General features: G+C 39.4%; 7 protein-coding genes across 10 annotated transcripts; 2 read left to right on the plus strand and 5 right to left on the minus strand.

Moving 5' to 3' along the window:
* Nucleotides 1-5082: 5082 nt before the first annotated feature.
* arl4d (ARF like GTPase 4D) lies at nucleotides 5083-7831 on the minus strand. Its single transcript, XM_087784140.1, has 2 exons — nucleotides 7735-7831; nucleotides 5083-6366 (listed from the first exon to the last, which is right to left on the minus strand). Exon 2 carries the CDS (start codon nucleotides 6257-6259, stop codon nucleotides 5654-5656), a length of 606 nt encoding a protein of 201 aa, XP_087640266.1. The 5' UTR covers nucleotides 6260-6366; nucleotides 7735-7831; the 3' UTR covers nucleotides 5083-5653.
* An 868-nt stretch (nucleotides 7832-8699) lies between these two features.
* Nucleotides 8700-15807, minus strand: tmem106a (transmembrane protein 106A). Its single transcript, XM_087784142.1, has 8 exons — nucleotides 15614-15807; nucleotides 11602-11767; nucleotides 11472-11535; nucleotides 11239-11392; nucleotides 10156-10296; nucleotides 10052-10095; nucleotides 9703-9756; nucleotides 8700-9352 (listed from the first exon to the last, which is right to left on the minus strand). Exons 2-8 carry the CDS (start codon nucleotides 11747-11749, stop codon nucleotides 9244-9246), a joined length of 714 nt encoding a protein of 237 aa, XP_087640268.1. The 5' UTR covers nucleotides 11750-11767; nucleotides 15614-15807; the 3' UTR covers nucleotides 8700-9243.
* A 946-nt stretch (nucleotides 15808-16753) lies between these two features.
* nbr1a (NBR1 autophagy cargo receptor a) lies at nucleotides 16754-27778 on the minus strand. Of its 2 annotated transcripts, none has more exons than XM_087784148.1 (22): nucleotides 27548-27778; nucleotides 27182-27244; nucleotides 27081-27099; nucleotides 26359-26381; nucleotides 26014-26196; nucleotides 25411-25485; nucleotides 25115-25338; nucleotides 24924-25043; nucleotides 23789-24079; nucleotides 23320-23473; nucleotides 22814-23062; nucleotides 20944-21066; nucleotides 20803-20878; nucleotides 20580-20690; nucleotides 20321-20500; nucleotides 20094-20231; nucleotides 19656-19816; nucleotides 19205-19593; nucleotides 18515-18594; nucleotides 18357-18444; nucleotides 18154-18253; nucleotides 16754-17833 (listed from the first exon to the last, which is right to left on the minus strand). In XM_087784148.1, the coding sequence occupies exons 1-22, from the start codon at nucleotides 27647-27649 to the stop codon at nucleotides 17645-17647; spliced, it is 3138 nt and encodes a 1045-aa protein (XP_087640274.1). In that variant the 5' UTR covers nucleotides 27650-27778; the 3' UTR covers nucleotides 16754-17644. The 2 variants fall into 2 exon arrangements, with proteins under 2 accessions (XP_087640274.1, XP_087640273.1); XM_087784147.1 differs by having other exon boundaries at nucleotides 20094-20234.
* A 527-nt stretch (nucleotides 27779-28305) lies between these two features.
* On the plus strand, nucleotides 28306-32358 carry psme3 (proteasome activator subunit 3). Its single transcript, XM_087782823.1, has 10 exons — nucleotides 28306-28443; nucleotides 29160-29192; nucleotides 29274-29336; nucleotides 29885-29989; nucleotides 30072-30120; nucleotides 30202-30320; nucleotides 30627-30763; nucleotides 30857-30911; nucleotides 31632-31718; nucleotides 32061-32358. Exons 1-10 carry the CDS (start codon nucleotides 28402-28404, stop codon nucleotides 32139-32141), a joined length of 771 nt encoding a protein of 256 aa, XP_087638949.1. The 5' UTR covers nucleotides 28306-28401; the 3' UTR covers nucleotides 32142-32358.
* Nucleotides 32359-33843: 1485 nt separating this feature from the next.
* g6pc1a.1 (glucose-6-phosphatase catalytic subunit 1a, tandem duplicate 1) lies at nucleotides 33844-36124 on the minus strand. The gene is made up of 5 exons (XM_087782824.1): nucleotides 35907-36124; nucleotides 35741-35850; nucleotides 35533-35638; nucleotides 35360-35475; nucleotides 33844-35085 (listed from the first exon to the last, which is right to left on the minus strand). The coding sequence occupies exons 1-5, from the start codon at nucleotides 36122-36124 to the stop codon at nucleotides 34589-34591; spliced, it is 1047 nt and encodes a 348-aa protein (XP_087638950.1). The 3' UTR covers nucleotides 33844-34588.
* A 1971-nt stretch (nucleotides 36125-38095) lies between these two features.
* On the plus strand, nucleotides 38096-41115 carry g6pc1a.2 (glucose-6-phosphatase catalytic subunit 1a, tandem duplicate 2). The gene is made up of 5 exons (XM_087784143.1): nucleotides 38096-38369; nucleotides 39700-39809; nucleotides 39866-39986; nucleotides 40070-40185; nucleotides 40473-41115. The coding sequence occupies exons 1-5, from the start codon at nucleotides 38137-38139 to the stop codon at nucleotides 40973-40975; spliced, it is 1083 nt and encodes a 360-aa protein (XP_087640269.1). The 5' UTR covers nucleotides 38096-38136; the 3' UTR covers nucleotides 40976-41115.
* Nucleotides 41116-43681: 2566 nt separating this feature from the next.
* LOC148085996 (ankyrin-3-like) lies at nucleotides 43682-114047 on the minus strand. Of its 3 annotated transcripts, none has more exons than XM_087784145.1 (47): nucleotides 113667-114047; nucleotides 97747-97848; nucleotides 96263-96361; nucleotides 95369-95467; nucleotides 94392-94490; nucleotides 91801-91986; nucleotides 91276-91299; nucleotides 90274-90372; nucleotides 90058-90156; nucleotides 89758-89856; nucleotides 89483-89680; nucleotides 87545-87643; nucleotides 87093-87191; nucleotides 86755-86853; nucleotides 86423-86620; nucleotides 85544-85642; nucleotides 85321-85419; nucleotides 84923-85120; nucleotides 84170-84268; nucleotides 83243-83341; nucleotides 82999-83097; nucleotides 82320-82415; nucleotides 81538-81610; nucleotides 81297-81356; nucleotides 77610-77733; nucleotides 74647-74749; nucleotides 73693-73737; nucleotides 73286-73392; nucleotides 72448-72480; nucleotides 70841-71065; nucleotides 68411-68565; nucleotides 67555-67766; nucleotides 67277-67484; nucleotides 67085-67181; nucleotides 66713-66941; nucleotides 66406-66531; nucleotides 65931-66053; nucleotides 65436-65462; nucleotides 64384-64465; nucleotides 57298-63342; nucleotides 54957-55031; nucleotides 53044-53175; nucleotides 52819-52962; nucleotides 48854-49418; nucleotides 48614-48788; nucleotides 45525-45585; nucleotides 43682-44443 (listed from the first exon to the last, which is right to left on the minus strand). In XM_087784145.1, exons 1-46 carry the CDS (start codon nucleotides 113778-113780, stop codon nucleotides 45541-45543), a joined length of 11712 nt encoding a protein of 3903 aa, XP_087640271.1. In that variant the 5' UTR covers nucleotides 113781-114047; the 3' UTR covers nucleotides 43682-44443; nucleotides 45525-45540. The 3 variants fall into 3 exon arrangements, with proteins under 3 accessions (XP_087640271.1, XP_087640270.1, XP_087640272.1); XM_087784144.1 differs by having other exon boundaries at nucleotides 45525-45588; XM_087784146.1 differs by lacking the exons at nucleotides 43682-44443; nucleotides 45525-45585; nucleotides 57298-63342 and adding exons at nucleotides 46056-46262; nucleotides 46372-46455; nucleotides 47616-47693 and having other exon boundaries at nucleotides 113667-113980.
* Nucleotides 114048-114520: the final 473 nt, after the last annotated feature.

A 114520-nucleotide genomic window follows, 5' to 3' on the forward strand; every position in this document is an offset into this window, starting at 1 on the left:
TTCATGTTAAGACCAGTCTTATAGAAAGCTTCCGACAAGAAAGTTGACTGACAAGTGGGAACAACTGAGCTAACTATGAGAGCGCAGTTTTCTATCCATCATTCTGGTTCACCCAAAAGCAAGCCTCAATCAGATATTTCAAAACACAAGTATGAAGAGTAAAAACGTATGCCACTTTGAACAGGCATCACCAAAAGGTTCCAAAATGATGATAATGACCAGATACCTAATATGAATCTTTCCAAAAATGTCATCACTTTGAGGCAGTTTATATAGAGTTCAAGCATAATCCTCGTGAGTGTGAACCGTTCACATAAATCCAACTTTAAGATTAAAATCGCTGCAAAAATGCTGCCTGTAATACACTCATCGCTCCCTGGTGCAATGAATCATTCGTGACTAGGGGTCTACAGAGACTATTTTTATGAATATGAATAAATGCCTGCTGAGGTAATCTCGAGATGGGAATTCTGCAGGCATCAACACATGAATAAAACAGATGATGGTGTCCATGTGTTTCTGCAATAAGGTCACCTTGGAGGGATGAGAAGACTCGGTCAAAACACTTTAGATCCCCCTGCTGTGACTTTGTTTTAGGTAGAACCAGGGAGAAATTAAGGTCTCTACGTGTTTGTCTTCAGACCTCCGGGGGGAAAAGATCACTCTATGTGGTGAAGTTGAGCTCCTGTTTCCAATCACAACACCCCCTCCTCCCTACGTTCAATCTCATGGGCTTCTAAATGGAGGCCAACTGACAGCTTTATGACCGTCCAGGAATCAAATCTAAAGCAACTAATCCCAGCCTCCTGCTAACACTTTTTCATCTAAGCTCTCAACAGATCCTTTACTCTGCAAACATGTCTCATAAACAACCTGAATACAACACACACACACACACACACACACACTCTCACACACACACACACATACTTGGGTAGTCAGTTTAGATTCCGAGAAATGCTATACTGTGTGAAATATGATCTTCCCACAATCGATATCTGTGAAGACACTGAAAATAGAAAGCATCGATAGAGGAATTTAGGTGCACAGGAAATGGAAATATGATGCCTGGAGAGTATCAAGATGATATATGTGTTTGTTTGTTGAGACATCAACAGTGAATCAATCTAAAATCAGACTTTAATCTAAAAGCAGAGTTATATATAACTACATTAGTATTTTATTTATATTGTCGTTGCTTTTGTAGTTGTTATTGGTATTATTATGGCTATAATAGTATTAACTGTCAATCAAATTCAAAGTTAAAGGGTTTGAATGCTAAAAACTGTATTCTTTGTAGTTTAAGAGATGAAAATAATTTATAGTTACAAAGTCAGCTTTGGTGTAATGTTTGTTCTTATAAAATTGTAACTTAAAAAATAAACTAAAAGAAAAAAAACATTTAGAATCTAGCATGATGCAAATAAATTAATATTCAAAATAAGAACGTGATTCTTTGATCCTATGAGCAAACACGTCACAGGTGAAGTGAGACAGAGGGAGAGAGACAGATGAAGTCACAGGGGTGGTCTTAGGATTTCGCTATTGATCCGAGCCTCTTTCTCTTCTCCCTGCCCCCTCTGTAACCTCAGCTGAGTTGAACATCCAGGCACAAAAGCAACCTGACCCTCACTTCTTCTAGTGCGGTTCACCCTTTGGCAGCTGCGTGCATATCTGGTCGTCATGGCGATCCTAAAATGATGTCAAAAATATGACTGGATTAGAGTCCAGAGAGATGTAGGTCAGTGTGAGACGAAACAGCGACAATTCTGCGGAGGTTTGCGTCTAAAGGACCCAAAGTTAAATTGATCTGAGGCTCAATTATACGAGCTGATGATGGACACATTCACTTAACGGTTTCCTGTTTGTTAAATGTTCTCCTGAGGTTTGTTGATTCAGTGGTGTCAGTTTTTACAACAAAAATAAAAGGGGATTTCTTTGAAGGTTAAAGCAGCTCTGGGTAGTTTTGGGTACCTATATATTTTTATACTAAAATAACTTGTGATGATATATCAACTTAAAACTAGATGAATGACTCATAAACCGTGACTTGAGGTGTTTTGTATGATTTTTTATTTTCACTGTAAAAGTTCTTGGGGATGGTGTGAACATGCCACATATCACGCTGGTTGTGGGGGGCGAATTACGGTACAAAAACAAAGTTAAAGTTATGTTATTTATAAAGCCATCATAACACATATCATATTTCGTTATCCACATTCTAATTCATTACCTCCTCGTATCCACACTTCATTCATCAATGAAAGTCTGGAAACAGAAAACCTGTCCAACTGCTACAAACCGGGACATGGCAACTTTTGCAACGTTTAGCGAGTGCTCATGGGAAATGTGGTCTCCTGTTGGGCTAAACACTACCACTTTAGTCCACTGGCGTCACTCGACTAAATATCATATAGTGCTGCTTTAAATTGATGTAATGTGATCGACACAACATCGAAAGACCTTTTTATGGCAACAATGAAGCGAGTTCCTCGTGCATTTTCTTCTCTTTTTAACGCAGTATATAGATTTGGTAAAGTATTGTGAGACAATTTCTGAGTCAAGTTTCCTGGCATTGACATTTGGAAACATGGTTTTGATACAACTATCACTTCCTTTATACGATGTTGCTCCCAAAACACGAGTTTCACTTCCTCCTATCTATATTGGGATTACTTATATAGTTTATATGTTTATCCCCTTTTCCAAGTCCTTATTTAAACCATCTATTTGTGTGGGTGGGCGAGACCCTACACTACAGTTGTTTCTCACTTCATTCGTTTTAATTTAGCATGCATGTATTTTTGCAGTTGCAGTCGGGCAGAATCATGGCTGGTGGCTCCGTGAGTGAATATTGGTTCAAGTACACTTGCCCTCTACTATGAATCCCTGCTGAGAACAAATCTTGTATTTATGTCACATCCTCCCAGGGGAGCACCTGTACGTGCACGACTGACAGGGAACCTCCCACTGGGAGGGAGAGAGACATGCAGTGACGGATTGATGAAGGAAATCAGCGACGATGTGGATGGTAGTCGCCGTGTATGTATTCTGCCCATGAGTCACTGGTTGTTCTTGATGACAGCGTCTCAGCTGTTGAACTCATCCTGATGCTAATTCTTTCAGGGACCAGATGCTGGGTCAAGATGATTCGGCAAAAGAGCATCAGCTAAACTTTTTTAATGAGTCTCTCCGTAAGATACTGTGGGCAGTGAGGTCACCCAAGTCCTGCTGGTCCGGGTGTGCAGCGTACACTTCGCAAGTATTTGACATTTCGGAAACAACAGGCCCAGACAAAGTCATTATGACATGGAGTCATGCAAGACAAACACACAGCAGGAACCCATCACTCACCGCTTCACGAAGTCCTTGTGTTGTGTAATCTCATGTTTGTTGATTGTGGAGACAGCAATCGGAAAAAGGAATGACGAGAATTTAATTCATTTTGAATAGGTCTTGAGATGTTTGATTGACAAAAGGTTGTGGAATGATGATCACCTTCTTTGTGCTACGGTTAACTTTAGAGGTTTACACAGGCCTTGAACATTCATGTAGATGATAATGAGAGCAGAAATAGTTGCAGTTACTGCTGTGTGTATCTTGTGACTAACAGAAAAGAAAACATGGAATGCCTAAAATATTTTTTTTTGTCACTACAATATTAAGCTATTGATTTAAGAACTTAAGTGTTATTCTCAATAAAACATGGAAAATGTCTAGATACGAGTTCTAAAATTAAACTATTGTGATCTACTTTTCTAAATCGCATGACAACTTTCAATACTTGCTACTAAATACTGACACACTTTACATCTGGCCTCTCTTAAAATCCAGCTATGGCTTTTCAGTTTCCATTTGATCACAGGTTTTTGTCTGAAAAAAACAAGTTACCGCCATAAAAGGTGTCAAACCAAGATAACTTCTCTTCCTGTTTATGCAAAACTAAACCGTCTGACCTGTCACAAACCTTCCTGCAAAAACAATGTTGCATAATCAACAATCTGGAGTTCAAATAACCTTCACAAACCGGAGAGACGACACACACTCCTGAAATATTAAGCAGCTTTACCGAGTAGAAACAAAGGTCACTCCTGTTTCCTTTCTTCGGTCAGATATGCAGGGTCTGTATATCAGAGATCAACACATTGATGACGTCTACTCTGTTGTCACTGTCGGGGGAGTCAAGTTTCAGCTTTGGTTTCATTGTTTCATAAGCTTAACTCTTAATGGAAAAACCAAACAGTATACGTAGGTGTTGTTGGAGTTAAAGCTTTTCAGTACAATCTCTGTAAATTTAAGATTCATTTGTATTTCCCAAAAAGGAAATAAGTGTCTAACACTTTGAATTTTTGTTTCTTGTCATGTTAGTTTCACGAATTCTATTAACATGAACTTTAGTTTGGAGATCAAGGCGCAGAGAGACAAGAAGAGGAGCTTTGAATTGTTACAATAAATTAATAAATAAACACCTGTGACCTTTGAAAATACACATTTGCTTTAATAAAGCAAAATAAAAATACAAATAAGCTACTTCTCTTCAAGGGAGTTCATGTTATATATTAATTTGATGGCATTTTCCATCCAGGAAAATGATTTAAAACTTCGTCTCTGATGCCATGTGACCAAAACTGCTGCAGTGCAGTATGAGTCGTGGAAGTGTTGTTCACTGCAAGGCCTTTCATAAAAGTGAATAAAGTATAGGTGAAGACATTATGCAATGACATTTTTTCTCTGAATAAATCAAGAGTTTTTCTTTCCACGGACAGCATTGTGGAGCTTCACGGTAGCGATATAATAATAATACTCCCAGGTGGTTCCATCTCACGTGTGCGCCGCTTCCTCGCCATCCCAACACCAACCGAGGCAATTACTGCTCACAGCCGGAGACTTGAGGGAGGAATCAAAGGTATTGTGAGGATGTTAAGGGCTGGTGAGGACGGGGGGAGGGCTGGTCGTACGGACATGTCAATTAGGTGATTCGGTCACAAACAGAGAGGGGGAGGAGCTACAACTCAACCCTACCGACGTAAAAAAAAGGTTTCAAAAGCAGGACATCGATGCCAATAACTCCAGCGATGAAACTCCTGAACAGTGCTTTCATTTATTTAGTCATCATCATTACAAAAATGTACAAGTTGTATAAACAGTATTCGTCTAGCAAACGTATCTTCATTTCCGTGGTCGATTGATCAATAAATCTCTCCCGTCTTCAGCTCCAACATCAAAGGAATAAATATATTTAGGATACATCCATAGAGGAACTATTTCTTAGGTGCATGTTCTTCATAAGCCAGTGAAGGAGTGTGTGCCGATGTCTTCCATGTGTGCCACAGAACGAGAGAGTGTTCGTACGTTAGTCCTTCACATCACAAATGGATCGCGGGAAATCGTCTTGGAGGACAGAAATGCACTTGAGGGGAAAGTTAGAAAACCTTAAATCTATAGCATTCGTGAGGGCAGCTTCAGGATTGTAGAACAAAGTGAATGTCAATACTGCTTCAGATATAATGACCGAATCTATTCCTGCTGACCCCAAGGCAGTGTGTAATTGTTGTTTTGTTGGCACAGATCGCTCTATCCAATTAGAAGGGACCATTAGGCCTGGAAGTGTTCCAACACTGGATAAATCTCCGTCTTTTTTTCTGTAGCAGCTTCATCTTTTCCTGTTCCGATTGTGTTTCTGCATCTTCTTCCTCTTTTGGATCATGTCGTGGAGCCTCTCCAGACCCTGCTGGACGCCCTGACCGTCCACAGCGCTGCAGCTCTGCACGTGGTACAAGGTGTACATGCTGAGTTCGTGAACCGAGAGAAGCTTCTCCACCTCGCTGAGCGCCAGAGCAGAGTCCATGTCCTGTTTGTTGGCCAGGATCAGCACGGGGACCCCCTGGTTCTCGGAGGTGCGGGTGATCTTGTGGAGTTCCACTTTGGCCTCCTCCATACGTTCAAGCTCTGTGGAGTCCACGACGAACACGATACCATCCGTGCGGCGGGTGTAAGACTTCCACAGCGGGCGCAGCTTCTCCTGCCCGCCGACATCCCACACCTGGAAGTTAATGACTCGCGAGCCTCCGACCGCTAACTTCACCTTCTCCATGTTGAAGCCTTTCGTCGGGATGGTCTCCACAAATTCCTTCAGTTTAAGTCTGTAAAGCAGAGATGTCTTTCCGCTAGAGTCCAGCCCGACCACCACGATGTGCTGGGACTGCAGGTTTGGCAGGAAGGATGTCGTGGGCGCCATATCGGTCAGCTGATTCCCCATAGTTCTCGCCGGCCTGAGGTGTCAGATTCCAGATTTAATCCCTCCTTCGTCAGTGGACTGGCATTTGTTCTTCAGTCTCGAGAGGATGACCGGGCCCGTCTGGATACCTTATCAAAACACAAACACAGATTAAGTTAACAATTTATGAGGGCACAGCGGGGGGCTCTAAGAATGTGTGTGAGACAGATAACAAACACAACTACTAATTACATTTCAACATTTACATGCAACTAATAACTTAAGACTCAACTTCAAGACTTGGACAAACAGACTGAGAAATAGTTGGTTCCTTACATCTTAAGACGTTTTTATTTGTTCAGGCTTTTCCTTGATTTTCTGGAACTCCTGTTGTGTTATCAGTTTTATCTCGACCTTTAAAGTTGATACTTTATTGAATATTGTTTTGATCGTTTAAGCGCTTTGTGACCCTGGTCTGGAAAAGCGCTATACAAATAAAAATTACTTACTTCCATGCAGAACAGTTATGGGTAATAATTTAATAGATCAGAATTATCCATTCTAGATCAGATTTATACTGTAATGCTCATGTCCACCTCACATATTCAGTTTGCCCTGAATTACATTTTTTTTGAGCATTTAATGCACAAAGAAATGAGGCTAGAAAAGGGGGAATTATGTAAACCTGGTATCAAATCGGAAATACTACATGGAATAACAGAAATGATGAATTGCTTTCCAAATCTAAAATCAAAATGTTTGTCATAAGCCTACATCAAGAACAATATGCAAGCCGAGATCATACTCTATTCTACTGCCTTTCTTACCACATAAGTGACCATTATTTTTAAACATGAAGTTTATCAACAGCTTGATAAAAGTCAGAGATTGTGCTGTAACATTTTAAACCCAGGGGGGTGTATTTTAACAGGGAAAAACAATCAAGCTTGTTGTATAAACAGGACGGACTGTTCTTGATCCACCTCAACATCACTTGTGAACAAACATCCATACATAGACACTCACCACTAGTCCTGGAGCTAAAAAAATCATTCTCAATTCATGCTGCTTTTAAGTCACAAGCAATTTCCCGCATGACTGGATGCCCAAACAAACCGCGTCTTGTAAGATTATATAACACACAAATGTCTTGGGTTTTCCAAGTTAATTGGGAAGATGGAGGTTATCTTGTGTCTCCTTCTCTTCCCACATTAATCCTCTTAACAGCAGAACCTGCTGCTCTCGCTGTAGATGCAGATCTTTACTCTCCAGAAACTTGTCTGTCGAGCTTTCATGGATTCAACCTTTAAACACGCTTCGGCAAGAGTGGTCAAGAAATCTGTTTTAAGTATTTAAATAAAAGTATATCAACTGTTTCAACGGAACAGTGTATTCAGGCTTCAACTTTAATCTCTTAGCGCGAGAACTCGCGTCCAAAAACACGCTTCAAAGACGTTTAAATTCAGCAAATTTTCGCAGATATCACACTGTACTGACAATAAAAAATGGGTTCGTACCTTGACTAAGGGCAGAAAACGGCGTTATCCTGCAGGAATCGAGGCGTCCATGGCTGTCAACGCCGCCGCTCCGTGTCTCTCCTGCAGCAGCTGTGCGGGAGACGCGGGCGCGCGCAGCGAGCGCGGCCACTGTGACGTCACGCGCAGAGGCACATCAAAGTACGAAATGACTTTATTCGATTAAAGAAAAATCCTTTGATCGGACATTGAGTTCCTCGTTTTATATTTATGTCAGGTTATACTGGAGTCAGTTAAAGATCGTTATTTTTACTTTCTCGAGCCAATCATTTATTTTTCATGTTCTGTTCATGCAGATTTACAGTGAATCCAATAGAGAATATCATGTTTGTGTTTAGTTTTGAAAGGCACTGAACGAGTTATCTTTACATTTATCGTTTTAAATGTTTATTCTTGGATGAATAGAATACCGTTTGCGTGGCGACAGTTACCCCTAGAGGCCGTTCTTGATACTACAATAATAGTTTTAATATTAAATAGAATATAATAAAAACTTCAAGCATCCATCATGACAATATTTTAAATATATATTTATTTCTATGAAATAGTCTAACTCTGCCTGCAGCAATACCAATTTGTATGCATCATTTTCATCAATAAAAAATATTCAAGATTCAACAGTACGTAAAAGCATTATTATATAATATAAAGCATTTATAAAATGCACATTAGAAACATCTTAAGACGTTTCTATTTGTTCAGGCTTTTCCTTGATTTTCTGGAACTCCTGTTGTGTTATAAGTTTTATCTTGATCTTTAAAGTATATACTTTATTGAATATTGTTTTGATTGTTTAAGCGCTTTGTGACCCTGGTCTGGAAAAGCGCTATACAAATAAAAATTACTTACTTACTTACATCTATTTATCGATCGATCAGTCTGTGTCTATCTGTCTACAAAGAAAAGAGGAAGAGTATAAATATATAATCAACAAATGACCACCAACATTATTTTAAAACATGAAAGTTGGTTTATTTCCACCTCCATTTGTCATGGCAAAGTAAGGGCACAAATAATTTTAAGGTGTAAAAACAGCCATTTCAAACTGGTGCTCCCTTATTCTCTCTAGTTCTCAGTATTAGGCGAGTAAACTTGTGACGCTTTAAAAGCTTTTAAAGTGAATTGAAACATTATTTTCTGTCAGGAGCTGAACCACATTCATAAAGTCTTTGGGCTTGTTGATTGAATAAAGTGCAAAAGTCAAGAGACAGAACAAACTCAAAAGCCAACAGTTGGCAAGTTTCACAGCAGGCGCCTGGATAGAACAGGAAACACATGTTGACACAGTCAAAACATCAAATCTGATACAAAAAAAATTGTCTTTAAGCCGCCATTTATGTTTTTAACTATTTTGATGTTCATAGAAGCACTGTATCGTCAAAAGTACTTTAGTCGTTGACCTTTTTCAGCTATGTTTCCCTTTGAATAGTATTTCTCTCAGAATGGGTCTCAAGAGAAATGAAGGTGTTGTCATGACGACATCATTTGACTTCATCGGACAGGATGAGGAATGGTTGAGTTGGCGCCACAGTCGATGTACTCGAATGTATCCACAGACAGCTGCTCCGTGTGGGACAGGTAGGAGATATTCAACGTCAACCTGTCACACAAAAACAGTGTAAAAAATTCACTTGGTCAAGACAATGTTATAAATCGATGGATAAGAAAGAAGCTCAATGTGTAAAAGAAGAAGAAAACCTCAAATATAAATTCATATTTTTCCATCTTTATCATTCATAATACAAAATACCGAAAAAAGGAACATGGAATTCCTAAAATATCATCGAGAAAACACGGAAACCATCTTAATATCAGCTTTTAAATTAAACTCTTGTCTACTTATCTTTATATTTGTACAAACAAATGTACGTTTATTTCTACCAGACTTTTAAATCAACAGGAAATCATTTGGTTCATTTTGGTTAAGCAAGATGACTTCAGGAAACTTACTGCAGCTGAACGAAGATCGAATGAATATTGAAGGTTGTCGACTTGCAGTAGGTGCTGATGGGGGAAAAAACACTGTTAGTAGAAATACTTGGACACCCATAAATACTTAACTCTTCTTCGTGGAAATACAGGGATATTTATGAATGTGTGCTAGCAAAAGGGAAGTGCTAATAGATCTTAATGTCAACGCTGACAAAATCACTGTTTTGGTGCAAATATATCTATTTATATCAATATAAATGTCACTGTTACATTTGCAGTGTTCGGTCAATGTAGATAAACAGCGGCTGTTAAGCATAAATATATGACACAGAAACAAAATATCATTCATGTGTTACATCAAACCTACTTCAATCCTTCGTCAGATATCGGAAGTCCAATCTGGTAGATGTACTAGAAACACAGGGTTCAGTAACAAACAACAGATTCTAACTGAGCGTCCAGCAAACTCACTGAAGTGTGCGAGCGCGAGCGCAGCGACGTCGTGTTGCAGATTTTGGTCGAACCCACCAAAACGTTTTCGATCAAACCCTGAACGTTAAACTCCACAATCTGGATCGGGACGTAGTTGGTGTTGGTGAGGTTGACCAGGTTCTAGATAAACAGAGCAACAAAAAAAATGGTTCGTGAAATCCACCTTTATTGAACACGTCTCTGAGAACTTTGTCCTCCAGTTATGAGTTTGTCATGTGATTGAAGCGAGATGCTCAACTCAACACACACTACTGTACGTTTGTGGAGTTCATCAGAGTTTAATTAAGTTGAAATATGCACCCGCACCGAGATTATAAGGTAAGGTAAGGTAAGGTAGAACTTTATTGATCCTTGGGGAAATTGTTTTTTTCCAATAGCCACAGCAAATACAGCAATTTTTCATAAAGAATAAATCAAAATAAAATAAGAACAAGAACAAAGAGAAATAAAGAGAAAGAACAAGATGATACAATCTAAGTCTAAAGATAAAGATAAAGAACATAGATCAAAGAAAAATAAAAAAGACAAAGGATACAAAGACTAACATAGAACAGAACATCCAGATACTTTCACTCCACTCCTGCCCCCGAACTCAGTTATAAATACTTATAGTCGAATATTTTTGTCTTTCTTTTTTTAATGACTCGACCTGTCACAGCAGGTATTTCACAAACATGACTTGAATAAAAACATTTACAATGATCTCACTTTGTCTATACTTAGCTGACCTCAATATGAACATGTCAATACAGATTAAATTAGCTAAATGTCGACAAAGGGCGAACAAATGCTTGACAAAGGTTATCACAATGTTTAGAACTTCAGGCATGACTTGTTTGATGGGATTAGGTGTTTTTAGTTCAAGATCATTATCATTTTTCTTTATTAATACTTAATTTAAAAAAATACACATTTATACACATTTTTATTTTACAAGATTTTAGTATTATCATTATTTTTATTAAACAATTCAATCGAACGCCTGGATTCAGCATTAAAGGTATTTTCATTGATAATCTTTCAACACGTTTTTTTATACTCATCAGAAAATAATGAACTGACCGTGACATTTAACTGCACCAGCGACGGCTGGAACTGGACCATGACGGACAACACCGACACCGGGGTGAGGATCACGCTCCGTGGGAACAGGAAGAAGAGGATCAGACAGCAGAGGAACAGACACACTGCCATGGAGATGAACACGTAGAGCTTCCTGTAACACACACGACAAACGACAATAAAAACGACAACAACGCAAAAACCCAGAGGACGAGTCATGGTGCGTCTCTTACGTGCGTCTGGGTCTCAGGCGGACGTCGTTGCATGGAATGACAGCAACCAGCTGGTCTTGTTGACCTGTGAAGATCGAAGATGCAAAACATGGACCTAAGGTGGCGATTTGGAAAGGTGTCCAAAACAAACCCCTGGGTATTCGTCCGGTGCCGCGACAGGTCGGACAAGTGTCGCTGCCGCTGCAGTTCATGCTGCCGTACGGAGGAAACTGCTTCAAAATTCTTTTCTTGTCTAATCCTGAATCAGGATCAGAGCTCTTCACGCTTGAATCCACCATGGTTCGTCTTAGTCCAGGCTGAAAAGAATGGATAGTATTTTGAATATAGTAGAATATGAACATTTACATGTTGCGTCTTAAAGCTACTGTTAAGACTATAAAAGCAGATCACATTTCACTGTCTTTAAAACACCAATAAATGTGGTCTCATGACATTTCAAGGTGCAAACGTGGGCAGAAGTTAGACGCAGTCAAAGGAATTTATAGTCACAGCATATTTTTAACGACACATTTCAGAGACATTATGGTCTTTGGAAATCCAACATGAGATACAATTCTCTGTGACCCATATTTCAATTGTCCAGTTCAATCAGCTGAATCCTAATAATGATCAAAATAAGGACAACACGTTTTCATGTGGTGGTTTCTGGACCTAAAATGGGCAACGTTTGAACAAACCTCTCCAGAGAAACTTTCCTGTCCGTGTGGTGTTAAGACAAGTATTGATTGAAAGTATGGATGAGACCTATGATAGTATCACTCACTGAGGATTGTTAAGGAAAGTCTTAGGAGTATCTTGTTGGTGCCAAAGGGGAGGATTACCCACAATACACATCACTTTTGTAAGATGCAAAGCAACAACCTACGACATGGTAATTTTACTTTAGAGTCTGTTGTGAATGGCTGTCAGTGAAGAGGGACTACAAGCTAGATTGACATTTTAAATAGTGCAGTCAAGAGATAAATAATGAAGAGATAAATTACCCATGATGCTCATAAGTCTCCTTTTTATTGGACCTGAAGTGCTGAATATTCATTATTTAATTGCATTATTGTGGCAGTTAAACATATTAATATAAGAAAAGAGTGTAAGGTCATTTATTATTTTGAAAAGACTTCAACAGATATTATTATTATTATTGAACTATTATAGGATTTAAAAAAAAACATAATGTCCATATAAAGTTATGAAAATTAACACATACATAAGCAAGTATTATAACATTCACTTGACCAACAATATCCATTTTGAGATGTATCTAACCATTGTTTTCACCAACACAAAAAAAATTCACAAAAGTAAAGTAAGAGATCTATCTATCTATCTATCTATCTATCTATCTATCTATCTATCTATCTATCTATCTATCTATCTATCTATCTATCTATCTATCTATCTATCTATCTATCTATCTATCTATCTATCTATCTATCTATCTATCTATCTATCTATCTATCTATCTATCTATCTATCTATCTATCTATCTATCTATCTATCTATCTATCTATCTATCTATCTATCTATCTATCTATCTATCTATCTATCTATCTATCTATCTATCTATCTATCTATCTATCTATCTATCTATCTATCTATCTATCTATCTATCTATCTATCTATCTATCTATCTATCTATAGTCCCTTGTGCCACAGTCCCTGTTTTAAACCTGGAGAAATGGATCAGATGTTGATACAAGACTGATATATATTCTGTGATTAATAATAAAATGAATGGTAAGTGTATGGCAACAGCAGGATAAATCTCCCTCATAGGCACCTTTTAAGGAGTAAACTTTCAAGTAAGGAATTTTGACCATCAGTCTTTCTTGAATTCTCAGTTACTCCCTGAATTTTTCAACATCTCCTTTAAGTCTCCCACACATACGTCTGCTATCTGAACTCGTGAACACCTTCTACGCTTCATTCTTTATGGGATTTTTGAGATTTCTGAGTGGATGCGTCAAAAATGAAACATGCTCTATAAATGTTTGCTTATAATTCATAGACTTTACTACTCAGAAACCAGGTTGATAAAGATATTTCCAAATCTCTCTTCCATATGTGATGCATGTAAACTGAATGATGAGACTTTTGCTCATCTTTTCTCCTTCCGGTCTAATGTATTCAACACTACACATCCCTCAACCAGTATGTTGTACCAGATGGATCAACAATCATCATGGGTGTTTCTTTTGATAATAAATGGCTTTGTTTAGCGTTTTGTGAGGCTTTAACTTTTGGGTTGATTTGGGCTAAAATAGACATTAACTGGGAACAGAAACAGTTTCAGACTCTTCGCTAATTTTTTATTTTTTTATTTTCATCAAAATCATTTATCTGTTTTTTATTCGTTTTTCAAGATATATTTGTTTAAGGTTGTTTATGTTTTATGCTTTTGTTACAAAACCTGAATGTATAAAATACCATCCAGTATGTTTTGCTTTAAAAAATATTTATTAAATTTGGCCCAAAACTTATGACAAATTTAAATTGTTGTTCTTTTCGTGGTTGAGTTGGCAGCCATTAAACCTTTGGACCAAAGTTAGTATGTGGAATGTATTCAGTGAATCCACACAAGGTTAGCCATTGACGAAGCACTGCTTGATGACACTACTGAGGCATTCTTACGTAACAATAAAACAGGAAAAAGGGCGCTGACAAAATGAGTGTGAACGCAGCTGGTTCTTTAACCCTTGTTTTAACTCTAAGCGTTTGCGTTCTTGAGGGTGTTTCACTCGAACAGATTTCTTCGAGTGCTTGAGATATTTAAAGATTACATAAACATTCTTGTATCAATGTTGTCCTTGCATGGAACACTAGTTACTGAAGGATCCTCTTATTGTGACCAAGCTTTGATTTAAATACAGAGCTCATTTTATTCTGCAGAGTCAGCAAATACAAACAACTAGTCAATGAGCTTTTTTTCTGGCCTTGTCCTCGAGTGTCTTCAGCTGTCAAACCAGAGTAAACATGCAGACTAGCTTATCTTCTGTGGTATCTGTTGACTGCTGTGGACTCTTTTCACTCGCAAATGTGTGGCGATCACATCAGACTAGAGCCAATGGAAATCATTATTAGGGGAAAGTTCAGTGTTGCGGCTCTGATAGTGATAGACTGGAGGAGGAGAGAGGATTAACAATCCTTCACAGGAGAGTCATGTTTCACTTTGCTAGAAATTCAATCCTCTGATCGGGAAATCAATAAATCAAACACTTACAAAGCTGCTCAATATTTTCAACAGACTTCAGTCTAGTATCTGTGAAGGTAGTCTATTATTGGATGTTAGCTATTGATGTAAGAACCCAAGTGTTATTATCAAGAAAACATGGAAAATGTCTAGATATCACTATTTTTCTTCTGATTATTACATTTGTACAAACAAATGAAATGCACCGGACCTTTAAGATCAACCAGAAATTGAAGAAAACAATGTTGTGACAATTATGACTGTAAATTACTTTAAGCCGGTCCGTCAACCAGAGTACTTTAAAGTCACATATCGTATATGTCAGGTTGAACTAGTTTTGCATTTATGACAGACTTCCAGAGATGCTCGAAACATATAAAACAACAACTAGCAGGAAGCGATGAATGTGAGAAAGTTGTTTGACAACCACAAACATTTTTGCAGGTCAAAAGACACTCCCAATATTAATGGAACTATGATGGAATGAAGTCACTCCTCATGTGCTTACACAACAACACACTCACGTGACCACAAGACTATACATATCTTTAATTTAGACATTTAGATGTAAAACTTGTTGTTTTTACATCATGGCTGGTTTGTAAGAGATTCCTTTAAATATGATCCTCTTTTGGAAAAACATTGATTTTGGTTGAAAAATTATAGAGTAAGAAATTAAAAAGCAGTAAAATAAAAACACAATTTAAAAAATACATGAAACTTAATCATCCGTTATTATGATAATGAGGAAGTCCAGTATTCATTCCTGTAAAGTTGTTTTTTTTACACTTTTCTAACCTAATAGAATGAAGTTATATTTCAAAACAATCACCATTGAGAAGTATTCTGTTGTCAGACAGAATTCCGAGTACTTTGTGTTTTTGTTTTTAACAAATACGTGTACTTGTGTCACATGACGTCGCTGAGTGACAGGAAAGAAAAAGTGCTGACTCACCTTTAAGTTCTGACTCACCCCCCCACGATATTATCCAGAAAAATACCTTATACTAGAGACGAAGATGCAGAGAGAAGAATAACAACCGAGAAGTAATTCTGATGTCATGTCCTCGTCGCATGAGCGAGAAGCAGACGTGAAAGTAATAACACATCCCGTAATGTGCGTTAACGGCGCATGCGCAGAGACGTCAACCACTCCACCCGTTTCTAAAGATTTTTTTAAAATAACTTTCGTTTGTTTGGAAAAGGAAAGTTAAAAATGTGAAAGGAATTCAAGTCGTGATGGATTGATAGCCTGCAGTTTAGCATTGAAATTTAATTCGTTTCTAAGGTTAGGTAAGGTAGAACTTTATTGATCCCTCAGGAGGTCTCCTGTCGGGAAATTGTTTTTTTTTTCCAATAGCCACAGCAAATACAGCAATTTTTCATAAAAAATAAATAATCAAAATAAAATAAGAACAAGAACAAAGAGAAATAAAGAGAAAGAACAAGATGACACAATCTAAGTCTAAAGCTAAAGAACATAGATCAAAGAAAAATAACAAAGACAAAGAATACAAAGACTAACATAGAACAGAACATCCAAATACTTTCACTCCACTCCTGCCCCCGAACTCAGAATTGTACAATTTAATAGCCCGAGGAATGAATGAGTCCTTGAGTCTATTTGTTTTGCACCTGGGAAGGAGCATTCGTACACTCATTCTGCTTCTCTGCTCACTGATGACAGTGTTCAGAGGATGTTGAAGACAGAAATGTAACTAAATAACAATATAAAACATAATAAATGATCATTTTCTCAGCGCACATCCAGGTTCTTGGCGACTCATGCGATCTATATGTTGTGAGTGTGAGGCAGAAGACAGAACTACCTTCGCCTAGATACAAAATGAGTCGAGAAACAAAGAATATAAAGAAAGTGTTTTTTCCTCTGGCTGTTTTTTAATAGGGTTGTTGCTTCTCTGCACAATTTGAATCCACATTCTGGGAGATCAGAAGATGAGGTTTCTGTAAAAAAAAAAAGAAAAAAGGAAGAAGATTGATCTTACAACACAATCTAAAGTATAAGTTGTAGTGTAACAATCCTAAACGGGGTGAAAACATAACAAATCAATCATCCGAGAGACGAGAAAAACAATAATGTGCAAATATTTATTGATGGATTGACAGTAGAAGAGCGATCCTGTGTACACTGAAGGATTGGACAAGCACAGCAGATTATAGTCTGACTTCTCTGGAGAATCGATCGACTCAAAGAAAACCTCAAATAAAACAAATTGTTCCAGACTTGATCAGAGTATTTGCGTGTGTTTTCACAGAAAAAGAATCATGAGACTCCAGTGAGGAATGTGCAGTTGTTGATAGTCTGGATTGATCCAGTGCTAAAAAAAAAAAGAAATCACAAGGGGGACGCTGCTCTATGCATCTACCTGTCATGCAGGTGCTTTGTCTTTACAGCAGTAAACATCTGTGTCTGAGTGGTGATTCGATCGCAGACATTTTTGATACATTCAACATCGAAAAATAACAGTACTCAGATACAGGAAAGGGATTGCATTGTTTAGGCAGAATTAACTACGAGAATCAGGATAGTTGGAGAAGGTCAGAAGAATCCACAGAGCTGCTGGCTTTTTATAGCGTCATGACATTTGATAGTAATACACGTATATTGGTCCAGCTCGGCCAGACGGAGCAGCTATAAACACATGATGCCAAAGTTCTAGAAGCCAGACATAGCTTATGCTCCGATTCAAGCTCCAGGTAAACAAGGCAGGAAAGGTAAACCCGAAAAAAAAACGACATGTCAAACTTGAATTTGAAGCAGGCAAAAGCCGTTTCATGAATATATGTCTCTAATCGATAAATGCTTTTCTTTTTTACTGACATTGCACTACCATCACACTTGGTCCTAACAATTAAAAAAAAAAATCACTCTCTTAAAACAGCAAGGACAAGAATCATGAAAGAACCTTCTATGATTCAACTCTCAACATCCGGTCACACACACACACACACACAAGTCCTTCGTCTAGTGCTGCATGTCCACAGCTCGGTTCTGACCGTCCTCTGCGATCTGGACCAGCTCGTTGACCGTGTGCAGCAGGCTGAAGCTGTGCTTGCGCAGCAGGCGCTGGTTCAAACGCTGGTCTCTGAAGCCCATCTCCAGTAGCATCGCCATCAGTGAGGGGTCCTGTCGGGTGGCCGGGTCGATGCCTCGCTGAAAACACAAGTCGCATCAAGAAATGTGTGGTGTCCTATGATTTTGTCTAGCAACACATTTATTATTGTTTAATTTAAAAAATGTAATGTTTTAATGAGTGTTTTTAAATCTACTGTTTATTGTGGTCGATATAATTATTATTACTTTATTTGTTTATTATCATTTTATTGATCGTATTACTCTTAATATTTGTACTTTATGTGCTAATATAACATGTATGTATGTTTATACATTTTTTGTGAACTGCTGTGGCAACTCCTCACATTTACTCAACGTCAAAAGATTAAATGTCTATCAACCAATCCATTTCATTTTACCTGTATTGAACAATTTGGTCCAGTAAACAGAGCCTTGTAGGCTGATGCTGCTACAGAGAGAGCTCCTTTAACAAGACCCTCTGTGATGCCTCCTTGTCCCCTGGTTCCCCCATCAAAAATACAGAAAAAAGTTAGAGTTGAGAACAAGAATAAACTTTAAAAAATGAAAGAAACATGTGAGGAGAGGTGTTGTTGTGTTTCACCTTGGCTGAAGGGCGTTGCAGGGTCTAGGGTTGTAGGTCACAAAGGCACTGGAGGAAGAGCCTGCGTACCTGGATAGTCCAGATGATACTGCAAGGAAAAGACATATACATATATGAATAAATACATGTTTTACATATCTTTTCTTTTTTTAACTCACCGTTGAGCTGGACTTGTTGTGGTTCTAGGGTTTCACGCGGCTCAGGGCTGGGGTCTTCTGCCAGGTACAGTGCCTCAGATCTGAGTAGATGCAATAACACAAAGAAAACAATTAACTTCTTACTTGATAGAAAGAATAAAATAAATACTTATTTTTATTCATTATTTATTAACTTAATTTGATTTGAATTATATGTCTTGAAAGGCATATCAACTACTCATTGTGGTTAAATAACTGGAAAAACATGCTGAGAACTAGATTATTTTTGAAATCTATTTTTATCATATATGACATTTTCAAATGAAACATAGAAGGTTTTCTTAAGACTCAAGAATTTTGTTATTGGTGTATTATTGCAAAAAATATATATATATTTGAAAGAAGGCCTTAGAGATTTGAATTTGCTAACACACTTGAACATAAGTGATACAATTTGAAATACTTGAATTGCTCAGAATTAAAAAAAATTAAAAAGTGTGGCAACCTTTTCTTGACTTTATATATAAATCATTAATTAGAAAATTGGATCTAAAAGTACAACACATTGTTGTTTGTATTTGTATTATGCTATATTGTCCACACATTATTATGTTACTAGATAAAAGCATGTATTTTGTTTTATTACTAAAAAACTGAAAAATAAAATGTAAAAAATATATGTTATGGGACAATGGTGCACAGAAATCCAACCTGGGAGAGTAGATGGTGGGCGGGGTCTCTACATGTTCAGGAGGTGGAACAACTTCAGGAGTGAGAGTCGTTGCGTCCAGGTTCTGCGATGCACACAGCATCTGAGTAACACTGTTGTTGATCTCAGGGTCTGGAGGAGACCAAACTATTGGTGAAGCTTCCTCCAGATCAGCCTCTTCTCGCTCCTCCGTCTCCCTGTCCGTCCCAGCGTCGTCGCCCTCCTCCCTCTCCTGCTCCACTTCAGCCTGGGCGCCGGTCTCAGCAGCCAGTGGGTGTGTCAAGGCAGAGCTGTACATGGAGTCCCCTAGTGGCCGGCTCGTGTCAAAGCAGTCTGGAAGGACGATGATGTAATCCTCGCAGGAGGACACAGAGGAGGTCTGACTGCTGACCTGAGAGGACGAGAGAACATGCTTGAGTAAGCTTCACATACACAGAAGCAGACAGCAATTACCTCATCCCAGTCGTCTACTTTTGTTTCACTCTCCTTCTCCTCCTCACACGTTCTCTCTTCTGCTGCCTCCATCACTATCATATTCACTTCCTCGTCTTCATCGATGCGATGTGAGCTGGAAGCCGTTTGGTTGACCTCCAGCTCCAGCTGTGGAGCCGAATCTTTGAACGAGAGAGAGGTGAGAAGATGACTCAAGTCCTTGTTTACCTGCCACGATTCAATTCGATTGAAAGTGAATTGTACAAAATGATTTCTGACAATACTATTCCCTTTGCCCTACAGAAATGACCAATAGAGAAAATTTTAAACATGTATTGAGTTAACATGTGTTAAAGTGTATCTATGCTTAAAATATATCACGTACTGCTCAAGTTACAAAAGTAAATCTACCTAAAAAGATATTATCATAGTTGTACACCAGTTGTAAACCACTCTCACCTGGCCTGGTCTGCTCCTCTGATGTGCTCAGGACCGAGATGATCGGCACAGGCCTGATCAAATTCTCCACCTGTGCCTCCTCCACTCTTATAGCCACTCCTGGTTTCTCCGTGGAGAAGCTGAGGCCTCGCGAGACCACTGCTGATGAGACAGAAACACAAGAGTCAACATTACACACCAAGAGTCTGTTTACAAGAACAAGACGTGTCACTGGGACGGAGAATCACCATGTGGCTTGTGGCAGTTGTTGTGGAGACGACGCACAGGTCTGTGGTCAGGTGCTTCTTCCAAGGTGAGGGAGCGCATGATGGTCTCGCAGAGAAACTGCGCCCCACTGATCTCCTCGTCTCTCTCCTCCTCCTGAGTGACAGGCTCCAACAGCTCCCTCTGCTGGTTCAGTTTGACCCCTGCAGACCATAAAAAGGTCAGCCAAATTCAGAACACGTTTAATACATAATAGCCTCCTAAGGATTTTAACTATTTTACCGAATAGTTTCCGCACTCCTGCCACATCCGTGTTGTCTTTCATCTGAGAACTGAAGGTTCTATCCAAGACTGACGCATCCTGGGGCAGTGGGGATATGCAGGGGGTCAAATCTGCATGGTAGAAAATTAAACTTAAAAATTACTGTTGAAAAGTATTGTCATGACATGTGACCATGCTATCCTGCTGGATGTAAACAGCCTGATGGTTTTTGAGATAACTTACCGACTGGTGTGTTGTGAGGAACCTTCTCCAGCTCCTGCACGATGTTTATGTCCAGTAATTCAAAAGACAAGAGATCCTGAGAGACGGAGAGAAGGTTTAGAAAATATTGTTTATTTTCTCCCAAACAAAGCGTTAACCGACCTGTGCCGTCAGCAAGTCAACAGAGGGGAAGTAGAAGTCTTCGTGGGTAAGATCGGGAATAGTCAGGCCTGTGGTGGATCTGACCTCCTTCTCCTTCTCCTTCTCAAGTGTCTTCAACTGCTCCTGTGAGACAAAGAGATTGAAAACATTCATCATCCCTTCCTTGACAGATTCATATCAGAAGAAACATCAGGGGTTTAAACCTGATCCTCTGAGGGAGTCAAAATGTTCCCAGTTTATAGATAATCCGCCACCTGTCTGTCCCCAGCATCGTCTCCTACAATAGTAGTTTGACCATGTGACATAAAATACCAGATCGCCCTAATTGTTCCTTTCCATGTGAACATTTTTTCCATCATTACCTCGGGATGCGTTCCATACTGTTGTGAGGGGCAGACAACGAAAAAGTAATAAATATTATGGTGCCTAAATGTGTTTAAAATAAATAAGTTACTAAATCAAAATATGAAACAATAAATGATGTGTTATTATTATGCCATGACATAATAACAACGGTAAGTATGTCATTGTAAATGAATTATACATACTACACATACGTACACATTAAAATTGAATATATTAACAGTAACAACTAAAAAAAAAAATCACACATTTAAATTAAAAAAATGCCATTCTAGTCTTTTCAAATAGTCAACTTTGCATTTCTCAAAAGTAAAAAACAGAGCTGCCACCATCAGTTAAAAGTGTCTGCATGTTCTACTGTCCATCATAGATGATGACAGTCATCCTCTGAACACTGTCATCAGTGAGCAGAGAAGCAGATGGAGCACGAATGGTCCTCCCATGATGCAACACTAATAGACTGATTCATTCCTCGGGTTATTAGATTGTAAAATTCTGAGTTTGGGGGCAGGAGTGGAGTGAAAGTATCATTATGTTCTGTTCTAAGTTAATCTTTGTATCCTTTGTCTTTGTTATTTTTCTTTGATTAATGTTCTTTATCTTTAGACTTAGATTGTATCATCTTGTTCTTTCTCTTTATTTGTCTTTTGTTTTTGCTCTTATTTTATTTTTATTTTTATGAATAATTGCTGTATTGCTGTGTCTAATTGGAATAAAACAATTCAATCAATAAAGTTCTACCTAACCTAACCTTTTCAACTAGTGAACTTTGCATTTCTAACCAATCACAGGTTTAAAAAGTGGCACAACTCATTAAAGAACAGAGCTGCCACTGTCCGTTAAAAGTGTCTGCATGTTCTACCAGTCTGTGGTGGCCACTGTCCTGTTCTATGCTGTGGTGTGTTGGGGTGGGAATGTGTCCAAGAGGAGTGTCAACAGGTTGGACAGAGAAAGGCTGGCTCTGTGGTTGGCATGGACTAGACTCACTGGTGACAGTTGCTGAGAGGAGATAACTTGACAAACTACTGTCCATCATGGATGAAGACAGTCATCCTCTGAACACTGTCATCAGTGAGCAGAGAAGCAGATGGAGCATGAATTCTCCCCCCATGATGCAAAACGAATAGACTCAAGGACTCATTCATTCCTCGTGCTATTAAATTGTACAATTCTGAGTTCGGAGGCAGGAGTGGATTAAAAGTATCATGATGTTCTGTTCTGTGTTAATCTTTGTATCCTTTGTCTTTGTGGTTTTTCTTTGATTAATGTTCTTTATCTTTAGACTTAGATTGTATCATCTTGTTCTTTCTCTTTCTTTCTCTTTTTTCTTGTTCTTATTTTATTTTATTTTTTATGAATAATTGCTGTATTGCTGTGTCTAATTGGAAAAAAACAATTTCAATAAGTTCTACCTAACCTTTTCAACAATTTTGCATTTCTAAAGTGGCACAACTCAAAAAGTGTCGTGCACTATATAATCTTGACACAAAAAGTGGATCACACCTACCAGACGCTTGCTTTGATGCTGGAGTGAGCTGTGGCTGTTGCCGGGGTCAACCACGATGCTGCACCAGACCCGCGGTCCAAACTGGCAGCCGCAGTGTGCCAGCCGCCAGTGTGACGTGTACGTGCCCTCCATCACGGGGGCCACGAAAGACACACTGACCACCCCCACTTGTCCGGGCAGCAGCAGGGGAACTGGCACTTCCCTCCTCTCCTCAGACGCCAGGCCGAGGCTCCCCCACATGAACACTAGCTGGATGCACACACACACATACAAAAACACAAAATAGGAATACACATGCGAAAAAAGACGACATCCAAAACACAAGTGTCTCTCTCAAACATACACACACACAGTTTGACTGAGAGAAAATAAGACGGCTCAGGGAGGAGAACTAAGCTTGGAATCTTAGCTGGAGAGAAAGTGGACTATGAGAGTTGAGGAGAAGACGGAGTGGAAGTAAAGCAGGATGGGGGCAAAGACTGTCCTCTCGGCGGTGATAGGGGTACCTTTGTCTCTGAGGTCCAGCTGATTGTCCCCGAATTCCTCATCTTCCAATATTTGATGAACTTGGTATCGGGTTCCAGATGTGTGCCGTCTGGCAGATTTTCATCCAGAAACAAGGCAGCCATAGTGGGCACCAAAGACGAGACCCCAGGACCCCTAGTTTCAAGTGTACAGAGCATTGTTGAAAATAGCCCTGGTTTCTCATCACATCTCTTTTGTAGTCTACTAATCAAAAAAGCAGGACCCCAGATTTTTTCTGGCAGCTCAAAAGCATTTTTCTTAGAAAATCTATGAAGCAGCAGCAGCAGTTTTCACACTGAGGTAGTTCCAACATTTTGACCCCAGAGCAGCCAGCGACACACTCATACAGACTAGATTACAAAGATTTCTGATTTCTTGGAAAAAAAACTTTTTTCGCATCCATGCTGGGTTTGAAGGACCCAGCAGTTTTGGACACTCTTCCTGGCTTACTCTGGACTGGAGGCCTGGGGATCTGGGGCCGGGGCAGGGACGGAACCTTGAGCCGCGGCAGGACCTGAGGCCGACTCTGATGCGGCTGAAGGGGGCAGGGCCGGAGCCTGGGTGGAGGCAGAGGCCATGTTGGCTCTGGCTGAGGTAGTCGGTCCACTCCACTGCAGGCCTCGCTTCTCCAGCCGCAGCTTCTTTTTGATCTCCTTCACCTCGGCTCTCAACTGCCGCCTCTCGGCTTTGAGTCTCTGTCGCTCTGCCTTTCGCACCGTTCGGTCTCCTCGCCTTGCAAACCTGGTTTAGGATGTTGTAGATCATAAGTTCATGTTCCAAAATGTACAGTCAATGCAAGGGTGGCAACTTGAGTAAACAGTTACAAATAATAACCGTAATAAAATCAATAACCGTTTACACTTTTTTTTCTTGTGATAATTTTTATACAGGGTTTAAAATGTGCTTCAGTTACTGATTAAATATAGTACGGTTTAGTAGTAATATTCTGTGAGTCATACAATTATTTCATTCTTTTATTCTGTACTGCCACCACAATTAAATACAATGCCCTTAAAACACTCGCAATAAAAGTTTCTGATTCTGATAATACAGTAAAAAACGCTATTTGATTCATCTATATGTTGTGTTATCAGTTTTATCTTGATCTTTAAAATACTTTATTGAATATTGTTTTGATTGTTTAGGCGCTTTGTGACCCTGGTCTGGAAAAGCGCTATATAAATAAAAATTACTTACTTACTATATATTGTTTTGGCTATAATTTAGTACCCATTTCAAGTGGTGCTACAAGAATACATATTTTGTGTCTGATAACTACTGGAAGGGCTTTGATGTAATGGGATTAGGAGATGTTTGAATGAAGTAAACGCTAGTTCTTATATAGCACAACTGTGTGTAACCGTATGCACGTTGGTTACAAGCCTCGACTACATGTGCAACGTAAACATTGACACTCCCACTAACAATAATCATTTTTTGGGGGGGAAAGCAAAAGTTTTGGTATTAAATTTGTGACATCTATAATCTGGGATTCCTGACACCATATGAAGACGTTGTTATTGCCGTTTGAGAACTAACTAAAATATCAAAAGCATTTGAAACCATCTACATAGTTGATGTTTACCTTAATTCTCCAGACATGCCATGCTCAGGAATGGACAGAGGTGTTTTGGTTCTGATCAGGTTGTGACTGGGGTCATGGCTGTGTCTACACATCTCACATAGAATGCAGGATGGACACACACTGACAAGAGAAAGGTCAGTTTGAAGTTAGACTGAGTCACAACCTTCTTGAATAAAACATTCAACAAATACCTGCACTTGTAAGCTCCTTCCGAGGTGAGTTTGTTGCAACTGCTGCAGTTGGGAGTGTAGCCCAGAGATCCGTTGGAGGTGGACGGACCTGGTCTGGGCCCCACTGGACCACTGGTCGCTCCGCCCGCCTCACTGAGCACATCCGGAGATTTGTGTGTGCAGCACTGGCCTGAAAAGTCGCTGCACATTCTTTCCACCACCTCCTTAACCACCTCGTCTTTAAACTGAGGTAGAAAAATGTCATGTTAGGTTTGTTGATCAGAGGTCAAAGGTCACTCTAGGACTATAACTGGTACCTTTTCCATGTATGATCGGAACCACATTGGAGGAGGTTCATCTTCTGGTTTACTCTTAGTGTCCTTTAGGGGAACCTGTAAGATACATGCGTGTACATTTTATCTTTCATCATGTTAGACATTTGAGCAAAAAGAAATGAAGAAATCATTAGCGATTTATTCTGAACTCATGTTTGCGATTTATATTAATGACGTTTAATCATCGCCTAAAACTCTTTGTCTACTTTTTAATCCTAGCTTGTTTTATAGACCAAAATCTATTTATTTTTTGTAGAAGCTGTCAAAACTACAACCAAAAATACAGCCTCAATGGTTTGACATGTTTTGACTTAGACCATGTTAGTTTCAAGTTTTGACAGAAATTTAAATTTGCTGCAGTGCATCATGGGACTGGTTGTGGGAGTTGTAGAAGTACATTATGAAAGTACAAGAGTAAAATAAATACAACCCAGGTGTTGTTGCCTTTGTACCTTCAGATTCAAATATTGTGTGTTGATGCATTATGTCTTCATTCATCTGTCATAGTGTGTATTAAGGAACAATAGATAAACAGGGAGAGGTCGTGATGTAATGCACGTCTCCTGACGTAAATTGTGTGCTTACAGCTTCTCTCTCCGGCGTGACCTGCGTGCCTTTGTCCACGGTTTTAACGCGAGAAGGATAAGGCGGAGCTGGTCGAAGATCTCCCTTCAACTCTTTGACCTCAGTCTTCAGCGGGCCGCCGCAGGCCTGGCCCTTCATCTTGTACACGTTCATGTGTAACTGGTTCCCCTGCTTCTCTGCACTCTGTTACAAAACAAACACACAAGATCAGACGCTCCTTCAAAAATATGTGAAATGCAAACAATAGTTGGGCATTATTTAAAAAAAAGAATATGTCATGTAACATTAGTTATCCCAGTTGGTTCTTTGAAATTATTTAACAGGTTAAATATTTAACACTCTTACCTTTATGGCTTCTTCATATTCATCTGAAAATTATTAAAGGCAACAGTTAGAATACAGTTAATTTGTGTTTGTATTCAATATTCACAAGTTCATAACATGCGACTAGAATGGTGTATGTTATTTTGCTCAGCTAAAGAATAACAATAACACAGTAAGGTCTACAAGGGTAATGCATAGACTTATTGTCAACATTCAATGCTTTACCATCATAAAAATGTCCTCAGTGTCATTCTGATTATAATCTGACTGTCTGATTCTGATATGTCACCAAAAAAAGAGAACAAGCATTACATGGTGTTATGTGATACTATGGAATGGGCATGAATCTAGATTTTCAAATGTGAAGTTATGCTTAAAACATTTATGGGAATAAATAACTAAATATATATACATGTATATATATATATATATATATATATATATATACATGTATATATATAAAAATAGGTTAGGTAGAACTTTATTGATCCCTTAGGAGGTCTCCTTCGGGAAATTGTTTTTTTTCCAATTAGACACAGCAATATATATAAATATAGTGACATTAAAAATGCAGTATGTAATTCATAGCAATTCAGTTCTTTAGGTTGATGCAGTAGACATGACACAAACAGAAGCTACAAGTCTAGATGAATGACTCAATATCTCTCTAGTAAATAGAATCAAAACATTGACAACATACAAATAGAAGCACATTGGACTAACTCAAAATGAAATTGTCTTACCTTGGCTATTAATGCATATCTGAAACAAGTGACAAAAGCAAGATTTAAGAATCGTTTCCAAAGAAATCATAAAATGTGCAGAATGACTTTAGTGTCTGTACCTCTTCATTGTCTTCGTCAAAGTACTTTACTTGGAAATGGTTGATTCCAAACGACGCTTTAATCTGTAAAGCAGGTCAAAGCAAGTCCGTCATGTTCGAACAAATGCTGTATAACCTTCTGTTGTGACATCACCACCTCTGTCACGTGGATGTTATCTTGCCCAGGCTGGCACCAGGAAATGATCGTTTACTCGTTTCAAAAAGCCAACAATGAAGATTTCAGACAGATATCCACGTTTAGTAACACGTATCGACGCTTTAGGCCGATTTGTGATGAAACTATCGCCTGTCCTTCAGGTGGTCTGCTGTTGTTTACGAGTCTAGGCCAGGTCTGGGCCTACATGGCAGCGAACTGCGCCAGCTTACCCAGGCTTCCACGGACTCCCACTCCAGCTTGTCCACATCCTGGGCCAGGAACCGCTTGACGTTCCCCCGGAAATTCACTTTGATCGTCACGGGGAGCCCCATGTCTGGTGTGAGATGTCAAATATGATGGATCATTGGCGGCGACACCGGTTTTCTTCAGCCTTGAACCGTCTTTTCTTGTTTACATCGTCAGCTGCGTCGAGGAAAAATACAGTGACGACACCGCGCCTGCGCACTGCGAACCTTTAGGCTTTTTGACGTCATCATGAACCCTTGGAGGAATTCTCAAGAACGATATGACACAATAATAAAGACATATGCTAAAATGAGGAATATCGTGAATAATCTAATCATTATTAACAAAGCACTGGTTAAAGCTATTTAAAGTGTCAAAGATATCACTTCATGAGAGCAGATAAACATAATAATACACTGTATATATATGTTTATGTGCTCTCATGAAGTGATATATATATATATATATAATAAAATGTATATAATAAAACTATTATCAATTTGAGCTAAAAAATGGCCAGACTCATGTTGTTTTATCTACTATATGTCTTAATGTAATGTGCATGAAATAAATCCCCTCCTAAGGGATCAATAAAGTTTTACCTTACCTTATGTATGTTTAATCTTTTTTTAATGCCGTGTCAACTCAAATGTAGGAAGAATAAAGGATTATCAATCATACAATCGATATATTATTATTTAACACTAGGTGGCGCTAAGCGCTTGAAGCCTGAATACAGCAACAACTTAAGCTAGTGAAGAAGTGTGGCTTACCAACACAGTGTGCCACACGTTTATCATTTTAATGCGTTTAGAAGATTCGTTCTTGACAACATAAAATGTCTTCACTCCTCAAGGTGGACAATGAAATTAAAACCAAGGTACGTTTTCCACTCATACGATCACTGGCAAGTTTAACGACTTTGTTTGTTAGCATTCGAGCCACACTTTAGCATAGTGAGCTGATGCTAAGCTAACGCTGGTCACCGGCTTGTTTCCCGCTCAGCGGAGACGCACTTCAGACCGTCACACGAATGACGGGTCATGGGTGGATCGGTGTGTTCTAACACACAAGCTCATGTTACTTAAGTGAAATAAATGTGTTTTTTACGGCATTTGTTGAGTTTACTTGGAGTACCACATGTTCAGCATCAGGCCCTACAGTGTACATCAGCCGGTGTCATCTCACATGCGAGTAACTGTTAAGTTCACTATCACTGTCACATCTTGGTGCTTTCATCCATACACAGGTCCTTCATATTTATCAGAGTTTCTGTTTGTTCACGTCAGAAGGAAAATGAACAAACGTAGGATCAATCGTATTATTTACGCAAGTAAATAAATTGATAAAATAGGAAATGCTTCTATTCCGTTAAGTGACCGTAATACGTATTGTAGCTGTCTCGTTGGAACTTTAGTTGAAATAACCCATTATTAGTGGTTTTAATAACATACTGGGCAAATCTTCTACCAAGTTCAATACTATTTTTGGAAATGTAAGTCCTAAAAAAATGAATAAAAAAGCTACAGGGACCTTAAAATGTGTGTTTCTGCATTCTTATTTGTTCCACATCTAATGTTTAAATTTGATTCACAGGTTGACGCATTTCGGGAACGTATAACTGCAGAGGTGAATACCATTTATTTTAATTAAAAAGTGCTTCACCTTTATAAATTGAATGATAATAATTTTATTTGGTTTTAATTTCAGGCAGAGGAACTAGTCGCATCTTTTTTCCCAAAGAAGTTATTGGAACTAGATCACTTTTTGAAGGTTTGTAGGAACCGATCATTGCTATATTTGGTGCTTTCGTTTTGTCTTAAAATGAAGGAGCTGCTGAAAAGTATTATCTTGTTTTTTTAGTTTTTTGCAGTGTATGTTTAACCTTTCTGGTTAGACACAGAGTAAAAACACTGTACTCTGTGGTTTTGTGGTAATTGCTTTTTATATCCTCATGGTAAAACTGATAAACCATGGATCAGGATGCTCATGTAAACAAGAGAGGAAAACTGGCAGTTTTTTTAGGGAAGCTAAAAGCTGCACAGGAGACCCTGAAGGTGACACTTGCTGTAGTGAGAAAAGTTATTGTCAAGGTTAAACCCCAGGAAAGCTACTGGGCCTGATGACTACCCAGGCAGGTTGCTGAAAGTATTTGCTGCTGAGCTGTCTGAGCTCCTTCTAGACATCTCGCTCTCTCTAGGGAAAAGGTTCCAGCCTGCATGAAGTCCTCCTTCATCATCCCTGTCATTTTTTTGATATTGAACATGGAAATACAACAAATATCTGCACATAAATGATAATTTGATATGGTCTTCCTCCAGGATCCGATCATAAACATCAGTGAACTGAAGGAGATCCACTCAGAGATAAACCTGACAGTGCCAGACCCAATCCTTCTCTCTAACCTCCATGATGGTATAGATGCGGTGAGATTCTGCCCTTAATCTTTTCTGTTAAACACTAAGAAATGAGAAAAAAATATTAATTATGTTTTAAATTCTCTGACAGCAAAATGCCAAAAAAAGGAAGTTGGAGGACGGTAGTGGAGATGACAAGGGTGAGCTGATAACCATCGCTGCATTTACTCCTTCTTCCAGCCGCTTCAACAGAAATGAAACTGTGTTCTCTTGTCCTACAGTGACCGGCACCAAGATCTTCGTCATGCCTGGAGGGATGATGAAGAGCAATGAAAACCTTGTTGACCTGATTGAGAAGGTCAAGCCAGAGATCAGGACACTCATAGAAAAATGCAACACGGTGAGTTTCTGTCACGTTGTCTTCAATGTTTACTCATAACCAGGTGTTTCAAGATGTCTGCCATAACCACATTGATGTCTGCTCTCATCTGAGCTCCTGCTTGTGTCTGCAAACTAGCTTTATGCAGATTAATGAGACGGTTTTCATTAGATTAGCATATTTGCACCTGAATTAAATCAAAATCCAATGAAACAATATTGTCAACTTCATACATGCTCTTGTGTTGATTATAGCCTCACTTCTCTAGCTCTCTTCTGTCAATTGTTGCCGCTGCTAAAATGTTAGCCACCATGGTTTCCTCCGCAGGTGAAGATGTGGGTTCAGCTGCTCATCCCCAGGATAGAGGACGGCAACAACTTTGGCGTGTCTATCCAGGAGGAGACGGTAGCAGAGCTGAGGACAGTTGAAGGAGAGGCGGCGTCTTACCTCGACCAGATATCTAGGTGTGTAGTGCTGCAGCACAATGACAACACAAGTCAAGTTTACATTTTCTGTCTTATTGATCTATTAATGTTTTAAAACTTTTTGTTTTGTAGATACTACATCACAAGGGCAAAGCTGGTTTCTAAAATAGCCAAATATCCACATGTGGTAGGTTTTTCAATTCTTCTCTCTTTGACTTCTCTCATAGAAGGTCTTAAAGCCGCTCAACACAAAATGATGGTCTTATTTTCTTTAAAGCGCAACTAATGTGTTGGTTTAAGTGTGTCTTAAATGTATGTTGGACTCTATTGTGTCATCAGTATGTGTCTGTTTGTACAAAACTGTCTTTTCATTGAAATATTTACATTAGAAAATGTGCTTAAGCCCCGCCCACTGAAAACCCTTTTGAGATGGTCTTGTTTACCATAACCACACCCACTCTGCTGTAATTGGTCAAACATCAAGGTTTATCATTGTGTGTCATTAATCCCAGAAGTCGCCCCCACCAAGGGACTCGTATAAACAAAGTGGGGCGTGAGAGAAGTCATTATTACGTCATAATAGGACTCTGCTCCCATAACTTCTAATTTGTCGAGATTTCAGACAGGGGAGGACTTTATAAAGTAAAAAGTTTAAAACATGGTCATGGTGAGGAACTTACTGCATCTTGGAGAAGAAGACTTTTTCACTGGACAACATGCCTGTAGAGTCTGTGTGTCATGTGACAGTGGGTCAGGTCCTCTCATCTAGTAAACAAATGTACTTACTGTATGTTACCAAAGGGGTTCTGTGACATTGCAGTTACACTTTTCTGACACTGGGGGAGCTATAAACCATCATATCAATCTTGAGCACTACTTCTATCTAAAACTGTTTTTGTGTCTTCAGGAGGACTATCGGCGCACAGTCACAGAGATCGACGAGAAGGAATACATCAGTCTGAAGATCATCGTCTCAGAGCTCAGAAATCAATACGTATGTAACGTTTCACCTCCTCTTTACATCCGTGAGAGAATCATGTTATAACTAGATTTCGAGATGAGACACAGCTGATCATTTCATTCTCTACATCCAAGCCTTGTGTTTAGTTATACATTGTTACACTCCGCTTTACAAATAACCCTTACTTACTTACTTACTCCTATTGGCTCTACGTCTCCCTTTTTGCACTTCAGTTTCAGTTTATTTAAAAATACAATGTGCAGCTACATTAACAAGATGGCTGCACCAGATTTAGCACAAAGCTAATTTCCATCTGTAGTCCTCGATGCAGTAGAGTTTGGCTGCTGTCTCACCTGTGTTTGTTCCTTCGCGCAGGTAACGTTACACGACATGATCCTGAAGAACATTGAGAAGATCAAAAGGCCTCGCAGCAGTAACGCCGACGCCTTGTACTGATCTTCAGCCGGCCTTCACACCCCCCGTCATCGTCCTCTAAGATGGCTCCACATACTTCAGTACAATCACCTGCGTAGAAAGACCCGTTATTTTCATTTTAATTGTAAAATATGTTGTTTTAAGCCCTCGAGACACACGTGGGGGTGATCAGCGGAGAGATGCTTCATTAATGACAGTGAATTGTATTTTTTAATTTTAATTAAACATTCTGTCCACATATCTTCATGAAATCTCGTTTTTTTTTTATTTAGAAGGATTCGATCACAGTAGTGACTTTCTGACACAAAGACAACAGACTTGACGATAAACTTTAACCGATCTATTTTCATTTCCTCTGCAGTGCCTACAGTGGCCACACGGTGTCAGTGCGGGGAGATTTATTAGATTGAAACAACCGGTTACGTGAAGGAAAGAATAATTGATAACGTCGACATTTCTGATAAAACGTTAGATGTGTGAAGACAAGCCCACAATAAAAAAAGTTGTACTTGTAATAGTAATACCTTTCCTTTTTAGTTCTTAAAGATATCTATGATATAAGATATTCCAGTATTTCATTTAATTGTAAAAAAAATATATGTACACAAACTAAATAATCTTAAACTATAGTGTATAAAAGCTAAACTATCATTTAATCTGCTAAATGTTTTAAAGGCTAGTGGTACAATAGTTTTACTCTTGTTTATTTGATTAAATAATACACCTTCATTCTTATTACATTAGGGATTTCCTTGTCATTTACATCAACTCAAAGTATATCATTACCTTAAAAACACAATTTTCTTTTTTAATTGATCGTTCCGGATTAAGGGATTAAAAAGTTAGATTTTGGTGAACATTTCACTTTCGTTAGACAATTAATTTAGTCACAATAAAATGCCCATAGGAGTGTGTTTCATGTGACCTCCAGCATCAGCAAAACAATCCAGATATGGACTCACCAGATAAGGGTCCCAGTGGTGTTACACAGAAGAGAGATAAGATTGTCCCGGCGGAAACGTCACACTGATTATGTCACTTTGTGGTTCCTCAGCTTGTTGCTCTCTGCTGAGATTTGCAATATCTATCTTTGCAACCTGTGGAAACGCCACGTTACATAACGGTCTGTGAGGCTGGACCTGCTCGTTGAAGATTCAGGAAATCTGTCAAATATGATGTTGATTATTAAAATCTTCAGCCATTTGAAAAATCTTAGTTCAAACTTTATTTCCAAAAAGATAATGCTAGTTTTATCTAAAGGAGTTTGTGATTTATTAGGATTTCGTTCACTATAGTTTATTTTTCAATACACACCTGTTTCTCCTCTGGTCTTCAGATTGTACCAAAATGTAGGAACGAGTATTAGTTGTAGCTTTTTATTAATTAAACCTGATTTAAACGAGGAATATATGGTGTGATGTTGTTGCCATTTCATTGACACGAGTGACAAACATCCTTCTCGAGCTCTCTGTTGTTTGGGAAACACGTGTCGCCGGCGTCCATCTCTCACCTTTGACTGCTTCCATGACAGTGTCAGTATGTGGGCCCGGAGAGTGAGCGGGGCATGCTCGGGTTAATATTTAATATGTGTTCCTGAGCCACGAATTAATCAGTATCAGCAGGAGACTTTCCCAGAAAACAGGAAGAGCACAAACAACTTAAATAATAATTTTTAGTTTAATTCATTTGTTTGAAATGGCACCATAACAATAAAATGACGATCAAACGTCTATTTTTTATTTTTTATTTTTATCCAACAACTACGGTTTCCATTTAAGTGCTGAAATAAATGATTTGGAATTATTTTGAGTTTCCGCCTCATAAAAGTCAATGGAATTGTATTTTGCTATAGGTTAGCATAGTTAGCTTAGCATATAGCCTCTATCAATGTCAGTGCATTTACTGAATTGTATATATTTTACAACAACAAAAATGAATGAAACTCTGTAATTCAATGAACATTAACAGCTTAAAATCCAAATCTAAATAACAAACGACTTTTCTATTGTGATATTTGAGGTCATCTTGTGCTGGGTCTCAAATCGAATACTTCTCTTAGTATACTAGAAGTTAGTATGCATCAGGATAGTGTACATACTAACTAGTACGCAAATTCTCCACAGATAGTATGTCTCAAATCAAACAATGTCGCTACGCACTAACCGGAAATGACGCGAGAGCTTCTTCTTCTACTTCTATTTAACGATGTAAGTATATGAATATATATATATTTATATATATATATATATGACGTAACTTCCGTTACTAAGATGGCAGCCGTTTAGGGTAGATAGTGTCCATCGAACCATACTCAGTTTTGTGGGCGTTTTAGTACACCAATTTAGTGTGCATGGCGCACTACATTACGCATACTAAGAATTGAGACGCACTTACGCACTAAAAATACTAACTTTGAGTACGCAAGTATGCGATTTGAGACACAGCATTGGATTTTTGGTGGCTCAAAATCACAACTTCTTTTTGTCCGTCTGTCCATCCATAACCACCTGGAGCCCACACGGGACCAGGATGGTTGGAATGATCAGAGCGAGAGAACTTTTAGCGAAAGATAAAGTGTAGTAGAAGGTGAGGTTTTCAGCCGAGATGGTCCAAGTGTCCAGCAGCCGAAGAAGCAGGAAGGAGCTGAAGATACAACACGTCTTGAAAGTGATGTTCGGGTTCTTCGCGCCGCATCGGAACCGCGTTCCCACGCCGAGCCCGAAAAGAACCCCCATGTTGCGGGTGAAGCTGGCGAAGGGCGTGGTATCGAAGTGGACCCAACCGGGCTCGGCGCACCACCTCTGGGCTTTTGGGATGGTCCACAGCAGGTCCACGCCCACCGCCTCCAGCAGCAGATAGAAGCCCACGGTGAAGACGCTCAAGGAGAGCACGGTGGAAACGTACGTCCTCAGGTTGGCGCTGAAGATCCACTTCATCCCGGAAACAACATGCGCCACTCCCAGTCCTGAGGAGACAGGAAATGCATCGGCCCGGATCGTTTGAATAACCAACAGGAAGCTGCGTTATTTGATGGGGGCCCCGGGGGCCCGACGAGTGTCTTCTCAAGATCGAAGATTCATGTTTGTTTTATTATGACGTATCAAGACCTATGAAGATGTTAAGATGGATCAGAAGTTAATAAGATGTTGAAGAAAAGGATTCAATGAAGGACAAACACGGAGAGATCGAAGATAGATTTGACCTCCAAGAATGAAAAGACAATAGTCAGACTTCTCTACCTGTCATCATGCCGGCCACGACCTGGTGCGGGAAATGTGCCGCCACGTAGACCCTGGCGATGCACACCCCCAGTCCCACCAAGGACATCAGCGTCCACAGAACCGTCCACAGGAACCTATAGAAACGGGCTTTGACAACGTTCTTCTCACACACTCGTCAAGATGTCACACACCTATAGAGGACAGGAGGACACTGTTTCTCCGCCGCCATCGCCAGCACGCCGGTGACCATCACGTACCAGACCCCTGCCGCCCCCATGGCGTGACCCGACGGACTTCCTGCACGGACAGATAGAGGCACTGTTTGGATTGTATTTCTTGTTCTTGGCAGCATTTTAGTGATGGATCAGGATCGTGACTCCTTCAGTCCTTGAACAGTACCTGGTCCAGTTTCACATGTGATGGGGAACTGCTTCAGCGACGGAGCTCGCTCCGCCCCATAAAAGCGGGTCTCATGAACCCACCAGTACGGCCTCTCCCCGAACAGAACCCTGCAACAGAACCTTCAGAGCTCAACGCTAACATTCCCGCCGCGGGTCTTTGGTACCATTTGAGGAGCAGGTTGAGCCAGTCCCCGATGACGGCCACCCAGACGAGGCGCAGACTCGTGCTCCGCCTCAGGTGGAACCATACTGGGAAGAACCAGAAGAAGGCGGTGTGCAGATCAGCCACGTTCGAAGCGAAACCGAAGAACGCCTCGTATCTGCCGTACTTGCTCTGGAGGTGAACCGCCAATTCGACGCCCCAGCTGTGCAGAAGATCCATGATGTCACATGAATGTCTATGAATGTCTGGTTCCCTCTCTCTGCCCCTGTTTCAACCCATCTGGACTTTACTCAAGGCTGGTCCAATCGTTTGTTTTTGGCCTGGTGCAGACAGGTTACCTCTCACCCTCAGGCCCCCTTTGAACCCACACTCTGAATTTAAAAAAAGAACACGGTGGTTGCAGAGAACACTTATAATACTTTTACGCATTTCTGTGTATATCATGATGTTAACACATCATAATATTACATATATTAGTGTGATGTATGAGAGGCGGTGAAAGACGAGGTCATCATAAGGTAAACAACAACAACAACACACAGCAAACTAAAAATGTGTTGCACCAAATAAAATCACAATCATCAGATTCAGAAACTTTTACTGCCAACACATTTTTTGGCAGTCAGTTCATAATAAAAGAATGAAATAAGAAAACACACAAAATAAACAATAGAACAACAGCTATTCTACCACGCCAATAACCCATAATATTCGAATCATTTTTTAAATAACTATACGTGACTATAAACAGAGGCAATAACAATACAAGTTAAAACTCTGATATCAGGTTAAAAACGATTGTCACGTGAAAAATATGTTTTTCTTCTCACACCATCATTGAATCATTTAATGGTCGATCACTTATGTAACAAATGAATGGATCATGAAGCCTCAGATCCACTGACTGAATATTCACAGACCAGAAGTTATGTAACTGCTCGACCACACGTGAAGACTGTTACTATGAACTGTTACTATGAACTGCTACTATGAACTGCTACTATGAACTGCTACTATGAACTGCTACTATGAACTGCTACTATGAACTGCTACCATGAACTGCAACTATGAACTGCTACCATGAACTGCAACTATGAACTGCTACTATGAACTGCTACTATGAACTGCTACCATGAACTGCAACTATGAACTGCTACCATGAACTGCAACTATGAACTGCTACTATGAACTGCTACTATGAACTGCTACTTTGAACTGCTACTATGAACTGCTACTATGAACTGCTACTTTGAACTGCTACTATGAACTGCTACTATGAACTGCTACTTTGAACTGCTACCATGAAATGCTACTATGAACTGCTACCATGAAGTGCTACTATGAACTGCTACTATGAACTTGTACTATAAACTGCTACTATGAACTGCTACCATGAACTGCTACCATGAACTGCTACCATGAACTGCTATTATGAACTGCTATTATGAACTGCTACTATGAACTGCTACTATGGACTGCTACTATGAACTTGTACTATAAACTGCTACTATGAACTGCTACCATGAACTGCTACTATGAACTGCTACCATGAACTGCTACCATGAACTGCTATTGTGAACTGCTATTATGAACTGCTATTATGAACTGCTACTATAAACTGCTACTATGAACTGCTACCATGAACTGCTACTATGAACTGCTACCATGAACTGCCACTATGAACTGCTACCATGAACTGCTACTATGAACTGCTACTACAAACTGTTACTATGTCACCATGTATATAACCAGCCTTGAGTACTTTCATGGTCACATGAAGAGAAAAAGTGTCAGTACTTCACATATATGTCAAAACTTCTGCTTCAACATGTATTCAAATATTTGTCTGTACTTTTTTTGTGGTTTCCTTTATGAACCTGAGACACACATCATTGGCTCATTATCGTCGCTCAGTCGACTGCGTCTCTTCACGTCACACCGTGAGTACAGTAGATGTTGGATTAAGAGCCGGCCTGTGATTGGTGGGATGACGACAGCAGTGATTGGTGGGGACGGTTCTTGCGTACGGGGACACTGATAGCTGCTATCTCCTCTCCCGCTTGTTTGTGTGACAAACCTCCCAAACTCCTCGCAGTTTTACTGCACACGTCCAAGGTCCAAAGATCAGCGTGGACATGCGTCGGGATGGTGGGCTGCGCAGGTATAAAAACAACCAGCTGATAGCAACACTCTCACTCACACACACACACACACACACACTGGGCATCGAGATGATGGACTCGGTCATGGACGTCCTGCAGGGCTTCGGGGTCAGCAGCACTCACTACCTGCAGAGTCACTATCATGACGCCAAGGGTCTGTTTCTGTGGGTGTCCTGGGCTGCCGACCTGAGGAACACCTTCTTCATTTTCTTCCCCCTGTGGTTCCACCTGAGGGCGTCCGTGGGCATCAAGCTGATCTGGGTGGCCGTGATCGGGGACTGGCTCAACTTGGTCTTCAAGTGGTGAGTTCCACTTTCATTTGGCATTCGTTGAACCCAATATCTGAGTGGCATCAAACTATCTAAGGTCAACCTCATGTGTATTATTTGCTTGATAAGACGGACAAACTCAGTTTGAATAGACTTTTGAATCCTCTACCGTATGAATGAAAACCGATACAACTGTTCTTGTATCTCCATGTATTTGTGGTGTAGGACCTTATATTGGTACTGTTGTTTGGGAATAGATGGTTGGATGATGTTAAACCCTTTAGGTTATTATGTTGGTCTCCTCTCCTTAGATTTGTTAGTTGATCTTTTGATTCCTCTCTTAGTCCTCCTAAACCAAAGAACCTGGTTTCTTGACCAGTAGTTATGGCATTTTTGACAGTTTGGGTCTTGTCTTTCATCGCCTCGATCTCTGTTACCCTATATACAATCGTAGTTATACCTCTGGGCTGAATACAATTGTAGTTATACCTCTGGGCTGAATACAATTGTAGTTATACCTCTGGGCTAAATACAATTGTAGTAATACCTCTGGGCTAAATACAATTGTAGTTATACCTCTGGGCTAAATACAATTGTAGTAATACCTCTGGGCTAAAAACAATTGTAGTTATACCTCTGGGCTAAATACAATTGTAGTAATACCTCTGGGCTAAAAACAATTGTAGTTATACCTCTGGGCTTGTTTAAACGCTTTGTGACCCTGGTCTGGAAAAGCGCTATATAAATAAAAATGACTTACTTACTTACTAACAATTGTAGTTATACCTCTGGGCTAAATACAATTGTAGTTATACCTCTGGGCTAAATACAATTGTAGTCGTACCTCTGGGCTAAATATAATTGTGGTTATACCTCTGGGCTTAATACAACCGTAGTTATATCTCTGGGCTAAATACAATTGTAGTCGTACCTCTGGGCTAAATACAATCGTAGTTATACCTCTGGGCTAAATACAATTGTAGTCATACCTCTGGGCAAAATACAATTGTAGTTAAACCTCTGTTCTATATACAATTGTAGTTATACCTCTGGGCTAAGTACAATTCTAGTCATACCTCTGGGCTAAATACAATTGTGGTTATACCTCTGGGTTATATATAATTGTAGTTATACCTCTGGGCTAATAACAATTGTAGTTATACTTCTGGGCTATATACAATTGTAGTTATACCTCTGGGCTATATACAATTGTAGTTATACCTCTGGGCTATATACAATTGTAGTTATACCCCTGGGGTACGTACCTCTGATTTGACCCACACGTATCAGTCACTTACGTCAACAGTCATTTCTCTTTAGAAAGTTGGTCACATGACACCAAATGACCTGCGTTGCTCTACAGGATTCTGTTCGGCGAGAGGCCGTACTGGTGGGTCCACGAGACGCCGTATTACGCAGACGGTCCTCGTCCTCACATCGAACAGTACCCCATGACCTGTGAGACAGGACCAGGTGAGACATACTCGACCCCTTGTGCCGTCACTCTTTCTAACCATGTTGTTCTTTAGGAAGTCCCTCGGGTCACGCCATGGGAGCGGCAGGGGTCTACTACACCCTAGTGACCTCCATCCTGGTCTTCATCGCCACCAAGAAGAAGCATGGAGGCAGGAAAAACAACAATCATTCCAAGTGAGACAAATCCCGAGCGGGTTCAATCATTCACTGGCAGATGTTCTGAAGGTAATAAATAACCCTGGATATCCTGTCAACAGGTATCTGAGGATGGTGCTGTGGACGCTCTTCTGGGCCGTCCAGGTGTGCGTCTGCTTGTCGAGGGTCTTCATTGCCGCACACTTTCCTCACCAGGTCGTCGCTGGTGTCATAACAGGTCAGTATCTTAATGAGGACAGGATGTTAAAAGAGACGTCTAAAGATGTCTTGATGTTCTTGTTAAGATCTCCATAAGGTCTGAGTTCTCACTCAGTTGGTCTCTGTGAGTCCTTGAGTTGATAACTTCCCCACCTGCGAAAATATCTTTTCGCTCTCTGCCCTTTTTTGTCTCCATTGCTTCCCTAAGATTCCAAACACCTGTTGATTTATAGTCTCAGACCTCAAAAAAGCTGATGCTTGATATGAGGCTAATGCTAAGCTAACACCAAGTGTGTCCTTCTTCAGGGATACTGGTGGCCGAGGCCTTCAACAGGACCCAGTGGATCTACAACGCCAGCATGAAGAAGTACTTCTACACCACTCTCTTCTTGACCTCCTTCGCCGTGGGCTTCTACCTGCTGCTCAAGGCTCTGGGCGTGGACCTCCTTTGGACCCTGGAGAAAGCCCAAAAGTGGTGCGTGAACTCGGCGTGGGTCCATCTGGACAGCACGCCCTTCGCCAGTCTGCTACGTAACATGGGAACTCTATTCGGCCTGGGCCTGGGTCTTCACTCCCCGCTGTACACGGAGAGCAAGAAGAGCAGCAGCAAGAAGGTGAAGGCGGTTTGCCTGGTCTGCACGCTGGTTCTGCTGCACCTCTTTGACTCCTTCAAGCCTCCCACCCACAACTTCGCCCTCTTCTACCTGCTCTCCTTCTGCAAGAGCGCCACCGTGCCGCTGGTCACCGTCAGCATCATCCCGTACTGCGTGAGGGGCGCGCTCGGGCTGCACAGCAAGAAGGCGGCGTAAGAAGAAAACACGTGACCAGGAACTCAACTCAGGTGTGACACATTTGTGGAGCTAAACCATCATCAGGACCAGAACTTTATTGTGCCAGAAGGTCCAGCAGAACTTACGACCACCTCAGACCTGTTGATGTGATGTGTGACAGTTTTGTACCTTTTGTTTTTTTTTTCAAAACTCTTTTTTTTATAGAGACTTTTTATTGTTCAATGTTTATAAATGTTGATTTGAATACATTTGTACATAAAACTTTTCCTTCTTCTCATTGTTGTCACGGCATATTTGAAAAAATTAGATGAGGCATGTTTCACTTTAGCACATACGTTACATTAGATAAAGTGCAAGGGATGACAAAGTGCAAATATAAAGAGCGATTGTTAAGGGCAGACAGCTCGTCAATCTTGTGCGTCAATGAATTGACCCCCATTGTGAAGGTGGGGATCGATCGGTCTGTTAGCTTAGCCTTTAGCTTCTTAGCAGCTGTAGTTTACGTTTAATCTTTGTGGCTTTAACTTTATTTACATCACCACTAAGACAAAATGGTTTGTTATTATTATTGTTTCATTATTATTGTTTATTTTTAAATTCCATTTATTACTTTAAAAATAAAAAATATTATTATAATTATAAAGTGAAAAGAATATAAATCAAAATTAGCAGTTTGATCAAGCTGTTAAATTGTAAGGATGTATTCACTAATAAGATATAATAATAAAATAGATATATATTTTAATATTCACAGGTTTGATCTTAGAGTGATTCATATATATTTCAAACTAACTGAAATACCAGGTAAAAACTACATTTGCAAACCCAAGAATCCAAAAAGACAGACGGTGAGGAGAAAATAGAGTAATGCAGGTGGATTATATGCTTTATAATTACAGGAAATTATAGAATTAATATAGAAATATTTCTTATTCAAATGTAATAAATAAATAAAATTCAAATTGGACATATTTTAATTTAACAGGGATCTTCTGTTCCCTTTAAATGTAAAATAAGCTCAATAAGATGAAATTATGAAGATATTCTCTTATGTATAATGTTTTATAAATGGTTAGAATTAAGTCGAAACTGTGAATATTCAATGCTTTAACAATCAGACAGACACAAACAGACTCACTAACTTATTTATATACAGTTTATATCAAATATCTAAATTAATTGAAATACCTAAATATAGGTATAGGTAAAAAAAAAAAGTTGTATATAATAACTAAAAAATAAAAAATATTTATGTGTGAAAGGGAAATATTTCTGTTCATCGGTGTTTCCATCTCAGAGAAAGAGGAGAGAAGAGTTTCCAGGCAGCAGAGGAGAGAACCGAGGTTCAGGTGGAAGACATGACACACATTTCTCCGTGCACGTGAGCGTGTAGCGTGCGTGCACGTGTTGCTATAGTCACCATTATTCGGGATTTTAAACCCCAGCAGCGGCGTCACTCCAAGTGATATCGTCACTCGACCTTTTTTCTTTCCGACCCTGAGGATGTGTTGTTGTGAGGTTTTCAACCCCAGACCGTATGGATCCTGAAGAATCATTAACTCAAAACCAAATCTCAGGGTCAAGCTTGTGACGTACATGCTGGCGTCACATGTCTATATGTGCTGCTCAACAACAAACACCAGCCTCCCCTCAAATGTGGGTCCAACATACGTATTGCTCAAGGGCACATCAACCCTGACACAGACATATGTTAAATATCAGTTTATCTCTGTTGGAATCAAACGTTCAGTAGTTAAACATTAAGTTGGATGGTGACAATAATGAATTTATACATTTTCTGGCAATTAAACTCAAATAAATTAAGAAAATGTGAAGCTTTGTTGTAACAACAATGTGATACCTGCTTTATTTTAATGTTTAAAACAGGGAAATATTAAATACTTGACTCCATATGCATGGAGAGTAACGTTATATCACAGTATTTGTATTTTATTTATCAATGTTCGAAATAGTTTTTAGTATTTATTTCATTAGTCTTTTGGGACTTAGTTTTTCAGACACTACACTTCCTCATTTTTTAAAACAAACAAACATTGATTGACATCCTTGCAATCTTTACCAGGTTATGAATTGATATTCTCATTGAAAGAGGTCCGTGCATTTGCGCTCGTGTCGAAAGGTCGCCCCCTACTGGTGGAGACGTCATACTACCCAGAGTGAACTTGGTTTATATTGTTTTTAATCATCGATAGAAATGTTCCCGAACACGTTTACTCGAATTAATCAACGTCTTAGGTATAAAAAAGACTTCTACGTTATTGCGGTTCAAGATATTTCCTTTTTTAAAAATTGATTAGTCAAGCAAGATAATAATCGATTGATTATTATTATATGGTTTGCTGCAGCCCTGCTTGATAGTAATACAAATAATAATATTAATGATATATTTCTCAGTTTAACGATGGAGGATCAATTAGACAAATGTCAACATAAACGTCAGCGATCAGGACGATATGTGAAACACGACCTCAACAAAAAACATATAAGGATGATTGAATAAACATTCTGCTGAATCCGCATTATTATTATTGTTTATATTTATGGGGTCCTTTAAAAGTTGTGCAGGGTTTATAATTAAATATTATAAAGTCAGAAAGAGCCTTGTAACATTGAACAGACCATAAACTAAAACTCATGAGGACAAGGTGTGAATAAAAAAGACCAGACAGTAACAAAGTCTTCAAACCAAGAAGAACAAACGCCTTCATTTTAAACACGTTTTTATTTTTTTTCGGCTTAAATAATTACTTGGATCGTCCAGTGTTTGTCATACATAGTTGTACCGGATGTTGAACAATATAGAAAATGCACAGAAACAGAACTGGGTTGTTGGAGCCGTCAATACTGTTAACTGAGTGCTTCTGTTAGTAAACATGATTAACTCAATGCAGTTTGTGTCTGAATAAAACTATGAAATCTTCAAACCTTTTTTAAAAAAGAAAAATCAAATGTAAAAACCAAGCCTACGTGTCTATGAAGCACAGAGGGTCGTCTGGAAGATGTCGGACAGTGAGGTGAGCTGAAGAGGCTCCAAAGTAAAGTGACATGCAGACGGAGAAGCTCTAGTCCAGATCACGTGTTCCCTCCATTCCTTGAATTCATGATGTGAGACGATTGTGTGGCGAGAGCATCAGATCAGTGCATGAACCGTGAAGCTGCTGACTTCATACAGTGTCGCTTATATACACGGAAATCACTCGAGTGTTAGAAAAAGAAAAGAACCGCGTCCTTGGATGGAGAGTCCAGGAGGGGAAACGAATAAGGCCAGTGTTTTATATTTGTCTCCATCCATTGTGTCTTTGGTTCTGGGACACGTTTGATCCGCTCGCTGGTCCGTCTGTGTCCAGCAGTCAAAGTAAGTGACATGCTCATGCGAAAGTTGGTCTGTTGAAGTCCATGCGATCTGAAGCCTCAGGCTAGTCTTGGAGGTCGGACGAGGATCAGGTTCTGGTGCGTCCGGGTGACCTTGAGGGGACAGAAACACTTTTCATCATCATCAGAAATAACCACTTTTTTACTGTCACACCATGAATTAATTTAAACGTTTATTGATTTCTGAATGGTTGAATCTGTTTTTAATGAATAATTTGATTAAATAATTCTAATAATTATTTTTCCAAATACGATTTTTAAATGCAATATTTTAAATATGAAGTCCTTTAAAAAATTGAGGTTGGTATAATCTTTGAGTTATCTCTAGGCCAAGCTGACCCGAAGGACGGAAAACAAAATGTGTTTGTGGTATTCCTTGTGTCGCCTTAGACCTTCGGGTCACCTTGACCCTGAGACAACAAGGGATAATATTGGCACCAGACAAAATCAAAAGAAACTCCAACAATCATGCGACGTACACACAATTAAGAATATTTTTTAAATAACTAAACTCAACAATTTTATATTGAATTTGTTTTCAATTGAATTATTGAATTCAATCATTTGTATATAGAAATGTTTTTTTTATGTGTTGAATTTAATAAATTGAATATTTAAAAAAACGAAGGTTTTTTATAACATAGTTTGATGTTATTATTCAAATAGTTCAAAAATAAAATGTTAAAATTCCACATTTAATAAAAGACTCCAGAGCTGCTTCAACTCTCAGCCAATCATGCGACACATAGACAATCACATGACAACATACTCTGACTTTTAGATCATTGTTCAATTTAGAGAATTCATTTTTTATTATTAGAATTAGAATAAATAAGGTGTAAAAAAAAAAAATCATTTGGAGAAAGAAAACGTCTTTAATATACACATGAATTAAATTGATAAATAAAAATTCATCAAACCTATAGAAAGAGAAATGATTAGATTCAAATATTAAATTCAAATAAATTCAATTAAAAAAATTAAGAAGAAATTATTGAGTTATATGCAATTAATAAAAAAAAAGAAAATCAATATTGTGATGGCATTGACGTACAAAGTCACAAGATGAGGATGAGAACAATAAAACAAAATTATTTAATCGATTCAATATTTGGATTAAAAGGCTTTAAACTATCCATGTGTAATACATTCACATAAACCATCCATTACTCACCAGGTTGAACCTGCTGTTATGACTGACTCTTCTTTCCCTGTTTCTTGGCGCCTTCCCCAGACTGCTGGGAGAACAGAGGTCAAAGGTGAGCGACTGACCCGATGAGTCGACGAAGCTGTTCATGCTGCGGAACTAACTACAGACAAAAGAGTCTCCTTCGACGTCCAGGACTAAAAGTCATGCTCCAGAGAAAAGTTTGTTAGTGGATTCACTTGTTAGTCTGCAAGAGTTGGTCAAGATTAGTCAGTGCTGCCACCTACAGGAGGGGCGAGGAAACACTGGGAACTGTCACTGCAAACATTCAAACAGCGCTGATGATGTCATGAGGCGTCTCACCTGGAACACTAGGACACTTGAAGTATGTCATGTTTGACATGTGATGCTCACATTGTAATTGTTATTATGTGTGTTAAACTATTTGTGACTAAATAAATTAATTATGATTTCTGGACTCCAGGTCGTGTCTCTGACCGTCGCCCCTGAACATGCATTCACAGCATCATGCAGATTAAACGAGTTTCGACGGGCGGTTCAAAGGACAACCTCTCCTCCTCCAGACTTGTCCGCCTTCTGACGATTCCGCTTCCCCCTCTTCTTGCCCTTCCCCCCCGCCGCCCCCGCCTTAGGAGCAGCAGCGCTCCTGTCTGTTGCTACGGTAACACCACAACCATCATCCCCCTCCTCTGACACACTCCTGTCCTCGGAGGTGACCACGCGGCGGACCACCTTTCTGATCACCTGTGGGGTCAAGCATGTCAGGGCAGGGTTTGGGGTTAACGGAGAGATGTGAGGTGTGTGTGTGTGTGTGTGTGTGTGTGTGGTGACGATAAGATGGGACAGTGGTTACTTTTCTGGTTACCAGATTCCCGTCTTCATCTGTAAACTGCTCCTCTGTTACAGACTCTCCAGGAATGTTTTTGGCTTCCGCGCCCTAGAACCGAGGTTAGGATAGAGGTGAAGGTGGAGGTCGACGTAAAAAACATTACTCTCATGTTGACGTTGATATTTTCCCTCCACACGCTGCAAACACGTGCCTTTTATCCTTTCATTCCCTCATTGTTCACATGAGGACTGGAGTGTATTTCAGCTTCGTCAGCCGAGTGTAGCACAATAACCTGAGACTGCAGTCCAGAGCAGGACAAGCGTTCACTCGCACACTCTCAGAGGAACACACACCAGCAGGAGGAACACAAAAGCTCCACACAAATGAATCCAGCACAAAAAAAGTTCTGCATCTTTTGACAAAAGTGACTGAAGTATATAATTATAATAATAATAATGTTTTGAGACCTAATTTTTAATCTTACTGTCGAGCCTTGTACTCTTGTGTTTTTAAATCTCTTAATCTTGTTCTGCTTGTAACACTTTGAGATGTGTGGTCAAATACAAAGTGCAATTTAAAAAAAATATATATTATTATTATTACTGAAGTATATTAGTGGCATCAGAATATTGAATGGTTGAATTCCACATTTTTCAAGTGTTTTTCAAGCATTGAACTATTTTGTTTAGGGTTAGATATCATAGGTCAAATTTATTCGTTATTAAATTTAATAACTTTCCATTGAAAGTTTGAAATTTGTTTTAATAATAGAATTAAATATATTTATATATATATAATATATTAATTAAAATATTCAAATTCCGACTTTAAAAAATAACTGTTCTATATACTTTTTTTTTTTAATTTTAGACTATAACTATTAAACCAAAACACAAAATTTCAATACAGGCTAATGATAAAATAACTTTAATAACACACTTTAGAAAACATTTAAAATTCAACTTAATATTCAGATGACACTGATCTACTTCCATACGACTAGTTCTATATTCTACACGTGAAGAGTTTACAGTGTAAACTATTCTCCTCGTAAGGATGAAACTGAGACATGAAAGGCAGTTTGTTAATAGTTTCCATTTTGAATAAATATTTATTTCAAGTCTCTGCACTTCATGCTTCTAAGATATGATTGAATGGTTGTTCAAAAGCTGTTAAATGTATCAAACACAAACACAGCACACCTGCAAATACTGGCGGCTCAGCCTTCACACACTCAAGCAACACACACCATCACCCCGGCTACACACCTTCAACACCACCCGTCTGCGATACACCCTGGTGGTGATGGTGGTCTCTCCGGCCGAGTCTGAGTCACTCAGACTCTCCTGATTGTCATGATTGACAGGTTTACAACCATAACCACGGTTCTAGCAAGTACTGCATAACATGCATTATAATGTGGACCCGTCATTATAATCTTTTAAAAGATCCAATAGGTCCTGATACGACGGGAAACCTTCTCAAGTGACAAGGACAAAACTAAATGGAAATAAGTAATTTATATTTGTAAAGTGATTTTCTCAGACCAGGGTCACAAAGCACTTAAACAACAGAATAATACACAGTTAAAAACACATACAAATATCAAATATAAAAACTTTAAAAGGTCAAGACCACACGGTGACCAACACAGCAGCCCCAAGATAATTGAGAAAAATCCTGCACAAATAAATAGGTCTTCAGATGCTTCTTGAAGGAGTCAGTAGTAAAAAGTGTTATTACGCTCCAAAGGCTGGAAACCTTCGCAATTTATATGTGTATAAGTAAAGAATGCTACAAATAAACACTATATTAAAGTGTACTAAAGAGCCGTTCTATTTCTTGATCAATTCAGTAGTTTTAGCCTAATGCGGGCCGCATAAATGCAGGCAGAGGGCCGCATTAGGCCCCCGGGGCCACACTCTTTACATCTTCTTTGAACCATTGTTTCCAAGGTCGTCTGTGCTCAGGTGACCGGGGGGTGCAACAAGGTTAGCAGGAAAAATAAACATAATCCTCAAAGATGTAGAAATAAATTGCTACATTTAGCATAGCTAACTAAACACGGTGTGATGGAACCTTAAGCTGTTATTTGTGAGATTGTTTCTCCCTCAGTTCTCCACACAAACATCGCTACATCAGTGTGTAAAAGTAAAAGTGAAACCATTTTTTCACCAGATTATAAACGGGTTTATATAAGTAGGAGTGAAATAAAACGTAGGTGAACGTCTGCAGTGAAGGATCCAGTAACCAAAGTGACTCTCACCTGGACTTTTGGTTGGGATCTGTTTCTACTCTCCTCTCCTCTCTCCGCCTGAGCTCCCTTCTTTTTGGCCGGCTTGTCCCTCTCTTCCTTCGCTACAAAGGTGCGCGATCCATTTTCCTTATGGCTGTGGACTGGCGGCGACGGCTGCTCCAGGGAGTCGGCGAGGCTGTCGGGACTTTTGGGGGGAGAAATAAGAGGCGTAAGCAGTGAAGGACGTCTTGAGTTTCTGGGACCTCCTACCTGCCCTCCTCTGCTCCCAGACCCTGGCAAGGCTTGGCTGATCCCGATGTCTCTCCGGATGTTTCTCCACTCCAGCCTGGAACTGAAGACAGTTCTTGTTCGGCTTGTCGCACTTGTTCTAGGATGGCATTCACTCGCTCCTCCGTGATCTCCTCGTCCCCCAAGCCTCCTTCCAGGCGAATGTCCTCCAGCAAACTCTGAAGCCTCTCCTGCGTCATCTCCTCCTCCTCCTCTTCCTGATTGCCACCAGACTCTTCTCTGAACTCTGACGCCTTCCCCTGGTGTTGTGTCGCCCTCCTGTCATTGTCGGGCCAATCCATCCCTATGAGGCTGAAATCTTCCACCTTCACGATGGGCGGCTGTGCAGCCACGGTGAGAGCCTCGCCGCTGGAGGTGCTGGTGGTCTGAGTCAGAGAGAGGTCGCTAGGTCTAGAGAGGGCAGTCTTGCTAGGGGTCTCTAGGCTAGTCTCGGCCTCGCTAAAGAAGTCGTCTGAGCGCAGCGGGGTGGGGGGCTGGTAGTTCAGGCCTGTGGGGGTCTGCAGCTCCTCATCTATATTGTTGTATCCTGAGTGGATGGCAGGAGGACAGCATTAGACAGTGAGGGGAGTGAACGACAAACACAAGGCAGAAAGGAAGAAGGGTGAATAGGGTCATGAGATGATCTGACACGGAAATGGACAGAGAAAAAAAAAGGTTTTCAAAAGTCCCACAGTTGCAGCTTCATTCCTTTGATTATTTCGTCCTAACATCTCTTCCTTTGAAGAATCCAGACAGGTTTATTTGTGTGTATTTATTGGTGAAATGCAGCTCTTCCCTTAGATAGATAGATCAAATGTATTGATCCCTCTTGAGGTCTCCTTTGGGAAATTGTTTATTTGTTATTGTTTATCCTGTCAATGCTGATGCAATCTGAACAGAGACAGTTCTTCTTCACTTATCTTTTTACAATACAATCCCTGTTGTGACGAGTTGAAAGACATAAAAAGTCTTAATATGATGGTAAAACTTAAAATAGAAAGTTACGACAACAACTGTCCTGTTCAGAACTATATACTTATTTTTATATACATTTGCTTTTTTAATTTTGGCAAATAAAATAAATATATAAATCGATAGTTGTTGAAGAGAAAAAAACGGCTCATAAAAGGGGAACAAAAAACAAGTTTTAATTTAAATGTTAATATCAAATTGGAAAAGATAAACAATGGTATAGATCTGTCGTAAACAATCAAACATATCTGACCCCATTATGACCACATCGATAAAGTGCTGTCGGTGGCCCCCGGGTCGTTACCTAGTTCAGCTTTAAGAGGTCAGAACGATTGAGCTGGTTAACATCAGACAACTGTGCAAAAGTGCAACTTTTGAAAACAGAGTTTCAAAAATGAGACAAAAAACACACACACAAACGACACTAAAACACCTATAGAATCTTGAACACAAGATCCCTCCGTCCCTGATTTGTCTTATTTGTCAGATGAGGAAGTTAATCAGTATATTTAAAGCTACATTAAAACATTTTAAAAGTTGGCAGTTTCGGAACAACGCTAAGGTCTCACGGTGAGTTTGTGTGTGTAGCCACTAGCACACACATGGAACTGCAGCTACTCCACAAATATGCTACACGATTAGACTTTTCTCTTTGGCATCGTTTACTAGATGTAGATCTCGGGAACAGAGCGATCTCTCCTAAAATATGAAGGGATACCAGGAGGGAGGGGAGAGGCCGGAGAGCAAGAGGGAGGAGAATCATCTCTAGGGTCGATATGTAAAGGTGAGGCTGAGGCTGGAGAAGGGGACAGAGTTTTTAGGAAGTTGAAAGACGCAGAAGAAGAGCTTGTAGAGGAGGAGAAGCGAGGAGGAGCAGGGAGCAAACAAAACTCAGGAAAGGATGAGTGGGAGGAACAGTTGAGGATGGAGGGCTGAGGGGGGCACAGAGCAGAGGGAAGTAATCTAGGAGGAACACCGAGTGGAGGAGCAGATGAAGGGCACTTAAAAGAAGGAGAGAGGAGGCGCAGTATAGAGGAGGTGGAGTCGTTTGGAGGAGGTGTGAAGAAGGAGAAGTCAAAAGCGCTCCGAGAGAAGCAGAGTTGAGGTGAGGCGTGAGACAGGTGAGGAAGAACAGGCGCAACAGGCAGGAGGTAAACTGGGGGAGAGGAAGGAGGAGAAGGAAAGGTGAAGAAAGAGGTGGGTGAAGAAACAGATAGAGTTGTAGAGGAGGAAGAAAATGGGAGTGGAGGCTTTGGAAGAGCAGCAGACGTTTGAGGACAAGCCGGCAGAGAAGGAGGGGTGAGAACTTTAGGAACTACTAACACAGAGGACAGGTGTGAGACAAGAAAAGGACAATGATTAAATAAAGAAACGCTTGTTGAAGACAAAACAGAAAAATAAATAAATGGAAATATAAGTATAGAAGCTGCAGAAGGTAGCAGGCCCTCTTTCTTCCTGGTTTAGTCACATGAACTTACAGTATTTCTAACAGTTGAGCTGTTAGAAATACTTTTTCTCTGGATGGACAGCAACTGTCACTTGGTCCCACCACAGTTGACGATGGTTGCCCTTTGTTGGTTTGATTTAAAACAATTTGATCGATTTGTCCATGTCTGCAGACTTCTCATGCTTATTGCTAGCTACGCTGAAGTCAGAGAAAAGCGAACACACAGCTCTCTAGCAAGACTGCTGAAGCTACACACTTAGCATGTGAGTTTTCACAGGGAACCAACATTTTTTTTTCATTTTTCCAAATTGTGGATTCACCAACTGCACTATAGTCTGCAGCATCTGAAAACACATCCAGATCCAAGTGGAATTCTCTCGAGGTGTTACTGTTGGGAATCAGCTTGTTAGTGATGCTTTTCGGAATGTGCTGCAGAAATTAGTCACTCTGAAGCAAGAGGTGGAGAAAGGAGGAGGAGGAGGAGGAGGAGTCTCCCGGTCAAAAAGCAGATGAGAGGCTCGGAGGAACACAGGAGATGACGGCTAACGGAAGCAACATCATACACTCAGAAGAAAGTGCCCCATTTTAAACTCATCCTTCCAGGCTGTGTGTCGATGGCCGACGACATCACGGCCGGTGGACGTGTTGAAAATGCTGCACCAGTCAGAGTGTAACAAGTGTATTGTTGTGAGTCGACAGATAAAGCAGGCAGCCTCTCACACAAAGCCTGAGCCATGCACCGAGTCAATTCATGGTCTGTTTTAGTTTCACTTGTGACGAGAGAAGAACCATTTCAACCTTGTCTGTACATTAGGAAGCACTGGGAAAATAGCCAAGGTCTTTCAAAAGGACACTTTGGCATCGAGTCAGGTAAATTGGATCAATTTTGTCCAGTATTCAGTCGATATCACTGATGATTATTCACCAAATGATTGTATGTTTCTGCTAAAATAAAGCCATTTTTGACCAGAATGCTTCTCATTTAAAAAAAAAATGAACCATGGAATATGATTCCAGGTAAATATTGGATCAAAGTGTCTGAAATGGCTCTTATTTATTTGATTTATTTGATGAGTTGCTGCCACATCTGCTGAAAGAAAAAGACAGAGAGAGATAAAAGACTTGCAGAGAGGAAACATAAAAACAATGAGATTGTTTTTATTTGGCCTGTAATAGTGTTGGTGACCAATTTTATTTCAAGATGATTAGTGGCCCCATTGTTTAAGAAAATTCTAGGGACAATTTGTTTAATTTTAGAGCTTTATATTATCGGGGGAAAACAATTTCTCCCAACTAAATACTCCCATCATCATTGTACTACAGAAAACTGAGATGCTGTCGGGAAAAGTCTAGATGAGGTCATTACAAGGTCGTGTAATTGACCTCCCTCGTTCTTCAAAGCATGTTCGGCTTTGTATTTGTAAGCACAGTCACGTTTGGACAGCTGATAGAGGGAAGTGAAGGAAGGTGAAGGGAGAGACTGAGAAGGGATAGGCGGAGAGTTCAGCTAGGGTGGGCTACACTTTACCATCGGACTGATCCGGGAATACTGCGTTATCATCGGCAAAGCAGCGTGTGCCTGAAATGTTACCGTAGTCAAATATGGGCCCTTCCAGCAAAGTCACAATATCCAATCGATTGATCTTTTTCAGCACTTCCGTTAAAACGTCCGCTGGAGAGAGATAGAAAACAGAGGTTACTAAAAACCATGGCCGCTCTCACCTCGTAACTTTTCTATGCACGTGCTGCTTACTTGTGGCGTTTTTGCCGTCCCGATGAACCCATTTCTTTAGCAGCATGAAGCTCTGAGCTGTCAGAGAATTGGGGTTCTCAACTCTGATAAAGTTGATTTCCTCCACAGAGAAATCCATCTCCCTGGCCAGCTCTTCAACAGAGACAGAGAGAAAAAAGTCGCAAGTTTAAACATGCATCAAACACAGACAGGGTCCAGGATCTTCTGCTAAATACTTGAAAATTATTATATATAATATTATATATATAATCTTGACTGACCTTAGTTTTTTGTACAATTTTGTTTTTATGTGTGTTAAGTTATGTATTGTTACATTGTAAAGGAACATATACAGTTATTTAAATGTTATTAGAGCAGCCATGTTTTCTTGTCTGGTTCAACTAAAGATACATATCAAGAACTGATATCTAGATATTTTCCATATTTTCTTAATAATAACATTTTTACATTAATATCTATGACATTGTACTGACAAAAACAGTGATTTTAGGCATTCCATTTTGTTTTCTACCTTTTAGTCACATGCTACACACAGCATTACTACTTGATGGCTGCTCTAATCATTTTAACAGCACTGGTAATAAAACTAATGTGATTACTTTGCTAAGACACCAATATAGGAAAAAGACACACAAGCACCGCAAGCTTCACTTTGTTATTTGTTATTTCAGATTGTGGCTATAGCAGCGATTTTTTTTTTTTACTGTATTTTCCTCAGTTATCTAATAGAGGCTCAAATGGGGAATCAAGGGATGTCAGTCCTAGAAATATTGGCGGAATTATGTCCCTCTTTTAACCTGAAAATTCCCCCCAAATAACTGACTATGGCTTAAATATAGCATTCAAGTTTTGATGATAACGCAATGAAAATAGCCAGACACTTCCTTGAACAATTACATTTATAAATGATTGATTAGAAAAACACAATGAAATGGAGATGTATAATCACCCAGAAGAAGTGAAATAGCTAAATAAAAACATTTATATAAACAAGTTAATAATTTATGATTTAAATAATTTCTACCCTTAATAATATTTTTATGTTAATCTTTGAGTGCCAGACACTGCCAGGGAGTGCTGGGGAAATAATTGCATTCAAGAATAAGATCCATAAAATTAAATGTAACCATAAATAATCTTGTCACTTCATCACGGCAACATGAATTAAATATAGATACAAGTAGTTTTTTCTGAGCTCAGCATTTAGTTTCTGCTTGGACGGAGAAATAAACCCCTGCCTCGTCACTAAAAATCATAATTACACTGTGGCAAAACACCTAAACGCCCACTCACATGCAGGCTGATGCAGGGAAATGCTGCAGTGCAGGAGGCCTGACTGCAGAGACCACACCCTTTTCCACAACTCCAACACAACATTATTTATAAAATGCACTCTTTGATGTTCAGAACAAACCCAAATCCACTTATTTGCTGAACACAAACCTTTTATCAGCAATCCGTCAGCTTATGTTCACGTTTGTATTTTTATAAAAACATATTTATTGCCTTCAACTGCTCTTCAAGTCCGTCCAAATAGAACATATATTTATGCTTGTATAGTGTTGTAAAACATCATGACATTGAGTTGACAAACTAATGATGCTTTAAACATGAAAGACTCGACACTGCAGAACTAGCATGTTGATGCAGAACACATTCCTTCCTACAGATGGCAGCAGACACTATATGATGAGACGTAATCCCTTGCTCATGGGTGATTACCACGAATATATTTGTCATGAGGCTCCCTTAAGCATAAAAATGGCATTTCTTCCTATGAGAGTGAATTCTGAGTTGCATAGTTTCAGTAACGTACATATTTGTTTGAGGAGATACAAGCAGGATAATATGAAGGACTTGTGTGTAATGCACGTGTAGTTTTGTGAAACAATAACTGAAGATCAATGTCTCACCAGTCCAGCTGAGTCCCAGGTGGTCGGCCACTATTGCCATGCGGAGGTCAGTCCTCTCACAGGGACTCTGAGGGCCTGAGGAATATAAGACACAATATATTATTGCTGTGCAACGGATCAGTGAATATCTTATACCTGCCCAACTTCTCTACTTATTTGTATTTGATATTAAAAAATAATCTACTGATTGTTTTAACTATTAATTTCCCAACTATCTAATCTGAATATCTAATAAATACACTTTGTTCAGTCTAAGGCACTTTCTTGTGGAATCAGTGTTTTAAAGGTTTTGAAACTTATATCTGCATGATCCCTTATCAAACGCTAATTTTTAAATGCATGGTTGGACTTCATGTTATTTTTAAGTAACACACTCGTGCTAATTGTGACAATAATCCGCTTTTGTCTCATTTTAGTTAATTAAAACCCTAACCCTTGATTATGTGTCTTTTTAATTAAGGTTGGCTAAATAAATACATTTTTATTATTTAAAGTATTTCAAGTTAGTGTTAATAAACGGCATCACACAACTGACTCAACACAAAAGTCTCAGGCAACATTCACACAAGCGAAAACAATTTATGACTCTGATTTGAAGTCAGGTTCAGTCAATAAATTATTTTCACAGTGTTTTCACAGATCACTATATTTCTCTACAAACCAGGCAAGCAGACCAAAACAGACACAAGACCAAAACCAACAACTTTAACCATGTCCCGACTGATCTTCAAACATTTGTGTTTCGTACTGGATTCTCAGCTCTTTAAATCTACTTAAGCTATTTTAGTACATAGAGTCATTTGGTCGCACAGAAAACACAGATCACATGATCGACACAAACAGGAGACTGCTAAACTTCACGCCACAAAACAACTACACCAGACATGCACCAGAGTAGAAAGATATATAGAAGATAAAGCAAGTGTTTAGAAAAAAGTTTACAAACTATTTTTGTTCTCTGTCTCAGGAGCCGTGATTGGGTGATCAACCTGACTCTCCTTCTCCTTCAGTTCCTGTTCCTTCTTCCCAAGTGTCCTCCTACTCTGCCGTGTGCTCCTTCTTGTGTGCTCAAGCTTTGCCCTCACATCTCTAGGAGATGGTGTTGATGTGGTGGTGCGGGTGGAGGCGGAGGTAGAGGTGCGGGAAAGGCTGGAACATCTAAAAACTTTAGTTTGCTTGGATAATGAAGTGTCCATGAAGGTGTTCAGGCTAGAGCCCTCCTCATCCTTGGTAGTCGACAGTGTCTGTCCCTTTATGTTTGACTTCCTGGATAGCAACTCACTCAAATCCTTCATAACCTTTTTATCAAATGACCTGTTAGACTTATTCAACTCCAACACAACCTTGCTTGTTCCTGAAGACTTCTTTGCAACACTTAACACAGAGTTTTTTCTTGGAATATTCCTTAAGGTAGGTTTAGACCCATTAGGGACTGTTTGTCTATACACTTGAGAAGGTTTGGTTGTTTCACCACTGTGTGAACTTTTAGACTTTGATGACCTCTTGTGTCTAGGAGAAGAGCTCCGTTTCATGGTTTTCTTCACTGGGATTTGAGATTTTATAAATGCATCTGCAACAACATTTAATCTGTCTTTTGAATGCTTGCCCAACTGAGAGATTTCTTTGTGTTTCGAAAGAGAATCCCTATAGCATCTGTGGTTGGGAATCCTGACTGGTATTCTGGACTTGTGCATCTTAAGCTTGACATTTTTAACATCTTTGTCATTTACCTTGCAGTCCCTGGCCATTTCAAGCTGGCAGAGTGACGTCTCTAATTTACTCGCTTCTTTTAATGCTAATAATGATGCTGACAGTAAGTTTAACACTAAACTACTAGCTTCTGCTATGTCCGAATCTCCATCATTGAGTGAACGCTTATTAATAGTAGTGGTTTTATTCTGTAGGCATTTAGAAGTTTGCTCTCCTGTACTACAAGTACTTTGGTATGATTCTGGTGTGTCGTGCGAAGTTTCATTAAAGCAACTTTCAGTTATGCCAAGTGTATAGAAATTTGAAGAGCCTATCTTTGAATTTGCACCTGTAGTAAAGTCAGTAGGTATCTGCATGCCATCTGATGTCTTACCCTGAGAGTTATTTGTACAAGTATTTCTGTCAGATACGTTGAATCCTGTTCTGAAGGTGGAAAGCGTGTTGACTGGTGAATCTCTACTATAATGAATGCTATTTGGAATTTCAACTTGCACTACTGTTGTGTTAATAGGGACATTGGGAACAGTTATTGTGGATGTCAATTCATGAGTGTTAATGTTTTTAGTTTGTGTGGAGTCATCAGCTTCTAAGTCCCTGACCCTGTACCTGCCTGCTGAGTAGTAATGCTCACCAATCTGAAAAAACTGAAGTCTCTCTTCCACCATATCCCTCTTGCTCATGTCAATAGCACCACTGCGCGTCATCTCAAACATCTTCCCTTCATGGAAGGGGAATGGGTTCGGCTCACTCGTTGGTGTGCTATCGTCTGTTGGTGTTCTGGCTGGGGTAGTATCCGGGGTTGTTGCCTGTGACTGGTCATCGACTGCCAGGCCAAAAGGCTTTGGTTCACCGTTGCTTCCCTGTGTTCCACCCATGTCAACGACATCTTCTTCTCCACCTTTGCTCGGCCAGGGGTCAAAGTCCAGCCCCTTTGTAGCTACTGTCTTAAAAGTAGAGTTAAACTCCTCCTCTAACTTGTAGCTAAAGTAAGTATCGGAAAATCCTTCCTTAGAGGATGCTATTTGTTCCTTGCTGGTAACTGCATCTTTATTTGCATTATCATGCTGTAAACCGTTTGGAGTGACGTCATTCCTGTCCTTCTGATAGTCTTCTGGGGATTTTTCCTCTTCAATAACTTCAAGTTTAGTCTGAGGAAAAGAGCGGTCTGAGGGCCGAAATGAGTCTGATGACCAGACATCTTTTCGGTTTTCTTGTAGGCCAAAAATACTCAAGTCTGTCTGCCCACAGAGACCATCATCCTCATCTTGGAGTTCATATCCATCAAGGGAGTCTATTTCTGTTGCATCTGTGTCATGAGAAAACTCAGCTGTTGTGGCTATTGAACAGTCTGTTATTGATTGATCATTCCCATTTGTTTCATATTCAATTTCCTCCCCTTTGCCATTACTGCCTTTGGAACCATTGGAGCCATTGGTCCCCCCATTAGGTTCATTGTTGTTACCATTTTTGTCATTCTTTTTCGATTTTGCCAACTTTTCCCGCTTGTTCTCTTCATCTTCAAGAACATTGAATGTGAATTTCTTGTTAGGCACGCGGTGAAATACTGATTCATCATCATCATCATCACCATCATCAGCGTTTGAATGACTGTCTTCTCCCTCAGGAAGCACTGGGGTGGGCGGTTGAATACGAATAATTGGCTCAGTCATCAGATGTTTGTCGTGTTCCTCTTGCAAATTGACTTCCATCATCTCTGTCTCAGTTTCCGAAGAGGCACAAGAACCTTTCCTATCTTGATCTGAATTTTCCGACGTGGAATCCAGAGGGGGTGGAGGGGGGAACTCAATATATGCAACACCTTTGTCTTTTGGGGCTTCGGCTTTCTCCCGGGGTTCAATTTGGTCATTACTAGGCTCTCTTGTGCTTTTATCATGCTTAAAATTCTTAGAATTAATCGTATCGGTAATTGTTGCATCTTGTCTATTAGCATTAGTGAGGTCTTCTTGGGTGATTTTAGCATCACATTGGATGTCTTGGAGCGGGTCTTTAAAAGAAAAAGTAACTCTGCCCTCATCATCTTCCTCCGATTCTTCGGAGACCTCCATGATTGGACTTGGTTGATCAGACACAAAATCCATAAAGCCATCAGGGGTTCTTGGAATTAGGTCATAGCTGACCTCTTCAGAGCTGGGTGTCTCTGGTGTGATGGGACTTTTCCCTGAACTGTCTATGAAAGAAACCTGTTCTAGTGTGTCTTCATCAGGGCTTATAGGACTAAGGACAGTGTTCTGTTTAATATTATACAATGCACCCTTGGCTTCCCTTTCGGCCTGTCGACCCACCTGGACATAAACTGGCAATGTCTTAATACCTTTAAAGTTTTCTTTAGTTGATGTGGAAACAGGGGGCGTAATGACTTTATCCAAAATGTCTCTTGGGCTGGTTAAGTTGGAATTTGAATCCTTGGGTGCATTATCGAGAATTTCAAAGGTTAGATCTGTTTTTCGGGGGGTTCTTTCTGGACTTTTTATCTTGCATAATGTTGGGATTTGTGACGGCCTTGTTAGCGTATGTTTCTTCGGAATATCGATGGATAATGCAGGGGTTGTTTTAACATGTATTTGGGATTCCGTGTTTTTTCTGTTTTTATTTAAGGGTTCCTCCCCATTGATTTTTGCCAACCCAGTCTTGTCATCCCCAAACACAAAGCCTGCTTTTAAAACTTCCTCTTTTATTACATTAGTGTCTTTCCCGCTTGGTTTACTGTCAACATGCACATCTTGAGCAACACTACTCGACCCTCTATTACTTTGGAATGCCTCTTGGCTGTTTTTGTTTGCCAATGCATTTCCATTCTTTGCTTTAGACAAAATATTTTTTTCATTTTCAATGATGCCACCGGATTTGTTTTCTCCATTATCCTTCTTGGAGTGTTCCTGTGACGAATCAGTCACATTTGAAGATTTCCCCCCGAAAAACTGATAAACAGGAAGTTTGCTTTCCTGTAGTTTTTTCACTGATGGCTTTGGCTGCACAGGTGGAGGAGTTTTGACTAAACTGGATAGCGTTTGGCCCTGAGCTTCAGATTCAAATTTCATCCTAACAGCACTGACTTTTGAAGTTGATTGTCTGTGAGCTGGAGAAGACGGCGCAGACTCACTTGTCTTCATCTGTTGTTTATCTTTACCAATGTGTGGCAGAGTGCTTTTCTGTGGACTACCAGGCAAACTGGAACTTTTCTTTTCAACTGATATGGGACTATCAAATACTTTACCAACAGCATGTTCCCTGACTTTGGTGTTATACGTGCCCTGTTCATCTGCCTTTGATTTATGATGTCCTTTTTCGGGGCTATGGCATGCAGAGTTGGGCCACGACCTGGGTTCCCTCAGTTCTCTCTTGACAGGTTTCTTCTCAGGGGACTGAAGCTCATCATTGAGCTTCTCCGTTTTATCACGAAAGAACTGAGACACCTCGCTCAGTTTTTCTTCTGCTTCTTTTACTGTCTGATCCACCCTGTCTTCATAAAGAAGCTTCTCCCTACTGCGGTCATGTTTGTCCTCTGTAAACCTCATCCACACTGCATGTTTGGGACTACCCTGATCTGTGGAGTAATGCAAGACTGTAACTTTGTCAAACTGTGATGAGTCATCCCTATGGGGGTATTTACTGGACTTTGTAAAACCCTCTTTTGATGCTTCTTTTTGGGGGCTTCCTTGTGACTCACTCACACTACCTGGGCTAGAGTTGACATTCTCTTCTGATGTCACATGATGTTTTCTATCAGCTGAATCCTCTGACTGAGCATGAGATAATGTGTCTAGCTTCTCTGAATGAAGCATTTTTTCCGCAAACCGATATGACTCTCCTCTCACCTCTGATTGCTCATCATCAAAATATTCTATAGATTGTTGACTTAGAAGCTTTAATGTTTTGTAAGAATCATCTGCTATTAGTTGGGCAGAGTTTGGCCGGCTGTCCTCTTCCTGTGAAACTGGTGTGTTAACACGAGAGGACTCTATAAAAGAAGGCAGGCATTCTTCGGCTGCAAGTTCTTCTTCCTCCTGTTGGACCTCATCATAATCTATTAATTCTTTGATTCCTCTGTCACCCTTGTACACATACAACTCAGGGTGTTTCTTACCTTCCCTTATAATCACCTCAGTTGGATCTGCTGTGTTATGGCCCTTTTCAATGTGAACCTCAATAATTCTTTCAACTTTTGGCTTGGATTTCACATCCCTCTCGAGGAATCTAGGTGTTAGTTCGTCACCTTTGACACAATCTTTGCTTGATTTGTGTTCAAAAAGACCAGCTAGTTCTTTGGAAGGGTCCCTACCTGACTGAAAGGCTTTCATAATATCTCTGACTGTAAACCCTTCCTCAATCATCTCTGCACTATCCATGAGTTGGGGCTTATGATAGACCATTCTAGTTGTTGTAGTTATATGGGTTTCCTCTTTGAGACACATACTTTTGTTCAGCATGGAGTCATCTTCTGGTATGTTTAACTGTAAGGCATTGCTGGGGATTTCAGATTCCATGGCAGAAGAAACTACGTCTATGTGTGCCGGCTCACACACATCAAGCATCTCATGACCTCTTATCTGGAGCTCAGGCCTGGTCTCTGTTACAGAAGGGGGGATGGGCGATTCTGTAAATAAGGGTTTTGGCCCAGTACTTTCTGCACTCTGAGGAGCAGAGGGTGTCTTTTCACTGCGTGTCTCAAACCCACTGTCTGAAAGCGGACTTTTATCCTGTTCATGCGATAAATCTTCTGGGGACTCCAATATCGTGTCCGTCCCCTGATACGATTCAGTTAGTTTGTTAAGGTCCTTTTCTGAGGGTGATCTGAGCATTCCAGAAGCTGGGGGCGGCATCTTGAGCTTGTGTTCTTGTATCGACATGGATGGCTTAAGGACCCTTTTCTGTTTCTCTTCCCCTTCCCTTTTTACTTCTTCTTCATATCTATATCTCAACTCTGCCATTCTGGACAAAGAGCTCGCACCAATGTCGTTAGTCAAAAAATCTACAACCTTTGCCAGTTCTAAATCTCTGCTTGATAGAGACTCTTGTTTGAGTAACAATGTGCCATCCATAAACGGAGGGTAAAGGTCAATGACATTACTTTTCTTAGCTTCCTCAATCTCATCTTTAGAAAACTCCTCCCATTCATCTTCTGAGGCTTTTTGTTTAAGATCTTTTTGTAAAATCTTACTGACTTTGACTAAATCTTCTTTGACTTTCTCCACTAAGGAATAAGGTTCCTCATCCTCTAGCTTAGTCTCTTTAGGGGTACCCATGTGTGATGTCTGCACAGTTTTAGCTGCTGTTCGTGTGTCTGTTTGCAGAATAGCTGTCATTCTCATTAGGTCTTCCTTCATATCAGCTACATCTCTGAGGATCTCCTGGTTGGAGGCTGTGGTCGGATGTATAATGGCTGGTGTAATAAAAGGTGGTGACTTAAGTTGAGACTTTAGTTTTGTCGCTGTCACACATGAAGACAAATTCAAGGACGTTGCTGAAGATGCACGTAAGGAATCAGGTAGTGCCATTTTTAGGGAGCCTGGACCTGGCTTGATTGGAGCTTCAGAGATTACATTTACAAAAGAAAACACTGGTACTGTCATTTGATTTGTTGACACTGCTGAGCTGGTGGAGACATGACCAGATCTCAGAGAACCAAAATCCGGGCTTCCTTTTGATTTTCTTGAAGAGGTGTTATGCCTAGGACTTCCAAAGCCTGAAGCACCATAAGAGTCAAATGCTTCGTTTATGGCCGCACTAACTGACGTTGTTGCTGCTTGGGTGGTGGCTTGGATTCTATCTTGAAGGCTGCTGCTTCTCTCCGAAAGAAGACGAGAGGAAGGGGAAGAGGGTGTGGATGCCGAAGATTGGTACTTGACAGGAGAGACATTTCCATTCATCATCGACAGTTCAGAGGAAGCTATAGTCGTCTTCCCGTTGGAGGAGACGGAGGAAAGGGGAGAGCGTCCTCCTCGGGGTAGGAGTGTTGGATCAACTGAGGTTTTTAAAGTTGACAGGTTAGAGGAGCATTTAACAGAAGTGTAGTTTGATGCTCCTGCATCTGAGTTCACTGGGCAACCCTGTGCAGTTTTATAAGGTAAAGTGGAACCATACATGCTGTAAGTTGCCTTTGGTGATGAAGGAGATGAGGAATTCTGAGGTACAGCACCAGTTGACAATGAGTGGATTGGGGAAGTCCTTGACATATATGCTGAAGCAAGGTTTTTTATAGATGCTGGATCTGTGGCAGTTCTACTGGGGCTCCCAGAAGACCCAATGCTGGTCTGTCCATGAGCAGGAAACTGACCCTGCTGAACAATGGTTTTAATTGGTGAAGGCATAGTCCTGTAAGACTTTATAGGGGAGGAAAGAACCATGTCATTGTGTGAGGTCACTTGAGAGGTAAGAGCATGTGCTGACAGTGGAACTCCAGGAGTGGTTTTGATAGGTGCAGGACATGCAGGATAAGGGGAGTAGGACCAGGTAGATTTTAATGGAGAACCAGCTGTTGAGTCTGCCGATGAATCGGCAGAGATGAGGGAACCCCCCATTCCGACGGGCCTTGTTTGGCCAGGGATGGTAATAGGAGAAGCCGACCATGGTGGGTAAGATCTGGTTGGAAAGACAGGTTTGTGAGGGTAACCAGCAGGCAGTGTTCTTGCTGTTGTGCTTCGCTCAACTGCTGCTTCTTCAGGGGTTTGATAAGATGAAAAAAATGAGGGGATTACGGGGTGTCAAGAAAATGAGAAGTAAAATAATAAAAGAACATTATGTCGGGAGAAAGAAAATGAAACAAAAGGTGAAAGGAAAGGAGACCAGAGGAAGGAGAGTTGGTCAGTGACACAGTTCTGGTATAAAGGTAGGAAAAACAACAATTCCAAGTTACAGTGCGAGTTAAATATTAATTGAAGATGGAATAACAGAACAAATGTACTACAATGTGTTTGTGAATGTAGACTTTTGGTATAGATCATCATAATAATAAGCAAATACAGCGGAAAAGTAAATGCACAGACAATGGCATTGACGTACAACATAAATGGCAGGACAAATGTAATAACACAAAAATACCACTTCTCTCTTTGGAATGTACAGTAGATGTTTAAGATCTGCAGATAAATTCTTCCTGAAATTTGTACTTTTTTCCCAAGTGCCTTTTATCTGTTTACAAAACAATTCCCAAAGACAGAGACACATCATGTGTCACTTCTTGAAAACTACTTGAGCCTTAACAATTCCAAATTCTCATTAAAGATTTAATAAAGTTGACACAATGTGGTTTTCAAGATTCAGGTTTTTGCCCGTTTTTGTCCAAAAAGCAGCCATTTGTGAAATAAACAACTAAAGAAAAACGTAATAAAACCCAACATGCATAACTATTCTACAAAAAAAAGAATAAATGACTTTTTGGCATAATTTTCAAATACATCAAATAAAAAGTTTCAATAAGGTTGAAATTGAACATTGTGAAGTGAACTCAAAAGTTGCAACTCACACCAAAGGCAAGCAAAGCACATCAATATAAAACCAATCATTGACCCATGCAGATATGTACCATGTTGTAAACAAGCATGTGGACAGTGCATGTTATATGAGGAGAGGAAAATTGTTGACAGTAAATAACAACTATCTATGTAGTTGACACGCATTTTACATGTTAATAGAAATGTTTAACGAGCTAACTGTTATTAATTTGATTAGGTCCTGTTAGTGAAAATGACAAACTCACTCAGTGCAGGCTCGGCCAGATAGCTGTAGCGCTTACGTAAGGCTAGAGATGCAAAGGTATGACGTCGGTCTGGCTTTTCAGTCTGCAACAATAGCAAACAACACAAAAACTTTCAGTTCTACGCCACTAGATACTGTCACCAAAACAGCAACAGTTGGACTTAAAACTTAAAATCAAACAACTTGTAGTTATTTGTTTCACACATAAACAAAGGGATAAGTAGTTTTATTGGCATTTGTCTAATCAATTAGGTGTTATTAAGAAAATGGGAGATAACATAAAAAATAAAAGAAGTTATTTTATGATACACTACATGACTTCCAAATTTTAAGTGTTCATTTATATTTAATGTTGTTATAACTTCAACACATTTATTGAATAAGAAACTGTACTTGTATTGTACTGAAATGTGTTTTGCCTGCAACACGAAAAATAAATGCTGAGGTCAAATGATGATTCATTGTGAATATCATAGTCTGGATTACTGGCAACAATTGTACAAATGAACGCACGTCAACACTGTGGTTCCCTTCTGGAAGATTACTCAGTGGTCCTTTTTTCACATGGTAAATAAAACAACAATTTGTGGTAGGATTTCTAGGGGTGATGTCACAGGCTCTTTTGTTAAAATGGTGCAGTCAGGAAGATTTCCATTCTAACTGCTGCACCACTTTAGGGTCAGTCATGAAAAGTCTTCATCAGGGCCTGGCGGTAGTTCACAGAATCAATTCCAAAAGGATTAAACATTTTCTTTTCTTTTTAAAGTCATGTAGAGTATGAAGGATGTAAGTCTTGGTCAGTTGGTTATACATATTTTATAATACCTTCATAATAATGAAAAGAGTACATTTTGTTTTAGTTCCAGAGATGAGGGGAAAACATTATGCAAATTGTTTATTACTATGTTATATCATGCAAATGTAGGTTGTTTTGAGTTGCTAAGAACAAGGAAAGCTTCTGAGAAGTTCCTTGATAAGCGGAAAAGATGATGATAAAAGAAGGGCTACTGCTGGCAAAGAGGAAAGCGCATGGTAGGGAAGCTTGTGGTTTACCTCATCCTCGCCATCTGACTCCATTTCCTGGTTCCCAAGATGCATTGAAGAAACAGGGGGAGTAACATAATGGAAAGCAGGGGAAAAGAAACAGGGTGTGAAAAAGGAGTGATCGTCAGCAGCTCCAGCTCACAAGAGAAGCCACTTGAGTCGGCATAAATCGAAGCAAAGCAAAGCAAAAACAATGATTTGCAAATATGTCAAATCAAATCAAGCCACAAAAAGCCAGCCTTCTAACCAAAAAAAAACCTAAAGCACTGAAGCCACTAGCCAAAAGTGACTCATCCAAATCAAGAGAAAAAATGAAACAGCCGATGACAGAAACCACCTCATAGATAACAATATAGAGAGAAGCCTTAAACAGATAAAAGACACAGTGGCGTCAGTTTGGCCAAAGTACTTCCTGTTTCATCTATTATTGTTATGAGGATCCAAACTTCTCGAACCGTGAGTGGAATTATGTAGGTGATGACAAACATGATGTGACAAGCTTACCTTTTTCACTGCCGGAAGGTTGATGTTGAGGTTGCACACGGCAGTTTGTGGGAGACCTTTGGCTGTCTTGCACTCTTTAAGAAAAGTCAGACGGCCACAAGGCTCTTGGCTGGGATCCCTGACCTGGAGAGAAATCTCTGATTCATCAGACCTCACGGTTTTTATCAATATGGCGGAAACGTCTTTCCATGTAAAGGATTGTTAGGATTTCTTTTCCCGCTTTGCCATTAGTTTGACTTTTTCAGAAAAATTAAAAAATCATTAAAGGTAATGGACAAGTTAGTGGGTCAATCGATGAGGTTATTTTGTAGCATCAAATACAATGAGGTTATGCCTCCGGGCTTTATGCTGTTCAGTGAGGCAGAAGAACATAGTAGAACTTTAACTATTGATACAACGCTGCATGTATGGATGTCTCCCACATTAAATTATCTAAGCTTAAATGTCACACGCCACAGTCCATGATTATAAGTACCTTGACACAAAATGGCAGCCGATTTTCCTTGAAGGCATAAAAGTTTAGAAGCAATTGCTGGCCGGCCTTGGTCAGAGGAGCCAAATTCCCATAACAATCCACGTAAATGGGCCGACCCTCCAGAACCTGTAAGAACATGACAACTTTGGTTTTGCTACAACCTTGTTTTAAAATCTGTTTTTTAAATAAGTAAACAAGGTTAGAATCAGTGTTTGTGTAAAGTAAAAGGTGCGTCATAGTGTTAAAATGTTGTTCAGTAATATAGTAGATATTGAATTGCTGAGTCTTTTGTTGATAAAATGTGCACCTCTATGTCTTTGCTCCGCGCCACCTCCTCAAAGTTCTCCTGCTGCTCCAGGGTCTTGTCCACTTTATCATCCGTCATACAAAAGCATCTCAGCCTAGACTCCACTGGATCATTCATTTTGGCAAACACCACAAATTTGGCCATATAGGGCACACAGATGAGCTCCCGGTACAACTGTGTGGCGAGGCCCACTGTTTCTGGGATCTGGTGGCAATCCGCCAGCCAGAACCTGAAGAAAATGTGGCCAGATTGATCAGATAACAGAGAACATCTGTGTACTTCAGAGTAAGAACGTCTGTTAAACAATTCCTTATCACACATATTCAGCATCAATGAGTTCCGACTAGTAAGTGGTCAACCTGTTCTTCCTACCTTGCAGAAACATTGGTGGTAAAAGAGACACAGTCGTTGACAAATGTAAGAGGTGTTGTGCCGGTGATATCCTCCCACTGAGCTGGGGATGTACCACCTAGAATACAAGAGCAGTGTTAAGATACAACAAGCGAATCATATGACGTCGTGGTACACATATAAATGCTACACACCAAATAACGCAGAACTTACCAGTGATGCTACAGAGAAGGCGCAGGCAGGGGGTCGAGTCTCCCTTATAACCATTTGTCAGACCCTCGCCTGACAGCGGCGGGACTGGAATAGTCATGGTGATAGGCTTATGGAACTTCCGTCTCCTGGGCTCCACAGTAACAATAGGACTGAATGTTGCTCGGTTTCCCAGGATCTTCTTCACGGTCTCATCTGGGACGGGTTGTGCCTACACCAAACCCAGGTCAATATGACGTTTTTGTCTGTTGATTATACATGTATAAAAAACAGCCACTTACCTGCAGTCCAACTTTGATCTTCTTGGTTAATGCTCCCTCTGGGAATGACGCCTGTACTAGGAGCACACTTCGGCTGCAGAGGGTTCCACCATCAGGTCCCATCTGATTGGTCTCCTGCCTGATCCGTGACACGACAGCAAAGTACTGTGGGAAATCCTTAGTGATGATACGACAGATTCTTTTCCTCTCCAGCTCCTCTGAAGTGTCGAGTTCTGTATGGTAAAAAAGGAAACCCGAATAAACCGCATGCATGTGTGACCCAATTTGTGGTGGTTCTTATACATTGATGATACCATGTAGGATTTTGATGTCCCCTCCCCAAACCGGTTGTCAATGGAATTTATGATACAAGTATTTTAATTTTCATTTGAGATTTGACAATGTGACAAGACCTTACATAATATAGTGGTGAAGAATAAAACAAGACAAAACATGGTAAACAATATTAAAAATATTCTAAAAACCATTATATTGACTTAAAGGAGACAAAAGATTGTTCAATTTTGTTTAAGACACCACGGATACACTTTCAATGCATCAGATTGACACAAAACAGTGTGGTGCGTTCAATATTGTGAAAAAGGCTATGGTGCATTCAATAGCATGGAACAAAAAACAATGGTTAGAAAACAAAAAATCTCCTAAATAAACAAATAAACCACAGAATCATTTGGCTTTTTAAAGTGGAATGAAAACACTTTAATTTAATCTATAAAGTACCAATAGTAGAAAAAACAATATAATGTTAAAATAAAGAACTATTAGACCCACCTAATTAAAAAAATACCCAACCTTGCTCCATAACCCCCTTGTCTCCAAAATGTTTGATATATCATTTCCACTATTGTGTATTTACCCTCATCCATCCCATTTAGAAGATGATTGAGGTCATCAGTTTTGCAGTCGTACAGATGCTCCTTCCAGTTCTCGCCGTTCTCGCTGCGCAAAAGGATCAACTCCCTCTCTTGTCCTCGCATGGCACCAAAGTGTGGGATCTCTACTATCACGGGCCTGGAAACACAATAGTCGGATTATTCACTTTCTACTCACATGAAGCTTGAATGTGGAGAGCAGGTTGTCAGAAAGTATGAATGGACTAGTGTTCCGTGGATGGTGATGCAGAATTTGGCGACACGGTTGAGTGACATTCAGGGGGGGTTTATCGTTCCATTTGACAGATGCAGTGGAATGACAAAACGGAGGAGAAAGCTGCTCAGCCCTTTTTAACATCAAACAATGATGGCAACAGAAGATAGGATGAACAAGCGAGACTTGTTTTCATTTCAGTTTAAAATTTCATCTTTACTCTCTGGATTATTTTTTAGCAGAAACTTGAGTCAAATTAACACCACAAGTTTGTAGAGCATTCTAGGAACTCTTGGCGCTCTCTACAGTATGAATGACCTCGATCAGTTGCAAATCAGAGCAGAATGTGCTGCTTCAAGCCAGACTTAGTCATGGTTTCAGATCACCAGTCGAGAAGATAAGGTCAGAGCAGATTTGTACCTGAAGAATTGACTATGACACGTTCAAATCTGTGGAAAGGACGATTGTAAATGAACACATACAAATTGTTTTCAAATTTCAAGAAGCCTTGAGAAGCAAAAGTTTCCAAATTGGAACCCAGAAGACACGATGAAGGCAATTCATTGATAACAAGAACATACAATTGAACGTCTGTTTCCAATCAAAAAATTCTTAACTGGTACACAATTAAGTTCCTGATAACAATAATATTTTTTAAACTCCTACCCATTGGATTATTAGATATGGAGGCGATGTCTGTGAATCAAGTCAATACCATGTACATTCAGTCAAAATATATTTGGACGAAAAGCTTAACAGTACAATGAAACAAACAGAATAATCCCAGAGGGCAGTCATGAGAAGCAAGATGAGTCTCAGCCTGAGAAAACAAAGTACATCATCAACAAGCACAATCCTAAAACTTTTAGTGGCCTCCACTAAAAGCCTTTAAAATAAAAAGACAATGATTAAAACAAGTTAAATAAACTGTCGGTGACAATGTGTAGTTTTAGGAAGAGCACTAAAAAGACTTTATGATTGATTACCTCTCATATTGAGACTTATTTTCTTCCCAAAACTACAGCCACACTTTTATAAATAAAGATCAGAATTATCAGAATCAGCATGAATCAGCCGTGGTCATGTGGTTTCAGTGGAGAGGGAGGGAGGAATAGTGGGAGGATGCTCTGTTTACGGTTCCTACCCAACAAATTTAGTCCCGATGGGTCCCAGCTGTAGGACTGGACTAACCAGGCTCTCGCCTTCATTAAGGGCTGGCAGCTTTCTGGGAAGATGGAGTTTACTGCGTCCGTAGCAGATACAAACATACAAACACACACCCTCAGAATCCGTGAAAGTGACGTAGAGAAGATCCGTACCTCAACCATTCCTTAGAATATTCTATTCATACCTGCATTTTGAAAATTCTAAATGTACTTTTATACTTTTGTGCCTCCTATATTTTCTTTACATTGTACCTGTTGTGCTGAGTGCAGACCTTAATTTTAATGATTTAATGAACGTATAATTGCTTTAAATGAAGTATTACTAACATAAATGTTAGAACTTGTTAGTTTTACCACTGTTATGGTTACAAAGTTGCATACCATTCACCAATCACATTTGTTAAGTAGGAAAAATGAAAAACAAATTAAATTTCTCTTTTTACTTCAAGTCAAGGCTACACGTCTTGACTGGCAAACGACTTAGATAATGAAGTACCTTTGACCATTCCCTAAAATTCCATTGTAGGAGAGATGTTCCATTTTTTACTACAACATAAATTCAAGAATGTTCAAGGTTTTAAAAGATGTCTTACATTGTATACTTCTCAAGACTTACACAACAATCCTCACCCAAGTGTTATACGAGATTTTGAGAAGCCTTATTTTCTTTACCAATGTTTTAAAGTAGGTTGCAATTAGTGACACAAAAGACCAACTTTCTGATGGAGCCCCATTCCACATTATTAGTATGAATAGTCTGCAATTTTCAGTACCAATGAATGAAGTTATGTCTACATGCATAAATGTCTCTAATCTTGACCTATTGAGACGAAAAACGAAAAAGACGATCACCAGCATGTTTATAAAAGGTAGAGTGTTCTTCTCACATTTCTCATTTGACTCTTAGTTAAAAGCCAGTAGTGGTTAGAAATGATGATGGTTTGGAAGCGAAGGGAAGGTGATGTCAGGAACAAAACAATAGCAGTCAAGCGGAGCCTCAAGATTGAGTGAACAATCACACGATATGTACTTACCCGAGAAACTGAGCCCCGGCCGGACCGACCTCCACCAGCCTGCTGGCCAGACCTTCACCCTCTACCATGGGAGGTGGGGAGGCCAGTTTGTGTCTCTTGACGAGTCGGCATGTGATCCGAGTTGGTGCGGTGCACTTCCTGGGCGGGATGATGATGCGCATACCGTTGTGGCGACTTCCTCTCATGGAGCCGCCACGAGCATCCACCATGAAGCTAACCAGAAATCTGATCAGGAGTACACAGGAGTGTAAGAGAGGGACGATCGATAACACAGGGTGAGGGAGGAGATGTTGATTTAGGAGGAAATAATACATCATTAATCAGAGTGTAGATGGACGACTGAGCCCCCCTACATGCCGTGATCCTCACACACATATTCATGTAAATGTCAGGAAGTTTCTGTGGTTGCTTTGGAAATGGAAAAACTGTATTAAAAAAAATGGGAAAATGTGTTTTTGGGACAAAGCAAATGCTCGAAGCTTGGAATCTTTGTATCTCTACCACAAACATAGGTGTCACAGTATTAGTCAGACTCACCTCTTTTCTAAAGAGTGACTGGGAAATGGCAAACATCAAGCAAGCATCTGGAACACTACATTAAATGAGGGGATATGAGAGTTTTTAAATCCAGATGTACATTAAACCTGTCCTCTCGAGACCAAAGCAAACACAGAAGTCCTAGTTGTGTACAGAGTGGTATTTACATTTCAAATGTCCTGTGGTTCTGTGTGTTAAAGTACTTCATGTGAGCATGACTTTGGTTTAATCCTACTAACTACGGTGGGACCAGGATTTTGAAAATGAGCCAAATATGTGTTAATATGGACAAAGATAAATATTTGTAAATGTACTCTGAGAAAAAGTCGGAACATTAGGCTCACAGAAGCAGAGTTCTGCTGATCATAAACAGAACACAGCGATAGTTACATGACTGAGTTGTGAAACGACCACGAGTGGCTGCAACGATGTGTCTGCTTTCTGTGTTTTTACGTTTTGAGATAAACACCATGCTCTAGCTAATACGCGGTTTAAACAATCTGTCAATTTGTGTACACTGTCAAAATGTAACTTTAACTCACAGAATCACACTATGTATTTCTTGTGGTTAGTGCGCTGCTGTTGAGCAGAGGTGAGCGTGTCATTTTTCACAACATCACAGCAAACATGAGGAACCACTGGGTCCAAAATATAGGACGTAAATGTGACCTGCGGTGAGTTACTCTGGGTTGAGAATGTCCACATTTTATCACAAGTTTCAAATGACAACATTTGATGCTTCAAACCAAGGAATAAAAACATGATTAGAAAACTCTACATCTTATGTTTAAGCCAGACACAGACCACACTACTTTTGCCAAAGGGTGGATTTTGATCCATCTGTTTACTCTAAAATGATTGTTGATCAAAAAAGTTAACATTTTAGCTTCACAAGTGACAAAGTTGAATTAAAGGCTTGAAATAATATGGTCTATAACTGGCTCAGGTTGGCAACAACAAAAAAAACACAACCAGCTGTGAGAAGAAAAAAGTGGTATGTGATGTCACCAGAAACAAGAAGTAGCACAACCAAACTAGGTGGTTAAGAGAGAAAAGTCACAGTCAATCACCTGCTGTCGTACTGCGGGAGCGGAGAGGAAAAACTGCAGGATGGACAAAAAAAGCAGTGCAGGAGCGACAGTCAACACACAATAGCTCAAGTCTTTCATCTTGCCCCGTTCTTGTTTGTTTTTTTGTCTTTATGCCATTATGACCCTGGTGGTCAAACGTATAATTGCAAATCCAAACACCTTTGAGATTACAGGGAAATAGTTGTGTCACGCGTGAGAGATTTGGAGCAGTTGTATTTGGTATTGCCAGACTTAATACCTCAAACATATTTTTTCTGGATCAAAAGCTATATTGAATCTTTTGTTGCAACACAGACATCAGAATGATTTCATATAAAAGCATCAGAAGATAAATCAGGATGATTTCTTCTGTATTGACCTCTAAAATTGGAGAATAGTCATCAATGTTGTATCTGACATTTTAATACTACATTAAGTAAGTGTAACAGCTATGGACTTGGAATTAACATGTGGAAAGTGGTAAATCGGCTGAATATTTATTTAGTAAGATGCTTCTGCTTGGTTTATGAAATACAATGGTGTTTTAATTATGATCTCACATCGTAGCCCCCAGAGATGATTTAATGCATCCCAGTTAATTGGAAATATTTAAACTATGAAATTGGATTTGGGTTCTCTTTATTTCAGGCCTCAATCTTGAAACAAGAAGGGTGCAATGTAACCTTAATTCAATCCACCACCTTTAAATGAGAACATCTGAAGTTAGAAAGAAGGAGAAACTGATGATGGTTCTCAGATAAATCCATGCAGGTAACAAAAAAAACATCTTTATTTCATCTTATTATTTATTCCAACTCACTCATCTGTTCTGACTTACCCAGAGTGTATTGGCGAGGAGACCAGGTTGACGTTGTCGAGAGCGTCTGGTGTCCAGCTATACCTCCGCAGAGATTCATTGTCACAGTCTTTGGCCACAGACAGATGCTGCAAGAGAGGCCGCAAGTTCAAATACAGAAATAAGCAGATTTTATATGAAGAAATCATATTTAAAAACCGGGAGTGAATGGAGGATGACTTAATCATGCGATACAAATGTATAATTTCAACAATATCAAAACACAAAAGCCAAAAATGTCATGAAATGATATGAACAGGACAAAATGGAAACATGAATTGAATAGAAAACTGTTGTGAAACGAATTCTAAAACAAAATATAGAGCCAACAATTAATAAAATGAAATGTTTTGACGTGCACTGGAGGAGCACATGATGATGTAAGCTACCTTGTTATGTCGCTCTACTATGAAAGATCTTTCCTTACAGAGGATCTGAAGCAGCGTGAGAGCAGACAAGCCAGACATTAACATTCTTCTGATATTAACTTGACAGCATATTAATGCAACATATCATAACATATTATTATCATAAATTCAGTAATGTGCAATTATGTAGATCTTAATTTATGTATTTTACTAAATTGAATAAAGATAAAAAACAGTGTAGCCAGTGTAATAAATGTGATACAGCAGTTGCCGGTTTAAACCTGGGTAAATGAAGCAACAATGTGAGTTTCTCTCAATAAAATGCAGGTTGCTGCTTGTTTCAAGGATGAGACTTCAACCTTGGATTTCTCTTTGCTTGTATCAGATAAATACATCTTTCATACACATGGTGTTGAACATTTAATGGGGCAAAAATACTTTTTTAAAGTTTCAACTTCACCTTCAGTATTTACAGTAAATACCTATTCTTAATTCACTATTGAGCATTTCCTATGGAATAAACAAACTTAGTTTAAACATCATTGAACATTGATCTGTTCCAGACAGTACAATTACACATAATGTGAAGAGATTGTCACCAAAAAAAGGTTTGTGTCAACATATTCTCAGGAATAATAGTAAAAAGGGAAAGTGGAAGGGAGGCCGCCAGAACAAATTCAGCTGTAGCTAGTCTCAAAGATCTCCCACGGTTAATTAGCTACTACTACCTAAGACTCTTAAAATAAAAACGGGTTGGACTCTAATCCCATTTCCTGCCTTGGTAAACGATAATGATCTGCAACACCAATGGAGGGGTAAGAGGATTGATCAGAAGCCTCTCTTCGGGCACTGCTCCATCACAAAATAGCACTTCAGGAAGTCAGGTAGAGCAACCTTGACTCAAAAGTGACCGGCCTGAAGAGTGATTGGATCAATACGTTAACAGACATTAACAGCGAAGTTCAATGTACTCACCATCTCCTTGTTTTGAGTCAGCATTTCCTCAATCATCATGCTGTCCCTGGTGAATGAACTCCTGTTCAGGGTGTTGGACCTATCAGAACTGAAGGAACGCAGGCTTGGTGTGGTTACCAAGGCAACAGTTAAAGTGATGGGGAGGGGAGGAGGAGGAGGTGAGGAGGGGGGATGAAAGTGAACAGAAAAAACAATCACATTAAAAGCATGCAGCTTCCAGGAACCTGAGTTTTTACAGCAAACAGAACATTTTAAACTCTGAAAGTACAAAAGAAAGCTAAAGCCTTGTTTGAATATAACCAAACTAACATGCCAATGAGCTCAGTGAATTATGAATGATTGACCCTCTCATGATAAAACAAAAGAAAAGAAAAAATGGCCTTAAAACCACTACATGTGTGTGCCACACTTGGTGGTCATTTGTAATGGAACCTCAGAAAGTAGAACCATGTTTATGAAGCTATTTAACATTCCAGAGCGATGATGGGATGGATGTCTGTTCCAGTGTCAGATAGTTAGCAGGTAAACAACAGTGGAAAAACAAGGAGATGAAGGTGCTCAATGTGGAAGCAGCAGAATGGAATTTGACCAAAAATGTAGGATATAGAAAAAACAGCTTGTGACGGCTTGAATAGACAGTGCTGGGACTTTGACATTATCTTTAGGTATTACTTAAGCAAAGTACATGCATCTATTTATTTACGTTTCATATTATTTTAAACTTTAAAATGAGTACCTTGAAAAGCAAAAATGTGACGTTTTTCCAGTTTGTTGACCTCTTATTTGCTCTATAGTGGATAAGGAGCATGTATTTACAAAAAAGGACATAATGTAAAGATAATTTATTAGTCTCATATTGTAAAGGGTTCAAATGTAGGTTTCAAATCAATTTTGATAATAATAAAGAGTGTATTGTTTTAGATAAATATACTTTCTCTTAGCAATCTAATCTTTATTTAAATGATAGTAAAAGTGTTCAAATAAACCTTTACTTTAATTAAAGAAAAAGCAAAACAAAAAAAAAAGATTAGTGTCAAAGTACATGAACCTTTACCGATAATGACAAATACTTCAGACTCAAGTATCAGGTCAGGTCCCTGGAAGCTCAATGGAAATGAGGCCAAGCTTCAGCGTCTCACCTTTGTCAGACAAAGGTGGCGATATAACCACAAACAATATCTACAAGCCGAATAGCTAGTAAAGCTCTGGCGAGAAGCAAAAACACAAGAACATCAACAGTGCTTTCAAAACACACGAAAATAAATTTGCTGGAAATAACAGTTAGTAGCCAGATGGGTCCGACGTAAACCAGATTGGACCACAATATCTGCTAGCATCAGGGGGGTAAATGAAGAGAAGGAAGGAGGTGTGGGGAAGTCCTCTTCATGCCTTCAGTCTTACCTGACTTTGGGACTAACATTAAGAACGGACATGAGGAGAGAACAAAAAATTGTGAACCAACAAAGGTGTTGCCAGAGAGATGCAGACTGTGCAGTGGATGATGCCAGATGCAACATTCACATGGTGTTCAGTCCAACATCAGGTGAGCAGTTCACAGTGTATGATCGCACATGATTGAACTTGATGCCATAGTTGCATTCTTACATTTGACAAACAGAAATGACTAATTATGATAAGGATTTGACTTTTAGGGTCATGTGGGTATGAGTAATCTCACCAGAAGTTTCTCACAAAACTTGAAAGCACCAATTTTCCCCAGCAACCTTTTTTCTTTCGGATGAACTGGGAGCGTTTTAAGTGTTAATCCTCTGACACGCACACACAGCGCTGCTCTACAACTATGCTTGGGGCTACAGAATCGAGCGTATTTCTAATTTCCTGTGGCTCAGTGTCCATGTATGTCACTCTTTAGACATTCAATAGTCACTCCTTCTGCTCCGTGCACAGGGGTCAATATTATTGTGTTTATTCACCGAGCAAAAAGTTCAGCAGTCACACGGTTCCCACTTTAACCTTCTGATCCTGACAGAGTGTGAGCCGCTGAACACGCTTAATGAGGCCACGTCTCAGCCTTTTTGAGTTATGAAGCTACATTATGACAAATTGGATGACGTCATTAACACATAATTAAAAACTTGCTGGAGAATAAAGTTGCTTTTTCCATGTAATAAAAGCTGCCGGGGCTTTGATTATTGCCTTTTAAATCCAACAGAAGAAAAGTAAGCAAAATAGTTTTTGGTAATCTATGATGTCCTCACAACATTCCTCGAGTGGGAGAAACTTTTAAAACTTTATCAGTTTTACAAAAAAGATATACTTTAAAAAAGCTGAAATGTTTTACTCCTCTGCTAACTAGCCGAACCACGCTAACTTAAGCTCCGAAAATACAAATAATTCAATCTGTGGTCAATTTTAATTTAGTAAAAGTCTCTGATAAACAAGTCAACTGAACATGTTAAAACATCAGATGACACAGTTTTATGTCACCAAGAAAATACGTGCTGACAGTTCAGGTAAGTCAGAAGGAAATATGTAGAATAAGTAGACAATTCAACACAAGTTAACAGTCTAGTTTAATTTTCTAATCTGACACACTCGATTACTGACTGATATACTGATTAATAAATTGATTATTTTAACCACAAGAATGCATCAGCACACAATCAATCTTTTTAACTCCTTACCTGAATTAGTTTCGTACGTCTACAGTTGATGTGAAGGTGTAAAACTCATGTGGTAGCAAATACTAGTATTGACTTTTAAGACGATTTACTTTATTTAATAAAGTAAGTGAAATTTATAATCACCAACTGATATTTGTGATGAATATTACCGCTGTTGTTTTTCATTAAAAAACAGTTTATATTCTGAAAGACCACAAAAGCATGTAAATCATAACAGACCAAACCCTGCTACATCCATCTCAGGTGTACTGTGTCTCTGTGGAGACTCACAAACACAGACTGGGCGATGATGACAGACATGGCTGCGGTGCTTCTTACCTCTGGGACCGAGCACCCACGCTGAAGCCCATGTAACCCTCCTGTGGAAGGGAATCGTCACCCAGTTCACGCAGGTCCTGAGGCGCCAGGTATTTGTCCGTATCCCCCGTCATGGCGTCATCACCTGATGGATGATTGAAGGCAAAGAGAAAGAAAAATACTTAATTAAAGATAGTCTCATCTGAAATATAATTAATTGAGTAAGTTGTTTCTGAAAATGTACTCAGCTCAGAAACTTCGAAACATATTTTTTAGCATGTAAAATAAACAAAAAATAGTTTGGGCAGATGACAGATTAGTGTTTTTTATTTCAAAACAAAAAGTATTTCAAACAATAATTGAAACTCCTCTCCTTGTGATGATTTTTGTGAAATCTCAACACACATTTTTGAGGAAAGTGATGAGGAAAAAAAAACAGTAATTTGAACAGGAGTTAACAAGTTGTCTTCACAACTACAGGTAAGCTCAAAGTCTGTCAAACTAGATTTCAAAAGTACATGCTAGCATCACACCCTCATCCAAACACCGTCCATTTAGAATCCTATGTATACACACCACTTTTTAACTCACAAAAGCAGCAGTTCGTTAAACATGTCCGACAAATACATAGCAACACACACACACACACACGTGTAGAGAAAGAAGCATACGTTACAGGACAGGAGTCAGAAGCATGTTACTGTAGGTCCCAGAGAAGTGCTGATGACCCCACGGTGAGACGGGGAGGAGTTTCAGTAAAAAGCAGCAAGTGCATGCAGGCGGAGACACCAGAAGAAAGGGACGGAATTCCAGCAATCACAAAGCACACACACACCCCTGTCATCTCATCCCCTGCCGCTGAACCCCTCCCCCCCAAAAAACTTTCAACCTCTTTACTTCCTAGAGGACATTCTTCTCCAGGAATCTTGCCAGATGAAGGCTCAACGAGTTTACTCACCTCCTGATTTAAAACACTTCATTCAGCCACACGTCCAGTTCACGCAACTAACTTTTCTCTTCCACTCGCACAACTACTTCCCCTCACTCTCTTTCGCAGCCCCGAGCTCACACAAACAGATCGGCTTTCTCCCGCCTACCAACCCGGATTATCCCCTGTGTGTGTGTGTGTGTGTGTGCGTGTGTGTGTGTGAGAGAGTTTGAGGAAAGACACCTAGCACAGGACAGAAATAGCAAGTGTATGACTCAGATGATCCAAACTTTGTAAACTGAAGTTAACCAATGTATACAATAGTTTCAGGTCATATATCACAACTGGGTGAGGGGGAAAAGCTGTGAACTGCTCGTTGATGCCTCGAATTCTCTACCAACCCACAGTTGAAACAAGCACAATGTGTTTCTGTTTGTTTTGTATTTACATTAGTCAGGAGATTCTTGTCCAATGATCTGAAGATTCCAATGGTTTAACATCTTCCCTACCTCTGATCGTAATGAGACCTACTGTGAGTAAAATAGATCAGACCTAAAACACAAACAAATTTATAATGTTTCCTAATATTAAATAGATAAAAGGAATTCATTTTGACAAGTACCAGAATTATGTATTGAATTCTACCTGTGTCAAAAAACGATCGATATTTCATGCACAAGTTCAATCACAATGATATCGGGTAAAACAATTGACGTGATCCTGAAGGGAAATGATTATGAATAACTGTTATACAGTCTGACGGATACAACTGAGTCTTAGCTGTGAATGGTGTCAAGTTGCATTATTCTTCAGCTGGTAAAACAGAAAAACTCACTTCACAAAATATTATTTTGCACTCAAAGTAGAGAAATAAAACACTTTGGATTTAAATTTTATAGTTAAGAACGACTATGACCTTTACCAATAATTGACCGACAAAAAAATACATAAAAACTCCAGAGGGACAATTGGTGAAGGTTTTCTTTTGATCCTGTCATGCAGCTTCTATTTAGTTAATAGCCAGGTCTATATTTAGAATGTTAAAAATACCAGACAGATAAGAGCCATCCAGGAAACATGACTAACTAGAGCACTACAGATGATTTACACCTGGATCAGTGGAAACATAGCAACATGAATCAAATGAAAACACACGTGTGTAATTATATCGCTGCATGGAGAAAATCTAAATCACGAGAAACACATATTCCAACAGGCTGGGAAGGATCTGGCTCCGATTTACATCAGGACAGTGTGTGTTATTGGAGATGTTAATCATTGCAGGAATGTGTGTGTGGTCTAAAGATACACACCATACTATTTTAGATGTGAAATTACAGACGCTGCTCTCCTTCAGCTCTGGAGCAAACATGCACACAAACATGCTTCATGTAATGACAACAGAGTTGAGTCTGTTCAGCTGCGTCGTGTCAAACATGTTATTAGAGCTGGTCAAAGTCAGATTGTTTGAACTTACAGGAATAGCTGACGCAGATATTTCCAAAATCCTCATCTGTTCAACCAAAGCAGAAATACAACTTCACTGTTTCACAAAGGTGCGACTTAAGTGCGGAAGCTTTTGGATGCACAGAAGTACATAATAGACCAGATACTATGATTACTACTATTGAATACATTAAACCCACAATTACTTGACACAAGATATGCTCGGTTAATCTGGTGGAGCTCAAAGTCCCACAACAGAACAAAGAAGGCAAAGCTGGGTTACAGCAGAAACGGAACGTTTCCCTCACTTTATAGATCACTTTGTAAACTTCACAAAAATATAAACCACTTACATGATGAACTAAAATGACTTTGATAGACTACTAACCACACATCTTAGCTTGTAATACTCTGCTCAGACGAGGTTATGTAAGTAGAGGAAACAAGCCTGTTAAACCAGCATTTTATTTAGCTGTATCACAAATACACATTAAGCTGTCAACTGTCAACACACATGGTGTGCTAAAAAGATGGAAGGACCTGCGATACTATTGCTTCTTGTATAAACAAAACCATCACTGTCTTCTAATATAATTTAATATGCTAGAAATAAAAGAATGGCTGAGTGAAAACACTTTGCAGCTAAATGTGGACAAAACTGAAACTATGGTTATTGCGCCTGATGATAAGGTTCCAGGGTTGAGTCAGTACTTGGGTGACTTCGGTCAGTCCATTAAACTGAGCCTGAGAAACCTGGGTGTTGTATTTGACAAAGAAATGTTTCTAGTACAACACTGCAAAAAAACTGACCATAAGCCAGAAACTGCTTTACTTACTTAATAATAAGTGAAAAGAACTACAGATGAATGACGCAATTCAAAAACTCAATCACATATATTTCTTCTTCTTCCCTCACACTGTATGTCTGGGAATCACTCGAGCAGTCTTGTTTGCTTTGGCTAAAATGTGTGAACACACAATAGAAGCATCACTGACAAGCCCCGGAGACAAAGAAGCAAGTGTGTGTGTGAGTGTGTTTGTCCTCCTAGTAAAGCCGTTTTGCACTCTGCAGCGCCATGTGCAGACAGTTGGCATAGCAACGGAAACAAAAGACTCATTACCATCATTAAAGTTCATGAAATAATTGTGTCATAAAAAAGGTAAAACATCAATTAAGTCGGAAGAATGCAGGATGTAATCATGAATGATCAATTCCAACCAACATAAACCAGTACATAAACTGAAACATCAAGCCTAGTAAAATATCACATGACTCTGAAGAGTAAAACACAAAGAAAAGCAATAATGGAAGGAAAATGAAAAGATGGAAATACCTTCTTCAACATCAGACAAATATTCTTCCATGATCATTTCGGGAACATTGGCTTTACGGACTGTGATCAGGATGAGGAGATGGGTTAGAGCAGGGAGGACAAACAAATCATATGGAAAATAAAAACCCAAATGAAGCACAATGAGGAATGAAGGTGGAGGATTTTTTTTTTTAGTAAGATAACATTAACACAAATGTTTTGAAGAGGTTTGTGTGGTTTCAGAAGTCAATAACGTGCTCACCATCATCATCAGACATGTCCAACACCTCATTCATGGTCTCGGGAACGTTCATCTTGTGTTTCTCCGTGGTTGTCTGTGGATCGGAAACATGTTTTCATGAAGCATTGAAGTTACATGGAAGGTTTAGAGTCTGGTCTTATCAGCACAGAAAGAGTCAATTATTACCAAAATGTCCTCAAAGATACATTTGGGCTCCTGCCAGAACAAGCACAGCTCTAGTGAGGACTACAGTTAAATTATTAAGAAATAATGTAATGATGTATTTAAAGTGGTTTATCATCTTAACTGGTGATTATATTGTTAAGCCCAATAAGAAGAATATAACTTAATAAAACTTTAAGAGTTCAGATAAATAGAGGAAACTGTTCCTGTGGGACTAATAGGTCAAACTCCACCGTTTTCTTCTCTGCGTTTACAGCCTTTTTCTGCCTATAAAGTATAAGTACAGCATAACAAACTGGAACAAGACTGTACCCACTGACCAGTCATGTTTGTTTTTGGTTAAAACAAAAGAATCATCATTTTTCATTCAAAAGCTGATACTTTTTTCATAAAGTAAGTAAGTAAGTAATTTAGCTGCTTTTCCAGACCAATTAATGACCAAATAATTTTCAAAATGTCCATCATATAAAATTCCCTTAAAAAAAACAGCAATGCAACAAAAGTCAATTTAAAAAACATATCCACAAACGTTATAAAGCCTTAGACTTTAAACAGAAAAAAACAATAGTTACTAAGAATCCTACAAAACAAAATGATTGTACACACAAACACATACGTACCTGAGTGGTCTGAGTCTCCTCAGTGACCACCTTAAGTGTGTCAACTACAGAGATATAGCCGAGCCGCCTGGCAATGGACAGAGCACTGTTCCCATTCTATATCAAATAAACAAAAATAAATGCAAATTAAAAATACTGAATCAAGGTCCATAAGTTATTGCAAATGAAGCAAAAACAATAAAGTAATTTAATTTATTCTCACATCAGGTAACTTAAAATAACAAGCTGGTATTTTCTTAAACTCAGATTTGTAAATATCAATTTTTCCACAGCACAGCAGATTCAAAGGATTACAATTATAAAATAAATCAAAGGTTTCCCAAAGCAGTGGATTTTAAAGCACTTATTCTGGCTTTAAAATCCAGGTTTGTTTATGATTGTTGACTGATGGATGCGTGCATAACTCACAGTTATTTAAAGATTTTCTTTGCACTTAAACAGCAACATATATGTTTCAGGAACTGGTGTGACAACAAAGTTTGAATATTCTGGACATTATTGTACTCTTGAATGATGTAATAAAGAAAAAAAGATAAACATGGCTTGTCTTGTGACCTGGAAAACAGATCAGTGTGTCACATTTAAAGCGCAGCCCAAGATCTGATCTCATTGACTTTCTTTACATGCGTGTGTGTGTGTCTGTGCAGGTGTGCGTGTGCGTGTGCGTGTGAGGACTGACAGCAGTGAGTTCGTTGGGCGGTGCTCCATGATGTAACAACAGGTTGATGATGTGCGTGTGTCCCTGCTGTGCCGCCTGATGCAGAGCCGTGTAACCGTTCTGGAGGGAGAAAGAATGACAGTCATATTAGTTAAAATCGCATTGACCTCTGCAAATGAAAAACAACCTTCAAAACCTGCAGTCTTAAGAACGAACATCTCTGCACAAATTAAGTATTAAAAGGACTGTTGAAAGAGATGTCTACCTTGGTTTTAGCATTGACCTTGGCCTGGTTTTTCAACAGGAAATTGACCATCTTTACGTTGCCATAGTGACAGGCCACGTGGAGTGGAGTGTAGCCCAGCTGTTGGAATAGAATAGAATCAATTAAAGATCACAGAGTAGCTGGTTAAGTTACGGGTTGACCGGCTAGATATTGGTGATTTGAGCAAAACAACCTAATCAAAAATAATATTTGTGGGGATTCTTTTCTTTCCAAAACATTTTAGAATTTTAACTAAGTAACTAATGTTAAACTAAGTAAATGAAGTTGATGAAGAACTACACTCAGAAGAAACTTCATTTTTGACCGAATGAGACCATTTAGTAGTAGTAAAAGTAGCTATATTATGTTTAAAGCTTTTATAAAGCAATACTTTCAAGCCAAACTTTGAACTTTTATCGTGGTTTTGTTCTTCTTTTTTTTTAACTTCCTGTGTTTCCTTTTCTAACCCCTTGGTCTTGACAAAAAACACACAGCTGGCGCTTGTCTAAAAAAAAAAAAAGCTGACTACCTACTTCAACCACCTTCAGTCCAGACCTGTCAACCAAAAAATAGGAATTCCTGTGTTGGTAAAGCTATTGCTTTATTCTTGTTTCATGGATATTCCACTTTGTTTGTTTTTTTAATTTTGCCTTTTAATGTGTCTGTATATTTGTGTGAGTTCTTTAGTTAGTATCTTGTGTTTTAATAAGTATTTGGATCTCTGTGTTTTGGACTTCTGAGATATTGGACTCATACTATTGGAGATATTGGACCCTGATTGTTGTAGATATTGGACTCTTGTTGTTGTATTAATTGGAATCTGTTCTTCATATTAAATTTGTGTGCACTTGTGTACTACTGATTACTCACACACTGCACTTGGCTTCCACCTTATTCAGACCGTGAAAACTTGAACATGAGGAATACCTTAGTCTCCGGGTCTATCGTAGCTCCGTGGTTGACTAAGACCTCAGCTACGTTGACCTTGTCCTCCTGGGCAGCCAGATGAAGCGGAGTCAAGCCAGACTGAGGAAAGAATAAAAATGAGACTAAATTAATTTATAATATGCCACGGAAGTATGGCCACAATATATATATTTGTATATATATCCATCCATCCGTCCGTCCGTCCATCCATCCATCCATCCATCCATCCATCCATCCATCCATCCATCCATCCATCCATCCATCCATCCATCCATCCATCCATCCATCCATCCATCCATCCATCCATCCATCCATCCATCCATCCATCCATCCATCCATCCATCCATCCATCCATCCATCCATCCATCCATCCATCCATCCATCCATCCATCCATCCATCCATCCATCCATCCATCCATCCATCCATCCATCCATCCATCCATCCATCCATCCATCCATCCATCCATCCATCCATCCATCCATCCATCCATCCATCCATCCATCCATCCATCCATCCATCCATCCATCCATCCATCCATCCAGCCATCCATCCATCCATCTATCTATATGTGTATATCTATATATCTACTGTATACGTATATGTATAGATATATCTATATTCAGAGATTAGATGTTTGTGTCTGGAAACTACAGTTCAACACTTCTTGACTAAAACAAAACTTATGGTCAGGCAGCCTCAGTGACTTTGCAGGACAGTTGAACAATGATAATCAAATATTGTTGATCTCTAACCTTGTTGTTCATGTTAACCGGAGCATCTCTGGCCAGCAGCAGTGTCACAATGTCAACGTTTCCCTCCTGAGCGGCCAGGTGCAGCGGTGTGATGCCCTGGCGTGTGACCGTGTTAGTGGAGGCTCCGTATTCCAGTAATGTGGTCGTGATCTCCATCTGGTTCTTCTTGGCTGCGATGTGCAGCGGAGTGTAACCGTTCTGAAACATAGAAGGCCTGTTTACTGTCTGGCTCCTCTTTATGCCGTCATTTATTTTGGAAATCTCATGCGGATACTGGTCCGATGAACCTTTTTTCCATTTGAGTGAAACACAGGTGGATCAGGAATAAACTTTACATTTTAAAAACAAACAATTAAATAAACCAGCCATTCAATTATTTTCATACATCTGAATCTTACCTTTGCAGCAGCATGCGGCGAGGCTCCCTGGTTGAGCAAAAGTAGCGCCACCTTCTGGTTATCATAGTGTGCTGCCACATGCAGTGGAGTTAGTCCACTCTGAACACACACAGGTATGAGTTAGATGGTGAAACACAGTGAAAGCTCAGGTGCAACATCCTAATGCAGCTTGTGTCTGTGCACGTGCTACATTCGCCTCAGTGTTGGTGTGAACACGCCTTACCTTTCCAGCAGCGTCTGGAGAAGCGTTCCTCTGCAGTAGCAGGTTGGCCACCTCCATCTTGCCGTACTTAGCTGCAACATGCAGCGGCGTGAAACCCTTCTGCAATGACCAGCAAAAATACCTTTTAATTCATCACAGTGAAAATGACCTTTGTTATAGTATACAGTTATTAGTGTTTGCAAAAATACTTGAAAAATACTGATTGTTATAGAATAACATTTAAAGGGAAATTAAGTAATCTGTATTTAAAGGGAAACTAATGTGTTGATTTAAGTGTGTGTGTTAAATAGATGTTCGACTCTATTGTACTCATCAGTGTGTGTCTGTTTGTACAAAACTTTCTTTTCATTGAAATATGTACATAACCACGCCCACTCTGCTGTGATTGGTCAAACATTGAGGGCTGTCACCACGTGTCTTTAATCCCAAAAGTCTACAATTCAAAGGGACTCATTGTATAAACAAAGCGGGTGTGATTACAACTGCCTTGAGTAGGAGTGAAGCCATTATTACATAATAATGGACTTCACTTTCGTAACCTCTCGTTTGCTAACAATTCCGACGGGGGAGAACTTTATGGAGTAATAAGTTCAAAACGTGGTCATAATGAGAGACTTACTGCATCTTGGAGAGGAAAACTTCAACATTTGAAACATGTCAGTGAGTCAGGTTTTCACATTGGCTGCCCTTTAAAATTCTAAAATATTTTGATGTTCAAAATTGTTTGGAGGTTGGTAGATGACATAACTATAGTTTTAAAATAAAAATCTAGTATTTAGTGTGTTAGTACAAACCAGTTGAAAACCCTTATAAAGATGAAACTTCTTCTATCTAGATACAGTGTATTATGGTCGAGCTGGAGAAGATGTAGTGCTTTACCTTGGTGGTGACAGAAAGACTGGCTCCTTGCTCCAGTAGTGCAGAAGCTACATCCCTGTGTCCTTCTCTGGCAGCGAGGTGTAGAGGTGTGTAACCAGAGCTGGTGGTAGCATCAGGAAAGGCTCCATTTGACAGCAACTGTTGAACGATGTCTTGTTTCCCGAGTCGACTGGAGATATGAAGCGGCGTCTGATCATCCTGTGTTGACGACAGCCACACAAGTTTGGCGTGAGTGAGATGATTATGTGTATTTTTTATCTACTTATCTACTTGTACTTTAGACCATTTGCTAGTAACATACTTGAACAGACATAAGTAGCTAGAAAACAAACCTTTGCTTTGGCATCCACACAGGCTCCGTTCTGGACCAAATATCGCACCACGTTGGACTGACCTGCTCGTGCTGCCATGTGCAGCGCTGTCTCGCCTCTCTGTAAACACATACATACACACACAATCTTTAAATCATGTTTCACAATACATTTGATATATTATGTATGGAGAGATCTTAGTCATAATGACATCCTCTCATTCTGCTTTACTGCAGTCAGAGATCGCACAGGTTCTTGTTTTTCTTTTTGACATACGTTGTCTCTGTGCAGTATTTGAAACAAAGCTCTTTCTGAGGGCTGTAACGGACACATTTTTTTTCTATTTTCACTGAACTCACCACGTTACTTGTATTTGGAGATGCGCCGTGATTTATAAGCTGGTGAACGATATTTTCATGTCCCATAAACGCTGCAACGTGAATCGGAGTCAGACCGGACTGGAAAAAAAGAAAGCAGGTGTACAATAAAAATGAGTTTGTGTTAAGCAGAACTTGGATACATCTATAAACAAACACACTTTTTCTTGAATAAATATCATAAACGGCTCATAAACGGATCTCATAAACGGATCATAAAGATAAACAATTTCCCGAAGGAGACCTCCTGAGGGATCAATAAAGTTTTACCTTACCTTACCTTATAAACCTAAGGTACTGCCCTAATGGCTGAGACAGTTGTTCATGTTTAATCCTTGTATAGTTATACAAGTATAGCAAGAGTTTAAGTGTCATACAACATCTCTTAAACACCACTAATCATCATTAAAAGCTGTGACTACAATCACACCCACCTCAGTGACGGCTTGGATGGACGCTCCGTGCTTCAGCAGCAACTCCATCACCTTGACTCTGTTCTTCTTACATGCGATGTGCAGAGGAGTGAAGCCGTTCTAGAAATGCAGAGACCACATCTCTTACAGAGTGGAAACCGGCCTCAATCTCTTTGGCAGAAGTCAACTCTGGATTGCTGAGTGGAAACTAAACTTTTTTCTTTCCACCACTGCCAGACGAGCATGTGTGGAAATAATCAGCTCAACTTTAAAATGTTGAAAAAAAAGAGAAAATCCTAAATATGCCGGAATGACAGACTTTCTACTGCTGCGCACGTTCTCGACTAACTTTTTGGTGATGACTTCATTTTCTTCTTGTGTCTATTTTTTCCTGCTCCTCCTCCTCATTCTCTCTCTCTCTCTCCCTCTCTGTCTATAAACTTACAGTACTCTAACCACACCCAGACGTCTCCCGTTACACCCGCTTTTTTTCCTGGTTATGTTCCACTGTTCTGATGTTTTTAAAAAAAAGAAAAAAAACAATCGGTAAGTCCTTCAAGATGCTCCGACTAGCTTATGACTAAACTAAAATGTTTAATATGATTTATTTTCTGTTATGGTGGGTGTTTGCCAAATGAATTGCAAGATAGGGAGCATCAACAATTAAAAATGTAAGGCCTTGGCATTTAAAAAAAAAAACAAGAAAATCTATGACATAAGTAAGTGAAGATATTTATCTTTTAGGGGCAAAAATAGCGTCTGTCCATTACTCATTATCTGATGAATATTGCAAAACGTTATATGTGAACAATTCGCAATATGATCTTTTTTTATATACAGTGTGTGTCAAAAATATTTGTTAGGGGTTAAATACTTTTTAGAGTAGCTTAGAAAAAAACAAGACTATGTTTTTTGTCTTTATATTCTACAGATAACTACATTACTCCAAGAAGGTTTGAAAGATATCGACATTTTTGGCCTAAAATAGTATTTATATACTGACTTTTTTTTCGGGAAATTAATTAATATTTACCTTTAGACACCCCAGCTTGTCACATTTCTTTCTGTTAAAAACTCTCAAAATTCTTCTTTTTCAATCAAACTGGATTCACACAGACCAGTGCAACAAACTGCTAAACTGTCAATGTGAAGATGAGACAGTTACATCGAATCCTGCCATTTTCAATCATAAAAAACACATTGCCAAAGATTGGGTTTTTTGTGTTGAATTTATGTTGCAAGCATATCTCAAGAATGTTCAATCTCAAGGTCATAAGGTTCTGCTGCTGTCCTTGGTCCAAACAATAAAGTTAAGTCTGTCCTCCCTTTGCTAGTTTCTTTCCAAAGCTGGTTTCAAAACAGGAAACACAAAGTATCTGACTTTAAAAATCCCCAGAACTTTATTTTCTTTTAAATACAATACATTTGATTTGAGCAAAACATATGCAAGGCTGGGCTCTGCCCTGGATACAACCTTCTAAACAGCATGTGGTATTTACTAGGTGCTAATTGGACTCTTCGAAAATAAGCTCCCGAATTTACTAATGCCTGTTACAACTAAACATGACATTGTACTGACAAAAACATTACTTTTAGGCATTCCATGTTTTCTTTTTTTAAATAAAATAAATAAATAAAAATAAAGATATTCTCATATATTTTAACATTAACTGTAATAACATAAGATATTTGAACCTTTCAAACAAAAACCTCTCTAAACCTTCCTGAATATACTACAAACGATGTAACTACCAACCTGATGACTGTGATTCCGAGTTTGTCTCATTTTAAAGCTGCAAACTGAAGTGAATAAAAAGCAAAAAACTCACAGATCTTAAATCGACTTAACTTAGTACTAGTACATAATACTAGTACCTGTCAATGTAGTTAAGACTCTTACACGTACTTATCTTTCTATTCATGCCTCTCAGTAAATCTCCATCTTAAATAACTACTCACCAGAGCTTTGGCGTTAGGGTTGGCCTTCTTGTCAACGATCACCTTCGCCACCTTGTAGTGTCCACAGTGGGCGGCCACGTGCAGCGCCGTCAAGTAATCGTTGGTCACGTCGTCCACTGGAACCTCGTGGTGCAGCAGGAGCTGGACACAGTTGAGGTGGTCGCCCTGCGTGGCCATGTGGAGAGGTGACAGCCCGTTCTAAGGGAGAGTTGGGGTGAGAGGTCAGTTAACCTTTAGGGTCTTTGTTTGGATAAAGAGTCACGATCGATCCAAACCTTGGTCTTGGATAGAATCGGAGCCCCTCTGTTCAGCAGCATCTCCACCACCTGCTCATGACCACTCCTCGCTCCGCAGTGAAGAGGAGTCAGACCGTCCTGTCGACACATTCAACTGCTTTATTGACATTCAATTATCTGACCTTTGGCAATTAATGTTACAGTTGGGGTGAGGAAGGTCTGCTATTTGTGATATAATGTTCCGAGTCCGCATGCACCTTTGAAACAGGCTTGATGGCTTTACAAACTAAAGATTAAACTTGCACACTTTTATATTGAAAAATCAGTATGAGCAGGAACCTTGGTCCGTGCATCTATCTTCGCTCCTCTCTCCAACAGCAGCCGCACCATGTTGCTGTTCCCACGTTTAGATGCTACATGCAGTGGAGTGATGTCATTCTAGGGAAGGGGGAAAAAACCACAATTTTGTCACCTTAACTCAATATTATTTCGTTTTTTAGAGTCATTGGTCAATGAATCCAATCCCAGATTGATTTTACAGAATGAAGATGTTACCCGTGCTTTGAAGTCCACGGCGGCTCCTCTGTTCAGCAGCAGCGTGGCCACGTTGATGTTGCCGTAGTGAGACGCGATGTGAAGAGGAGTGAATCCGCTCTGAGAAGGAGGCACAGGAAAACACAATCAGAGAGGAAAGAAACAATCCAGAATAAGTTTGAAGCGGTGAGCAAAGCGTGACGGGACATCAAGAGGCTCAAAGCTGGAAGTTTAAAACTAGCAGGTGAAGTTACATCGTCTTACATAAAAAAACAACAGGTGAAAATCATGCAAGTTAAAATGCATGTACAAGTAAAATGCCAAAAATCTAACCTCTTAAATGCAATTCTTTAAATCTGAGCGAGAATAAACATGCAGGAGATCATGCGTTCTCAAAGTATAAATTCAACATCATGTCCTTCTTAACCAGAATTCTGCACTTTAATCTTGGAAAGTTGCTGTTAATACTCACAGCCGAAGACAAGATGATGAAACGTTTGACTATTAATATTTGTTAATTTCTTAGCATGGTTTTCTCCGCAACAAAAAAATGAAACGTATCAAGTGTCATAACAGTAACATGCATGTACACACACACAAGGTTTTAAATATGGGTGTGTTCCAAGAGCAGTGAGGTCAAAGTAACTATACAATTGTACATAACCATGCACATGCATGTGTCTGACAACATTAGCTGTGGATTATTAGAAAAAATATCCAAAAGTCAAAACAATATATTTGCTGCTATAAAGACCTAAAACACCATTAAAAGACTAATGTTCAATTCAACAACCAGTCCAATACTAGAACTATGTACATATTCTTATAAACACATTGTGTTAGACATCATTCTTTTTCTTCTAGGCAGATTATTTTAGTTAATTATTTTTCTCACTTCCGTCTCCAACACATAAAAACGTGACGCAAGCTGTGCTATGAAACAGCAGAAGCTTTCATGCTAGCAGACAGAAGGCTTTGCAGTGAGAGGAAGAGAGAGGGAGCAGAGCAGAGGGAAAGTTCTACCTCTGTTGTTCGATTCACCATCATCTAGAGAGCAAAGAGGGTGAAGAGAGAACCCGGATGAGAGAGAGAGAAGGAGATAATGAGGTGGTTAGTTCACCACAACAAACACACCAACACGATGGTCGCACAAAGCTGTAGGATGAGTGTGACGACAATGCGGTTGGATTTTAATGGCAATAGGTAACGCAGATGTAAAGATGAGTAGAGGAATACAATTCCTGGGTGAGACACAGTTAATAACTTTGCTAATGGATTAAACAAGTGGGTTGTATTAGCTTGCAGGGTGTATTTTAAACCAGTTCATCTATGGACAGAACCATGAGAATGTTAAAAAAAAATAAGTCAAGAACGAGTCACCCTCATGGTGACTAGAAGCTAATGCTAATCTTGTTGTTAAAGCTCAGTCTTTTCTTATTGAAATAGTCTGTAAATGGCATCTTAGTACAAGAAATGTTTAAATTTCTTGTATAGTAGTACTATTATATATCCCAAGCCAGTCCTCAGGCACCTCTACAGAACCAGTACCTTGGACTCCACATCGGCGTTGTGGTCGTTCTGGAGCAGCAGGGCAGCGGCCTTGGTGTCATCTTTCCGGGCAGCGATGTGCAGCGCCGGGAGTCGAACTTTCCCTTTGGTGTCATTTTCCAGCAGGAGAGAAACCACTTGGTCATGACCCTGCTGCAGCGCCACTGCCAGGGGGGTGAAACCATCCTGTGGATGGACGGAAGAGCAAACAATCAGCATCAAAACCGTCATCACAATTTCACACTGCACAATAAATGTAATATTGCAGATTTGAGCAAGATCCTTTAAAATGTTTTGTAATGTTTTGGACAATCAATTTAATTTACATTTAATCATACACATTTATTTAGTTGATATGCTATAAATATGTTTTATCACTAAATAAGAAAAAAAAAGTATACGTTCAATTTGGCACTTTAGCAGTTGAATGTTAGTTCCAATCTAATATTATTTGATGACTAATACATGTTTTTAAAAAACACTTTTTTGGTTTCATATGATCCTCATGTTCCTCACCATTACTCTCACAAATGCATCAATACTTAAATAAAACATTTTTGTAATAATTTGATAATATTGGCTTGAAATGTCAAAATCTCACCAAAATGATACACACAACCCAAATAGATCAACATCGACAAATCAGGCAAACAAATACCTGTGTGTGTATGCGCAGATATTTTTTAAGCATAAAAGGGCGTTGCCCCCTTCACAGAGTCACACTAAATCTTTTAATGTGAATCATGTATATTTCAGTTGAGGTACTCCTTTGTGGAATCATGTAAATCTGCAGTAAAATCCGCAGGAAATGAATATAAATAAAGCTCATTTCCTGGGGGATAGAAACATGAGCATGTGTGTGTGTGTGTGTGTGTGTGTGTGGGGGGGGGGGGGGGGGGGGGTGTGTGTGTGCGTGTAGGAATGTACGTTCACGTATAAATGGAGAGGAGCTCATCAGCAAACATCAAAGAAGATGCAAATAATGTGGGGGCGCAGACGGCATTTTAACAAACACACATTTATAATCAGAACCATGTCTGAGAGCTACACACACACAGCCAGACCTCGGGCCACAGAGGAATAGATATGAAAGAGAAGACGAAGTGATGAGACGTCCCAAAACTCCTCTTTGCTGTTTCATCTGCTTCATTACTGGGTCAAGATTCAACAACAACAACAGCAGTTTCAATGTGTATGTGCATTTGGTTGGAATTTTATTTCAATCATCATTGAAAGTCCTTTCATTAATAGATTTTTAGTCAATAAACTACAAATAGTGCAGTTCAACGACCATTTTGAAAAGTTGTTACACTTGAAAACATGTTAACCCATGTATTATATTCATGTGTAAAATCATCTGACCAAAGATATTTAATACAAAATGTAATTGAATGAAATTATTTTCTTTAATACATTTTTTTTCATGGTACATTCTGAATAATACCAAAATATTACCTTGTCTTCATAAACGTAAGAAAGATGCACCTAAATTATTTAAAAATACAAACAATACAAATTGTTTGTATACTACTAAAAAGTGAAACAAGTAACTATACTCCCAATCAATACATTTATCCATAGTTTAATTTGTATTTAATTTATTTAAAAATATATATTATAGAAACAACAGCAGACTTTTGTTAATGTCACTACAAATGTGAAATATTCGTTGTAATCTAAAATACTGAGACCATTTCCTAATGTACAGCAAAACTGAACTAATGCCCAGAATTCTCAGTCGTTTTCTGACCAGCATTCTTCGTGTGAAGCAGAAAAGAAAAAATATAAATTATTAACGTCGATGGATTCCAGCTTCAAGCCACGATAACATTTGCAATAAATAATTTAGCTCCCTCTACTGGAGTCTAAGGGTAACTGCGCAGAGAAGTGGAAGGATAAGACAAAGAACTAGAGACGAGATAAAATCCAAACGACAATTACAACTTCATTTAATTTGTTTCCTTAAAACTGTGTTTGTATCACTGCATTGCGATGTTGTGAGAAAGCCACACCATTATTAAGCAATGTATTATACAAGCTTGAAATAAACCTGACATTAATTTAACACCAGATATTTTCTTTACATATTATTCATCCAATAATTTCCCACTTTAAGGTAATATAAGCTGAGAGGGAATTACAGTGAATCTAATGCAAAACTTCCAAAAAGAGTTATATATAGTCCCATATCTACTAATCAGAACTGATTCCATCCATTCAAATATGCCAAAATAAAACTATATTTATTAACATTAAACTGTGATGTATATTGGTTTTTAATTATTCATCTGGCGGACACAAAAATAAGCATAGGATAATCACAAGGTCACAGCTGGACAATCTGGTGTCCCAAGAGCAGAGCTGAAGGTCACTGAGACAGACTGTGGCTCACTGCTGCCCCCTATTGTCGCGCAGCTCCCACACAAAACACACAAAAACTGCTGATGCCGTTCATATTCTACAATCGACCGCCAGCATTCACTAATTTACCACTAAGACGCGTTAGCAGCTCATTGTTATGTGTAATTACGGGAGTATAAACAAGCCACATGTGATGGTGTGTGTCTGGTCTGTGCTGTGTGTGTCTTCACCTCCGTGGCGATGCTCTGGCTGGATCCATGTTCCAGTAAGTACTGAACCACATCCATATGGTTCTCCTGGGCCGCCATGTACAGAGGAGTGAAGCCATTCTGGAGAGGTATACAGAAAATATTTTAAGAAATTATCCTGGTTGTGGTTATTGTGTTGCATTTGTTTGGATCACTTTATTTCTGCGTGGAACTTTTATGACTCAAGGTAACCAACAACGTGCTCGACACAATGTGGTTTGTGACGAAACCGACTGAAGCATGAACACATTGAAGGTCGCATCGGTGAATATAAAAGGAGGTAGAACAAAATGTTTCCTCGAGTCAGATGACCCTGAGTGTTTAATGTTTTATGCGAAAAAAATAGTGTGGGCGACACATTCCTCACCCCTGATAGCATCACATCATGCTTGGATGCGCACAAAAACAGAGTTAAGAATATACTGATATAAAACATTTGTCAACACAGAGAGACTTTAACGTTTAAACTCTGGTGGAGCCTGAGAAATCAAATGATATGCAATATTAAAAAAGTGTGAAAAGTCCAGACTCAGATTCATATGGTTGTCACACAATGTAGCATTATTTAAAATAATATAATATGGCACAAAATCATGTTTTATTTCTGTTTTGAGTCACTGTTTTACCTCTACACAATTACTGAAATGTTTATGCAAAGTCATTAGAAAACATAAGATTAGAACACCGAAATTAATGCTGTTAAATAACACAATGAAACACTTTGAAAAGTGAAAAGTATTTTCCCTTCATGTATAAAGTTCCTGGTATTGTTCATTGCAGAACAAGGCAAATTCACTGACATCCTCTGTGTTGCTATGGCGACAGCAGCGGGAGGTTCACTCAGTATTGAATATGGGTCAGGCAGTGGAGAAACATGCTGACGCAGCACAAACGCAGACACTTCCACTGACTACGCAGACGCGAAGAAAAGTTGAATGTGTGTGTGTTCGTGTGTGTACCTGAGACTGGGAGTTGACATTGGCTCCATTGGTGACCAGTTCCTTGACGACATCATTCTGACCAGCTAAAGATGCAATGTGCAGGGCTGTGTTCCCCTTCTGAAGAAAAAAAATGGTGTTTATTATTAGATATTATGCTACAGAAAACAACAACCTTTTAGCATTTGAACGATTTACAACCGTATGGAGAGGTATCATATATACCTCTCCACTCAAATGTTTTTAATATATTTAAATAATACCCAAATTATTTCCTGTCCATAGAACTCCTATACATTACATGTCCTTGTTATTTCCGCCGTACAGTTTCATCTCTTATCGTCTAGATTCTTCTAATAGTCCTCTAGACAAAAGTTGACTCCAATATTCTAACGCTTGAGCTCAACAGATTCAGCAGATTATAATGTTTTTATAGAATCTTTTACTTTGCTTTGTATTGACATTTTATTATCTCTTCATATTTTTTAACTTTTTGGTTTTCTTTTACCTCCCAATAACCCCTTTTCATTGTAAACAAGTGAACACACCAGGGCCGGGTCTAGACAGGCATGTATGAGGGGGCAGCCACAAATCTTGAGGGTGGCATTGTGCTGTTACTTACTTACTTACATGTAAGTTTGAGGGGACACAACATTTATTTGAGGGGGCCAGGCCCCCTCTTGCCCCTGCCTAGACCCGGCCCTGGAACACACACTGACTGGTTTAACTGAGTTCATGTCTGAGAACATCATGGACACGGTGAAGCAGTTTAGATAAAGAATCCTGGTGAGACACATTTAAGTGAATAACACAGTCAAGTGAGGAATCCGGCTCCGGCTCCTTCTGCGTCTTTGTAACTTGTGGTTTGATGCACAAACCAATAATAGTGACAGTGTGTTGGAGTGATTCAAACACCTTGGTGGATGCGTCCACGTTGGCGCCCTGCTTGATGAGCTCAGCCACCACCTCCACATGACCCTCCTTAGATGCCAGATGAAGCGCGTTCAGACCATTCTGGACAAAAAAACGGCAGAGATTAGCATCAAGCTGGGACTAGCAGCAGCTCCCTCGCTTACTGTCCGAGCCAAACGGACCAAATGATGTTGTTTTACACCTAAAAGAGTGACTAATGTGTTGATTTAAGTGTGTCTTTAATAGATGTTGGACTCTATTGTACACATCAGTATGTGTCTGTTTGTACAAAACTCTCTTTTCATTGAAATATTAACATTAGAAAATGTGTTTAAGCCCAGTCCACCTCCAAGGGACTTATTGTATAAACAAAGCGCTGTGTGATTAGCGCTGAAGAAATAGTAAAGACATTATTACGTCATAATGGACTCTACTCTTGAAACCTCTCGTTCGCCGAGATTTCAGACGGGAAAGAACTTTATAAAGTAATAAATGCAAAACATGGTCATGATGAGAGACTTACTGCGTCTTTAAATGAAAGAGCCATCACATTTTCTTTTCTAAATAATCATAGTATCTGCCACTATCTAATGTCCTTGTTATTTGTGTGGTAAATATTAAAAACCTCATTGAACTCAACCACACTATAACCTGCAAAATGTGTAATTAGAAAAACAAAACTTTGACCAAACTTTCTTTCTACAATGTGGCAAAAGGATCTTTCCTTCCTATCTTGCAACTGATTCCAATCCAGGTTAAACCAGGCTAATGTAATTACTGACTCAGAAAATCTGATATGCCTTCAAACTGTGGTAGAAAAAATTGGGAATCAACAAAAATCTGTGACTTATTAATTGTAGAAATTGCTCTTCTTTGAATTTCTGATGGAAGTCTGGCCAGCCAACTGTCAAGAATACAATCATGATCTCGCCTATTCATTCATTTCCCAGAGTTTCTGTCCCACATGTGGACTAAAGGTGGGAAATGTATTCTAGGATTGAGTTCACAAAGGTACAATGGAGGGAAAACATTTTTCCATCAGTCAAGCTTAGTCACCACTCAGTTTTTCCTGCCAACATTAACACAGCTTTAACATAGTCGGCTCAACAAGTCCTCACGTTACTAAGATGAAAAAATCATGGTGAGAAGTTTCCGGAGCAGGACCACTAGACTGAGTAACTTTTTATCTCACAGGTCCTGCTCTTTACACACATTATTTATTACTAGTATTCTTTAATGTATTGCTACCTCCTTCAAGGGGCTTTCTGAATAGAATATTGTCATTGTAGTTATCAATATTAATCTTAAACAAATCTCAATCAATTTCTTGAGACAGAAGTTTTTGAATCCTTGAATCTGCCTTAAACTACTTAAACATTCATGACTTCTCTATGAAATGAAGCAAATCTGGCAAAAATGTTTTTCCAAAATGCTTAACAAACTGGTTCAACTCGCACAAAATGTGTAAAATGATCTTGTGAACATACCTGATTACAAATATTGATGTCGACTCCATTCTTCAGGTAATCTAAAGCTTTCTCTAAATTTCCTGCTCGAGCCGAACGAAGGTAGCAGGCGTTGACGTCAGTCTGCAGAGAGACAGAGAAACACACCAGTTAAAACAGTTTTATTTCAGCTCGATCAGGCCGTAACACACACACACACTGCAATATTTTCTAATGCATTTGCTTCATCAATACTTCATCAGTGTTCAACATCCTGGTCACAGTGTGATGTGGATTGTTGGTCCAGCGTGGAGGTAAACAAGCAGCAGAACAGGTCTGAGTTTATCTCAGATTTCATGGCTTTGGTGCTCTAGCTATAGTTACAGTCCACCCTGGTAAAAGAACAGCTGCTCACATACACACACATGCAGACGTACACATGCACACACTCACACAGACCAGGGACAAAGCATAAGAGCTCTCCAATTACCCTCCGACCGTGATTGTAGAACACTTTTCCCAGTGAGTCGACTTCGGGCAGAAGCAGAGATTGTGTTTAATAATTCAACTATTTCTTTGGACCTTCAACCACGAATCACGTGTCATTTACGAAAACATTTATTTAGAAAACAGCTGCTGTATTATCCATCTCAACCCTGATATCATGGTTGTCATGTGACTGCTCGCTGCACCAGAACGTCTGTTGTTGTAGACAGATTATTGGCTCCGGTCAGTTGCTGAGCTCATTTCCCCTCTAGTCAATGGATACGATCTCAGGTCACACACAAAGACACAAACACACACACAAATGCGGCAGGTTTCTAGTGTCAGCATCAGGCCTGTCGCACTTCCTGTATGTTGGAATGTGACTTTGACTTTCCCCTACAGTTGTTGGGTACATATACATGACATGAAACCTTAGAATAAAGTTCTACCTAACCTAGAACAAAAATATACTGAGTATAGAATGACTTCCATTCAGTATCACTACAGTTTTAAAACAGGACATTTTATAATTCACAGTTACAATAATTGTGATAAGCAAGACAGCTAACTGCTAGCAAAGAACATATTTGCTAGCCAATAACATACGGTATATGCTAGCAAAGAACATATTTAGAAAGCAAATACAGGGTTTTATAAATTGCTACAGAATAATGTGCTCAAAGAGCAAACAAGTATTTCAGAAGAGACTCTCACCAGACAAAACAATGTTTACTTCTGCTGGGCGACATTTTCCTCCACAAATGACAACATGCTAAGCTAAACGTGCTAACAGTCTGATAAGCTAATGCCAAGATAATGCTAAAACGAACTCCTCACTTGATTAATATCTACTAAAAATAAATATTAGATTTAAATACAAGACGAGACTTGTCCCTTTTTGAATCCAAAAATACCAGTTCTCTGCATCATAGCTTTAACTGAAAGAGGGTAATCAAGGTCATTGAGAAAAGCTCATATTCAAACACATTTTTATTGGACTTTACAAAACTTTCACAATAATCGTTTAATTCATCATAAAGTTATATGGCATCGAATTCATAGATGATGATACATTTAAATAATAATCCAACCAAAATATACTTGAGTAAAAAATTTAAATTCATAGAAATTCCATCTCCAAACATGGAAATATTTATGTAAAACGTACGTTCGTTTAACATGAATCTAAACTAGACCAAACAGATGGTGGTTTGAGCCTACAGCTAAAAAACACTTAAACTGTCACCAATTCACCACCAACTCATAACACAAGTCCCTGAAGCACAAACGTGCATCCAATTTATATCTTTCATCAATTTCCCTTGAACCTGCATCAACCTCAGATCCTGGATTAACTTTGGACATAATCTCTTCTTGATAGAAAACAGTCTGTTACGGTACATGTGAAGATTATGGGTTACAGAAACAACATATTGTTGGAGACTTCAAATCAGGATAAAAATAGATCACTATGATGAAAATGTTTTGTTTTATTAATTTTTTTTCAGATGCTTAAAGATTCTATGACAAAATAGTAAAATCCAAATGACGACGTGTGCGATGAAGAGGTGTCGATAAAGTTGCAGTTGAATGTCGGTTGGTGAAAACAATTCTAGGAAACACACTTTGAAAGGTGAAGGCGGTGAGGTTTATTTCCTTTGTGTTGAGCAGGTTGCCAGTGCGAGCCAGAACCACAGCTGCCACTATTCAGTCCCACATGCTAGTCCAGTCCCACGTTTTGGCTCAGCAACAAGAAGACTTGTTATCGTCTAGTTTGCCAGCCGTATTAAGAATTTTGACCACGTACACAAGACAATAAATCTTCCAAATTCATGCTCAGTGCAGACGTCTCCAGGACGCCAGATTTATGTGATTAATGAGAGCCATTTTCAGGTGTTTCTCTCACTAAGAAACGCTTGATGACTTCCTGTAACGCTGAGATACATGAAATTAATGCCAATATAAATAAAGGATTAATGAATAGCTTGCATCAGAGAAGTGCTATTTTCACATAAACCCCCCATTAAAAGAGTAGAAAGTAGCAGACAAGCTAGTCACTGTTCATTATTCATTGTTCTATATGTGATGTTTGCGACTGTGTTTAGATCTAACTCTCTCACTAAGTGACAGGAGTGTGACTTTTTTTTTATCCGGCAGAGATATTCAAACAATGTTTCGAACCACTACAGTTACCACATTCCATCCGGGCAGCCGGCGACAAACGCTGACCACCACTGAAAGGGACAGAGACGTGTTTATAGTCTTTATATCAGCAGCTGAGGGCTCTCTGAACAAAACCAGACTATTCGGCTGCTTATCATGTGTACGAGAGCTTCATATCTCAAATGTCACATAGAAATACTGTAAAGCAGCCACACAATAATTATGAAGACTTTCAAATAGCAGTAAAGTATTTTAGCTTCTCATTACATTTTTTAAACAGAAACAGGCATTTATTTGAAAAACTCTATTTAATATATTTTTTCTTCATTTCTTTAATTGTTATTGGTTAAAAAAGATACATAAGAAATAAGTATGGTATCCGTTTTCGAAACACTTGAGGTTAAAAATCAATGATGTGGATAGATAACAAGCGATTTTTAAATAAACAAAAGCAGATATTTTTATGCACTATGCACTTTATTGTTTACAACTACTAATTGTTTCTTTACTTAAAAAAAACGTTATTTTTGTATTTTACACATACATTCATAAATAAAGAGTGTTTCATAATTTTACATACTGCAGACATTGAAATGTTTTTTTTTTTTTAATTTATCACAATATTATTAAAAATAATATTTGTGTTTATATTTATTATTTTCAAACATACTTATATTACTACTACCAATCAGAAGAAACAACGTTAGTAATGCTAATGATACTGAAAAAAACAACCTCGAAGCCTTTACCAACAAAGGTTACAAAAATGTCATTTTCCTGTCTCACATTATATTTCTACTCACAAAATAATTCACTGGTCACTGCAATTCTCTGCTTTTTTTAAATTTCATACAAAAAAATTTACAGAGCAGCATTGTTGACCAAGGTCAGGTGCTTCCACCCCAAAAAACAAAAAATATATCAATCATCTTTACATCCACTATAATCACTGTAAGATGCATGCAAAAAATAATAATGGCATAATGTCAACTAGTTTGTGTGAACACAGAGGTATGCACACAAACTCTTACACATTCTGACACACACACTGCAGCAAAGTTGACAGTTCGACCCCCAAGTGATCCAACAACCTGGGACTGTCGCAATGAGAATCCTGCAGATCATAAACTCCACAATCTGGACACGGCAAAGCTTTCATCTATTTACAAACAGCAAAGACTTACTTCTGCCAGATAGTCTGCTGCCTCCTCTACTGCCATGTTGGTGAACGTGTGAAACCTGAGCACTCAATTACTGTAGCAGCCCGGCAGCCAGGGGGAGAGACAGGCAGGGGGAGAGAGAGAGAGAGAGAGAGAGAGAGAGAGAGAGAGAAAGCTAGAGAGAGATAGGGGCATTATGTCACGGCTAAAAATACCTGGCTAGCGCTGAGAAAGTCCAGAGCCTGGACGAGAAAGAGTTCCGGCGTTAATCTCGACTCTCACTGGAACGTCACACAGGATCAGAGGCCAGTCGGCTTCTCTGGCGCTTTAAATTGCTTTCTACCAAACCATCCAAGAGATAAAACACAGACTTTCTAACGGCTAGTCTTGGGGATTCAAACGAGGACGTTTGATTTGTGGTCAAACATGCGACAGGAGGAGGTGTAGTATTGCAATACACCGCAGCAACACTCTGATCTCCTTCAGTCCATAGTAGACCGTTGACCAGGTCACGTGGTTCGGCAGATTAACCAAAATTAATCTCAAAAACCTCCACAGCAGCAGCTTAACACAAATACAAAGATCCATCAGTGAATATTCAGTTACATTCTGATAAACTTGAAAAAACATAGGCTCTTTATAGCTTAAATTTCAACAGGTTCATTCTCCACCGATGCCTTGTTTCAAACAAAAATAAAGAATAGCCACCAGAGCTATTAACTGAAGTATAATAAGAGTGTTGTGGTCTACAGATGCATAGAAAAAGAAAACATTTCACCTGCTGTGAGTTGAATCTAATTTCTTTCATCGTATTCATATGATAATGTTAAGAATATTGTGATATTTAATGATGTTTTTTTCAGTTTATAGGTCGCTTTTTCATGTAGTCTCATACACTTTCATTCATGTTTAGCTGGAATATAATTTTAAGACATGATTCAACAAGCTGCAGAATCAACTTACCTTACCCAGAATTCCCACATCCCCAATCTCTCCATTAGATACTCCTCTTGAGTACGTTCTCCAAAACACATCTCCCACTAACATCGTTGCCAGTACACCTCGACCATGCTGGTTATAATTTGAACTGTGTCACTCAACCCTTAAGTCTGTGAACAACATTTCAAAGGACTCCAACTGCCCAAAACATAATCTGTGACGTGAGGGCGAGATTATAACGTGAGAGAGCGATCGAGAGAGAGAGACGTTGCCATGGGATCTCAAACTCACCCTTAAAACAGCAGCACTGCTCTCAGATTATTATTGTTGTGATCACCGTTGGTGTGAGCTTAAAGATTAGACGTTAGAAGTCCACATCTGTGTTATTTTAACATACAGATGTTGGGAGCAGATGAGGATGTAATCTAACTGTTACATAAAAAAAATATATATATATATCGGCAAGAACAAGCTGTTATACATGCATTCATAACCAAATAAAACCAGATATGATAAGAAAGAAAACAAAAACACCAAATACAGCGCACATATTTGCTCCCAAATATTTTCAAAATAAAGCATTAACACTCCCTTCTGATAAGCTATAGACAAGTAAAGTAAAGTTTTAATTGTCAACAAAACATTTTTAACGTTATTAACATAACATTTAAAAAAAAAGATTACATTTTATTCTTGGGATAACTTGATTCCATTAAATATTGTACATTTGGACTTCAATTTAATTATGAAAACACATAATTATGTTAACCTTTTATACACGGAACACGAAATTCCAGATAATTATTAAGACGTAAAACGGTGGACTTTGTCCCGCAGCTGAACCACTGAAAACACTCACAGCTGATCCGTCATTTCTAGGTCCAATGTCGGACCCTAGTGGTCATTCTGTGCCATTACTTCTCCTCACTGACAGACGAACGTTCTCTTTCTTTGTCTATATGTTAAACTCGCAGATTAAAATATGATCGACGCTCCACTATAAACAAAGATTAGATGCCACCTTCTCGTGAAATCTTTGGGACTACAGACGTTTCAAGACACCAGCTCGTGTGCTGTCCTGCCTCTGACTCAATGTGGAATGCAGCGCTCTGATTGGTGGATCAGCTACTGCAGTCTCAGTACTCACACAGGGCTGGTGAGACAGATGGAGGATACAAAAAAAACAAAAAAAAAACACAAGGTGCAACTACAGAATCTCAATGCCAGATGATTTCAAACACTTGTAAAGCTAAGTGCTGAGTCACGAGGTTTTATTTCCGAACTCTCTTTCTCTAGGACGACAGTCACATGACGTGTGAAGCTCTTTGTTTGGTCGATCATTATTGAAAGCATCAGTAGATAATGGTGGGTGACGTTGGACTGCAGACACACGGCTCTGGTTCGTCTTATTGGGCCTGATTAGCAGGCCTTGGATCAGCCCACAGAGGAGCACTCACTAAAATAACAGGTTGATATGCGTTTGTTTTTTTAAGAGCAGAGAGAAACGAGTGAGAAAATAGAAACAGAGCAAACACTCATGAATAAATCAGCTCCTCACATGAGTTAAAGCCCAACACACACTGTTTTCAACCTTTGTACTGTTGTTCGTTATATACCCGATATTTATCACATGCATCAATTCTTTTTTTTATATGTCCAATTTTAATTATTTTTTGTCTATCACAGTCCCAATTATTTGTTCATTTTTATGTATTTATAATTATTAATATGAAACATTTAGTTGTTGTTGATTACAATAAAACTTTTTTCCTTCATTTTGACAGTAGTTGGTCTTTTTAAAGCCGATGATTCCAAAGGTTGACACTGATATATTCGTAAAGAGCAACTGATGTGTTAATAAAGTGTGTCTTAAATTGATCGTGGACCCCTATTGTATTGTGTCTCTTTATACAAAACTCGCTTTTAACTGAAATATTCATCAAGGTTTGTCACCACGCGCATCAATCCCGGAAGTCTCCACCTCCAAGGGAATCGTTGTTAAACAAAGTGGGACGTTATTTGGGAGGAGTGAAGCCATTATAACATCATAATGGACTCCGCTCTCGTAACCTCTCGTTTGCCCAGATTTCAGACGGGGGACTTTATAAAGTAAAGTTCAAAACATGGTCATGATGAGAGACTTACTGCATCTTGGAGAGGAAGACTTCAACATTTGAAACATGTGAGTTGAGTTTTCACATTAGCTTTTAATTTTACGCAGATACAGGAGAGTTTAATAGTAAATGCTAACACACAGCAAGGTATGTGGCTAGCTTGTGATGCTAAACTATCATTAGCGAGTCTACAAGAAGCTAATACATAGAAAGATAACAGGCTCGACAATAGAGAAGGTGAAACAGGATTTATGTAAAAAAATAAAATAAAATAAAATTAATGTCTTACTCAAAAACAGGACAACGGAAATCATTACACTGAATACGGATTTGCTAACGCTCTGGTCCTGTCCTGCTTCTCCAGTGGACTACGGTGAACTTAACAACATATTAAAAAAGGAGTTAAGGTTTAATTAAACATTGATCTGAACCATCAAAAGATTAAATTAAACGCGTAAAGGAAGAGCTACTGTCATAGAATGTTGGTGAACAGCTCAGGGTCGTGTTCAGACAATTAAGTAAATCAATCGCGCACTTAAGATGTTCATCCGTCAGCAGGCTGCGTCCTCGCTCTGCTGACTCCTGGAACTTATGGTTGGATGTTTACCGCATCCTTAGGACCCTCTTAGTGTCCCCCAGTGTTTGAAGTGGGGCTTCATGCTAATACATGGCCAAGTTGACAGCGGCAGTGACCACTAGTATATGTTAACGCCAGGGACAGTTACAAAGATTATAAATACAATATATAATAGAGACAAGAGATCATTGGGCTGAACACATATCTTGGACCCTAAATATTCTGCCTCTGTGTTCTGTTGCATCTTCCTGATCCAGACAGATCTCAGACTGTTCACCTTCAAAATGTCCGTCTCGCACTGGGACTCTGCCAGGGAGACAAGACGGTCCGTGAAGCACTCTGCTGGATCCAGACGTCGCCCACTAAGTATTTTCTTCATGATATCTTATCACAATTGTATAAACATGTGCCAAACAATTATTACATTTGTACACAATGATTTCCAGATGGCTCAGAAGGATTTAAAATTAAACAATAGCACTAAACAAAGGAACTGGTTTTGTACTGTCAAAATTCTAAACTGCTATTTTAAGATAAGTGGACTTGTGGCAAAAAAAAGAAAACTCAACTCTCCTGACTCACTCACATGTTTGAAATGTTAAAGTCTTCCTCTTCAAGATGCAAGTATCTCAACCATGTTTTGAACTTATTACTTTATAAAGTTCTCCCCCGTCTGAAATCTCAGCGAATGAGAGGTTACGAGAGCAGAGTCCATACTGTTAAAAAAGTGGAATATAATTATTTTTTTTATTATTATTATTATGACGCAATAATTGCATCACTCCTGTAATCACACCCACTTTGTTTATACAACAAGTCCCTTGGAGATGAAGACTTCCGGGATTTATGACGCCTGGTGACAAACCCTTAAGGCTTGAGCAAACACAGCAGAGTGGGTGTGGTTATGGTAAACACGATTTCATCTCCAAGACATAAAGTGTTGTCAGTGGGCCGGGGCTTAAGTAAGAAAGTTTTGTTCAAACAGACACATACTGACGAGTTCAATAGAGATCCAACATCAGTTTAAGAGACACTTAAGTTAAAAAAAAAATGTTCTTACCCTATAATGCTGGATACACAGTACTAAATTATTCAACATTTGCGACCTGATATATTCATTTAATAATTAAATATCCTTTTTATCGTAGTGTGTCCAGAAAGTACAAACTGTAACATGTTTTTTTCCTCCCCAGGCATCTAACATACATAAAGGACTTAAACAAGTCTTCTATTAACGGTGGTCATCATTGCAGCCTGAGCTCTTAAGCACTTTTTCATCTTTCATTCTTGTCCTTATGTTCCTCCTCCTAAGTGTGTCACTCGTAGTGCAGTGGTTAAGACCCCACACATCAAAACCAGAGATGCACAATGTAACTGATATTAACGGTGTTTGATTCCTCCATAAAAAAAGTATGATGTCATTGTCTTGAGTGTAGCCTGACAGAGAAACATGGTTCTATTCAGCTAAATCAATCTGAAGGAGATAAATCTGCTGCCATCTAAGTGCTTGAGTGCGCGACTGCACGTGTGTGCACTTGTGTGTGCACTTGTGTGTGCGGGGAAATGAATGGACCGTCCCACTTCTTCATCCGCTGCAGAGCCGAGGAGAGCGAGAGGAGGAAGCCAAGATAAAAGCCAGAGCTAACTGCATCCTCATCTTTTCTACAATTTCCTCCTTTTTTTCCCCACCGTTAGTTCTCTCTCCCTCCTCGCCACTCGACTCTCGCTCTCTCCCTCTGTCTTCCCTCCTGTCTTGCAGTGTGCAGAGCGCTCCCCGTTACACTCCTTCCGTCCACCAATCAGAGCGCTGATGAGTCTCTGCACCAGCACTCTGACCCAGCAACCCCCTCTCTAGTCTGGTGCCACAGGTGGCATAAAACACCTTTTATAGCGGCACGCCGATGTCCGACACTGCAGGTCCGGACCCGCCCCTCGCCCGCATCTCATCCTCCGTGATGCTGTGTTTCTATAATTCATAACTCTCTGAGTGCATCTCCAGCCGAGTGTCGGCATCTGTGCGCTCCAAGCCTGCAGACATTTTTCCTTCTTATGAATTCCTCTGCATTTGACAGATTACAGGAATCACCACGCTGGCAGGTCTCCTGAAATGTTGCTTTATAGCGGCTTAAGTGAGTCATTATAGCGGTTTTATTGCATCATATTGATGTTTCTCGAAGCCCAGATTAACATTAATGACGTCCTGCAGACAGCTGGTAGCAGCTAACTGGTACAGATACATGGCACGGGCTATTTTTAATGCTGATGCTCCAACTTTCTCTCGTGGAGCTGAGGCGCTTGTTGGCGTTGAATTCAAATGAAGACGACACAGAAGAGTTTCTTTATCACAAACTGTTTCACTTGATCTGAAAAAAACATTGAGCCTTGTTCAGTTTTTACAAGTGATTTTCACACTTAATTAAAAGTGGATTTTATCATTTGTGCCTCACATTTTGAATTAAAAGAAACAACAATCTTTCCTTCAACAAAATATAAATCCTGTCCATTATTGCGTCACACTGGGTATATTTAAGCTTTCTTTGCATATTTATGCAAGCGTTACATTTGCTTGATACATTAAAAAACCCACACTTTTAAGCGTAGAGCGACAGCAGAGAAGAAGATCTATAACGCACCAGAGAGAATAATAAAAAGCCATTTTTAAATATTCCGAGGGCAGGAGGTTTCTCGGAACAAAGAGGAGACAGAATAAGTGGGTTTTCGATAAGAAGCGTGAACGGGTGTCAGGGGACATGTGTGCTACCATGCCTGCTCCCGGGGGACCTTCTATATTTATACGTCTGTCTTCACCAGGACCTCAGATGGTGGAGAGTATTGAGGCTGGAGTTTATGTTTTAGCTAAATGAGCCTAATCTCAAGCAACAATGGTCCGGGCCAAATTCGTGTTTACTGTGTCCGACCCCCTCGCTTCAGAGATAGCAGCAGCAGCAGCACGAGCTTGGCAGAACAATACCGTCCACTGCCAGCTGAAAGAGACGTGGGGTGGGATGACGGGTGCAGCGAGGAGGGGGAGGGAGGATGACAGGAGTCTGCAGGAAAGATAAAAAAACACACCCAAAATAAATCTCACAAGAAGCTGTGGCTTCGTTGTCTGTGACGAATTCCTCCTTTATCTCAGTCATCATCTGCTTGTGTGTTGGTGCTACAGATATTAGAACGAACCATCAATTACACGGTTTTTCATAACATAATTGACACATATTTTTCCATTGATATTGAACAGAAAAACAGCTGATTTAATCCTGTGTTATGTATCAGTAAGTAAGCTAGACACATATTTCTGTACCTAGTCATGTACTCTTTTTAACACGACCCTGAATTATTTAGAATTTTTTTTTTTTTAATTATAAATTACATAATTAAATATAAATTAATGGTACCAATGTTCCAGTTCACTGACTGCAACATGGTAAAAACACAAACAAGAAATTGAAATACTTAAAAAATGTTGTTAAAGAAGATTGGCAAGAGTCTTCCAAGTGAGGTGACATTTGAAATAGAAACAAGATGTGTCTAAGAAAAGTCTGAAGGTATCATGAGCTCTCATAAACACTGCAAATACAATAGAAAGTACTAAGGTAAATATGTTTTTATTTGAGCATCAAAATACACAGATTTTGAAGTGTTTAAACGTGGTTAAACATACGTTCTAAACTGTACGAGCCAAGTAGGTAAAGACAAAATAATTGATATTTAAATTAATATGAATTAAAATATAAAAGCCATGACACAACACGTTTTTTTTGACGATTATAAAATTAAAAATGTTATAATTTCTCTTGCTTATAAATACTTGTGCATTTATTAAATAATAATAAAATAAATAAAAGTTCCACATTAACAAAGGTCTTGAATGCTATGTAGGAAATGTTGTAAAATGCTTCTTTTTTTTTTAATAACAACACAAAGATAGGACCTCCTTGTAATAGCATTGAAATTTGAAATGCTTGTGAATATTGATCAATATAATTCACAGACACAGTCCAACACTGATGGGAGTAGGCAATACAACTAGAGTCGATGTATACCTTTAGAGCTGTTGGCTTGTATCAACTCTTAAGATATACAACGACTCTTCAAGCTTTTTAAAAATATATCAATCTTAATTTTTATGATGATGTTTTCTAAGCCGACAACATATTCATGTACTACTCAAAATTAATCCAGATGTTTGAGTGCATCAGTGTCTAGAACAGGTGTTCGAGGTTGTCTTTTTTGAACGTCTTTCTGATAACGGGACATTTAAAGAGGAGATAATGTGTGTGTGTGTGTGTGTGTGTGTTGCAAATGATCCATGGCTCGTCAATCTAAATTCGTTGCACGTATAAATGCGAACACTTTTTCTTAATCGCATCAACGAGCAGAATGTCTGTAACCCAATAGCTCTGGTTTGTTTTCCTCTCACAGATAATTCCTATAATGGCTACTTCTCAAAGTGGTCAACTTCTTCTCTAGCTCCTGCTCGGATTGTCGAGGAAAAACGAGAGCGAGGAAAAGGAGCGAGCGGGGTAACTGAGGAGAAGTGATTGGAGAAGGATATTTTCTCCGAAGCGGTGCCAAGAATGGGCAGAGGGCAGACGCCGTTATAGATTTACCTTGAGCCAATTGGGGACAGACGACACCCTCTCAACCACGTTACACTACGAACACAGAGGAAGTGCTGATGTCACCCTGAACAAGACACGCACGGACTACTGCAGCAACACGTCTCCCTCACTTGTTGAATCCATAGAGAAGGAATTAATCGGACATCCCGGAGTCGGTGTCACGCCCCTCTCACACACACACACACACACACACCGCCTCCCCTCAGAGATTCCATCAATCACTGTTACAAAGTTTGCCTCGAATGCTATGCAGTGTTTAATGAATGCAGGACTTTTTTATCTGGAATCGTTTATGGATGCATTAGAGCGACAATCTCCCTCCTGAGAATATGTTATAATCCTTGACCCACGCTCGACTGCTCAGGCCATCACAGATCTCTCGAGTAGAAGTGATGGCTCTCCACCATCTGGCTCTCAGGTGTCCAGAACAATCCTTAAAGAATGAACACGAAATCGGACAAAAACTTCATTGACGTTGTACTTCTAAGGTAGCTCCAGAGTGAGCGCCGTTCTGTCTGGGCAACTTCCTACGTGATGACGTCGCATGCCGCAAACGTCTTTTTAAAAGCTTTTTTTATGAGTGAAGAGAACTTCAACAGAGTGATCGAAGGACACTTTGTACCGCACATTAAACATTTAAATTAAAATAATTACCATCTTTGTCATTTTCCTAGCATCCATCTGTCCGTCACTTCCTGGTCTGAAAACACGTGTGACACGTGTGACTTTCAACCCAAAGGAACGTGCCCGGGCGACATGTGACGAACATGTTTTACCAAATAAATAGCTGTTCTTCTTATATAACGAAAATTGTTGAAATGTACTGATAACTGGTAAGTTTAAAAAGCGCCCAAAAAAAAGTGTTGTCGTCGTGATATGTATCCCGGAAACATACCGTTTGAGTCACATGCGGCTTTTTGTTAAATATATGTTTTGTGCTGGTACAACGTGTCCACGGATCGCTCAGTTCAATTTTCGTTCACTCATAAAAAAAGCTTTTAAAAAGATGTTAGAGTTTGCGGCGTGTGACATCATCACGTAGGTATGCCAGGACAGAAATAGTATTGCGAAACAAAATGGCTCTTACGCCTTCAAGAGAAAAGGAAATGAAATAAGAAACGAAATCCATGTTGCTTTTCAGTCTGGTTATTATAGTTGGTATAAGAACCAGTTTGTAGCAGTAACCGTAACGAGTGACAGGAGCTCACAGAGTCATAAACAACGCTAATGATTTCATTTTGACGCTCCATGCAATAGAAGAGCCGTTTCAAAATATCACTCAAGAACCAGAGTGTCAAGATAAAGGATAACAGGTTTTTTTTTACCAACTGAGGTTCAGAATAGATTGTAGATTCTGTTTCTTTCATCGTGAATTAAAACCCTTTGAAAAAAAGCATCCAAGCAGAAGAGAGAGAAAGAACTCTCTTGGCAGAAGTGTCTAAGGAAGAGGTAGGCAATCCTTGATGAATTCATGTATTTTCTTCTACGGCAATAGATACTGAATAAAGAATTAAAGGCATCTCAAAAAGACCTAAGCGTCTTTATACCAGTGGGAACTCTCCATTTCACTATAATTCACAGATAATTCAATAAAATAAAGTCAACTGACTCAGTCATGAAGAGAATCTTTGCAGCGCAGATTTTGACAACATTCCTCAGAGACTTTCTTCAGCACTGACATGAGAGCAGAGACTCAACATTCAGTCCGTGGCGCAGTATATTCCACTCCAGTCGCACCAAACATGAGCACAACATCAGTCTTCTCAGAGCAGGGGAAGTAAAACCACAGCTGTTTTGACACAGAGGATCGATTAGTCACTTCAGCGATTCCCCAATCAAAATCATTGATCGCTTTATTGAAACGAATCATACTGTGCCGATCACATGGCAGAAGAATCAATGCATTGTTGTGGCGTCAGTGAAGCTCCTCCTATATAATATATGATTGGTAGCACATGAAATAGCTACTGGTATTCATTTGTCAATTAAAATGAATAATTGGAATGATAAATAAAGAATTAATTTTCTGATGGTTTGGGAAAAAACATGTTTAAAAGACGAGAGTGTGAAACAGTAAGCTTGATTTAACTTAAATATTTAAAGATACGGAGTGAAAAATGCATATGTCAACAAGAACTTCTTGCTGGTTTTTGACATTTGTTTGGATCTGTGCAATTCTTAAGGACAATAAATATGTTGGGAAAAAGTATTTAAAATAAGGAAACCTATTTAAAATAAATAAAGCTATTTGTATGGGAATGAAGAGAAAAAACGCTTTACAAATATATTTAATAGTTACAAACATATTTTAAGAACTTTCATTTTAAGCATTTATCGTAAACATCTTTGTTCGAGGGTTGATCTGTGACCCAATGGTTAGCTCAGAGCAGGAAGGTTTTAGGTTTGCATCCTGCTACCCGTGTTGGTTCTGTAGGCTTCTGTGGGCTTTTGTGTGTTGGTTCTGTGTTGGTCCAGTTTCCTCCCACAGTCAAAAAATAACATGGTTTGATTTGAGTACTCTAAATTGTGTGTGTTAACACCGTCTCTCGCCCTAAGTAGCTGGGATATTCATGGTAATTTTGCATTCATTTTTTGTACCTGAAAGACCAGCTTTGGTGTCAAAAAGGTTTATAAAGAGACCTCCAGTGGAAGAGAACTGAAAGTTACATGACAATTAACTCATGTGTTTATGCAATAAATATAATGTATATATAGAAAATCATGAATGTTTCATGCCCCCCTTTCTCCTCAGAACTAACCCCATGTGACATCAAGAGGTCACCTCTGAAGTTAACGAGGTCTAGTATTGACTGCATGTGGCAGGAGGCTAACCTTTGACCCCTGGCAACACACATACACACCTTATACCATTTAAACAAACACACATGTTTTAAACAACACAGCTTCGTCCAACACCAACGTTGACTGGAACGTTCAAGTTGTCACCAAGTGTATCTCTCATTTTAACGCAACACTATTGATCACCTCTAGGTGTGTGTGTTTGTGTGTTTGTGTGTCAAATATCAGAATTTAACCTTGTCCTTGCTGAATGACGCCATGTACACACACACACACACATGAACACAAACCGCAGGGTGTGACTGCACCTCCCTTACTTGACTTTTCACACACACACTTAATGCATCACAACATGAAAGTTTAATCACGACACAGAAAGACACACAAACCTTCTGGTAAATTAAGAGCAGCACAGAACAGAATGTTCGAAAGAAAATGTGTGTTACAGTTTAATTGACGGATGAGCGATTGAGGACATGTAACACACACACACAAACACACACTCCCAGAGAAGCATCATCCCATGAAACTGAGGGAAACCTGAACATATGGTTGATGAGAACAAGAAAAACAACCTGTGAGTGAGTGTGTTGATGTAACATTCTTTCATAAGAGCTCCATCTGTGAGAAACCTGAGTTTCTTGTGTTTGTGTGTCTTGCCTGTGTGTATACATGTGTGATTGTGTGTCTGTTTGAGCTATGTCATATGTTGTTCATGACGGACAACTTGTGTCCAGGCAGTTTTGTCTCTAATGTTAATGTGAATTAGAGTTTTACATATACCGAAGTTAAATTGTTTTTATTATAAAACGATCAACCTCAAACCAAATAAAACACTTTGTTGTGTGAATACAGTGTTTCTCACGCAGACAACAAGGCTTGACACACCAGCACGCTCACGGACACGCACTAGATCGTCAGCCCGGGCCGGTAAATCCTCTTCATTCACCCTCCTCACATTCTCCCATCATCCATCATTCACCCTCTGACCCCCCTGTTCCCGGTATCCCCAGTGGGATGACCCCCCACACCCCCCTACACCGACACACGCCATGTGCACGTATGCATCACAACAAAAGAGAACTCCCGATTTCTCTACCTTTTTCTTCACTTCACGTGAACGCTTCCTCGCCTTCTTCTTCTTCTCCTCCTCTTCTGCGGCGTTGAGGTTCTCGTCAGCCTTCTTCTTCAGCTGCGAGGCGGCGTGCGCCATGCTGCCCCCGCTCTAATTAATCCTCACAGGTGGGAATTGAAGGTTTCGCCGCTCGCGCGCTAGTTTCCCTGCTCTTATTGTTCCCCCTCCACTGGTGTGCAGGGAGTCAGGCGGAGTGAAGTGGATCCTGTGAAAAAGTGAACCTCCAGCTTTTTGTTCCTCCTCCTCCCCGTCAGCGTGTGGACGCAAACATCAGGTCCAGGACTGAGACACCTCACTACTGTAGAGTCCACGCTGTCACGACGCGTACAAAAATATCTCCACCAGGCACTTCCTTTGTCAGAGTGGTCCTCTTCATAGCAACAATCTTAGGACGACCAGGGATGGAAGAGGAAGGGGTGTGTGTGTGTGTGTGGGGGAGAGGGGGGTCTTCTCCAGCATCTACCCAGACATCTCATTACTCTGCTAGGGTTGAAGAAAACGGTCCTGCCCCCCCTGCGTCACTGGTTCCCGGAGCCTGCTGATTTCACCTGACCATCCATCCTTGAGTCCACAACGTCTCGCCGGGACATGTGAACAGGAGGAGAGAAAAAAAGGGAAGGAGAGAGAAGGAGGAAGAGGAGGAGGGAACACTGGAGGTGCTGGAGGAGGAGGAGGAGGGGGAACGCCAGTGAGCGGGGGCAGCTGGGACACACAGTGGAAGAGGGGGAGCCATCTCTATAGACGCTGAGCTCCAGTTGGATTGGGTTTAAAGATCGGATGATACATTGAATGTTGCACACACAACGACACGCACCTAT

This window comes from Callionymus lyra, chromosome 2 (assembly GCF_982586985.1).
Source record: "Callionymus lyra chromosome 2, fCalLyr1.hap1.1, whole genome shotgun sequence".
Classification (NCBI taxonomy): domain Eukaryota; kingdom Metazoa; phylum Chordata; class Actinopteri; order Syngnathiformes; family Callionymidae; genus Callionymus; species Callionymus lyra.

Bases quoted from the DNA above. Each gene is read 5' to 3' on its own strand.
- psme3 (XM_087782823.1), top strand. From the start codon at position 28,402: ATGTCTTCACTCCTCAAGGTGGACAATGAAATTAAAACCAAG. The intron at 29,193-29,273 runs GTGAATACCATT...TTTTAATTTCAG, and splicing joins GGGAACGTATAACTGCAGAG to GCAGAGGAACTAGTCGCATC. The intron at 30,912-31,631 runs GTAGGTTTTTCA...TTGTGTCTTCAG, and splicing joins TAGCCAAATATCCACATGTG to GAGGACTATCGGCGCACAGT.
- arl4d (XM_087784140.1), bottom strand. From the start codon at position 6,259: ATGGGGAATCAGCTGACCGATATGGCGCCCACGACATCCTTCCTGCCA.
- g6pc1a.1 (XM_087782824.1), bottom strand. From the start codon at position 36,124: ATGGATCTTCTGCACAGCTGGGGCGTCGAATTGGCGGTTCACCTCCAG. The intron at 35,851-35,906 runs GTACCAAAGACC...GTTCTGTTGCAG, and splicing joins CTCAACCTGCTCCTCAAATG to GGTTCTGTTCGGGGAGAGGC. The intron at 35,639-35,740 runs GTACTGTTCAAG...CTGTCCGTGCAG, and splicing joins CACATGTGAAACTGGACCAG to GAAGTCCGTCGGGTCACGCC.
- nbr1a (XM_087784147.1), bottom strand. From the start codon at position 27,649: ATGGGGCTCCCCGTGACGATCAAAGTGAATTTCCGGGGGAACGTCAAG. The intron at 20,879-20,943 runs GTCGGTTAACGC...TCCGTCTCTCAG, and splicing joins TTGACTTGCTGACGGCACAG to GATCTCTTGTCTTTTGAATT. The intron at 17,834-18,153 runs GTAAAATGAAAT...TTGTGTTTTCAG, and splicing joins GACCAAATTGTTCAATACAG to CGAGGCATCGACCCGGCCAC.
- tmem106a (XM_087784142.1), bottom strand. From the start codon at position 11,749: ATGGTGGATTCAAGCGTGAAGAGCTCTGATCCTGATTCAGGATTAGAC. The intron at 11,393-11,471 runs GTAAGAGACGCA...TGTGTGTTACAG, and splicing joins CGCCTGAGACCCAGACGCAC to GAAGCTCTACGTGTTCATCT. The intron at 9,757-10,051 runs GTAGGTTTGATG...TTCCCCCATCAG, and splicing joins ATATCTGACGAAGGATTGAA to CACCTACTGCAAGTCGACAA.
- g6pc1a.2 (XM_087784143.1), top strand. From the start codon at position 38,137: ATGATGGACTCGGTCATGGACGTCCTGCAGGGCTTCGGGGTCAGCAGC. The intron at 39,810-39,865 runs GTGAGACATACT...GTTGTTCTTTAG, and splicing joins GACCTGTGAGACAGGACCAG to GAAGTCCCTCGGGTCACGCC. The intron at 39,987-40,069 runs GTGAGACAAATC...TCCTGTCAACAG, and splicing joins AAAAACAACAATCATTCCAA to GTATCTGAGGATGGTGCTGT.
- LOC148085996 (XM_087784144.1), bottom strand. From the start codon at position 113,780: ATGGCGCACGCCGCCTCGCAGCTGAAGAAGAAGGCTGACGAGAACCTC. The intron at 66,054-66,405 runs GTACTTATAATC...ATTTCTCTCCAG, and splicing joins GGCTGCCATTTTGTGTCAAG to GTCAGGGATCCCAGCCAAGA. The intron at 64,466-65,435 runs GTAAACCACAAG...CTATTGTTGCAG, and splicing joins AGTCAGATGGCGAGGATGAG to ACTGAAAAGCCAGACCGACG.